The 122,373-nt window shown below is 36.4% G+C and overlaps 1 protein-coding gene and 2 long non-coding RNA genes across 15 annotated transcripts in view; 2 read left to right on the top strand and 1 right to left on the bottom strand.

Annotated features, from left to right (window-relative positions):
- The window catches only part of LOC100329490 (uncharacterized), a 7,925-nt gene extending 417 nt beyond the window's left edge, over window positions 1-7,508 (top strand). The window contains exons 2-5 of the long non-coding RNA NR_170158.1: window positions 1,061-1,342; window positions 4,741-4,863; window positions 5,868-5,968; window positions 6,358-7,508. This is a non-coding gene — a long non-coding RNA (uncharacterized LOC100329490). The remainder of the gene's footprint in view (window positions 1-1,060; window positions 1,343-4,740; window positions 4,864-5,867; window positions 5,969-6,357) is intronic.
- Window positions 7,509-15,861: 8,353 nt separating this feature from the next.
- Window positions 15,862-20,736, bottom strand: LOC137489087 (uncharacterized). Of its 2 annotated transcripts, XR_015523197.2 has the most exons (4): window positions 20,480-20,736; window positions 20,034-20,190; window positions 19,550-19,704; window positions 15,862-16,738 (listed from the first exon to the last, which is right to left on the bottom strand). It is a non-coding gene; the product is annotated as an uncharacterized LOC137489087 (long non-coding RNA). The 2 variants fall into 2 exon arrangements; XR_015523198.1 differs by lacking the exon at window positions 20,480-20,736 and having other exon boundaries at window positions 20,093-20,426.
- On the top strand, window positions 20,159-118,873 carry rgs19 (regulator of G protein signaling 19). 12 transcript variants are annotated; one of them, XR_015522556.1, is made up of 7 exons: window positions 20,159-20,311; window positions 47,358-47,468; window positions 93,310-93,449; window positions 101,444-101,527; window positions 101,764-101,998; window positions 113,561-114,281; window positions 118,413-118,873. XR_015522556.1 is itself a non-coding variant. In XM_087304948.1 (6 exons), the coding sequence occupies exons 2-6, from the start codon at window positions 47,454-47,456 to the stop codon at window positions 113,747-113,749; spliced, it is 651 nt and encodes a 216-aa protein (XP_087161074.1). In that variant the 5' UTR covers window positions 20,159-20,311; window positions 47,358-47,453; the 3' UTR covers window positions 113,750-118,873. The 12 variants fall into 12 exon arrangements, 7 of the variants coding, with proteins under 7 accessions (XP_087161074.1, XP_087161071.1, XP_087161070.1 ...); XR_015522558.1 differs by having other exon boundaries at window positions 101,456-101,527; XR_015522555.1 differs by lacking the exon at window positions 20,159-20,311 and adding an exon at window positions 38,687-38,824.
- The last annotated feature ends 3,500 nt before the right edge of the window (window positions 118,874-122,373 follow it).

The following is a 122,373-nucleotide window of genomic DNA, read 5'->3' on the forward strand; positions in this document are numbered from 1 at the left end:
GTTGTTTGCCGGCATCCATTGACTTTATAAGATTGTGTATATTATGGAATTCAATGGGTGACCATGGTTTTTAAAAATATCTTCTTTTGTGTTCAAATAATGGCAGAATATATATTTTTTGGTGAACTACCCTTTTAAATGACACGGAATTAAACAATGTTGTAATTTTTTTTCAAGATTTTTTTTTTAAAGGTAGAATAGAAAATTGATTACATTGTCGTTGTTGTTTGTTTGTTCTTTAGGATACTGTATGATGATAGTAAGTACTATAAAATCAACTTGTCAGTGAAATATGTAGTATATATATTTGCCCATAAAAAAAAAAAAAAAAAACATGTTTACTTTAACAATTACTCTACAACCAATAATGCTAAATGGAACTAAAATTGTTTTTTTTTTTTTGGCTCGTAATCATAAGGGAAACATGGTGCAATGTAGCAACCTAACAACCCTAAAAAAGCAACCATTACTGGTGCTATATACACTAATTTATCCATAATATCCATAATTTAGCAATTTTCCATACATCATGATTCATGTTTTTATCTTTTAAAAATTTGGCATTATGGGACCTTGATCTTTCTTCCAACAAATTTTAACCCTAAAAAGTTTTTAAAAAGTGACTTTTATTAACATTTTAATAGTTTAAAGTGATGTATTGTTGGGGTTTTGTGTTGTATATTACGATACAAAAATCTTAATAACCTTGTAATAAACTGCCAGTACATTTTCTGTTTACTTATTTTTCTATTTTTTATTTCTTACACATAATATTACCTCAAATTACTCAAATTTCAAAAAAGTCACTTTGTTTAACTATAAAGTTGAATGTTCAACACCAAATGTCGACAGATCAGAGATCAGGCTCCCATAATGCTATTCACAACCGTAAATAAACAGAAAACACTCGTGAATCACAAAATACAGGATTTTTTTTTTTTTTTTTACAGTTGTTTCCTCAATGATTACAAGCCAAAAAACCCCTTAGCAGTACAAAATAGCACCTCAAATACCTGACGTAGTATGAAACAATATTATGCTCTTGTCTTGATTTGGATAGTGAACGATGGCAGGACGCAGATCTAGGAACAGTATTTCTGTGAAGATGTGCCCTCAGCAGAGAGCTCGACATGAGGCCTACAGCGAGCCGTCTAAAGAAGCGCAGAGATGGATGGCAGTGGCAAGACAGCGTGTGTGTGCACAACTAAATAATCAACAATCCCAGCAGGTCTGCAACTCCACCGCTGCTGCTGAGCGCCAAAATCAGCTCACAGCACAATTAAAGGCCTCTGAGGCCAGGAGTCGTATCCGACAACAGAGACTTCGCTATCAAGAGCTAAAGGCAGGGAACTTTTTTAAATGATACTTTATTTTAATATAGGGTGTAGACAAACTCTTTATTATGGAATCTTACACTGCATAATACAAACTTGAAATTAAAAGTAGTTGCAGCTTTTTATCTTAGTCTCATTTCTTAACACAATACAGTAGGTTGTTATCACATGACATCATTGATGACGTGCGAAACTCAGATGGGGGCAGGAAGTGATTTTTCTACATAGGAATATATATAAATATATGTGCAATATCACACTAGTAGCAGTGCGATATGGCTGTATATCGACACTGGTGGGAGGCGTGCCTTAGTGCCCCCACCAGTGCCGATATACAGCCATATCGCACTGCTACGAGTGTGATATTGCGTTTATACAACAGTTTGACGGCATAATTGTGTATATAAAAACTAAATCAAACATGGAGAGTTTCAAAAACCTTTTTTTATGTAGAACTACTTTCTTCCACATTGGATTCAAATCATAAGCTGACAGTTAAACAGTTGAGCATGCATCTTTTAAACTTTAGATCTGTAGTGTTTGCTTTTTGCTGGCTGTATGTGTGCGGAGTAATACACAAAGGGTAAAGAGGCTGTAGGAGTTCTGATATTGCAGAATATTGCACGGCTATCAGCCAATCAGATTTGAGAACCAGACAGAACTGTTGTATAAATGAGCAATATCACACGAGTAGCAGTGCGATAAGGCTGTATATCGGTACTGGTGGGAGGCGTGTGTTGGCACAAGGCCACAGGCAGAGTGCCTTAGTGCCCCCACCAGTGCCAATATACAGCCATATCGCACTGCTAAGAGTGAGATATTGCATTTATACAACAGTTTGACGGCATAAATGTGTATATAAAAACAAAATCAAACATGGAGAGTCTCAAAAACCCTTTTGTAAAAGGAACTACTTTCTTCCGCTTTTGATTCAAATCATAAGCTGACAGTTAAACAGTTGAGCTAGCATCTTTTAAACTTTAGATCTGTAGTGTCTGCTTTTTGCTGGCTGTATGTGTGCGGAGTAATACACAAAGGGTAAAGAGGCTGTAGGAGTTCTGATATTGCAGAATATCGCACGGCTATCAGCCAATCAGATTTGAGAACCAGACAGAACTGTTGTACAAATATATATATATATATATATATATATATATATATATATATATATATATATATATATATATATATATATATATATATATATGACTCTTCGACACAATTAATAGTAGTCAGTGTAAAGTGTTTATAGCAGTGTAAAATTATTGTCCTCCCAAAATAACTACAAATACAGCCAATAATAGCTGAACCCCTGGCAACAAAAGTGAGTACATCCCTAAGTGAAATGTCAAAATTGAGCACAATTATTAATTTTTCTTTCCCTCTGTCATGTAACTCATAAGTCTCGGGTATCCACAGATAGCAGGTGAGTTAAATTTGGTATAAAAGCTCTTCCACTCTCTCAACCAGGCCACTGAAAGTTCAACATTGCACCTCATGGCAAACAACTCTTAGAAAACCTAAAAAACAAATTGTTGTCATACATAAAGATGGCCTAGGCTCTAAACGATAGCCAACACTCTGAAACTGTGCTGCAGCACAGTGGCCCAGACCATTCAGTGCTTTAAGAGGACAGGTTCTTCCCAGAACAGGCCTTGCCATGGTCGGCCAAAGAAGCTGAGTGCACGTTCTCAGCATCACATCCAAAGATTGTCTTTGAAAAACAGACGGATGAGTGCTTCCAGCATTGCTGCAGAGATTGAAAATATGGGAGGTCAGCCTGTCAGTGCTCAGATCGTACGCCGCACACTGCATCAAATTAGTCTGCATGATTGTGGTCCTAGAAGGAAACCTCTTCTAAAGACGATGCAAGAAAGCTCGCAAACTATTTGCTGCAGACATGCAAACTAAGGACCAGGATTACTGGAACCATGTCCTGTGGTCTCAGACCAAGATAAACCCATTTGGTTTAGATGGTGTCAAGTATGTGTGGCAGCAACCAGGTGCGGAGAACAAAGACAAGTGTGTCTTGTCTACTATTAAACATGATGGTCGTAGTGCATTGGGGAGCTTTGGCATTGGGGAGCTACATTTCATTAAGGGAAACATGAATTCTAACATGTACTGTGACATACTGAAGCAGTTCTCTCAGGAAACTGGACTGCAGAGCAGTGTTCCAGTGTGATAATGACCCCAAACACACCTCCAGGATGACCTCTGGCTTGCTAAAGAGGCTGAGGGTAAAGGTGATGGACTGGCCAAGCATGTCTCCAGACATAAACCCCACAGAACACCTCTGGGGCATTCTGAAAAAGAAGGTGGAGGAGCATAAGGTGTCAAATTTTCACCACCACCATGATGTTGTGATGGAGGAGTGGAAGAGAATTTCAAGTAACTTTCAAGAAACGTTCAAGAAATTGGCTGAAAAACAGAAGAAAATTCAGCATGCAATGCACATTTTTTTTTAATACATCCATGTGTAAAAACCATTTTAAACCCGATCATTTGTTTAACAGCACCAATGAAGATTATATACAGGCCTGTGTATAAATATGTTCATGTGGTATATAAAAATTAGATGCTAGCACTACCACACTTAGGCCCAATCCCAGTACTACCCCTTAGCCCTTCCCCTTACCCCTACCCCTTGTTTTGCGCGTGCTCATGAAGGGGTAGTGGTGTCACAATTCTCTTTAGCTTGAAGGCGAAGGGCTAAAGGCAAGGGGTATACACCCCTTCAAACAAAGATTTGCCCCTTCAGGACCACACTCGAAACCAAGGGGTCCGTGCTGAAAAATCCAGCTTAAACCAGACCAGGCTGGTTTTAGAGGGGTTTTGGCCATTTCCAGGCTGGTTTCCAGCCATTTCCAGCCTGGTTTAAACTAAACATAGATGGTTTTGGCTGGTCAAGCTGGTTTTAGCTGTTCATCTCCCAGCCTGACCAAAGAATTTTTACTTTATTCAAGAAGGTCACAGCTAAAACTGTGAACTGTGTTTATTAATCTTTTTCTTTAAAAACTTAAAATGACCTTATCATTTGCAAGAGTGCTTGTTTGCTTGCACCCATTGACTCTGCAAATCTTATTTTGTTTTCCACAGAAAAAAGATACTCAAATAGGTTTTGACCAAAGTAATGATGACATAATTATTATTTTTTTAGGGGGTGAACTATCCCTTTAATATTTTTTATAGTACAGATTTTTATTTTAGAACATTTTCACTCAGTCAAAAAATAAAATATAAAACATTTCCTCAGAAAAAAAACTCCCTCGGCCAGCGTGAAGATGTTGATATAAATCTCACCCAATTCATTAGAAGAAGAATACACACAGTAGAGCATTTGCCTCCTTGAAGCTTTTCCTAAAAGTCTAATCTCTCCTTTTTCCCAATTTGTTTTTTTTTTCAGGAGAAGGAAATTAAGTTAATGATTTCGTGCCAGTCTAACGTGCAAAGAGCTGTTCGCCTCGAGCGTTTACTCTCTGTGAGAGAGCGAAAGATTAACCACACCGACTGCATGGACCAATTACAGGTTGATATTTATGCTTAAAACTTGTCAAAATTCAAAGATTTTTTTTTATGTCATGCTGCAACCCAGGATAAAATCCAAAAGTCAGAAAGAACCTGAAACGTTGTATAACTATTTCAGTTTTCCCACTGCTGTAATGTGATACATTGTACAGCGATACAATATTAGCATGATACTTGTGCTGCAATACAATATAACTACAACATAAAATATTCTGTGATATACTGCAATTTATTACCTTTGTCCAGCTTCACATGATGACTGAATTGTTTTTATGAATTTAAGTAGATAGAACATACAATATTTAAGTTACAAAAAACTAAAAAAACTTGAGATGTTTAGATTTAGCTCATTTTAAATATGTAGTTTGAACAATCAGCAACAATATTTTTGAGTGTAGTTTAATTTTAAAAATTACCTTTTTAATTTACAATTTCCTTTACAATTTTTACTTCAAATATTTGATAATACTGCTGAATAAAAGTCATTGTTTTGGACTCCAAGACATCCAAGACTTGCAGCAATTCCACCTAAATCATTTATCAAAATTCATCAAAAAGAAAGCTATGCAACCCAGGCTCATTCTGATAATGTACACATTGTATACATTTCTGGAAAGTGCCAAATTTGTCCTAGAAGCTACTTTTTTTTTTTTTTTTTCCAGTTTTTGTTTTCCACCAGAGGTGGCTGAGTATGCTTTTTCAGATCAAAAATTTCTCTCACAAGTGCCATTTGCACCTGCTCTTCTCATGTGTGACTGATCGACTGACCTACCCTCCTCCTTCCCTAAACCCAACCAATAGTGTTTACAAAAGCACAGATTGACCCGCCCACCCACTTCCCCAAACCCTACTGACAGTTTTAAAAAGCAATCCGGAAAAAGAAAAGTCATTACTTAATTTTTTACCACATTTTCAGATTTTACCACATTCTCACCTTGCCGTTTACTGTTCATTTTATTTTTTGGCTTCTGTTTTTGTCTTACCCAATTTCTGAATCTGTACCAGACTCGAACCCTGTCGTCTACAGATCCTACAGTCCACAGATGTACATCGTTAGCGAGCTAACTAGACAAACTGGTAACAGCGGGAAAGCCGTCCAAACGAAGGTAAGCAGTCAGCTGAAACTAAACATAGAGTTTGTTTTAACGACAAATTGCAGCTATACGTACTTCTAGCTAAATAAAAATGAATGTCCAAAAATGTATATAGGGCAACGTTTTCAGAATAAGTCTGTGTTGGAGTTATACATATATGGACCGACATGAGGGTAAATGAAGACAGACGTTTTGTCTTGGGAGAAATTATGTATTTAGTTCAGCTGCTCAAGAAATGTTTATGCTGTAGTGTTTCTCTTTGGATAAAGTGTCTGTTACGTGAATAGATTTGATTGAAATTAATTTAGTTTTTAAGAACTTAGTTTTTAAGTTATACAAAAAAAAAAAAAACCTTCAGCATTTCCCATTGCTTACATATTTTTTTCTGAACTCTATTTTAGACCAGAAGAGTTGAAAAGATCCTGGATGATAAGGATCTGACCCTCAACTGCAGATGACTGAAGACAAAAAAAAAAAAATAAACTATACATTTTCTGATTGCTCTGAGAGTTAAAATGAAGATAACACTGTGCACATTGAGGCCTCATGTGTCAAATCTCTATTACTGGATTTGTAAGTTTATGTTTAAGTTAAAGTTAAGGTTTGTATTCAAAAATATTTTAAAATGGATGTTATATTATATATGGATATTATATCATTTGTCAATCTAGTGCTTCAACTAAATTGGTATTCAACCTAGGCTCATTCTGAAATGAGCATCTGAAAATGCACTGCTATATACATTTCTGGAGAGCGCCAAATACATCCCAGGTGCTACATTTTTTATTTTTTTTGCAATTCCACCAAAGGGCACTGTATAAGCTTTTTGAGATCTCAAATTTCTCTTGCAAGTGCCATTCAAGCCTGCTTTTCTCGTGTAGAGCTGTCCATATGGAGGTAAGCGGTCAGCTGGTATGTGTGAAAAGGAACAGATCATGCCACCCCATTGTGTTTGTTTTAAAGATGAAATGCAGCCATACTGTATGTACTTCTGGTGATCTACATAAATGTATATAGGGTTACGTTTTCAGAATGAGTCTAGCCTCTTTCATACAGTGATACTGGTAAATACAACCCAGGCTCATTTCGGAAACGTAGCCAAGCGGACGTTTCTGGAGACCGCGAAATACGTCCCAGGAGGCACGTATTTGTGCAGTTTTTGTTTAAGCGAATCCACGAGCGACGTTCGCACCTGCGCTGTTCTCGCGTAAAGCCGCCGGGGGCCACTGTCGAGTGAACGTCTGTCTGACTGACTAAATGACCGAATGATTGACTGGGTGACCGGCCAATCGGCCGACCCACCCACCTCCTTTTCCTTCCCAAAATCCAAGCAACGATTAACAAAAGCCATCTCGTAAAATAAAAGCCCTCGTCTGGTTTTGACCACGTTTTTGGATTTCACCACGTTCTCACCCTCTCATGAACTCATTCACTTTATTTTTTAGATTCTTTTTATGTCTTACCAGATTTCTGGAACCGCTTTTTCCCAGACACTAACCCGGTCATCGCGGCCAGCTACCCTCTGGCTCTTCACTCCGCCGACGTACACGACGAGCTAACCGGACAAACTGGTTGCGGCCGGAAAGCCCTCCACAAAGAGGTAAGCTGTCAGCCGGCGAGAGCGAAGAGGAGCAGCGTCACACCGCCCCGTAGCGTTCGCTAAAAAAAAACGAAATGCAGCCATACTTACCTCCGGCCACGTAAATCGCAGTCTCCAGAATTGTTCGCAGGGCTACGTTTTCAGAATAAGCTTGGGTTGGGTAAATAGACAGAAAATCCCCGGAATGACTTTACCAGTAAATTCAAAAAAGCACTGTTCACACAGACAAGGATGTTGTGGGAATTTACTGGAAAAAACCATTCAGACATCCATTCCAAAATACCGTTAAATTCTGACATCATTAACCAGAAATGACCTCTACATGGCTGCGCTTGTATCTGTAAACATATAAAGGCTCAGGCTTTTGTTAATGGTTTCACTTTTATTTAAAGCTTTAGCATTCATGCATCTGCTTTGTCCAAAACATCCAAAGGCAGAAGAGCTACCTGTTAAATGTTTACACAATTGACGATATTACAAATTCTGTGGATGGATAAGTACTGTGAACAACCTAGATAAAAACATCTGGGGGAACACTTTCGCAAGTCGAGATGTACATAAAATGTGTGTGCTAGCGCTCACCAGCAGCTTCACGTGCACACGCATCAAGCATCTGAAGCCGAACTTGAAAGTAATAAAAACAGCGGTTTATCATAAACATTTTACCGATAATTCACAGGCATTAAGAAGGATCTTAACATAGAATATTTATCTGTATAACGACGGGGTGACACTCACAACAGAAGGTAAGATCCAACATGCAGGTTTATTCAATGTCAGGCAAGCAGTGGTCATCAGGTGCAAACGGGTATGTATAGACCAGGCCCGGATTGGCTAATCGGGAGGATCGGAAGAATTCCCGGTGGGCCGGTCTGTTTTTTGGCCGCGAGGGCCGGTGTCCCTAGCTGCCTGCACTCTCAGCAGTCACACTTTTTTTCTTCTATTTATTTTTTTGTCCATAGCTTTACTCTTTTAATCATTATTTTACCGTAGTGCCGCTCTTTTTATTTATTTTCTCGCAGCCCCGTGAGAAAAATGCAGCCTGCAGGTTAACTAACGTTAATGATGATGATGTAATGCAACTATCGACCCCAAACAGCGGCACCTTAGTGAATATAAGAATTCGAATAAAATGAATAAAACACCTGCTCAATGAAAATCAAATGATTCACTATATTAATAAATCTGACATAACTTGATCAGAAATCTAAAAATAGGAGAAAAAGATTGAGCCATCAAAAATAGAAAGTAGTGCTGTGTCTTAAGGGTTGCAAGTCATTAGTTATTTTTTACTCTCACTGTAATAGCGCCAATGTGGTCCAGTGGTAAGCACATTGCATTTCAATGTCGCAGACCTGTGATCGAATCTCCTATGACAAATCTGTTTTTTTTTTTTTTTTTCGATTTTATTGTTAAGACATAAATTACTGTTAGGGCTGTTGACCATTTGAATTTCTAAAGCAGCAGTTTTCTTGAAAAAGACAAGATAGTGCCATTAGTAACTGAATTGGAATCAGTCGTGAACTGAGGTGGGCCGGTCTGGCTTGAAACTCCAGGGCTGAAAATGAGTCCCACTCCAGCCCTGGTATAGACAGTCCAAAATCGTAGTCGATATAAACAGGCAACAGGTCAAAAGGCAGGCGCCTAAACTAGAGAACAAGGTTGACAAGGCTTAGGTCTAACACGGAGAAAACAAGACAGGGAAACGCGTTGTAATGTCACAAAGATGCAAACAAGACTCGGCAAACTGGAAGGGTGAAAGAGTGGCTTATGAATGGAGTGATATCAGTCTGTGACAAGGTTCAGCAGGTGATTGCAATCAGGATAGATGAATGAACAGGCGTGCGTGTTTGGGAGCAGTGCATGTATGAAAATGTAGTCCTGGGAAATGCGGAAATGTAGTTTTGAGAGTTCGTGTGAGAACCAGCGATCTCTGGAAAGCGATCGCTGGTTGTGTGACAATCTGACTAACATCTAGCAGCTAAATGTGTCTGGAAAAATATTCAAAGGCTTTTATTTTCATAAACGTAGATGTGAATGCATCTGAATGTTCTGATTGGCTGGACGTCTTTCATCAGTGTTTTCTAAACGCTGATGTAACACAATCTTTCTGGCAATTTTCCTTCTGCGTTCACACAGAGCAGCATTCCGGCACATTACCGATAATGTTACAACTTCTCTTCCTGAAAAAAATTGCGGGAACAAAATAACAAAAACTGCACCAATATATCTCAAATACACTCTGTATCCTGAATTCAATCTATTTTTAGACATTCTCGTTCACTTTTAAGCATTATCAGTTTAGAGGTCTAGAACTGATATACAAAATCCATTGTCCCGCAATTGCAATAACCCAAGAGCTAAACCTCTGATCTTATTATATCATATTATATCTCATAGTTTCTGCTATGTCTCCAAACTGGGTTTTCAAAGGAAAGGATGTCAAAGTGGAGACTGGATGTTCAGTAATCCCATCTCGGCAGATTATGATCGAGAGCAGAAACCATCTAGACAAAATGAAAGTTCGCGCACACACACACACACACACACACACACGCACGCACGCACGCACGCACGCACGCACGCACGCACGCACGCACGCACGCACGCACATGTACACGGAAAAAAGGCCAGAGTGATGGCAGAGAATAGATGTTATAGTAGCGAGCAGGGCAGCTTGCCATTTCAGTCAGTCACAGATTGTGGCAGCAAGAAGACTTTTGGTGTGTGAAGTATCTGTGAAGCATCAGGGGTGAGACTGATGATGGGGGATCAGACTGTGACCGGATAAGGAGTCTGGAAGGTTTGTGTTTAGTGGCAAATTAATAGGCCTCTGATCACTTTGAAGTTGAAATTATGATGTTATCATCAAAATGCTTTAACCTATTAAGTATCAACTTTTCTGAGCACATCCTTCCCCTTGAAAGATGCCATTTTTTGTCTGTATATGTAGTTAACAGTATTGATGTGAAAAAGTAGATGTAAAAATGGACTGGAATAATAATAATAATAATAATAATAATAATTATTATTATTATTATTATTATTATTATTATTATAAATATTATATAATAAATATAAAAAATAATAATGATAATAATAATAATATAAATTGTTGGAAGATTAAAGTAATATAAACTGTAACCAAGTTGTGTTCCAATTATTAAGCAAATTTCATTAAATTGTTTTTTAGGATTAGCAGCTGTACCTATTTCTGTAATATGGAAAAAAAAGAGTGTAACTTACATTTAACTACCCAGCTATAATAATCATTAACATAACTTACATTGGCGACACCTTCAATTAATTATTTAATTAATTTAATTACAGTGGCAGATTTAGTGTGTCAAAGGAACACTTCCCTTTTTTTTTTAATTAGGCTCATTTTACAACTCGGCACACCATTTTTGAGTCTATCTCCATGTCTGGCGGTAGCACTTTTATCTTAATTTAGCATAGCTTATTGAATCAAAATAGTAGCATCTAGCTTAAAATGAGTTTCAATAACCTTTCTATTTAAAGATTGGGTCCCACTTAATACTAGGTGGCCTTAACTACTATGTATACTTGCATCAAAAATAAATACTTACAGTGTTCATGGTGTATTGCAGAACACTTCTAGTGTTCTTGAGGTGGAATACGGGTAAACTAAGGGACAGGTTTGGTGGTATGGGTAGGTTTAAGGGTGAGTTAAGGTGTAAGAAATGGATCAACAGTGTAATTACAAATGTATTAACAGAAATTAATTACCGATGTAGTTACATGTAAAAACGTGTGTTTACTCAATAAGTACATAGTAACAAATAATTAATTGTAAGTGAAATTAAGTGTAAGTGCATATTAGTTATACTATATAAGTCCAACCAATATAAAATGGAAAAAAAGCTTAATGATTCTGTAGTTCCATCTTGTACTAAAATCATTGGAATAAATAGATTCTAGACCGATATGGGAACTATACTGTCATTCCAATCAAGGAATGTTGCTGCCGTACCATCGCTGCACCAGACACAAGAATATATACAGCACCTAAAAATATTGGGTAACTTTCATGTATTCAAGTTCAAATAGATACGGTTTAGGACAAGGGTGGGCAAACTTGGTCCTGGAGGGCCGGTGTTCTGCACAGTTTAGCTCCAACCCTAATCAAACACACCTGCTTATAGATTTATTGTGATCTTAAAGACACTGATTAGCATGTTCAGGTGTGTTTGACTAGTGTTGGAACAAAACTCTGCAGGGACACCGGCCCTCGAGGATCAAGTTTGCCCATCCCTGGTTTAGGATCTGACCCAAAGTAAGTATGTTCTGAATCCTCTCTCATAGTCTCCATGGTTGCAAGGCATGCTCCCTGTGAAAGCAGGTGGTTATTTTGACACACATGTTGTACATCCTTGGTATGGCAGCAAATTTCCCTGATTATTTCATCAGAAAGAGTATCGTTCCTAGTCATGTTAACCTAAAAAACAGCAACTTTGTCAATTTCCACTGGTTTTAATGACATTATTAAAAATGAACATTATTAAAAACTCTTTGGTAAATTTTGAGCAAGATGTTATTGGTCTTATCTGATTTAATGTTTTAACCTAAGCTAAATGTGCTTCTACTGAGATCAGCTGAATAGATTCAAAAATAGTAAAACTTAATTGTTTTACTCTAAAAAAGTTATAAAATTTGCCTATTTTCAAAATACAGTAAGTGGAGTGTTCCTTTACGCAATAGCAATGGACTTTGGTCTTTTTTCAGATCTAAAACAAGATGATTTAGTCATTTGGGACAAATCTTGAAAATCGTAAAAGATCCCTTGACTATAATCTGTGGTCTTTGAATGTTGGTTTTACATTGTCACTTTTGGTCAATTGATGGCTGTTGCGTTAAAAAATCCTCTAATGAAATTCTTTCAGTTTCAGACAACAATATGAAGCTGCAGGCCCCGAGACAGAACGGCATGCTCAGACCAGCACTTTCAGAGCTATCGTTAGGGTTAGGGTCACTTGTAGAGATATATAAAGTACTAGAGACCCAGACTAGACTAGACCCAGAGTAAAAGTACAAGTGCTCTATCAAAAAGTGACTTGAGAAGAAGTTGAAGTGCTCTTTAAGCACCATACTTAAGTGGAAGTACTAAAGTATTCAACATTTTTTGTACTTAAGTATTGCAAGTAGTTTATTACAAAATTTATTACTCAAGTGTAACTTGTAAAATACAAGTATTGTGTAATGTAGTTATTAAAGAAAGCAGTCAAAAGATCAAATCGTTTTGTTTATTTTAAATATCTATTTTGGGGCATGTGATTAAGCAGAAAAAAAGAAACATGGCTTATGATACTGTTTTTCTCTCAAGCTTGAACCACAGATCTGACAGATTATAACAGCTTTAATACACAACTTTCAAAGGTGTGTATCACAAAAAACACTCTGTAATCCACTCAAAACGCTATTGAAGCCCATTTTCAAATCGCAAATTACCGGTTGTAAACGCTGTAAATAGAAGTTCTAAATATTCTACCTGAAGACCCTGGTCACTATGGGCCCTCCATGCAGCAGCCAAGAAAAATGTCTATAATTATAACGAGTAGGGGTGTGAACCTACACTGGTCTAACGATTTGGTTCGGTTACGATTATCATGCCATCAATTCGGTTCAATTCGATATCTCAGTGCATTAACCAGGCCCGGATTATTTATTTGACCATAGCCTCACTCTTTTTATTCATTATTTTGTCTCAGAGCCATAGAGCAAAATGCAGCCTGCAGGGTAATGATGATATAACTATCATTCCGGCCACACAGCACAAGCACGTTATGTTACGACGTCGCCGATCCGTGTTCGATCCTCACCTGAGTAATTCTTTTTTATTTTTTTTATTTTATTGTTAAGACATATAAAACTGTAAGGTTGTTGAACATTTGAAGTTCTAAAGCAGCTGTTTTCTTGAAAAAGACGTGAAAGTGTAATTAAAAACTGAAATGGAAATAACCTTATTTTAATATACTCAGTTGTGAACTGAGGTGGGCCGGTCTAATGCTTGAAACTCCAGGGCTGAATAGGAATCCCACTTCGGCCCTGGCATTAACGATGCTTTCCATACATAATTAGATTTTTTCAACACAAGAATTTTTTATTAAAATCTTTAAATGTATTTATATTTATATATTATTTGTAATACAAGCTTGTTCTTTAATACAGCAGTAAAATATATGAACTATACCCTTAATTTGACCTGCTCAGAGAAAACACTCTTTCTCAATGCATCAAACAAAACTCTAACAAATGCACAGAAGACAGCATGAGCATTTATAGCAAATAAACTCATGTAAATAATATTGAGTGCTGACAGGTGAGGTCTTACATTCCTATGATTGGTTATTGTCTTCACCTGCGGTTGATGAACAGCCACGGTTACAGTCTGTATGCGCATAATACGTGGTTATCACAGGTTATCCAAAATAGATACAGTGGAGAAAACTTGCACCTCAGGTACGCTCTTGTCTGGATCCACAATTATTGCTTTAACAGGCAAGAGGAGAGGAAAAGACAAACAGACCAGCGAGTCAAATGTCCAAAGTGAGAGAGAGAGAGAGGCGGAGATGGAGTTTTACAGCATTTCTCCGTATTAGTCAAATAGCGGCTGGTGTGCTGTGCCGCCTTCATTGTAGTAAGAGTGTTATTTACTCGCCCCCGCCTCCTTCGCCATAGTATTCTACTGCGACATTGTGCATAGGAGATGAATGACGTTAGTTTGTAATAACCGGTTAAGATCTATTACTGAAGCGATATCAATCATTTTGACACCCCTAGTAACGAGCAACTATGACATAAAAAATCTATTAGAGTAAAAGTATTAAACTCATCGAAAATATGTACTGAAGTAAAAGTGGAAGTAGGAGAAAAGTCAATACTCCAGTAGAGTACAGATACAGACTTTTAGTACTTAAGTACAGTAGTGAAGTAGTTCTATGTTACTATACAACTCTGATCAATTGTGCTTTGTTGCTACTTGCTAGAAAATGCCAAGATGTCCTCGCTTCAGTCTGTAATCATGATGACGTACTGGACTAGGTCCAATATGTGGCGGACATTGTACCGCCCACTAAGGTACACCCATACTACTGTTATGGTTGGGTTTAGGGTAGGGGGAGGTGTAGACGATCATCCATTACGTAGTGTACCTGGTCCAGTATGTCATCAAGCTGCGGGCTGTAGCGAGGACTTTCTCGAAAGTGCTGGTTGGGCGTGCAGTTGGGTCTCTGAACCTGCTGCTTCACCCTACCCAACAGTAGGTGGCACTGTCTGAGAAAATGATAGGTCTGAATGTGCTGGTGTGAGAGTGTGGGTCTCCAGGCCTGCAGCTTTACCCTACTCGTTTGAGAAGATTTGAGATACTTTTCTGCAGTGTGACTTTTCTTATGACCACCGTCAAACCACAAACAGATATGAGCAACAAACCTGATGTTGTAATCAGCGCGACAACTTAAAACAAGCAAATCAGGTGAAGAGTACAACAGGAAGAGCAACTTATTGAGTAATGTAGACTAACCATATTCCGTTCACAACGATGTTCTGTACAGATTACCATTTAACGCTTATCTCTGAAAAAATACTTATGGGTCGTAGGCAAGCTCACTCTTTCAACCCCAAGCACAACAGATACCTTCCTACTATATGTTTCCAAGTAAATTCAGTAAGTTGGCTACGTCCACCTAATGCGCTGAAAATAGACAGTGCTAGGCAAGCGTAAAGTGCTAGTGTCGCCTCGTAGGGGAGACATTAAAAGCCACGACAATATGCTTTTGCATTTAATTTATGCATCACAAAGTATTACAGTCTTTATGAAGTGAATATTACATTATCACAAATTGTTAAATAAATTATCTTTTGTTAAATAAATGCTTTATAATGGGGATATTTAAATGTCAGTTGTGGGTGATGACCGCATGGCACAACTCTCCGCCAGAGAGAGCCTGAGAGACAGGCTGCAAATGCTGTTTGGATACTCTTTGTGCAGTGATGATGTTTATATTTATAAAAGGTCAGTCAAGTTAGCCTTAATTTGCATGAATTTAATGTTTTATTATTTTAAATTGTCATGCTGTAATAAAATAACCATGATATAAAAATTTACATTTAGTCATTTAGCAGATGCTTTTATCCAAAGCGACTTACAAATGAGGACAAGGAAGCAATTTACACAACTATAAGAGCAACAATGAATAAGTGCTGTAGGCAAGTTTAAGGTATGTAAAGTCTAAGAAGGAGAGCATTAGTAATGGAATTTTTTTATTTTTATTTTTTTTATTTTTTTGAGTACAGTTAGTGGTATATACAGAGAGGCGATTGCAAAGTAGGAAGTGAAGTGGAGACTAAATAGTTGAGTTTTTAGTCGTTTCTTGAAAACAGCGAGTGACTCTGCCGTTCTGATGCAGTTAGGGAGTTCATTCCACCAACTGGGCAGATTGAATGCGAGAGTTCGGGAAAGTGATTTCTTCCCTCTTTGGGATGGAACCACGAGGCGACGTTCATTCACAGAACGCAAGTTTCTGGAGGGCACATAAATCTGCAGAAGTGAAGGCAGGTAAGAAGGAGCAAAGCCAGAGGTCGCTTTGTAGGCAAACATAAGAGCTTTGAATTTGATGCGAGCAGCAACCGGCAGTCAGTGCAAATGGATGAGCAGCGGAGTGACATGTGCTCTTTCAGGTTCATTAAAGACCACTCGTGCTGCTGCGTTCTGTATTAAATTAAATGATTGTGAAGCTATTTCATTTCAAACTTTCATAAAAGAGTTATTAAATATATCATTAACTTTAAGTTAAACACAATAATGGTATATTCTGACATAAGATTTTAATAAGACTTTAATTAACACCGTTAATACCTATCATCTTCCGTACACATGCGAAGGCGGTACTTTTCCCATCTTTTCTCAAAAACTACTGTTTCAAAAGACATCAATCAAGATTTGGATTGTGCAATAAGTATTCTCCCAGAGAATGAACACACAAGCATGCTTATCTGGCTTTCAGTGACGGAGGAGTGGTCGTTTGAGTGCGTTGAATAGCAAAAAGTGCACGGAGCATGGTTAGTCTACGTTAGTTAAAATCCAGTGCTCTTGTCCATCCTTACTGCATTGGCTGAGGTGAATCCCTCAGGTCCTTCCGGGTTTGAAAAAAAGCATTTTTTATCTGCAAAATATAAAATGTAAATATGACATGGGGATCATGTTTGAAGAGTTTGACACGTTTGAAAAGCTATAATCATAAAGGATTAAATTACACGATGTAAGCTCAGTTTAAGATGCATTTCTTGTTGCATGATGTTGCCTTCAAGTGGCCAAGACTTCAAGTGGGTATTTTGGACATGCCCTTTGTATTGACCTTTCTGGATGCAGATGTGTGCATGGTCAGGTTGTTTCATTACAAAATGACATCGCCACCTATTGGCCTGGCATGCTCAATACAGCAGCTTAAATATTGTTGTTTGGGTCATTTTGATGTTTTTGTTTGTGTGTGATTTTTTTTTAAAAGCACAAATGAAAGAAACGTCCTTTTTAGTACATGGTTGCTATGTAATAGTTCCATTAGATCTTTTCAATTATAGGTTTTAACAGGATCAGCAAAAAAAAGTTGATTATAATAGAGCAGCAAATTTAGTCAAATTTCATAAAATCTCCACTAGAGAGCAGAGTTCACTAATGGTTTTGAGTATCATTTGGTAAAGCAACGTCGAAAAACCCACCCCGTATTGATAAAAGGTCCAGAATTTGTCAAATACATGAGCTCATTTGTCTTGTTTTGACTGCTATGGTGTCATTAATTGGGAAGGCATCAAAGAAGTCTTCCAATAAATGCAAATAATTATAGTCTACATCCAGTTGTGCAAAAAATAAAAAATAAATAAATAAAATAAAAATAAAAACAAACATAGAATCTGACGTAAGTAAAGCCATGTTTGACTACAAGTAACTTTTATTTTGAATTTTAAAGATTATTATTTTAAGAAAACAAAATAACTATAAAAAAGGTTTAAAGCACCTAAAGCAGCCAATATTATAATATACGAATTAGGCTATTTTTTTGTTATCCATGAATGTTCAAAATGTACTTTTTTAAATGCATTATTAACATTATTAATATTAATGTGTCATGTGCTGACCAGTTTGTTATTTGCAAAGGTTTGTGGTGATTTTCCTTTAAGCTATAGACATGTTATTTTGGGGTTTTATATTAAAACAAGGAAAACAATTCCTTAATTCTACTTTTTGCATAAACCTCATTTTATTTATTGGAAAGTTTTTTTTTTTATACACAAATGCAAATATATTCATTGTAAGCCTAATTTTTTTATTTTTTAAACGAGAACTAGATCTTATTTAAAAACCATCGTAGACTCTCACAACAAGAAAGCTATTAAAACTTATGAAACATGCTCTTTATTTAATATTCTGCAATAATTTGTTTTAGCTTTGTCATGTCCCGTCATTTATTTTTTTTGTTTCTTTCTTTCTCTCTCTCATTGTCTTTATTTTATTTTACCTATATTATGTTTGTTCTAAATTTGTTACATTTAACTTATTTCAAAAAAGTTATATTCCTATTGATTGTACTATACTTCTTTCAGTTTTGTATCTCTATTTGTTGTAATGTACTGTTGTTATTGCAATAAAAAAATAATAAATGAATAAAAGTTTGTTATTTGCCCAGTAAATGACAACAGACTACAGTGTTTTTTTATTTAAAACTTCAACAGACTCCTTTTTTTCCTAATGCTATATGATGTAATAAATGTATATTCTTGACCATCCGGCAAGCTAATCCAGCTAAAAAAATAGTGCTTAAAATGTCTCAAAAAGCTGTATTTAAACCTCATAAATAGAAAATGAGGTGAATATCTGCAAAAATGTCCACTTTTTGAGAAAAAAATAATAATAATAACCGCCCCTTTTACCAGGCAACGGGACTGAAGGTTGTAACTTTTTGGATTCTGGTTGACCTGTGAAGTGTCGAAACTTGGTCCTGGAGGACCGATGTCCTACATATTTTAGTTCCAACCCCAATTAAACACACCTGAACCAGCTAATCAAGCTGTTTCTAGGTATACTAGAAACTACCAGGCAGGTGTGTTGAGGCAAGCTGGAGCAAAACTATGCAGGACACCGGCCCTCCAAGACCGAGTTTGGACATCCTTGCTCTAGTGCATGGCAACCACAAATCAACTATGGCTTTGCTAAACCAACTATCATTATTTTTTTTGTAAAAGCAGTTATACAATTTGTTATCAGACATATGCCATAATAAGGACACGACCAATTCTTATAAGGGCTGCTATAAGGTCCCTGACAGATTCTTTGCTCTGCTGTTTCTCAACATCAGAGACAAGTAAACAAAGCCAGAATTCAGCCTAATTATTGCTTAAAGTATTATGTCAGCATTATAATTAGAAAGGAGGGAGGCAAGGTGAAAGATTGGTCAATTTCACATCTCCTAAGATTAAAATGGCGGTGAAGCCAAAGATGACAGGAAGCAGATAACACAATTAGCCGAGCTGCTACTTAAAGGTGGAGAAAGAAAATTGCCTGTAGCCTAACAACATAGATGATCATTAATTATGCCTAAAAGGAATTTAACAACCAAATGCTTTTTCAAAGACATTCTTATAGCTCCCACTAACTAAATGCTCAGCAAAATAAGTGCTTTTAGGAGGGATATGCATTTAATCATATGATAAATCAAACTGCGGGCTTCTTAATTGAGTGTGAGGGAGGGGGGTTGAGCCCTGCGATGAGGCAGAGAACTTTACTGACACCAAGTGGTGGAAACACAAGTGTCCCATCAAAATAACCCTCAGCCTTCCCCAAATGGTCGTTCTGCAGCTGCTTGAGGTTTATCATGCAGCAGAGATACTGTGCTTCTTATGGCTCACAGAACTCTGTCAACTAAATCATAGAGAACGTTGCATGAAAATTAATGCGGATGATTAAAAGTAATGCAACTTACATTTTAAGCAGAAATGGTTTGCATTACTATGATACTGAACATTTGTGTCTGCAAGAATCTTGCTGTTGAAGGATTTTTGTAGCTCGTTGTTCTTCTTAGTGCTTGGCTCCCCCTGCTGGATATTTACAAGATTTGTATGGAGACTTGATTGTGATCTATAAAAAACAATGATGTTTAGATTAACACAAATTGTTTATTATATAAACCATTATTTGTTATATTTGTGGTATGTATATACAGTTATTTAAAGGAAAAAATAGTAAAAGGCTGGATAAAACATATCTTAATATTAGGGATATTCAGATAAGATCAATTTAATGAAATAAAGAGAATTTATTTTCAATGGCTAGACAGCATGGAAGTCTTATAAGGCCTAGTTAGTCTTATTCCATGAGTGGCACCCCAAATGTTAATTAAGCCACAAAGGGGGCTCGTTATGCAGTGTTATCATATTATGTCAATCAACATATTGTGTGGCACTTACTTCAGCCGCCTGATTATAATATGATCAACTTTTAAAGTTCTCCTGGAAATGACAATTACCGAGGAAGTCCTTCGTCAATCGACTGAGTAGAACTGTCTAAATCAGCGCATGCGCAATTCATCCCCAGCCTGCCTCCGTGAGGGTGTCGATTCTCAAGCTGGAACATTGGAGGAAAAAAAAGATACTGTATTTTACACACTAAACAGGCAAAAAACAAACGGATGTGCTTCAGAAAACGAAACGGCTACCGCCCTCCTGATCATTTTAATGCCAAAATTGTAAGTATTGTCATCGTCGGCGTTTTTAACAGCTTAAACGTTGAGTTTGCCAGTGGATGGTTGGTTCTTTCCCGTTTTTTTTTCTCCCGGAGAATGGGTCGTCCTCCCTAATCCCAATCTTCTGTCTTTACATTTGTTTTTTGTGCAGTATAAAGGGCAAGAACTTACTTCTGCGGTTTAGCTGGAGCGAAGCTTTCTAGAAACTGAGAGGTTGAATGTCTTCGACTGCTTATTCGCAGTCGAAGAGGGAATACCGCTTATTTTCGCGTCTCTGTTACTGGCCGTTCCGCTTCACCAGGATGAGATAGATATGAGGTCGGAGAGCTAGACGGAGTTGTCTTCTGCTGTAAAAGGCATTTGTGAGCCCCATTCAGTAGTCGTGCTCCGGGAGAGATGTGTTTTTGGTGTACAGTTATTACAGGAAGACCGAGAGCGCCCGGTGTGAGTGAGTGTGTGTGTGTGTGTGTGTGTGTGTGTCACGGGCATTACGGGTTTAATTTACCTTTAAAAAAACATTTGCATAACACAGTCGATGATTTAAATCTCTCTCCGTAAAACGGTCTGAGCTGATACAATGTCGGTTTGGGGAATTTCGGTACATCTGAAAGCTAATGCACGGATTATAGCGTTGTATGAGGGGTATATTTTCAAATCAAACATCAAGGAAGTGGGGGAGGATAAGGCTCTGGTTAACTTGTGTTATTTTATATATATAAACCGCATATTTTTGTCGAGCAGTGAGAATAAAAACCCGCAAGCTTTTTCGTGCCGAAAGATGTTCTTTTCCCTTTCACTGGCTGTGTAGTAAAGCGCGTTCGCGATGCACGCGCGGGACCTTCGGGTGAATGAATTCTGTGTGCGCGTACTCGTCGCGTTGGGGGCGGGGCTCGTGGTGTCGCGTGGCGGCGCAGAGCTTTGAACGCGTTCGCGCGTGTCGCTGCGGAAACGGAGGGGAGACACTAGCGCGCGTGTAGCGCTGACGTCAGAGAGAGAATTCCCGAGGTTAAGAGATATTTATGTCCAGTCAATGATTATACGTGACCTTTTGCTTTCCCGACGAAGCCAAGGCTTGATTTCTGTGTACTGACCGCATCAAAGGCCCTGTGTGTTGCTTGACGGAATTAAATAATCATCACGGTGTCAGTATGTAGCCTTCTTAGTTTGTGATGACAACAACGAGGGCTATATTTAGCCAAAAGAATGACATGTTTTGAAATACCAAGTAAGCTTCCACGTGGGCATGCCAGTCAACTCTCAGCTGCTTTGATATCTGCAGCATCTCTCTGCTGTACCAGGAATCGGCTTTAGTGAGATAATACCTCATTTGGACCACAGAGTCACACACTTTTGAGTTCTTAAAGGTCATTGTGTTTGTATCGTCTTGTAATTATGCATTGGGCATGAATCAGATCAGATGTCTCCTGAAAATATGAAGTGACAGAGGGCCTGTACCAGCTTTTTTCTATTTTAAGAAACGCCTAACAAGTCAGGAAATAAAGAACTAGCAATTAACTAGAACTAGACCTAACATTTAAATCAGCAACTGAGACCTAGATGTTATTGTGATTATTGGACCCTCTTTCGTTTTGAAGAAAAAAAAGAGGTTTCATTAAGCTAATTAAGTGGGCTTAAATAATCAGTTGACTTTAAAGGGGTTGTTCACCCAGAATTGAAAATTCATTGATCATTTATCGCAAACCTTTTTGAGTTTTTGTCCTATGTTGAACACAGAAGAAAGTATTCTGAAAAACGCTGAAAAGATGTAACCATTCATTTCCATATTTACTATAGTAGTGAACGCGGTTTTCAAAATATCTTCCTTTGTGTTCAACAGAAAAAGAAACTCACAAAGGTTTCCACTAGAGTTAATGAATTAAATAGCGAGTGAATTTAAAATGTTCAGTTTCTGTTTTATTGAAAATGTTTTTTTTTTTTTGCATTCAGAGTCTGTTTGTCTGTTTGTTAGAATCATTGTTTAATAAACAGATACAACTTATTATTTATTTAGATTTAAACATAGTATTTCCTGTAAACATTTTGCCATTATTAAGTAAATGTGAAAAAAAAAGTTTTGAGTGCACACTGTTATTATCACACTGACCCATTTTTTGATTAAATACATAGATTCAAACTTGCAAATGAAATAAACTACAGGACAAACACAAGTACAGTGCTCAGAATAATTGAGTACACCACATTTTAAAAATTATTATTTTTTTAGCAATTTCTAAGTGAATATAGGCAAGGTATTTTGGTGCTTTTAAACAAAAAAGATTTATTAAACAGATATATTTATTAGAACAATATTTTAGTCACCAAACATATTTAGAAATTGAAAGATAATACAATTAAATTTAAGCAAAATATTGCAAAAATAAATTACAACCTACAAAATTTTAACTAAATCTTTTCATTTGTTTTGCTTCTGTTGATTTTTCTTTTTAAAATTTGGGTGTATTAGTTTTTGGACCGTTATCGTAAGGTTTTTTGATAGATAAGCTTCAGATTTGGCTTCAGTACTGTCTAATCTAATGTATGCACAAATACAGTTGAAGTCAGACTTATTAGCCCCCCTGATTTATTAGACCGCTTGTTTATTTTTTCCCCAATTTCTGTTTAATGGAGAGAAGATTTTTCTGACACATTTCTAAACATAATAGTTTTAATAACTCATCTCTAATAACTGATTTATTTTATCTTTGCCATTATGACAGTAAATAATATTTTTACTAAATATTTTTCAAGACACTTCTATAGAGCTTAAAGTGACTTTTAAAGGCTTAACTAGGTTAATAAGGTTAAATAGGCAGGTTAGAGTAATTAGGCAAGTTATTGTATAACGATGGTTTGTTCTGTAGATTTTCGAGAAAAATGGAGCTTAAAGGGGCAAATAATGTTGTCCCTAAAATGGTGTTTAAAAAATTAAAAAAACTGCTTTTATTCTAGCCGAAATAAAACAAATAAGACTTTCTCCAGAAGAAAAAATATTATCAGACACACTGTGAAAATGGTCTTGCTCTGTTAAACATCATTTGGAAAATATTTTAAAAAGAAGAAAAAGATTTGAAGGGGGCTTATAAATATGACTTCAACTGTATAATAGCTTTCTATTAAAATATGAATTTAAAACACATATTTGTGAGGGGTGTACTTATATATGCCAAGCACTGTACATAAAAAGAAAACTATATATTTTGTTATATAGTTTGATTTGCATTTGTCTTAATGTATAAATTCTGGCAATTTATGTCTATCATAAGAGAAATCAACATAAATATTTTTCCAATTAAAAAACAAAAAAAAAAAACATTAAATATGGTGTGGTGGGGAAATGGCAAAAAACGTTTTACAGATGTTTTTAACGTTCATATAACTTAATAAACAAATAGAGTTTTTAGACACCAACTTGTATTTAAAATTACCAAAACAAAATCATAAAGCAGTTATAATCTGTTGTTTTTAGCCTTGCTAAACTTTTATGTATTCTCTCTGGGTCAAAATGGATGTAATAGCTTTATAAGGGTTAAAAAAAATCATTATGAGAGGCGTTGGTTCATGAGTGAGACTACTCTAGTCATGGTTGTTTGGGTGTGTGTAGTTGTGTAAGAGAACATATATAAATATATAGTTTTACCTTAATTTCACATTGCACAGTATTTTCATCTTATACGTGTTTTTATCACATTCAAATCAGACTTCAAGCATAAAAATTAATGCAGGAAACTTTGTACTAAAGTAGAACTTTGTAAAATAAGCTATAAAATAAATAAATAAAAATAAATAAATAAATAAATAATAAATAAATAAATAAATAGATTATTTATAAAATAAGATAGTTTATTAAATAAATAAATTAATTAATTAATTCATTAATTAATAAATAGTTTATTCATAAAATAAGATAGCTTTGCAGTTTATAAACATGTAGTAAAGGCAACTAATCTAAAATATAGATTACACAAAATTGCACTTCTTTTTTTGATGTGGTAAAGCTTCCGTAATTTTTTATTTGCAAAAACAGGACGTCATGCTTTTTTTAATTTTATTTTTTTTGCGTTTGTTATTTACAGTATATATTTAATACTTAGTTTATCTTTTAATTTTGCACTAACTCATCAATTTTAAACAAACATCTGTCATTTTATCATAGTTTTCAGTAACTCAAGACAGAGATTAACAATAAAAAAGCATGCATATTTTTTATCAAAAAAAGAAGTTTCCATCAGTACGGTATGCAGAGATAGTTATCATAAACCACATCCTACTGCAAGAAAAAAAGACTCACTCATTTTGTCTGCAGTATAGGCATTATTAAACAGCAGCTCCTGAATGAACAAAACCAGAGAAAATAGAAAATCAATGTGACCAGTCACTGGGGCAGAATCCTGAATAAATGATTCCCTTATTCATGGCCTTCAGGGTTGTGCAGGGTTCATAAGGGGCTAGTCGTCCTCTCTGAAGCCCTAATTCAATCAGAACACCGCTTAGCTGCTTTAAAAAGAAAAGTCTTTCACCAGTGCATGTTGCAAATGCACCTTTTTACATTGTATAGTCAGTACGTTAAAGTTAAAGACTTTAAAAGTTTCATGATACACGATCTTCTGTGAGTTGCCTTTATTGTTACAGTTTGAACAGCTCAAGTCTAGAATGCTTTATTTGATTTATTTATCTATGTAAATATTTGTTGATGGTATTAGAGGATAGAGCATTTTAATTTTGGATGAAAACTGTGTCATGCACAATGTGCAGCAAGAATGATCATCAGCAATTTTTTGCTCAGAACAAAAAGATTGTACATTTCAATGTCTAAAAGCAAGTTACAGAATTCAGCCTATGCTGAATGGCTCCACTGAGACCTGAATGTGTTACAGTTTGCTCATTTTTCATTCAAATATGCTGTTGGCGGGGGGCATTGCAGTGGCGCAGTATATAGTGCTGTTGCCTCACAGCATGAAGGTCGCTGGTTCGAGCCTTGGCTGGGTCAGTTGGCATTTCTGTGTGGAGTTTGCATGTTCTCCCTGCGTTCGTGTGGGTTTCCTTCAGGTGCTCCAGTTTCCTCCACAGTACAATGACATGCGGTACTGGTGAATTGGGTAGGCTAAATTGCCCGTAGTGTATGAGTGTTAATGAGTGTGTATGAGTGTTTCCCAGAGATGGGTTGCAGCTGGAAGGGCATCCGCTGCATGAAACATTTGGTAAATATGTTGGCGGTTCATTTCGCTGTGGCGACCCCAGATTAATAAATGGACTAAACCGAAAAGAAAATGAATGAATGCTGTTGACGGGACTGCTCATTAAATAAAGTGACTGTGTGAATTAGGGCTGCACAATATATCGTTTCAGCATCAATATAGCAACATTTGTATGTATCCACAATAGTCAAATCACAAAGATATGCAATGTTGAGTTGACTTTGCAATGTAGTTTTTACATTTATATAATCAAAACCATAATGCATGTTCTGTTTGTTTCACTTTTGTCTTTGCGTTGTTGCATGTATATACACTGTAAAAAAATCTGTTATTTTACTTTTTTGTCCGGGAGCTTGGGTGCTGGAAAAAAATGTAAAAAAATGGCCGTTAAGTTACAAACATTTACCTTAAAATAATGGTTGTTTAACTACAGAAATTTCCTTAAATTTTACATTTACGGTACATTTCTGTAATTTACATCTGTTATTTTATCCCAGATGTCTGTAATTCAATAACAATTATTTTAAAAACAAATTTGCAGCACCCCAGCTGCCAGAAAAAAAACTTGAAATAACATATATATATATATATATATATATAAATATATATATTTTTACAGTGTTGTAGTTTATTACAGGTTATGCATGATTAATTTCCCTACAGAATCATCCAATCAATCAAGATTAATACATTTGGCACACTTTAGGGGCCAGTTCTCAATATTATCTATTGAGATTAATATGTATGTTATTGAAAATGCTTATTAATACTTACTGTATGAATTAATTAATTCGTTTATTTTCTTTTCGGCTTAATCCCTTTATTAAAATGGGATCGCCACAGCGGAATGAACCACCAACTTATCCAGCACGTTTTTACGCAGCGGATGCCCTTCCAGCCGCAACCCATCTCACACACACATTCATCCACACATGCACACTACAGACAATTTAGCTTACCCAATTCAGTTGTCCTGCATGCCTTTGGACTGTGGAGGAAACCCACACAAACGCAGGGAGAACATGCAAACTCCACACAGAAATGCTAACTGACCCAGCCGAGGTTTAAAGGTTCAGGACACCCCGGAGAACTTTTTTTTTATATTAACAGATGTGTGTGTTGAGCATCAGTTAAGACAATGTTAGCACCTTTAATTGTGGGTGAAACTGGATAATTTTGAGCTTTTGTCAGCTAATTTCAGCTTCCGGGTTTAAAATGATTTTTGGGGCGGGATCAAAATCAGCGACGTAGCACAGAACTGCAAGTGCAATGATGACGCGTCGGTTTCTCATTATTATTCATAGCGGAGTTTTCTTATCCTATGAGAAGAGCCAGCTGCTTAATTATTCATGAGACCTGCCAGACCTGCCAGTGTCAAGGCCGAGCTGAGAGACACGGAAACCACGGCACAGTATTTAGCCGTTCATGTAGGCTCATATGCGTTTGTTTCCATGATCCACGGGGTTTGTTGCATTTTCCCCCGCGATCTTGTCAGGGCCGATCATACAGCAAAGCTGTGTGTGTGCTGCTAGCTTTTTTGTAGGGAGAGCAGCACGAGAATTAGAGAATGGCGGACGCTGTCTTTTATCAGGAGTTCGTTCAGATTCTGACACATCGCCATGCTGCTGTGTTTGCCTAAATCCTCCAGATTACCAGCAGGGTTAATGGTTAAAATGAACAGGTCAGGAGACCTGCTGCACTGAGTCTGCTGGATACGGGGATTGAGGGAGAAGTCTTCATTTATAGTGTTTACATGAACACACATCTTTATAATGATATAAATTGTGGTTTTCTGTTTATGAAATTATGAATAACAAATGTAGCAGGGCATTAAATCACTGTTCATTTCTTTGCATTTTAACTTTGTAAACTATAAACTCATGCGTCTCCTCACGGTTTGTCTCATTTTGTGAGCTAACTGACAACAGCAGTTATTCGCTCACCTTCTCCCCTGCTGGCTACGCCCATTCCTGCCTGATGCTCGAGGAGCTCCGCCCATTAATCATGCATCTTTTGAAAAAATTCTGAAGTAGACTTAAACCGAAAGTGGGGGGTGTCATGGCCCTTTAAACCAGTCACCTTCTTGCTGTGAGGCGACAGCACTACCTACTGCGCCATTGCCTCGCCCCTATCTGAAGCATATATCCTGTATAATCTTATATTCATAATCCTACCCAATACCTAAACTACCTTAATAACTATTTATAAGGAGCAAATTAGAAGCTGATTGAAGCTAATTTCAAAATAGTTTGCTAAGAGCAAGAATTGAACCTTAAAATAAAGTGTGACCAACAAATCAAAGCATATAACCAAGTATATCACAATATATATTGCAGAAAAGCAAAACATCGCAATATCAGATTTTTCCAATATCTTGCAGCCCTAGTGTGAAGTGAACATATCTTTTCATTGCATCTGCTATATCAGCATCTTTGCAGCCGGTTATGGTTTCTAAATTCTCCTCATCATAACTGGTGAATATTGACCTCATTTTTATTTTTGTGATAAAGTATATAGTCACAGCAATGCTGCATGTTATTGTTTTATTTGAGAATCACATAAATAACCACAACAAACATTGATTTTACAATGACCATTTAAAAGGCTTTAAATAGGGTTTTTGCTATCCATATTAGAGTAACGCTATCTATATTAACTTACACTGTTTGTTCAGTCTACTTGTTCAAAATGAGTTAAAACAACACAATTCTTGAGTTGAACTTACTTGTTTTATGTTTAATCCACTTAAATTTGTAAAAACTTTTTTAATTTCTTCATGTTGTCCAAACACATATCAATAGACTGATTTTATGCGGCCGCCATTTTAAAAGCGAAATTGCGGCTGCATTGGGAAGAAACCCGGATGTATCATTGGGAGTTACATAGGAATGTTGCGTATTTGGCTGTATATCTTATCAGCAAATAGAAAGTGACACAAATTTATCATTTCACCGCCTTGCGAGTGACCCGAAGGTCCGTTCTGAACGAATGGTGAACATAAAAAGGGATATCAGAGCTCATTTTCAGCAAAGTTAAGGGAAATGGAACTAGTTGGCTAATGTTTACCAAACACACGTTTTAGATGCTATTTGTCAAACTCGAGTTAAAGAAATTATTCTTTCTCTGTATTTGACTTGTCACGATACTGAATCAAAAGAAAAAAAACATCAATTTCCCGCTAACACTTAAAGGGCACCTAGGTTACCCCTTTTTTCAGATTTAATATAAGTCTTTTGCGTCTCTAGAATGTTTATATAAAATTTCAGATCAAAATACCCATCAGATTTTTCATTATGGGGGCAACGCGGTGAAATTATCACAAATTGAGGAGCGGGGAAGGAAGGCGGGGTGGAGCTACAATGCGGGGAAGCCTTCACAAACTGAGGAGCGATCACAAACTTAGAAGCGATCACAAACTAAGGAGCGGGAAAGGGGGCGGGGTGGAGTGACAACGCAGGGAAGCCTTCACAAACTGAGGAGCGATCACAAACTGAAAGCGGCGAGAGCATCAAAGTAGCCAGAAGTCATTCATTTTCAATGAGAACCGGCGGCGAGGAACATCGCGGTGCGTCTTCTTCTGTGTGAGCGTCGAGGAGAGTTAAAATCAAGTCAACTTTATGATATGAGCTATAACCGGGCTTGACGTGGTTTGGCGGCAAGCAATCACAATGAAGTAGTCCACCGCTTGAGAGGAGTTCAGAGAACACAGACCGGTGAACTTTGGTTCTGACCACAGTTGTTCTCAAGAGTTTGATTATTGCGGTTGCCGGATTTTTCGCGACAACGTTGGGCCCCCTAATCACGCAGGGCTTCTGGTTAAAGTTAATGTTAGTGCTGGTCCTATACTTCCGGGTTTCTTCCCACTGCAGCCTCGCTTTGGTTCTTTAAAATGGCGGCTGATTGAATTAAGCGTATTGTGTGGAACCCAAGATTATTACAGCGTACTAAAGGGAGGGATGTACCGGTGAAGAAACTGCTTCTGTGATGGAATGTTCTGGTACGCAGTGCTCTGTAGCGTCGACCAAAAGGTAAAAGTTCAAAGAGGCAGTGTGCTGGGTGTGAGCTGTCCAGGGTGATTCTGGCAGCCCTTCTGCTCACTCTGACTAAGTACAATTTTTGTAGAGTCGGGAGAGATGTACCTGTGATTCGCTCAGCAGTCCAAAACTATTCGGCGTAGTCTTTGAAGGTCAGATTTGGTAGCTAAGCTAAACCAGAGAGTTATTGAAGTGCAGAGGACTGATTAGTTGGTTATAACACTCAGTAGAGTTGTCAAAAGTTGCGACTCTGGTACCAATCAGTACTGCAATTTTAAAACGTCAATTTACCGCTAACATCTGAGCACCGTTGGGCATGTTCTTAAACATCGCTGATGTGTTTTTGAGGAGATATATGGGTCAGCTGATAGACGTAGCTTTCAAACAGTCCAGTGTCCGTGTATCTGTGTTTGTGTTCACAGCAGTTTGTAACTTTTTCATTTAGTCACTATTAATTCTTATGCATTTATATGATGTCATTCATTTGGTGTCTCCCCAAGTAGTTCTTTTTGATATTTGGTGACAGTTCACTAGAAAGTGATGATATTGTTGTCCTCGACTCAATTTAAAGAAACAGGGCTCTATTTACAAATTCAATTCCATTAATGTTTATTTCTATAGCGCTTTTGCAATATAGATTGCGTCAAAACAGCTTAACGTAGAAGTTCTAGTAAAATGAAACTGTGTCAGTCCAGTTTTCAGAGTTGAAGTTCAGTTTAGATCAGTTCAGTGTGGTTTAATTTTCACTGTTAAAAGTCCAAACGCTGAAGAGCAAATCCATCAATGTGCAGTCCCAAACCAAGCAAGCCAGTAGCAAGGAACAAACTTCAAATGTTTTGCATGATATTCCAGCTTTGCAAGTTTAATTAGCTTCTTTGGATGGAAACATAGCTTTTGTAATTGCTTATATCCTTCCCCAGCTTCTCTGTAGGTTTTGAAACTGTGTGGCAAACAGGGGTTGCACATTATCAGTCACACCACCAGCCTCACTCCACTCCTACAGCTCTTGGCCACACCCCTTAGTTGTCAGTACATGCAATAGAGATGTTTTCCTGTGAGATTGGCTGGATTATTGACTGAAACTAATCTCTGGTTGATTGATGGAAGCCTCTCTAATTTCCTTTGCTGGCTGCATGCAAAAATAACACACAATGTGTCAAAATCTGTGATGCAAATTATAAAGATCCAACAGTTTAGTGGATTTGTCAGTGAATGTTCTGATGGGCTCTGTGTTGACCTTTGAGGGGGTGTGCTAAAGCGTTATAGGGTCAAATTTCACACAAATAATCACTATTGTGCTTTTGGTTTGTATTGGAAGACTGTCTTTGTAATATGTTTTTAATAAAAGTGCCAGTTAAATGATGAATTTATTAGCTTACAGTAAAAGTATTTTATTGGGATTATTGACAAGCATTACATGCAAAACTGTGATTAGCGATCAGTAAAGATATGGGTAAAAAACGGAAGGACTGGGTTGTTAACTTGTCAGAATGTTGATAAAGGGACTAATGCTGTCCAGGAACGAGCAAGAGGTTTTTTTTTTTTCATGATGCTGCTTGTTTTTCTTGATGAAACACAATACCGGGGACATTGCTCGGAAAACCAAGCCCTGACTTGAATGACTTTCATGTCAAAATAATTCAGAGAGGCATTGTGTTCGCAGCATATTCTGGAGTGGAATGCTGGGAAAGTGATGTCAGATAAGCCACTTGAACTATCTGGTGAACAAATAGTTTGAGCTTGACTTTTTAGGCGGCCTAAAAGTTCAAGCTGTTTTGCAGATTTTCAGTCAGTTTGATAGCGCTGAATAGTTTTATCGTTGTTTCAAAGATGTGCTCACATCGAGCAACTTTTGACTCAGAAGTTTGACATTAGTAAAAGAAAACATACGATTTATACAAAAAACATAATTGATTTTGTTTGTTGGGTGCTAAGATTATGAGCTTAAAAAGTATGTCTAATATCATATGGGGAGTCCAAGCTTGCATTCTGCCACCACGTGCAATACACATCTCAAAATCTAATAAAAAAATAAAAATCAAAAATCAAAGTATAGAACCAAATCCCCATCCTACCAAGGGCTCTATTTTGACGGTCCATGCGCATAACGCAAAACGCAGGGCGCAAACGCTTTCAGGGTGTGTCAGAACACATTTTTGCTAATTTAAGGACGAGAACATCTGCTGTGCGTCATGGCGCATGGTCTAAAAGGGTTGAGTTTATTTTCTTATTGAGTTATAGGTGTGTTTTGAGAATAAACCAATTAGAGTCATATCTCCCATTCCCTTTAAGAGCCAGCTGCGTCGCGCCATAAGCGCATTCGCTATTTACAGGACGTAAAGTAAGTCTAAGTGAAAAAAATGAGCATTTCACAAGCAAACAGTTAACAGTTTTTTTAACAGAAAACTGTTAAACAGAGCATCTACTGCGTGAGAATGAGAGATAATGGATCACTTTTATTTTCGCTCTTGGATAGGGAAACCTTTACGCACAGACATCAATTAGTCTATAAATAAATACTTTTGTTTGTTAAGCGCAAATATTAGTTTCAAAACTATTTCTAAATTCAGTTCTAATTTTCAGCTAACGAATAAATGAACAATAATAACAAAATGTGCTCAAAAACCTGAGTTATATCCTAAAACACATGCTGTGCCCCATATGGTCTAAATCTTGACAGGTGCACAAATCTAAGCTTGTTTTTAATAAAACAAATATAAATATGGATATAATAAATAATACTGCTAATAATAATAACATTATACAAAAGCAAATTGTTATGAATGAACTGAAAAAGCCTCCTGAGATGAACAAGACATAAAAGCAGTGATTTTTCATATTTATGTAGGCTAGAAAATAGTATGTTTTGTAATATTTTAATCCTTTATATTTATATCCTATATCTATTCTTATTATATCCTATATATATCCTTAATATTTAATTTTTTTCATATGTAAAGATATTTGCCTATTGCTCTCTTGTGCGTATTAAGCAGTGTGTAAGCGAGGCACAACTCTGCGCCGGAGTGTAGACCGGGTTTGTTTTGGTCTAATGAAAAATCAATTTTAGTTTCTCAAAATAGCAACGCGCCAGCAGTGCGCCTAAGAACGCCTTCCTTTTTAGACCAGAACACCTATGGGCGCACATCTGAGCGCAAATGCATTTGCTATTTAAACAGCGTAGCGCAGTGCCTCAAAGCGACTCTTGCGCCAAGCTGAAACTACCAAACAAGTATTGCGCCGCGCCTTGCGCCACACTGCGCCAGGTGTATAATAGGGCAATAAATGTCTTGTCGTTCAAGTTTTAGGAACAATAAATAATAACTTGTCTTCTAGTTGATTATTTGGCATAAACAAAGACCACTAGATTATGCTTATTTGATCAAAGTAAAATATAATCCATGGTTTCCGCTACATTCATTCCTCCGTGGCGAGGCACCACACCAAAATTTATCCCGCCACGGCTACATTACAGCTTCTTATTCAAAATATTCGATCGTTTTTTAAATAGCGGGTTAAAATCGCACCGAAAATGTATTAAAAGGTAAGTGAATTATAACAGCGCAAACTTTTCTGTGACCATAGTAGTGCTGTGCGTTCTGTTTAACCCTTCAAGGTGACGTGCTGACTGACAGACTGACAGGTGCGTGATGCGTGAGACCAGCAAACACGGCATAGCTTTGAGTTATGATGAACACAGTTTCCATAATTATACTTTATTTATAGATAAAGGTCTGTGGCTCTGCATATAATGACTTTACCTTGCAGGAGTATTTAGCCGTTTCACTTTACTTCAGGATGCATTAATGCCGCGGTCCGCTCCGCAAGTCTATCTGAGACATTCAGAAATATTTCCAGCAAATCTAATAAATGTTGGAGACATACTCGGTACATAAACGCACTAAATCACACTTCAGCCGCGTTTATGTGAGGGCGTGCTAAAAAATTTGCAATTGAGCAGTGTATACTTGATGGCGCGCAAGAAGTTTGCGCACGAACAGAGGAAATCGGCGCTCGAGTAGAGATTGACATGCTCGTAGGCTATTACATTAATGCGATCTCGACTAAATACTGCACCCACGACATTCGTCAATGAAATAACGCCACATGTAGTGGTAGATCTGTATAAAATGCCCAACAGTCTGCCACCATAAATGGAAATATCCTAAAGGAAACACTGTAATCATGCCTTAATTTAATTATTTAATTTTGACAGTAAGGTCTAACTTTGCTTAGGCAAAAGTCTTGTCACTTAGCAGAAATAAAGTACAGTATAGAATATAAAGTCATGGTGCAGTGGACAAAGAATTAATATTGTGTATGACTCACAATAAAGTCATCTGGAATGGCAAAGACTTTCAGGACTCCCAGAGTTCATCAAGATTCTTTGGATTCAGCTTCAATGCCTCCTCCTTCATCTCATCCCAGACATGCTCAATAATGTTCATGTCTGGTGACTGGGCTGGCCAATCCTGGAGCACCTTGACCTTCTTTGCTTTCAGGAACTTTGATATGGAGGCTGAAGTATGAGAAGGAGCGCTATCCTGCTGAAGAATTTGCCCTCTCCTGTGGTTTGTAATGTAATGGGCAGCACAAATGTCTTGATACCTCAGGCTGTTGATGTCATCCACTCTGCAGATCTCTCGCAGACCCCAATGCTGAATGTAACCCCAAACCAGGATTTTTTTCTTTACTAAACTTGACAGATTTTGTGAGAATCTTGGGTCCATACGGGTTCCAATAGATCTTCAGCAGTATTTGTGAGGATTGGGATGCAGTACAACAGATGATTCATCAGAAAAAGCTACATTCTGCCACTTTTCCAAATATTCAACTAGAAGTCAAGTTATTGTTTCTCTTAAATTGGCGATCGACGACAAGACTTTTGTCAGGAAGTCTAATTATGTATGCTTGTACTCATATCAAAATTTGGAAGAAACTATTTTTTGCTGCTTTTTTATTTTTTAAACACTATTAACATAAAATTGTCCTAAAATGTCAATATTTTCATCAGCATTTAGAAGAGCAAATAACAAAAGGCATCACAAAGCATATTATTTTCGTTCAAGTGCTGTAATGTTTCACTATTCACATTCGTAACGTTTATGTCCCTGCTGTTTGTAAGCTGTTAAAAACAGATCTTGTTTTTGGGGTCACGACCCAACGTGTTGAACAGAAGAATTCAAGTAAGTGTAAACAACTTGTTTGAGCAAAAGTTTATTGCGCCACTGTTGTTTTGTGGGACTTCATGTTTTGGTTTGATGGAAAAGGCTGGAGCGCAAGTCCCTAACAGATTAGCCTGGTGTCGCTGTAAGAAAAAACACATTTTAAAGAGGAAGCGTGAGTCACTCGTGTCATTCTAGAGCCATTTTGCTCCTTTGCTCTTTTCTTACACAAAATATACAAACAATTTTCAGACTTCATTACTTCATAACGGTACAATAAAGTGGTGCATACAAGTCTTGTGTAATCTTTCAAGCTTTTTGAAGTTATGATTTCTATGTAAGAAACAGACACTATTCACAACACTATTTAATTCTGTTTGCAAAAATGTAATGATATAATGATTGTTATGAATTAAAACGAATGTGCAGCTCACAGATTTAGTTGCAGTTGCTATCAGTTAACAGTTCACTCTAGAGCAGGGGTGCCCAAATTTTTCCTTATGAAGGGCCAAAAAACTTTGAGGCTAGTGGGCCGAAGGTAAATATAGTTGGGTAATTTTCTCTGTTATTTAATGTTTAGAAATGAGTAGAAAACATTGCTTTATATTAACTAATACAGGATTTTTTTTTACATTTAATAATTCACTCATTCATTCATTTTCTTGTCAGCTTAGTCCCTTTAATAATCTGGGGTCGCCACAGCGGAATGAACCGCCAACTTATCCAGCACGTTTTTATGCAGCAGATGCCCTTCCAGCCGCAACCCATCTCTGGGAAACATCCACCCACACACACACACACTCATACACTAGAGACAATTTAGCCTACCCAATTCACCTGCACTGCATGTCTTTGGACTGTAGGGGAAACCGGAGCACCCGGAGGAAACCCACGCGAACGCAGGGAGAACATGCAAACTCCACACAGAAACGCCAACTGAGCCTAGGTTCGAATCAGTGACCAAACGACCTTCTTGCTGTGAGGCGACAGCGCTACCTACTGTGCCACTTCGATGCCTTTATAATGCACTTGTTCGAGTAAAACAAAAACAATCAAATTTATAATTGCACTAGATTTTGCTTTGATTTGCTTCTGCATAGTCCTCTATCTGTCGAGTGACAGTATTTACATTTTTAAAAATCTGACTCATTTACTTTTTATTTGAAAATGTTCATTTCAGTTTGCTTTTATTGTAGCTCGGCAATAAAACAAACATAAAAGGTTACGTCAAATTAGAAATTACGATCTCTGTTTTAAAGGGGTTCGTCCCAACCTTCTCCATTATACTTACTTCTCCGCTCAGATGGGATGGTGGGCCAAATCAAAAGTTAAAATGGCCAACTTTGGCATGCGGGCTCTACTTTGGGCATCTCTGCTCTAGAGGAACATTCTTTTTCATTCATTCATTTGTTCATTTTCCTTCAGTTTAGTCTCCATGTTAGAGATTGCTACAGCCGAATGAACCACCAATTATTCCAGCTTATATTTTACGCAGCAGATGCAGTTCCAGCCACAACCCAGTACTGGGAAACATCCATACACACTTATTCACACACACTCTCATACACTACGAGTAATTTATTTGAGTTAATTCAACCCACGCCAACACAGGAAGAACATGCAAACTCCACACAGAAATGGCAACTGGCCGGGACTCGAACCAGCAAGCTTCTTGCTGTAAATCGACAGTGCTAACCACTGAGCCATCTATTTGATCTCTTCAGAAACCTTGAATTAGCTTCGTTTATAGCCGTTTTATGTTGTTTTTCAGAATTGCTTACTTATTACTACTTATTACTTATTTTTCATCATACATAATTGCAAGGAAAAGACCGACCAGCAAAATATCTTTTTTTTAATCTTTCACACTGTAAATCCCACAGTTGTCATTAATAAAGAAATTAAGTTGATATAACTTTACATTACGTAAAATATCAAGTTTTGGCATCAAAACCATCATTAGCTAACTAAGGTCACAAGTTTCATTGTTACAAACATAGTTTGTTGATTTGGTTTCCCATATCCATCGTTCAAATGAACATTTGCAAACTGCATCGCAAACTTGTACACTTGCAACTACACATCTAGAGCTGTAGTTAGAAGCATAGTTCCTGGTTGTGTTCAATTCCCCATTATCCACCCTATGGTCTATTCATTTAGAACGTTCTAACATTTAAAGTTGGGATGATAAAAAAAAAAAAAAAAAATTTAAACTCATCTCTCTTAGGTGTAATTTGCTTTCAGAGTATTTTTACAGTTCAGTTTTAGCAATCTTCATATTGACAATTGCGCTCCTTTCGTAGTGCACTTTAAAAACATTCATGCCATTTTGAACACAGCCATGGCTCATGACGAAAGCTGTAGGTGACCTAATATTATTTTTGCCATGATGGCAGTAAATAATATTTTACTAGATATTTTTCAGGACACTTCTATACAGCCTAAAGTGACATTTAAAGGCTTAATTAGGTTAATTAGGATAACGAGGCAGGTTAGGGTAATTAGGCAAGTTAGACAAGTTAGGCAAGTTGTATAACGAATGTTTGTTCTGTAGACAGTCGAAAAAATTATAGCTTAAAGGGGCTCATAATTTTGTCCTTATAATGGTGTTTAAAAAAATTAAAAACTGCTTTTATTCTAGCCAAAATAAAACAAGTAAGACTTTCTCCAAAAGAAAAAATATTATCAGAGATACTGTGAACATTTCCTTGCTCTGTCAAACATAATTTGGAAAATATTTAAAAAAGAAAAAAAATTCAAGGAGGGCTAATAATTCTGACTTCAGCTTTTATATATATATATATATATATATATATATATATATATATATATATATATATATATATATATATATATATATATATATATAATTTATAAATTGTATATTTATGTATTATATATATCTACGTTATATGACATGGGCCTGTTGGTTAAAACATTTCTGCAGTGGTTTAGTGGTTTGAATGTGTCAAATTGTAGACCTTAAAAAAAATTGATTAAATAATTTATTAAAAATTACCAACTTCATACTTTATAATAATAATTATCATTATTATTAAGCCCCTTTTTTATTTTTTAATAAATAGCCTACTGTAAATTAGGCCTACAGCCATTAACAATTTTTATATGATCTATATATAAGATCAGAATCATGTTAACTAAGTGATTTTATATAGAATATTCTAAATAATATTTGTAATGAAAAATAAATAGGTCCATATGTGTTGTTTACATATATTTCAATTATTATGGAAAACGAGTGTATGTTTTTACCAAAACTAATATTGGATTTTTCAAAGTGCATGTTTGTGTAATACATTAATTTGCAATATTAGAGTTTTTTTCTTAAGACTCTACCTCATTTAGTGTAGTTTTGGATGTTTTACTATATAAATAATGTGGTTCAAACGATGGATCTGCAACAGAGGAACTACGGTTTTGGTAAATACTCGTCAATACATTGTTCTTTTACCAAACAATGCATTGAACTATGATAGTTTGGCTGTGAGTTATGTCGTTGTTTGGTATACGCACCCCAGATCGGTCGATATATGTTATATGACACAACGTGGTCAATTTGCTTGTGATGCTAAATTTTGCAGAAGCAGCAGCAGGACAAAGGCACTACCTGAACCTATTTGTCAAAACAAAGAGAAAAGTTCTAACTTATTAGGCTTTACAGTGCACACTGGCAGTGAAAGAAGTTCATTAGGGTTAAGTTAGAAAAAAATTCTGGGCCAAACAGTTAAAACCTTATCTACTATATAGCAATTTGGTCAGTTCATTTTTATTTTTCAAAAGCAATTACGTAATATCATATTGTAATCAAAGAGAGACCTCTTCCAATTTAAAGCATTCATGTTTTTGTCTTTTTCTTGCGCGTGTCGTCCTCGCCAGTGTCCTCTTTTCTTCCCCGGTCTTCTGTTGACCGTTTCCTCTTTTCGTACAGCTCCCCTTCCTCCTCTCTCCTTCACAGAGTTAAAAGGGAAGTAGGAGATTTTGGCCGTAGCGGACTCAGCAGTGCCTTTAGTTCCCCACGTTGTTACAAACTGTCTTCGGGAGATCTAGTAGGTTAGCTGACGGTCCAGAGATATTTATCTACCCCACAAAACCTGCAGTCATGTAAGTATCTGATCTACAGCGATATTAAAAGGGAAATATCATTATATTCGTGCTCCTTATTAACAGAAGTGTTTCAAGCGCTGTTTTAAGCAGAGCGTTTTCAAGCTTGATCATGCAGTTGTTCATTGGGTCATGGACCGATTGACCTTTTTAGCTCACATCTGTGTGCATCTGAGGGGTGGCACCGGATCGTGGCAGCTGGCGGAACATCTGGTGCTGATTTTTATCTTAATATGTTGTTGTTTCTTAACAGATCTGTATTTAATGTGAGAGGACAGGATGCAAGTTTAGAGAAGTGATGCGTGTGATGTAGTAGAGCTCGATGTAGAGTTTTTAAACGTATTATTTTACTCAAAAAATAACATTTGCTGCTTGTTTAAAGTACTTATGAAATATGAGTTAAACCAACACAGATCTTAGGTTTATTTAATTAAACTCATTTGTTGTATTTTGTCCACCTAAATTTGTAAAAACTATTAAACCCCCAGTCAGATAACACTAATTTGTCATGATATCTGCACGATTTCCTTTCATTTTGAATCATTTCTTCTAACGTAATGTGGCATAGTTCATGACAACCGATACCATGCCAGCAACGCCTCATGACACCATCGTAAAAAGTCTGGCGTGTTTAATTTTTTTCTCGTTCTTTACTGTGCAATTGTAGCACATCATTTATATCAGTAGGTGCTTCCCTTAAGGCACCGGTCAGGTAATCAAAAAATAGGCTGCATATTTATTTATGGGTGGGTCAGGGGTAGATAAGATCAATCATTGGTTATGCAAACTTTAACTATCATTTCTAAAATATTAAGGTGTTTTAAGCAGTTTTATCTGACAGACTGGCACAAATATGCACACATCTCCATTCTCATAATAAGTTTCTGAGTTCTCTCAGCCTTTCAAAAGAATTTGTTCTTCTGAGGTAATCTGGGAACATGTTCAGTGCTGCGAATACATTGGAAAAGCATTTCCTGCTTATTTAAATTTGTAATTTATAGTGTAAACTATTTGATATAGGCTTCTCTAAAACTGTGAATATTTCACTTTAGTTTTATTTAGGCTGGATTATTATTTTATTTAACAAACCAACACAACCAGTTTGTGTTTTGATGCATATAGCGGACTTGTTTTGAAGCACTTCACCTCAAATGTTAATTGTTTTTCTTGTTTATGGATAACTGACTAACAAAAGATACATAATAAATTAGGATAAAACTTATGCCAAACGAAATTAGTTTCATTTTTTTTTTCCAAGAAAAATACACGAATTATATTTTTGTTTGTGCCCCTCCAATATTCAACTATACGGATGGATGCTTTGTTTAGCTCTGAGGAAAATAAGTATTTAGTGAATGCCTAACTGTGATTATATCACAAATCTCAGTTATGTATTTGCTAATTTTAAAATATGAGCATTTGATTTTTTCTCACTGCTGCTTATTTTCATTTTCTCTGTCTCACTCGTGGCAAGTTTAGGCAAGGGAGTGTTTAATAACAATCCATGGCAGGAAAATATACATTTATATTTTAAAGAAAATATGTTAACATTAAAAAGAAATTATAAGTTTGATCCTCTGTGATCTCCTAGAGACACTTACATGGGTCGTCTACATTGTTATCATTACCAAACACATGTTTGTGCTGTCCGGAAAAAAAACAGAAGCTGTTGCTGAATGAAAGTGAAGCTGTTGAAAAAATATTAGCCAAAAATGACATGATTACATACATTTTTATTATTTTTTTAAGTTCAATTTGTGGAATGGAGTTTGATTCTTGTGGTAAATTGTACAGGGAAGAAGCCAGTCAGTAGAGTTTACAGCTAAATATTTAGCAGTGTTTGCATGCCCTTATAGCGTTATTCATTAAAATAAATGTGAAATAACATTCATTACAAGTTGATTTAAAAAAGCACCTGAATTGTTTTACATTTTGTGATTTTTCTTCTTAGATAGATTCTCTATCTATTTTTCATTCATATATTAGCAAATATTTACTAATATTTAAAATGATATATATAAACACTATTTTCTATTCATGTATTAGCAAAATATTTTGCAGTGTGGGCGACGCAGTGACGCAGTAGGTAGTGCTGCCGCCTCACAGCAAGAAGGTCATTGGTTTGAACCTCGGCTGGGTCAGTTAGCGTTTCTGTATTGTTTGAATGTTCTCCCTTCATTAACAAAGGTTTCCTCCGGGTGCTCCGGTTTCCTCTGGGTGCTCCGGTTTCCCCCACAAGTCCAAAGACATGCGGTACAGGTGAACTGCGTAGGCTAAATTGTCCGTAGTGAATGAGTGTGAACGAGTATAGATTTTTCCCAGAGATGTGTTGCAGCTGGAAGGGCATCCGCTGTGTAAAACATATGCTGAATAAGTTAGTGGTTTATTCCACTGTGATGAGCCCAGATTAACAAAGGGACTAAGCCCAAAAGAGAATGAATGAATGAAGTTAGATCCTATTCATGTTGTATGGAATGCCCCTAAATAATGTAGTTATACGTTATCTGCAGGCATTCGTATTATTGAGATTGAAAACAAAAAACAAAAAAACATTTCATTAAGATAAGATATTTCGTTATAGCAACACTTGGGACTGCTTTGGGAAATAACGTTTGTCGTAGACATAAAGCGACGACTGCTCGTGAAGGAACGTGTAGTGTAGCACATTTGTTACCCACGACAAGTCAAGATTTTATCAAGAAAGAAAGAAATCGAATAATCTGACATCGTGACTTTCGTAACTGACTATAAAAATCGTGTGATCTGACCGGTGCTTAAGAGAGCTTAATTGATTTGTGTTGCGACAACATGAAGGATTTTTTAGTGTATGACTTAAGGGTTAAGCGGATTTGATCTCATGTCACTTGTTTGATATTTTGGGTTTATTGTGGGTCAGAGCGGGCACCGTGTTTGATTTGATGTGAACGGAGATTGAAATATGCTTTACCAGTGCTCTCCAGAAGTTCCAGTTGATGGAAAACTCTTGAAAACATTGGTTGTGAAAACAGACCCGACCTTTGACATTAAGATACAACCTTCTGAACAGAATGTACTTTATCCCTTGGGTTCCCACGGAGTTGGGAAAACCTGGAAATGCCAGGGAATTTCAAACATGTCATTTTCACGTCTGGAAATGTTAACTTACATTAGTTGGATTGTTTTAAAGATCAGGTTCGGTTTTGAGGAATGGATCTATTTCAGTGTCTTTTAAGTTCCTCATATAGTTGTCATTCCCTTAAAGAAATGAACAGATTCACTGTTGAGACAAGTTGTGTTAAGCTAAGTATGATGAGCTAAATGCTATTGTAAGCTAAGTACTTGTTTCACAATGAATATGAGGAAGCTGGATGACGTGACAATCACAACAAATGAGAACATATTTGATGCTTACTATGCAGTTATTATACACTACAGCTGAAAGTTTTGCAGACAGTAAGATTTTATTTTATTTTTTTTGAGAATTGAATAGATGTATTGAGCAAGTGTGCATTAATCAATGAATTGTGATGTTATTACACAATATTTATTTATTTATTTTAAGTATGTGTTGTTATTTTGAACATATTTTACTAATATAATTCCAATATGTTTCTGTCATGTATCTAGGTATATCTAGTGTCTAGATAACACTTTGATGATGAAATCATCTGTTAAGATGACAGTACCAGAAAATGTGTATGGTCACACAGGGCTCGAAATTAAACTTTTTTTCTTGGTAGGACTGGTGCTTCTAACTTAAAAAATGTAGGTGCACCAGACAAAATTTAGTCTCACCCACCAAAAATGATCAGCACCATTACTACACGTTTTATATTAACAGATTCTATTATATATTAACACTCTAAAACCAACTAACAAACACAAATCTGCATGCGCTCACCGGTCTTACAAACGCTGCTTGACATGAATGAGATGAACTGAATTAGCAATATTAACCATGCTGTTCTCATGGGTGGTGTCTGATATTGCACAGATGATATTGACATTCATTCATTAATTTTCTTGTCGGCTTAGTTCCTTTTATTAATCCGGAGTCGCCACAGCGGAATGAACCGCCAACTTATCCAGCACGTTTTTACGCAGCGGATGCCCTTCTCTGGGAAACTTACATATACACTCATTCACACACTCATACACTACTGACAGTCTTTGGACTGTGGGGGAAACCCACGCGAATGCAGGGCGTATATGCAAACTCCGCACAGAAACTCCAGCTGAGCCGAGGTTTGAACCAGCAAACTTCTTGCTGTGATGCAACAGCACTACCTACTGCGCCACTGCATCGCCCTGATATCAACATATAAATTATTAAAGTTTAATATATTTGTATGCGTCATCTTAATAGCAATAACGCACTTTTCATGAGCTGCAATATAGTTTTATCTCAGTGAATGCATTCTCTTTAGCGATAGTGAACGTGGTGTCAGTTGCATGACTGACAGCATTGTGACGATTAAATGAAGGATTAAATAACGTTAGAACATCTCATACTTAAAATGTGTAGATTCAGTGGAAAACACTGTTACCAGAAAACTCCGTCCCACCGGTTTTACGGTGAATGCTTTAGTCATTTGTATAGCGGACTTAAACCACTGGACGTCTTTTATCCACTCTTCAAAAAGTGTAAATGCTGTATTGACATTTAGCACATGATCACTGATCAGATGTGCCATTATTTGTAACTTTAGGTGGCTTCTAAAACTAAATCTGTCAGTGTTGTTTTCATTCTCTCGGATCCAGGCCTTTACATTTTCGCGGCTGCAGCTCCATGTCATCGGAACTGAGTGATTGACAGCTGATATTAACCAATCCATTCGCATTCTGTTCTAGCGCAGTGGGTTAATAAGAAGAGCTTGAAGACGGGGCAGGCATTGCAGGCTTTGTTTACTGCAGCAAGTTTACACGCAACTGTTTTAAACCATACCTGAGCGCTGCGTTTGGTGTTTTTAGGTGCAAATATGCTTAATGCGTGAATGCCTCCTAATTCTGCGCATGTGGTGAACATGTTGCTGTGAAAACTGGTCACACCACATCAATTTTATGCACTCGCACAAACGCTCCCAAATATATTTTGAGGTCGCAAAAATAAAATTTTGGGCGCATATGCGACCAAAACGGTTGCAATTTCGCACCCTAATGACTAAACTAACCAATTATATTAGATCTGTCCTGAACTAATGTAGACATCCTAATTTTTCATCTTATGTAAATATGTGCTTCATAATAAGAGTTTTTTTAACACAACATAAAAATATGCAAAAAATTATCATGATTACTGTAAAACTATACAGCAGCAGCCCTTTAGCCCAAATAAAAACAGCCTTGCATAGCATAAGAAACTTGTTTATAATATTTTCAACCCAAAACATTCCAAATTTTTGTCGAGTAGTGCAAATGTAAAGTTCAGACCAATGATATTAAATGCTAGGGGAATCTAAACTTGTTGCTTATTGTATCATATTTAGGCCTGTTATACAAATAGTTTTATTTTCTCTCTGATCTTTTTTCCATCTTATCAATTCATTATTTTTTTTTTGTTTGTGTTGTGACTGTGTGAAAGCAGAAATTAAACCATACTATTTTCAATGTTTAATGTTTCTTTAATGCAGCAAGAAGAAAGTAAATGACAAGACCTAGGGCACTGTTTTAACAATCTACTGTAGGCGCAGAGTCTAAAGCGCATGGCGCAAAAGCTTTAGGGGGGTCTGAATCCACTTTTCAAAACTGAATGCTTTACTAGCAAGAAAAGTGTTAAACAGCATCTGCAGTGTGAGGACAAAGAAGAGCATCCTCCATTTAGCCTCTTTACTTTACTTTTACTCTTTACTCCTTTACTTTTGTTGAGTAAGAAAACAATGGAAACTCACTTCACTGAAGACATCCATTAGCATACAGATTTAATCATGTTTTTGAAGCGCAAAGATTTGTTTCAAAACTATTTCTAAATTCAGTTCTTATTTCCAGCAAATAATAAATGAACAATATTAATGAAGTGTGGTCAAAAAACTGAGCTATATCCAAACACATGTCCTATTCCTATACCCCATAATGATGCATACGTGCCTAAAACCCGACAGGTGGACAAATGTTTTTATTAAAACAAATACAAATATACATATAATAAATAAAAAATAAATAAATAAATAAAAAATAAATAAATAAATAAATAAATAAATAAATTACACTGCTAATAATAATATTATACCAAAGCATACTGTCATGAATAAACTGAAAAAAGCCCTGTGAGAAGAAGGCATGGTAGTTGTCGTTTTTTATACTTATGTAGGAAATAATAATTTTAAAACATTTTATTCCTTTAATTTTTATCTTATGTAAAGATATTTGTGTATTGCTGTGCATCATGTGTGTATTAAGCAATGTGTATTTCAGTTCTTTAAAATAGCAACGTGCCAACAATGCACCTTAACACCCCATTCACACGGGGCTTCAGTGTCAACGCTTGACTGAAGTCGTGTCTGAAGTTGGGGTCAACGCGATCGTCATAGCAGCGTCAGCCAATGAAATTCAGTCTACAATAGGCCACTGTCTAGCTGGTGTATTTCCATACAGTGATCTGATTGGCTGACGCTTCTGTCGGCGCTTGAAAAGTTGAGCTAGTCCAAACTTCTGCAGTGAGAAACGCCTCTGAAGCGGCGCAGACAGATCCACATTGCAGTTCGGCAATGCCTGACGTCACCCATTCAAAGTTAATGCTTCCCGTTGAAGCCCTGTGTGAATGGGGCGTAACTAACCTCTATTTTAGACCAGCACTTGAGTTCACAAAGTGGCGCAAATGGATTTGCTATTTAAACAATGTGTTGCAAAAAGTGAAAATTAAGGTTGCACTGGTCTGAAAATAGCAACAAACACATCTTGCGCCTTATTGCGTTGGGTGTATCATAGGGTCCCTAAAGTACTAAAGATATCAAACTACACTCCAAAGTTAGAAAACTGTTGCCGATTTCAGGTATTCTTTGATCAAAAAACCTGCATGTCCATCTTATTATAGAGTATATTTGAACCTTTCACAACAAAAACTGCACATATGAACAAGATAGCTAATTTTTCAATGTGTTTCCTCTTTTATAGCTACACAGTTGTAATTTTAGTGTTATTTTCACATGTATAGTCTGAGTAGAGCTGCACAATTAATCGTTAAAAAATCGCAATCTCGATTCGACCCCCTATCTGATCTTAATCCAGCATTTCTACGATTCTGCCAATCATATTTTCAAGTGCAGGAGAGAAGAAAAGCCGGCTGCACGAGTCTTTTCATTGTTTTACACACATTGCTCAGTGACATTGACACCTTCAAATGATGTTGAATGAGTCACATACTGTATTTATAAGGTATAATTCACCTAAAAATGCAATTTTTGTCTTAATATAATGATGTTTTTGCGATCGGGAAATCACACGTGACGTATGAAGTATGAACAAGCACTTAGCAGTCAAAATGAAACCGAAAGTGTGCACTACATTCAAATGATCGTATCGCATTTTAGAGTTATGAATGTGACAAGCATTTGATATGTTTTTTTTTTCTTTTATAGCGAACCCACAGTTGTGCATGAAAATAAATGTTTACAATGTTAGTATAACTACTCTAGCCTATATATTGTTGAATATAATCTGATAATGGCAAATGTCTGATTTTACCAGTGAATAAATTTGTCTAATATGACAGATTGCAAGCATATATCTCAAACATATTAATTCAACATCAGAATTATTATAAGTAGAATAGAATTATTTATAGAAACCAGTAGACCTACACATAATATTATTATCGATGTTGTGCCATATGTTTGTTTTTACCATACCGTTATTTTACATCTACAGAATCGTGAGAAAATCGTGATCTTTATTTTAAGCAAAAAAAAAACGCGATTCTCATTTTAGCCAGAATCGTGCAGCTCTAAGTCTGAGTGACTCAGGTTATAGCTTGTGAATTGGATTTTGTAATGTGATCGCAAAAAGGGTGATATTTGGATTTATATGGCATTTTATTAACAAGAATAGTTAGCGTTGGTATTTAAGAGAAATATTTAAAATGCCGCATGAATACATTTACGTGGGACAAACGTACATTGTTTTAGTTAGCATGACTGTTAACAGTTAAACCATGATTTGTACTTACATATAACAGTCAGTGATGGACTGGCCATCCGTTCGGGGAGTTTTTAGCATTTTCACTTTTAAAAAAGGATGGATGACCGTGTAGAATAATCTGTATAAGGATTATGTTATTTGCTGATGGTTTTTATTTTAATCTCTCTAACTTAACAAAATTAAAAACAACTTAATGCACCATATTCTGCTCATGTAAGTAGATGATTAAACTTAACATGCTTGACTAAATTAGCCAAAGTCATACATTTAATTGTGAGCATTTGCTTGATGTGACTAATATAGTCTTTCTCTCTTTTTCTCCCTCACCGTTCCCTCTCCTTTTTTGTATGTCCATGTGTGTTGCCCTGTTTGTGTGTTTTTTGTGCTTTCCGGCCTGTGCTATATGTGTTTGTGTGTGAAGGAGAGGTCCGCGGCCTGCGGGGGGATGACATGCATGTGTCCAGGCAATTAACATCATTGAGGATTTTAAGACTAGTAGGCTGCCCTCCGCCAAGCCATGATGGACATTCTGGTAACTGGCCCTTTTTTCCTCATTGCTGTTTGTGTTTGGGGTGTCTTTGTGATGGTTTATATTTGTGTTAGAGGATTCAAGGGTCTTATGATGCGATTGGGTTTCGTCAAGTGATGTCCTGAGAGATACTGTTTAGCACTGTTTGGAGAATCCTGGACCAGATGGAATAACTTAAAAATAAAGGTTCCAAAAGAGTTTCTTTTTCATTGAAGCCATTGAAAGACTTTTAGTGATCTTCAGTTCTTAGCAAAGCTTTTTCTGCTTAGTGTGAATAGCCCTTTTACAGTCTACAGAAACTTTTTTCTCCCCTAAACATTCTGTTGTCCAATGTAAAAGTTCCAAATGTTTACATTTTTGCAGCAATGCCATAGAACCCAGTGTGTAATTCTTATGTTGTGTTCACACCAGATGCGGAACGCGCGGATAAATTGCACTTTTCATGCGTAAATAGCAGCGTGAATATTTGAGTTTACTCGCTTCATTTGCGCATAAAACCCTGCTTCATTTGTGCGTCAAATCCGCTTAATTTCGGCATCAAATTCACTTCAGAACAGATGCGGATTCGCGTGATGGGCATGGTTTCTGTCTGCCCGGTGACTAGCTTCATTACTAAATGGCTAACATTAATTTTTTTAAATAACATTGATTATGTGCTTTATGAAGGCTGAAAAAACAGCGTCAATACGTTTAGGGCCGTGTCTGAGTCCACTAGTTCCTTTTAGAGGTGCATCCAGCTCTGTGAGCTCATAAACTCCACCAGAAACTTAACCTGGATCATGGAGGCTTCTTCTAAACTACTTCTTTTGACATTTTTCAGTTTTCACAGAGATAACGTTAGTCCTGGTTTGAATCTGCCGCTATGCTGACACATAGGCATTTGTTGCTCTGCCTTCTTTTGAAAATAGCATTCGCATTTGAGTTTAAAGAGTCACCAAAATGTCACACTTAGATCAAAGCCTTAAAGGGGCAAATTTAAGGAGTTATACAAAATATTTGTGGGGTATTTTGAGCTGACATTTTACAAACACACACTATAGACATAAAAAACTGGGCATGATATGTCCCAGTTAAACACATTCAGGATTTCTTTCTTCAAAGATCAGATCAAAAAATGTGGAGCATCTGCAAATTCTGTTTGGCAACAGTGTGTGTGTATATATATATATATATATATATATATATATATATATATATATATATATATATATACAGTTGAAGTCAAAATTATTAGCCCCCCCTTGAATTATTAACCCCTGTTTATTTTTCCCCATTTTCTGTTTAACAGAGAGCAGATTTCTTCAACACATTTCCAAACATAATAGTTTTAATAACTCATTTCTTATAACTGGTTTATTTTATCTTTGCCATGATGACAGTAAATAATATTTTACTCGATATTTTTCAAGACACTTCTATACAGCTTAAAGTGACATTTAAAGGCTTAACTAGGTTAATTAGGTTAACTAGGCAGGTAAGGGTATTTAGGCAAGTTATTGTATAATGATGGTTTGTTCTGTAGACTATCGAGAAAAAAATAGCTTAAAAGGGCTAATAATTTTGACCTTAAAATGGTGTTTAAAAAATTAAAAACTGCGTTTATTTTAGCCAAAATAAAACAAATGAGACTTTCTCCAGAAGAAAAAATATTATCAGACATACTGTGAAAATGTTTTTGCTCTGTTAAACATCATTTGGGAAGTATTTAAAAAAGAAAAAAATTCAAATGAGGGCTAATAATTCTGACTTCAACTGTATATACACTTTAAGTCAGAATTTTTAGCCCCCTTTTGATTTTTTTTTATATTTATTTATTTATTTATTTATTCATTTATTCATTCATTCATTCATTTTCTTTTCGGTTTTGTCACTTTAATGATCAGGGGTCTCCACAGCATAATGAACAGCCGTGTAAATATATAAATAAAATTTATAAATTATATTTTTTAGAATCCCACTTAAATAAAAAAAAGTGTGCAGAAACACTTTGATTGACATTCTCTTATTTGTACTTGTCATGAAAAGCCTCTATTAGTGAGAATCTCTCCCTCATTAGCATAGACAGCCCTAAGTGAGAAGCAGAAGGTAATTTAAGAGAATAGGAGGATTATAAATTTCCACCCTCGTTTGAAAATAGCAAAGTCTCATTTGAATTTGAAGCGACAGTCACCAAAACGGCACATTTTAGATCGAAACCTTAAAGGGGCAGTTTTAAAGAGTTCTAAAAGAGTATTTATGTAGTATTTTGAGCTGGAACTTCACAAACACACTAGAGACTTGCTTTATATCTTGTAAAAGAGGTATACTAGGTCTACTTTAACAACATTTAAGATGTTTTACCTCAAAGATCAGATAAGAGAATGTGGAGCATATGCAGATTCGGTCTGGTCTTGGTTATACCAGTATATCAGCAGTTCTCCTGATGTTTATCGTTATTTGTGTGTTGTCTTCTTTTCTGTAATAGAGCTTGTTATGTTTGATTCTTGAGAAATGATGTATACTGGTCTTTCCTGGAGTTGGTTACAGCATGTGAACTGTCTACTGTCTTCAAGTCTCTTCTTTTTTTTTTCCTCAGCCTTGTTCTCTCGACTCTCCCTATTCCTCACATACAAACACACACTAATCCAAGACAGTCACCAATTTTAAATTAGCCCAAACTAAGCTAATTATAACTAAGATCCTAAAGACATCTTTTGACATTTTGATTTATTCTCTGTAGACAGCATCTGTCTTCGTTGTATTGTCAAGACGCTTATACTACACTTCTGAGATTTTCACACGCACACAAATTTCACCAAAGCTCACAAATGAGCGCGCATGGACAAAGAGCATAAGATGTTCATCAAGATGCGTTGACTGCTGGAAAGCCAGAAATAAAGAGAGCCGAGAGACAGAAAGAAGTCAGCAGAAGGAGGGAGTGATAAGTCACATGATTCATGGCCTGTTCACCATGGCATCTGGATAAAGTTAGCGGAAAGCTAGATTTAGATCTAAAAACAGACAAGCAGACAGACATCCATTCTGTATGTGTGTAAGAGAGTTTCCCTCTCATCTTTAATAGCGCAGAGCAGCTTACTCATATCTCCAGCTGTTGATTTAGGTGCACGTCTTTCCGCAATGCTCCTCCCAGTGCTATAGCCTAAAGTTTGACTCGTATATTTATATATGAAGCTGAACATTGGTGCACATTCTCTCTCGTTCTCCCTCCCCCTCTGCTGGGTTAAGTTTCTTGCCCTCGGGAGATCCCTGACTTTCTCACGCTTGATGCCAGGTTGGGGGAGCTCTGTGCGAGTGCTCTCAAGCCTGTTGGTTTTGTTACTCATTTTAGAAGTGGCTACATCTTTTGAAAAGGGATGGAGGTGGCATAGCCTAGCGGATCTGGGCTGCTTTCCAGAAAGCTGCAGGATCCAGTCTTACAAGGGTTGATTCATGGTCACCACGGCTGGAGTGTTGTAGTGATCACGCATGAACACTGCGGAAACATAGGCTTTGTTTGGACAAAAATGCTAATGTATTGTGATATTTGCATTGTTTAGTGATATATATATATATATATATATATTTAGATCAATCCATATTTAGACCAGCAATTTTTACATATTTTTTATTTAGTTTTAATCTTAAGGCTCGCATTTTCCGTCGACGTTTAACGCCTCGTGACTAAATAAACGGCGCTAATGTGATTGTGCAAACCAACGCGCAAAACGGCAGTAAAAAAAACGTAATTTTTTTCTTGTGTGGTGTTCGTATTTTTGTTACTAAGCCAGTGTTCATGGGTCTGGTGGACCTGTTAGAGTTTTGGCTTTCCAAATGAACACTATCAAATATGTTTATGTTAAATTACTTAATCCCAATTACAAGCCATATGAACAGCAAACTTGGTTAATTTTTCCCCTTTATCTTTGTTAGATCATATTGATGAATTAATGTGCTTCTCGTTTTTATATATATATACAGTTGAAGTCAGAATTATTAGCCCCGTTTTTATTTTTTTCTTCTTTTTTAAATATTTCCCAAATGAAGTTTGACAGAGCAAGGAAATTTTCACAGTGTGTCTGATAATATTTTTTCTTCTAGAAAAAGTCTTATTTGTTTTATTTTGGCTAGAATAAAAGCAGTTTTGAATTTTTTAAAAAGTATTTTTGGGACAAAATTATTAGCCCCTTTAAGCTAGTTTTTTTCCGAGAGTCTACAGAACAAACCATCGTTATACAATAACTTGGCTAATTACCCTAACCTGCCTAGTTCACCTTATTAACCTAGTTAAGCCTTTAAATGTCACTTTAAGCTGTATAGAAGTGTCTTAAAAATATCAAGTAAAATATTATTTACTGTCATCATGACAAAGATAAAATAAATCAGTTATTAGAAATAGGTTTTTAAAACTATTATGCTTAGAAATGTGCTGAAACAATCTGCCCTCCATTAAACAGAAATTGGGGAAAAAAATAAACAGCAGCGCTACTAATTCAGGGGGGCTAATAATTCTGACTTCAACTGTATATATATATATATATATATATATATATATATATATATATATATATATATATATATATATATATATATATATATGTTATGAAAGAAATAAAACCCACAGATTAGTTTTTTCGTATTTTTCCCACCATTGTCATTGACATCATCATCAGAAGCTCCTCTCTCTTTCACAATCAATTGCAAGGCCTTCGCAGCAGATAATCTTTTGGCCGTCTTGATCAGTTGTGATAAGAAGGCAGTCTTATATATAGTACTATGCCCCTAGTTCGCAGTTGGGACAGGGTCTGAGAAAATAAAGCTTGAAAATAAAACTCTTCCACCAGAAAAGAGGAAGACGGAGTGTAGGAACACTGGACCTACACTTTCAAGACTTTTATTAGACCTGGGTCTAGTGGACCCGAACACCTTGTATGTAATGTAAATGTGTGGGGGGAGGTTCATTATGCGGTCATTGTAAATTTGTTCGGATTTATGTTCTTCACAGAAAATAAGCCAAAGCCAATGAATTTCAGGTTAAAAAACATTATTCATTGTTTAATTTTTCTTTTGAAAAAAACTGAAAACGGGTCTCACAGACCTGAACACCATACAAGGGTTAAAGAAAGGCCTCATGCTCGTTTTTTTGTTTTGACGCACGGTGTCAAAAGCTTCTCCTCCAATCAGATTGCCACCTTTGTTTACGTGCACAGAGCTGCGAAAGTTACAGTAAATGACACTTGGAGGCGCTCACACGCAAAACTGTGAATGTGAGCGCACATTGAAGAAGATGCCCAGAGGCGTTATGAACATGGAGCTGCTTATTGCTATTGTGAACAATAATCATTTCTTCATCGCTAGAGCTGGAGCTGCTACTTGAACCATCTTATTCGAATCACCAGTAACTTTAACAACAAGCGTGTGAACTTCCTCTCTTCCTCTTCTTCTGTGTTATAAGTAAAGTGTCAGAAGCTTAAAGTTGTGTATCGCCACCTAACATTAAGGAGTGATTTTGCATACTCTTCTGCTTGACGCCAGTGAAAATCGCTTGGGTTTGAATCCGGAAAAACTTCTCGTAAAACGCTGACGTTAAACGCAAATGAAAAGCGTCCCGGTGTGTACGAGCCTTAAGTCTTCAAAAATTCCATTTAAGTTTTAGTCTAGTTTAAGTCAGCCAAATTTCATCCTCTAGATTTAGTTGACTAAAATATATTTGGTTTAACTTAAGTAAACTACTGGATACATAAATTCATACAAAACATTCCAATTTAAAATGAAATAAAACAGTCTCTTATAAAAAATCGACTGTAGCCTTTCCGTAGAAAACCAAAAAGAAGATCTGCATTGTTTATAGCTTGCATATGATGTTCTTTATTCTTAAAAGCAATTGTGCAACTCCAATATACTGAGGAGAAACAATTTGGCATGAATGCCATTGCAAATACTGTTTAACCTGAATAAATTACAAGAATCAACAGTTTATTTATAATAAGGAATATGTGACATAATCCACTTTTAATAACAGCATTTGAAAGAGCATAACTTCATTAAGCAAACCCTTTATTTTCATGTGATAAACTATCAGTCCGTCGACCAGCGCATCAATCAGTATATAGTGAAAAGTGGACAAGCTCAAAGCTCAATTTTAGACTGTTTACAACTGTGTTAAATGTTAATGTTAAATGTCCACTTGTGTTCTGACTGACTTATGGTGCTTTCAAACCTACACTTTTGTTTCGGTACCTGTCTCGTTTGCCCAGTTAGCGCGGTTCATTTGGCATATGTGAACAGGATAAACGGCTGAGTGAGGTGGTCTCGGCTCAGTTAAAACGCACCCTTGAGCGGTTCGATTGCAGTGAGAAAGCGATCCGATCTGAGCGCAGTTATATCACAGTGTTTTATGGATATGTAAAAGGAATACGGCTATATCAGAGGTCAGCAACCCAAAATGTGGAAAGAGCCATATTGGACGAAAAAAAACTAAAAACAAATATGTCTGGAGCCGCAAAAAATGTAAAGCCTTATATAAGCCTTATAATGAAGGAAACACATGCTGTATGTATCTATAGTAGCTATATTAGCCTACTATAAAAATGACTAAGTTGGCTACAAATACATAATGAGCCTTCATGATTAAATAGCCACTGAAATCAGGTGGTTGGTGTTTATTTTGTTGTCATTTAAACACTGCAGAACAGCCTCTGGTCTTTCAGTGGTATTAAATTGATCATTTCTTCTTGCGGCCCATCAGAGTTCACATACCTGCATAAAAGCGCATTGAATATCGGTCACATCACAGGCAATTGAGTATGCTGGCACTGAAATAATGTCCTTGGTTTGCTGATCGGTGATGTTACCTGCCATTTTAATAGCCCTTTCCTTCACTGTCTTAGCGGAGAGAGGTATATCTTTAATTTTTTGTATTATCTTGGTTTTGTTTTTGAAGTCTGCAAATAGGTGTTCTAATATGTTGATGAATGACTCCTTCATGTAGTCACCATCTGTGAACGGTTTTCCATGCTTTATTATCTCCCGGTTTGTTTACAACAGCCACCTGCCTGGCATCCCGCCCTGCTGATAGAAACCTGTGTCGCAGGCTATGACGCAAATCTTCGTTGACAGAAATGTTGAAATTAAATATTAATTCTACATACTTTTACAGCATTTGAAAACGTAAAAAATTGTTGTCTTCCTATAGAAATCATATTAAAACAAAAATATATCCTAACCTTCCCCATCTTTTTGAACATTTTTGAAAAAGCTCCAGGGAGCCACAAGGGTAGCGCTAAAGAGCTGCATGCGGCTCTAGAGCCGCGGGTTGCTGACCCCTGGGCTATATGAAGAGAGAATTATGAGTAGAGCGGGAAGTTTCGCGCGTCTCCGGATGCCCGCAAACGAGTGATGATCTCCCGGTAATCTCGGAGAAGATGATCTCCCGGTCCTCAAATAGGCATCGTCGCGCACCCTTCTCACCCCTCCCCACCGCGTCTCTCCTCAGACACGTCGCACGCGCGCACCCTGTCAATCACCACCAAACCACCACCTCTCCTGACAGCTGAGCGGACGCTGCAAAATAAACCCTGACACTCTGACCAATGTGAGGAGAGTTTACTCACACGTGACTTGTTTAAGCTCTTTTGGTCCGATTAGAAACTTTGCAGTGTGAAAGCGAAGAGCAAAGAGCAACAATGTAACATTTGTAATCTCTGTTTCGGAACAACTGAATCGATTCACAGGTGTGAAAGCACCCTAAAACCAAACCATGCAGCATTTAGTTGGTCGATGAACAGATTGAACAGAATATATATGAGAATAAATCATTTGTTCTTATGTAAAAAACCAAATCGCATGGATTCCAATAGAACTGACTAGATTTAGCCTGTTGAAACCTACAAACAGTGGTAAATGTGATCCAGCATAGCTTTCAATATGTTAAAAAGCACTTATTTACTGTTTACTTGAAGAAACATGAAATCGTGTGGAGCCCAGCATTTGTTTACATTGTATTATGTGTTATATATTATGTTTGTCTTTTGTAGTAAGATGTTGTTATAAATAATATAAACTCTAAAAAATGTTTTGTTGTTTGTCATTTAAAATGAGTTGAAACAACACAATTCTTCAGAATCAATCCACTTAAATTAGTCAAAACTAATCATTTAACTTAATTCCTTATGCTAATAAATAATAAATTGGCATTATCATAGTTACCAAATACTGAAACACTCCACATGTTGCCAAATTCAGCAGTAAAATGTAGTTAAGTAGTTATGTCATGATATATATGTTTAATAATTCCAGCCGCTATTTAACTTTTGTTAATGTTTTATTAATACAAGGCTAATCTGAACACTCGCCTAGATACATTGCAGTTTAATCTAGATAGTGATTATGGTAACTACAATGTGACACCTTTGGCTCTTATGTTATTTATTCATATGAAATCTGTGTATACTAGCAGCTAATCACTAAAAATACAGTTAAACATTTAAAAAATGATCTTAAATCAAGTTGAAGAATGGACTGATGTCACAGCATTTGTATTCGGATGGCGCATTTGCAGTGTGAGAACTTCTGCTGAGCCTCATGCCGTAACATCCAAACAAATGTGATACTTCAGTCATGTGACAGAGTGGAAGAGAAGCTACAAATACTGCTCTGTGTTACTTTCAAGGGCTGTTATGTGTGTTTGCAGTGATTTAAGAGCAAAGCGTTTCCAGTTCCTGGTGGGCCACTGCTTTGCTGTGGTTGCTCTTCAGCAAAACCACTTCCTTTTCTCATTGTTTCTTTGAGCTCCCTCTATTTTCTACTCTTACTTTCATAGACCACTAATCCTTTTTTTCTGTTTCCTTTGCTGTATTTTAAGCATCTTAAATCCTTGTCTTTGATTCGCCTGCTAAACATGAAGTGGTTTACTGCTGCTGAAATGAAATTTGGTCCTGGTCACATGTTGATCCTACTGTAAATATTGAGAGTTTGCTGTAGGCATGGGCGATAACTGGTTTCAAGGTTTACCGCGGTTTGGAAAAGTCAAGGTTTTAATACCGATAAAATGTTCTGTTATACCGTTCCCAAAGTATATGGAAGGATTTTTAATGTCTTTTTTATTTGTTGTAAAAAAAAAATATTTTCGAAGAGAGCAGAAATTATTTAACTTAATTATTTAGCCTGATATGTTTACTGTTCCAAAATATTATACATGTTTCTTAAAATAAAATAGTGTTCAATGGGAAAAAAAGTTAATTTTTTTTAGCCAGGCATTTAAAATAAACTTTTTAATCTGTAAGAAAAGACGCGGATAAACTATGATGAAAACACTTTTAACAAACAAATTCCAGTATTCGCATTTAAAAAAGTCTTAAGAGCATTTAAAAAGAGATCTTGTGATGATAAAAATGTGTGTGAATGGACAAACCAGCAGGCTGAGCACATTGTAAAAGATCTGAAATGTTGTTTTCTTCATTCTAAAACACCTTAACCTTCTCGGTATTAGTGTTATTATATTATTAATGACCTCCAGAACTGTTTAGGGTGTTTGTGCTCCGCCTCTCATACCTTCAAACACCACCTAGCATTCATTGCATGTCGGCATTATCTTCTGAGGGGCAAGTAATTCATTAAACATGTAAAGATTTGCGTAGCTTCTCATACGAACTGATTTGTGTAGCTTCTCCTATACAAACTTTTGTTCTCCTCTACTCATTGGATTGAAACAGTGCTTTATTCGCACGTTTATGCGATATTCCGATCTCTGGCCGATACAGTAATGTAATTGTCAAATTACATTAGGCATCGTATGATATGGTATTGGTACATTAGACATTGGTATGATAGGTACCTATGGCCGATACCGATCTTTGGCTGATACCGATCTCTGGCTGATACTGATCTCTGGCCGATACCGATCTGTGACCGATACCAATCTCTGGCCGATATCGATCTCTGGCCGATACCGATCTCTGGCCGATACCGATCTCTGGCTGATACCGATCTCTGGCCGATACCGATCTCTGGCTGATACCGATCTCTGGCCGATACCGATCTCTGGCTGATACCGATCTCTGGCCAATCGATTGGAGCTTTCCTTAGTGTTTTGTTTAATGTTTTGGCTAAATGTTACACCAACTGTAATAGTTAAGAAAATTAAGACATATGCATATTTAATATACAGTATTATGATTTACTAGACTGGTTAGATTTTAAACTAGACTAAAGCTACAATGTATGCTGAAGACCAAAATATGACTGAAGTTAAATGGTGTTTTAGTCAAAAGAGCAAGACTAATGTTGACTGCAAGTAAATGCTAAAGTAATTTTTTATGACATTTTTGCATAAAAAACATGTATATGTATATAAAAAATAAATATGACCTCAAGTTATGTAAAATGCATTTACATACTCCCTCCGAAACTTTTGTCTGTCATAAAAATTTCTATTTTATTTTTTCTTTCTTCATTTTTTACAATTGTAGAAAGCATGTTGACATACAAACCTATATATTTTTATGCAGTAATATTTATAGTTGTCAATAGAAAACTCAGTGAGACATCAAAACTTCAGTTAATGATGGTTAAAATCACACGATGATCATAGGATGGCATGTGAGCCGTCAGATTTCCCAACTCCAATCGGAGTTTCCCAGCAGGAAGTTTGAAACAGTGTCAGTCTTGTTCAACATTTGTGGATGTGGCCTATTTAGTTTTAGAGAACCTTTCCTAACCTAATAAAAATGATTTGTAAAATAAGTTGCCTGCTCAGACTTGTTGTAACTACAGTTGCAGTTGACTCCTGCTCTGTTGTCTCTTTGGGTCATGACCTTCTGATCCCCATAAGCTGCATTGAGAGGGTCTGTTTTAACTCACAGAGGAAGCTGGCACGTGATGCAGGCTGCTTCTGCTTTTTAATGCCAGCTCCTGAGGTGCCACATGTTAGCTCAGAAGTCACTCAAGTGTCATGTGTCAATGTTATTAGCAAACACTGGCACGACAGAAACCTCAGCTTCTCGTCATGTATTAGCTTGAGTAAACCGTGGCAAGTTCCTCAAACCTTTCATTTATACCATCAAATAAAATGGTTCTATTTGCAGTTCTGTTGAAAAAAATATTTATAAAAAAGTTTAAAAGTCTGAGGTGAGATTTTAAAATGAATTAAATGTAGTTTTTTATTATTATAGTAAAGAATTAAGAATTAAAATAATAATTTGATCAAAGTGAAGAAAAAGACAAATTGTCTTTCAAATAATGACTGTTCTTTTGAACATTTTATTCATCAAAGAAATCATAAAAATGTAGCACAGTTCCCACAAAACTATAAATCGACACAACTATTAACATCAAAAATACATATTTTTCACAATTTTTGCATATGATTTATGAAGAGACATGTAATGCTTAAGACACTAAAGAAATTGATGACTGCTAAATTAATTCTTAACAAAATCATATTGTAAAACAATTTAATATAATAGTAAAATAATAAATATTATATACATGGTGGTAAAATATGTAAATATTTGAAAACATTAAGTTATAATAATATCATTCATTCATTTTACTTTGGCTTAGTTACTTTATTTATTAGGGTAGCCACAGCGGAATGAACCACCAACTTATCCAGCATATGTTTTACACAGCGGATGCCCTTCCAGTTGCAATACAGTACTGGGAAACACCCATACACTCTCACATTTACACACACACTCATACACTATGGCCAATTTTGTTTAAAGAAATGCCAACTGATCCAGCCGGGCCTCGGACCAGGGGCCTTCTTGCTAACCACTGAGCCACCGTGTTGCCCCAATTATAATAATATTTCACTGTGAAATAAGTGACTGTGTTTTATATATATATATATATATATATATATATATATATATATATATATATATATATATATATATATATATATATATATATATATATAATGTATTAAAAACTTTTTATTTAAAATTTTTCAACATATTTTTTTCAGAACAACACCTTCCCCAACAATTTAACTCTTTAGAGATGAGGGAATACATAAAACATTTATGATATTATAAAAAATAATAATAATAATAAATAAAAATTAATAAAAATAAATAAATAAGCACATAAATAAAAAAATATCCCCTTTTTCAGGGGATCTATTTGTACATCGTTGCATTGTTACATTGTAGTTACAAAAAATACACATTTATAAAACTACTCATAAATTACAATTTCTGTGTATTAAAACATACTGTGTATTGTGTAAAATGAGACTTAAATGATTCTAATGTTTTAAAAGTGGCATGTTTATGTATAATCTTACTGAATTTCAATTATATTTCAATGTATTTCTGAATGAAAATGCCAGTTTTTTTTTCTTATTTCTCTCACAGTACTTGCTGAAACAACCAAATCTGCATCTTCAGGCTGCTCTACATTAAATAGGACGAACAAATAGCTGAAATAAGTCATTGGTCTATGTGTGTGTGCGTGCATGTTATCTGATGAAGAGGGCATGTGGGCCTGTATGCGGATGTTAGCATAAGTTAGTTGTGGTTTTGTGGACTCATTGTTTGTCTGGATATCTGGTTTGATCTGGTGAGGTGAGCATGTAGAAAGAGGAAGAAGCGGTGGCTGACTCAATAGATTTCAAGCTCCGTGTGCCACTTACAACATCTGAAGAGTTACAACACTTCCTCTCCTCTCTTGTCTCTTTATCTGACGGCTTCTTAAACTGTTAGCACGCTGTCACACTGTACATTGTTTCACACTGTAAATGTTTCAATCCTGGTTTGGTCGTTTGATTTATTTATTTTTTGTTTGTTTGTTTGTTTATTTGTTTGTTTATTCATACATTCATTTTCTTTTCGGCTTAGTCCCGTTACCAATCTGGGGTTGCCACAGAGGAATGAACCGCCAGCCTATCCAACACGTTTTTACGCAGCGAATGCCCTTCCAGCCACAACCCATCACTGGGAAACATCCACACACACTTATTCACACTCATACACTACGGACAATTTAGCCTACCCAATTCACCCACGCAAACGCAGGGAGAACATGCAAACTTTACACAGAAACGCCAACTGACAGCACTACCTACTGCGCCACTGCGTCGCCTTTATTTATTGTTTGTTTGTTTATATTATTTATTTATTTATAGTGTTGGCCTGGCACAAAATATTAGAATATCACGTCCTTATTGTTTCCACAAAGCTTAAAACATGATGTGGATTAGAGTAAGTTTAAGGGTGCTTTCACACCTGTTGATCGATAGTTTTTGTTCTGAACCAGGGATTAAAATTGATACATTGTTTATTTTCGCCCCTGGTGCGGTTCGCTTTCACACTGCAAAGTTTCTAATCGGACCAAAATAGTTCAAACAAATGACGTGCGAGTAAACTCTCCTCACATTGGTAGGAGTTCCACAGACTGTGCTCATCTGTCACATCATTATTTTAATTCATGTTGATAAACAATAAGACATTATAAGTAAAAACTGCACTTTGTTTTTGAAACCCACAGACATCGTCACCAAATAAAAATCAGAGGTAAGACTTTCTATACATAGCCTTATTTTACTTATCAAGTTTTGTAAAAATAATTTATTGAATCCATAAATCGATTAAAAATTTGTTGGCTAGAATTATGCAGTAAAGGGTTAAATTATAGAGAGGAAAAACTAGGGATGGGTATCGTTAAGGTTTTAATGGTATTACTGCTTTTATTAATACCACTTTAACGGTTCTCTTTTTTTTTTTTTTCGTTTTTATGAAAAAGAAAAAGAAATTGAACAGAATTAACAACATTTTATTTTATTATTATGTTTTTTAATGTAAATTAAAACGAAACCAATAGTTGTTAAACAAATAAATCATTTTTTTTTCCTGTTAAAGAATGTAGAGAAAAATCAACATGTTTGCCTTTACTGGCAGAAGGATCTTTCTTGGTTTATTGTGCTCCCTGCAGTTGAAAATACCCTAAATTGAATTGCAAAATGCAGTTAAACAAGATAATTTTTTATAATTTTTCATTAACACATTCACATAAATGAGATAACGATGTTTCGGCAGTTAACTGTGTTTTTAATACAGTTTTGGAGCATATTGCAATGTAAAAATACGTTTTTTTTTTATTTCTTAATAAGCATAGTTTACTATTAGACTATTCATACACTGAAAAAAGTGTTGCATGCAGAATTGTTGCAAACAATTTATTTGTGTTGAATTTAAACAAACAAATTAAGTTTAATAATGTTCAACTTAATTTGTTTGTTTAAATTCAACACAAATAAATTGTTTAGAACCACTTAACGTAAAAAATTGAGTAAATCCAAGGAATCATCTTTGAATAATTTTTTTCAGTGTATGCTATATTTGTAAATACAGCTGATGTAAAAGCAATCATAATGTTTAAGATTTATTTAGGCTACTGCAGATAAAAAATACTGTTTTCATTGTAACCGAATGTTTATTTAACTGTTAACTATACTAATTTAGGTGATTGGCTGCTGGCATAACAATGTGGATAATGTTATGTTACCGTTGCTAGGGAGTCAAAAACTTTTCACTTGTCTTTTTGCAGTTAATTCACTTTTGAAAGATACTTTCACTTAGCCAGATTGCTTGCGTTTCCGCTTATACAAGAAAACAACTTGTTGCGTTGTTGCAACAGGCATTGTCGCTGTCCTCTTGGGAAATACAACCTGTTTGGTTCACTCCGCAAGCTTACAAGCTGTGCGTGTGTCTGTATCACCAACTATGTGTGTCCACTTAACACGAGCCTCCACTGAGTGCACGGACACAGTCAAGAACTGTGAAGGCTTTTATACTTGATGCACTCGCTGGAAACATGAGCATTACTTATGTGAGATTGCAAACTGTGCAGACGATTACCAAATATTGAAAATTAGGAAAGGTTGGTCAGTAAATTATGCTATTGCAAGTAATGTTTATTCATCAATAATTCTCCATTACCGATACCAGAACTGTTAACGTCAGAGCTTATCGATACTTCTGTACCTTTTATAATGTACAGTAGCACCAATACCCTTAAAGTACTGAGTTTCAGTACCCATTCCTAGGAATAACAGATGAACCGAGACTACAGTCAGATCATGAAGCAGATTAATGTTAATCTTTCTATCGAGGTGTCAGACAAACAAAAACAATAGGCCTAATACAAAATATTATAAGATGGAGAATTTATCAGATGGTAATTTCAGTTAAACGCATAAACAGCACTCTGTAATATTTCAGCATGCTTTCACTTTCATATTCGACCTGAAACACACATTTACTGGTAGGAATGATGGCATCCAGCCCTACTCATAATTCTCTCTATATATAGCCATATATATATCAGTTACATAGACATAATACACTGTAATATAACCTGATATGTTTGTTCATTAGATCGATTTGCTTTCTCACTTCAATCGATCCACTCCAGAGATCATTTCAGTTGAGCCGAGACTACCTCATTCAGGCGATCCCAATCTGTTTGATTTGGCGTGGAGCCGAGATGGATTCACACATGCCAAACAAACCGCGCTAACTGGGCAAACAAGACACATGTCTAGGTTTGAAAGCACCCTAATATTATATTGCAAAAATAGTATTTAGTGTTGGATGTAAGTAGTTATAGACAACTATAATTAAACTGCTTTTCCACTGAAAGATTAAAGTAGATTACTTTTCATTTTTAGTTAATGAATGTGTAGCCATGCATTTATACGGCTGCGCTCTTTCTCTGCAATAACACTTTTGAAACGCTAGCTGGCAGTGGGTTATGTTATGTTCCTCTATATCGAGTTAGTTTTTTCTGAACGCTATCCTAATCTACAGTAAAGTCTAGATAGGATACATGGCCGGCTGGAAGTGCGATAAGCACATCAATATAGCAGTATTATTTATGACACTGTATAACAACAATGAATAATTTTACAGTACTGTTGCGGTTGGGTTTAGGGTTAGGGCGGGGGTAGATGTTAAAAAATACAATTTATTGGGTTAATTAAATACACAATATTTTGGACTCCCGAGCTGGGTTTTTAACATTGGTTCATTTTCATATTTGTCATATGGTTTATATATGAAACATGTACAAGTTATAGCTTAAACGAAAGCTCTTGCCATTGCTCATACGGTACTAGCATTCTTGTTACTGAATTATATTCACATATCAAATAGTTGCCGAATGAATTGCGGTGTTCCCATGGTGCAGAAGTGAAAACATTACATTTATGATCAATAAGCAGCCCCAGATAGCACAGACAGCTGTCATCTCTTACCTTATGCTGTGCACTTCAGGGCCATTCTCCTCTGTTTTTGAGGTGATGTGCATAAGTAATCCTTTTATATGTCTGATGTGGTCAAAAAAAAAAGTGAATTATGTTTGATCAAACAAAAGAATAGTGAAATATGAAAACAATAATTGATCGCTGTGGCTTGTATAGCACCTCTCATCAGTTAGAATTCAATAACTTTTGCATAGATTACGGTAGAGACATTTTCCTTTTTTCCTATGATTACAGACATGTGCAGGAACCACCAAAATTAATTGCAGCACGCTATACCACACAGAACCTAAAAGGTACACTTTTAAATTTAAGTTTATAAACTCCTTTTTTAGGTGTTTATTATAACACAGACAACATATACAGGTATTTCAAACACTTTTAATAGTGTTTTATGAAAATTTAAAGGGTTTTCCTTAAAATTATTCCAACTTTTCGTATTTACACCTCTGCATGTAGACTTGGGAACCTTTTAAATTTGGGTTGGCAAAATCCAGGCGGAAATCCCAAAATAGCAGCAGAGTTTAACTGGTTAATAGATAACATAAATAATACTCGGTACAACTACTGTTTTTTCATTACTGTGACGGTTGGGTTTAGGCTTGACGTGGGGGTAGCTGTTAAACAATATAATTTATTGGGTAATTTAATAGATAACATAAATAATATACAATACAGCTACTGTTTTTACACTACTGTAATGGTTGGGTTTAGGGTTGGAGTGGGGGTAGATGTTAAAAAATTCAATAAATGGGAAATTAAATAAATAATATAAATCATTTTCGTTAACTTGCGGCCACAACCCTTGCTCATTCAGAGGCGGTAACTTGCGGACGTGCAACAACTTCATTCATAAGCTAAACGCAAAACATCTGGAGCTTCTTCACGGCACTCGACCTATCATCTATTGAAAGAATATTCTATACTGATCAGTGGACTCGACACGTGTAAACACTTTCTCCATCTGGCTCGCGGCTCTTAGTACCGCTCACACTCATCACAGCTACCAAGCCATCCAATCACAGAGCTTGCACTATGCGTAGGTACATTTTTAGAGAAATGCGTCTCTTAAAGCATCTGCATTAGCTACGGCGAGGGCTATGCAATCGTGCAAAAGCTACGTCGGACCATACGCGTGCACTTGACGCAGAGATATAAATCAGCCTTGAGAATTAATAATAATTATTAACAACAAATTTACTTACTTTAGTTGCTTAAAATACTGTGCAGAAATTCAACAGAGAAGCGAAGTAACTGTATAGAATATTCATTTATTTATTTATTTTTACAATTTTTGCAGAATAACTTGATTTTTCAACTAAAGATGATTTGATTTGTCAGACTAAATCTAAAAGGCCATCATGAAGAGTTTAATTTGTATTCTGTATGCTTTGAGAATTTGATGTAGTATTTAATTAAGTCATTCAACTACTTATTGGATGATTAAGTTTCTTAAATGTTTGCTTTTCTTTAAACCTGTTTGTTTTCAAACAGAAATAAAATAGAATGTGAGAAAAAAAGTAAAACTTGGGTCACAGGGTCCATAAGAAAGGTCATTTTTGTTACTCTTAACCCAAAACTGAACTTCAATGAAATTCAATTACTTGGACACAAAGTTTATATTACCCATTAAGTGAAGTTTATTCATAAACTAATTTTGAGAGGATCACGTGCTTATGATTTATATTTATTTTATCTTCGTTTGGAAGAAACCCCCCTTACTCCCCTATTCTCCTCCTTTACCACTGATCGGGTGGCACGGCGGCCCAGTGGTTAGCACTGTGAGCCCCACAGCAAGAAAACTGCCGGTCATGGTCCTGGATATTCCTGTATATTCTCCCCGTGTCCACGTGGGTTTTCCCCGGGTTCTCCAGTTTCCTCCCACCATCCAAAGATATACAACATGCATAACAATCAAGCACTTGTCTAACCCCTTTTCTCATGTGTTCCCTTAGCTACTGCAGCCGGGGAGTTCTGAGATCCAACAAGCTCAGGCTCCCCTCTCGCTCTGCCAACGGGAGGAAGTCCCTGGCTCGAGGATCCCTTGAGCTCAGGGCTCTCTCCCGGGACAGCATGCCAAACAAGCTTTTGATAGATCATCAGCTAAGTGTGAACTCTTAAATCTGGAGTAAAAGATAAAATCTGAACAGGACGAAAAAAAAAAAAAATGAATGTAGGAATTTCGGACGAAATCAAAATAATCTCAATGCCTCTGGATTATTTAATTAGTTAACTATTAGTTATTCCTATTTAATCACTTGTTTTTGGTCAAGTACAGTGTGCAAAGCCTTTTGGTGTGGATGCTGGTTTTCATAGCCGAGGGTCTTGATTTCCCGTGTGACTGCATGAAATGAGGCGAAATTTTACAGTGGGATCTCCTTACAAGGACATCAAACTACAGCAGAACTCCAGCAAATACGTACTGCAGCTCCTGGTATTAAAAATATCTGTTGGCCAAATAAACTATTTATGTGATAATACTACGTGGCTGCTTTTTTCACACAAGGTTGTTGGCTTGATAATCTAAAGAGAGACTCTTAACGCAACCCTTAGCTCACAAATCTTAATGCTGACAGATTGTGTGTGTGTGTTTGTGAACGTATGAAAACTTGTTCTCGTTGTTTCACTGTGAGAATGTGTCTCAGAGCCTGTTAGAACAAGATCAGAGTCCACGGTTGAACTTTTCTTCGGTGAATTTTGTTTTGTTGTTTTTTCTGTGTAACATTTAACTCTGTCTCTGATGAAGATTTCCTGGCTACTTTTTTTAAAAATCTGTGACCAATTGGATGTTTGCCACAGCTTCAAGTTTGGCCTCCGTGTCTCCACAGGGTGGTGTCGGGCACTGAGCCGCTCTGCTTCGCTCTTGCTCTGATTTATTTGCAGCTTTGGGTATTCATTCTGCCTGACGTGATTTTATGAACATTAGTCATTGCACAATTGCTGCACAGAAATACTACTAGTAAATGATAGCTGTTTGACCGGTTGCTTGAAAAGTAGTAGGTTTGAATTTTAAATTTAGAGGGTTTTGACTTGCTATTTTCTTTAGTTTTGGAAACCTGCATTTGTATTATTGGACCTTCTTGTTTAACCATTGTATGCTGTTGGGATGTTTTAGTCCACTCTGTGGTCATTTTGAGTCTTAATCTGACCACAACTTTCTCTGTGTTTCAGCAGATGGAATTATTATTGGTGAAAAATTGGATTTTGAAACGTTTGGGGAAGATGTTTTGTAATTAAAAAAAAAAATTCAACAATACACTAACATTTTCTACCCTTTCGTTATGTTGGGGACTGTTTTTGCGCATTGACTTCCATTATAATGACATTTTTTAATTGCAAAGCCATGCGACCATATAATCATGCTAGGGCTGGGCGATTAATCGAAAAGTCATCAAAATCGGCATTCAGAACCAATAATCGATCAAATTTTACCAGGTCAGTTTCTTCAGTTACATTCCTTATTGCATGTGGAGTCACGTGACCCTGCTCTGTTAAGGCTGAACGCCATTTACAGAGGAGCAAAAGTGCAGGACACTTTTGGATTCGGGTGTATGTTTAAACAGACAAATACACTGAATAATAAGTTAACATCTCCATCCTGCGAGTTTTATTTTAAACAGCTAATTTTCTCTTAAATGAGCACAAACAGTTTCTAAAGTAAATGAATGCTTTTATTAGATCTGTGCATTCTTACAGAGACACACAGAGACACTCAAAACGAGAGATTCATTTGCTGCTCACTTGTTTGATAACAGAGGTGTCACTTTAAATGGCCTGTACAGAAGCTGATCTGGGATCAGTTTATTGTATGGAGCGCATCTGTCAGTCAGCGCTTATACATGCATTCACTGGTTCAGAGGTTGTATATGAAAGGCGACGATCGATGCGCAGATTTATTGTAAAGAAAGTGGGATAGAATGGTAAAATATGGGAGAATTTCGGCAAAAACGGGAGGGTTTACATGAGTGAAGTTAACAGGAAGTGTTTGTGGAGAAACAGTTTTGCGCGAAAACGCAAAACTTTGTGAGGGAACGCAAAACTTTGTGAGAGAACTCAAAATCTTAAAAATGTCTATTTTCCTTCCACCTATTTTTTTCTTTCACCAATTTCTTTTCTCCTACCCATTATTTTTTTTTCACCCAGCCAATTTTTTTCTCCTCCACTATGTCCCTTCCGGGTCTCCGTAGAATACGCCCCCTTGTGGCCATCGCACAGAATTTTCAGTTCTGACGTGCACCATGGGAGAGAAGCTGTTCTCGCAGTGTCCGAAATAAAGGAGTGCAAAAGCAATTCTCTATGGTTAAATGAATGAATGAATACTAGAAACTCAGACCACTAAAAATATTGGAGGGAATGTGGAGACAACATAAAAAAATATATTTTTATTACTTTATTACTTACATTTATGTATATAATTTTTTTTTATATAGACTTTTTCTAATTAAAAAAAAAAAAAAACTACCAAATAAACTCCTATTTCTCATCTCGCACACACTGACCTTGAACAACACTGGAATACATCACATCCGGTCGGCTGATCGCATACAGTCTAGTCACAGGAGTTTAAATATTTCAACGGGTCCGCAGCTCAATTCGGATCAGAATTTTCCACATACGGAGATTGGAAATGAATGACTTTCGGTCTGTTGCTTGTCGATTGTCGTGTGCAGTGGAAAGAAGGCTTAAGTCTTTAATTTCCTAGATCGATTTTGGTATTTTGTTCCACATGATTGCACTTGTATATAAAAACATATTTTTCCCCTCTAGACTTCTAAATTTATATAAACAAATATTAAAATCCCAACCCCTAGTACTGTATAAATGCTGTTGCCTCAACATTTGAAAATAGTTCACCAAATAACTAGGAACCACATTATTAAACATTTTACATACCATTTTACATACCCAGTTTTAAAAACCATACTCTATTACTAACAGGTAACATACCTAATTCTTTAAAAAAAAAACTCTTTATGCAAATGTGCTCTAGAATGAATTTTTTAATTATTTGTACTAATTTATTTTGTGCCTTTTGCAATTTTTTCCTTCATGTTCTGTGAGCAGCTACTATACCAAAATGAGGTAGCATAATCAAAATGGGGTTGATTTAAAGTTCCTGCCAATAATTTTAACGAATGAACATCCAACAGATCAGCTCGCCTCGCTAAGAACATAATTTTTCCACATATCTTCGTAAAAACCTTTCTTGCCATTACATCTCCCGATAATTTATTATCTATTAAACATCCCAAATAATTTACAACATCTTTTGACTCAATTTTCCAATTAATAATCCAACTATAAAACTATCATCTTTCTTTAATTTCCCTCTTGAAGCAAATAAAATAGCCTCTGTTTTACCTATGTGTAAAGAAAGTTTATTGTGTAAAAACCAGTTGTACAAATTTCCTAACTGGGAGCTCATGATTTCTTCCAGGGCCCTTTTGTCTTGATAAATTGCTAAAATTGCCATTAAACGTCCTATTAGGTAAAAGTCAAATTATAAACGCTGACATCGGTGAGGCAGAACATAAATGTCATTGTAACAATATTTATGAATTTATAAATAAATGTATTGCAACGGCAAAAGTTATTGTGGTCATCTCCAAGTATAGCACGATAAGTCGATATATTGATTATTGTGATGCCTAGTCAATGGGTCAAAAACAGCCTCGAACATAACGAAAGGGTTGTAAATTTAAGCAGTACATAGGGGTTAAGAACATTGGCTGACAGTCAATTCCTGCAAAGTAGTGATAGGGCATTTTGCACCGTCTGTTTTTTTTTTTTTTTTAACCTTTGACCTCTTTTGTACCGTCCACCAAATTCCCCCTCAAGGTGTGGCTGGATTGACTCACACCAACAGAGCACTAATAGTACCACTTCTATAAGTGAGATTCCAGTCGAAATATCAGAGGATGTGTTGTTCACTTGTTTCTTATGTAAACACATGTCTCTGCCTGTCGGTGGAATTGTGTCAGAATTTGCATATTTTAGAGCAGACTGCCGAACGTCATTCATTCATGCAGAATGCAGCACAGCGAGTGGCCGCGTTTTAAGCAGCCTTGGTTGCAAATGTCATACAATCCTTTTTTTTTTTATGTGACAATTTTGAAATCAGTTTTTTTGGAATTCTACAGTGTTTGTTTTAAGTGATTTCGGCCCATTTGCATGATTATTTTTCCTGCAACCTGTCACTACAGTTAGCAAGCAACAACCATCAATTCAATCAAATACTGACAAATACTTTTTAAAATATTTCCCAAATGAAGTTTAACAGAGAAAGGATTTCATAGTATGTCTGATTTATTTATTTTTTTTCTGGAGAAAGTCTCATTTGTTTTATTTCGGCTAGAATAAAAGCACTTTTAATTTTTTTAAACACCATTTTTAAGGGCAAAATTATTAGCCCCTTCAAGCTATTTTGTTTCCCGATAGTCTACAGAACAAACCATCATTATACAATAACTTGCCTAATTATCCTAACCTGCCTAGTTAACCTAATTAACCTAATTAAGCCTTTAAATGTCCTTTAAACACAAAGTTTGATTGCAGGAGCAGATTATTAATTATTTGTTTCATGTCAGTATGGTTCTTTCAGAACATTTTTAAAATAATTAGCAAAATGATATTTAACATCTTGTTTAGCTCCAAATGTAAAACTTTTCAGCTTTTACCTAAACTAACCTGGTACAGCCATGTAAAAACAAGGTAAATCTTTCCACATCTTTCACATGATTTAATCTCATGCTTGTATTTGTTAACACTATTGATTACATTTATTAAGAGAGAGTTATAACGTATGAATTAGGAGAAATACATTTAATTACATATTACATATTTAAGTAAATTATATAATTCCCCTGTGAACAGCATATAATGCTACTGTTTCAATCATAGTGGTTTTCAGCCCTGTTTTTGTTTAAACATGTGGGTTTACCTTACACTGCAAAAAATGCTTTTCTTATTTAGATTTTTTTTTGTCGTGTTTCTTGTTCAAATATCTACAAATTCTTAAATCAAGGAGCATTTTCTAGACAAGCAAAACATATTGTCTTGTTTTAAGAAATAATACGCCACAATGAAGGGGTTTTTGTCTATAAATTAAGCAAAATAATCTGCCAATGGGGTAAGCAAAATAATCTTGGTTTTCGATTTGTGATAAGATTATTTTGCTCACCCCATTGACAGATTATTTTGCTTAATTTATAGAAAAACTCACTTCATTTTGGCATATCATTTCTTAAAACAAGGTAATATGTTTTGCTTGTCTAGAAAATGCTTCTTGATTTAAGAACTTTTAGATATTTGGACTAGAAACAAGACAAAAAATCGAAGTAAGAAAAGCCCTTTTTGCAGTGTATAGTGCCATCTTTGTTGACATTATTCTGCACTCTCAGAAATAAAGGTACACAAGCTGTCCCTGGCATGGTATCTTTTTAAAAGGTACACATTTGTACCTTGAAGGTCCATATTAATACCTTAAGGGTACATATTAGTACCTAAAAAAGTATAAAAGTGTTCCTTTTAAAATTTTTAGGTACTAATAAATACTTTTAAGGTACGAATATGGCCCCTTTAAGTCTAAATGTATACCTTTTGAAAAGGTACCACCCCAGTGACAGTTTGTCTACCTTTATTTCTGAGAGTGTATAAAAATGATTTATTTACTGGATTTGACATAAATTAAAAAATTACAAAATTGTTCCATGAATTTTACCTATTTCTCTGTAAAATTCAGTTTTTCATTCACTCGCAGCAAACCATGTGAGAAGTAACCTCTGACTAACAAACAGATGACTCTTATGAACTGGTTCTTCTTAATTAACCAGTCTAAATGATTAATCAAAACTCAACTTAGTACTTCTTCCAGAACCATTACTAAGGTAATAACCGACTCTCAAACAGACGACTCTTATGACCTAGTTCTTCTTAAATAACCAGTCTAAATGATTCATCAAAACTCAACTTTGTACTTCTTCCAGAACCATTACTAAGGTAATAACCGACTCTCAAACAGACGACTCTTATGAACTAGTTCTTCTTAATTAACCAGTCTAAATGATTCATCAAAACTCAACTTAGTACTTCTTCCAGAACCATTACTAAGGTAACAACCAACTCTCAAACAGACGACTCTTATGAACTGGTTCTTCTTAATTAACCAGTCTAAATGATTCATCAAAACTCAACTTAGTACTTCTTCCAGAACCATTACTAAGGTAACAACCAACTCTCAAACAGATAACTCTTATGAACTGGTTCTTCTTAAATAACCAGTCTAAATGATTCATCAAAACTCAACTTAGTACTTCTTCCAGAACCATTACTGAGATAACAACCGACTCTCTGTGTGCTATTTTGCAGTTAGCAGTAGGTAACTGAACTGTGAATTCATGACCGTTTCTTCATTCGACTACGGGTATTTAAAGCAAAGACTTTTCAATATTGTATTTAAAAATATTAAAAATCTATTGTATTTAGGGCTGTATTATTCATTGGACAAAACCTTGAAGGTCCATATTAATACCTTAAGGGTACATATTAGTACCTAAAAAGTATAAAAGTGTTCCTTTTTAAATTTTTAGGTAATAATTAATACTTTTGAGGTACGAATATAGACCCTTTGAGTCCAAATGTATACCTTTTGAAAAGGTACCCCTCTTGTGACAGCTTGTGTACCTTTAATTCTGAGAGTGTATAAAAAATGATTTATTTACTGAATTTGACATAAATAATAACAAAATTACTCCATGAATTTTATCCATTTCTGTATGTTCAGACAGCTGCATGAGACATAACTTTCATGTCTACTCTGAATTAGTCTACAGATTATAGCAGCTTAATTCAGCAAGATGTACCTGCACCAACGAGTTTAGGGTATTGCAGAAACATTGACAGTCATGTATTTCCAAAGAGCCTGGGTTGCAAAAAAACTGGTGTGTAGCAGTGTTTCATTCACCCAGCAGCAAACCATGTGAGAAGTAACCTCTGACTTACAAACAGACGACTCTTATGAACTGGTTCTTCTTAATTAACCAGTCTAAATGATTCATCAAAATTCAACTTAGTACTTCTTCCAGAACCATTACTGAGATAACAACCGACTCTCAAACAGATGACTCTTATGAACTGGTTCTTCTTAAATAACCAGTCTAAATGATTCATCAAAACTCAACTTAGTACTTCTTCCAGAACCATTACTGAGATAACAACCGACTCTCTGTGTGCTATTTTGAAGTTAGCAGTAGGTAACTGAACTGTGAATTCATGACCGTTTCTTCATTCGACTACTGGTATTTAAAGCAAAGACTTTTCAATATTGTATTCAAAAATATTAAAAATCTATTGTATTTAGGGCTGTATTATTCATTGGGCAAAACCTTGAAGGTCCATATTAATACCTTAAGGGTACATATTAGTGCCTAAAAAGTATAAAAGTGTTCCTTTTTAAATTTTTAGGTACTAATAAATACTTTTGAGGTAGGAATATGGACCCTTTAAGTCCAAATGTGTACCTTTTGAAAAGGTACCACCCCAGTGACAGCTTACCTTTATTTCTGAGAGTGTATAAAGAATGATTTATTTACTGAATTTGACATTAATAATAACAAAATTACTCCATGAATTTTACCCATTTCTGTATGTTCAGACAGCTGCATGAGACATAAATTTCATGTCTACTCTGAATTAGTCTACAGATTATAGCAGCTCTATTTCATCTGAAATATTCAGCAAGATGTACCTGCACCAACGAGTTTAGGGTATTGCAGAAACATTGACAGTCATGTATTTCCAAAGAGCCTGGGTTGCAAAAAATCTGGGGCCTCATGTACGAAGACTTGCGTGGAAATCTTACTAAAACATTGCGTACGCACAAAGCTGTAAATGTGCGTACGCAGAAAAAAATTCAGATGTATGAAACACTGCGTACGCCGAATCTCACGCATATTCTTTTGTACATCTGAATGAACGTGAAACTGAGCGCAACATGCACGAGCACAAAACCCCTCCCTGCCTCCTCCCCCGTATGAATATGCTAATGACTATGCTAATGTAAAAACCCAACGAAAAAGCAATGGCAAAAGCAAGCAAAAAGAGACACTTTGAACAGAATGTGAAATGGAGGTGCTGCTTTCGGAGGTAGACCGGAGAAAAGCGGTGTTATTTGCAAGTTTGTTCGGCGGAATTAACAACAAAAGAAAAAAAATAGAGTGGGAGAGTTTAGCTGATACGGTTAACACAGTTGGGTCTGAACATCGCACTGAGTGCATTTAAAAAAGAATTAGTGTGGTTTATATCTGTAAAATCTTGCAGTTCCCTTCGCAGTCTCAGTGGCGCACCTCATAAGAAGCATATGATCAAGTACTGACACGTTCGAGCATAACTCGGCTCGAATCCAGCGTCTGATGAATTCATTCTTCTTTTTTTTCCCCGCTACATATCAGATTTTGCCCACTATTTATCACGAGAAAGACAAGTAGGAATCATCAATAAGTTTGTGCATCATATTTTATTTGCACATTTATTGAATGGAAATGTTTCTGATTCACGCATGCAAATTTATCTTCACATAGTGTCTTTATAGCAATGTGCGTGCAGTAGATAGCTCAGATTACATTGGGAAAACAGGCGACCGCTGCAAATTGTGCTTTAATGTTTAGCTGGTCAACTGTATGGTATGGAAATCTTACATACCTACTATATGAACCCGTCTCATACAGACGCCATTGCAAGGATCAGACACTTTGTAGAGAAGAATTTAACACAACTGCCTCTAGGAGTCGCCAATGGAAATAAAACAGACACGCACAAAAAATGTGCGTACGCCTGCCAGAAACCTGCCGTGAACCTGCGCAAATTCCCACGTTCAGTTCATTGTTAGTAAATCCAAACGTGAGCGATTCTGAGCGTGAAACCTGGCGTACGCAAAGTTTTTGTGCGTACGCAGCGTTGATACATGAGGCCCCTGGTGTGTAGCAGTGTTTCATTCACCCAGCAGCAAACCATGTGAGAAGTAACCTCTGATTCTCAAACAGATAACTCTTATGAACTGGTTCTTCTTAAATAACCAGTCTAAATGATTCATCAAAACTCAACTTAGTACTTCTTCCAGAACCATTACTAAGATAACAACCGACTCTCTGTGTGCTATTTTGCAGTTAACAGTAGGTAACAGAACTGTGAATTCATGACCGTGTCTTTATTTGACTACAGGTATTTAAAGCAAAGACTTTTCAATATTGTATTCAAAAATATAAAACATCTATTGCATTTAGGGCTGTATTATTCATTGGACAAAACCCATGTTATGTAGTCTATGATCAAGCAGATAAACACGGCATGAAAAAGATGTGGACGACAGCTAAGATTTTAGTCATAATCTATGTTTTGGTACAACGAGGCAACGTTAGAACAGTTTGTTTTGGTATATTTTCTCACAACACATCCTGCAATGGTTATCAGTCAGAAGATGAAGAGTAGATTGTCCTTTGTGGCTGTTTGAAAGCATTTAGCCACATGAAAGTCTATGCTACATTCAAAAAAATATTTTTTTTGCTGCTTATTCAAACTACTAATTTAAAATGAGCTGAATCCACACGATTCTTGAGGGATTTTTTGAAACAACGTAACTGTTTTATGTTTAATAAAATTTGCAAAAACAGTTATGTTAATTTAATTGGTTTGTGTTGGGACAACATGAAGGAATTTTGTGGAACCCAGCATTTTGTTTACACTGTACACTCAAATAGGGATGCAACGATTATAGATTTCAGCTGTAGGCTATGATTATAGTCTGAGGAATAATCACAGTTTCATGGTTATCACAATTTTTATGCATCCATTCTTTTCGAAACAAATTAATATTAAAAACAAATAAGAGTCCATTTCTCTTTGGACTTAAAAGCATGTGAAAAAAGTTTGTGGCATTTAAACAGAAGTAATAATTTTACATGACAGAACAAAGAATAAATGAATGAATGAATGAATGAATGAATGAATGAATGAATGAATAAATAAATAAATAATTATTATTATTATAATCTGTTTGTTGAATTTAAGTTACATTGCACCTAGATGCCAACTAATTGTCATTAGATTATTAGTAGACTGTTAGGTTGGGGTTAGGGTAAGGGTTGGGGTTAGGGTTAGTCAGGGTTTCCGCAGAGTCTTAAAAAGTTTAAAAATGTCTTAAATCTCAAAATCCAAACTTTATGCCTTAAAAAGTCAATATCACTGAAATATTGTGTTGTTAGTCTTAAATCTTTTTTAAACAAGTCTTAATTTTCCTTTGTTCATGTATGGCAACCAAGTCTGTCCAAAACTCATACAATCATCAACAATCATCTCAATTTAACTCTATTTATGAGAATGGTTTAATTATTTTCCTTACAGTAACATTTGTTTAAACGTTCTACACTGCTGAGGACACGAACCTGGACAGATTGTTGTGCATATATTTAGTTTATTATAGTTTTTAAAACATTTGCTGATTTTTTTTTATTATTTAAAAGAAAGTTTATGTTGGAAAAAAAAGTGATACAAGTAGAGCTTGCTTTTTTTACACTTGTTTTTTAAGATTTAAAATATTTAAATAAGAAATAAAATCTAAAATATATATATATATATTTTGTTATTAATGTAATGTTGTATTATTAAATGTAATCAATTAGAATATTTTTTGTGTATGGACAAATAAAAATCCTTTCAACCTGGGCCATTTGAAAAATTCCTTAACCTTTAGCCCTTTATGGGTCTAAAATTTAATTCATAATAGTCTTAAAAATGACTTAAAAAGTCTTAAATTTAAGTCTGTAAAACCTGCAGAAACCCTGATTAGTGTAAGTTGACATGTACTTGCCAAGTCTCTTATTGTCAGTTAAATGTCTGTTAAAAAAGCATTATTAACAGACATTAAAGCAGTCTACTAATACTTAAATGCACCATCAAAATAAAGTGTGTAAAAAAAAAAAATAAATAAAAAAAAAAAAAATAAATAAATAAATAAATAAAAATAAGAATAAATAAAAAAATAGTGTTTGTCTAATGTAAACCTAAGCTACATATTAGCTAAGTATTTCCCTTTTAAAGAGAACTAATTTAGTCTAAGTCTGCTGAACCTCTGTCTCAAAGGCACTTTTAATCAACTACATTACACAAATGTTGATATTTTCCTTTTGTATTGTTTTTCTCTTTACAATGTATGAAGATGATCGGTTATGTCATGTAACTTGTGGTGCGCTTGCGCTATTCTTTCAACTAGGAGCGTCTGGAAAGTGTCATGTGCCTTCTAGGCATGGGATGGTATAAGATTCTGACAGTATGATAACCTTGGATAAAAAAAAAAAAATCACGTTTTCTCTGTATTGTGTTTACTGCTCTAAAATATGCTCTTTTTAAATATCTGGGTAAAAAAAATAAAATTCTCCTTTGAACACACTATATCTTACTTTAAAGGGCACCTATGGTGAATCTACTTTTCAAGCTGTTTGGACAGACGTGTGTAGGTATAGTGTATAGACCGTCATTTTGGGGTGATATAAACACACACAGTCCCTTTTTTATTTTCAATTCAACAACATAAAAACGATGGACCAATTGGAGCTTTTTTTAGATCGACCACAACTTGACAAAGGACTGCGGTCTCCTCACCCACCAATATTGATAGACAGGCGCACATCACCATATCCTCAGTTTGTTGTTTCACGTCGGCCATTTTCAGCGCGAGAGTCAAAGCGATGTCACTAATGGAACACCCTCTATTTTTAGATGTAAGGCTCATTGGGCTCAACACAAGATCAGCATTCACCACATGATCGCTCTAAACGGAATTATGGTTTGTAACTTTGTTTGTTGGTAGGTTTGCAAACGTGTACTTTTCATTGCATCAACCTTAAACTTCAGCTGTTTGCATTTCTCACAGTAACATAAGCTCCCTGTGATCTTAACTAGGTGCAGCTGGAAAGTGCAAGCTTTCTGTCAGGGTGCATACAACGGCGCTTCCAGCCGGCGGCTGTCCGCGGTGCCCAGCCACGATTCGGGACACTTCATATTTCTGCCGCGCCACAGAGCGCCATCTGAATAGTTTTATTTTAAATACCATGCGAATGTGCTTGTCTGGTGTGCCGTGTCGCGACTCTGAGCGGCGCATCTGGTGCCTCAGTCAAGTTAATTCAGTGTGCGTGATTATTAGTCTCGGTGAACAAGCTCAGAACTTTAAACTAGCAGTTGGCTGTAACAGTTGGCTGTAAAACTATACAAAGACAAAGATGATTTTGTATTCTGTGCTTGTCTGTGTCTGAGTCGTACATGTACGGCTGAATGCTGGTCATCCCACTCATGTTGCTTTTCTCTGTCTGCCTGTCTGTTGCCAAACACAGAGCGGGGGAGCTCTTGGCTCCTCCCCCTTTTTATGTTGGGCAGGAAGTCAAGACTAAAGCTGCGTTCACACTTGACTTTTCTTCCCATAGACTTCTATTCATACGCACGCGAATACGTCAGACCTCAAATGCAGGGTCATGCGTTAAGTTTCGCAGGTCGATGCGGTGCAAAGTTCAAGCTTGGTGAACTCTGACCTGCGAATTCACATCACTTGACTGTGTGAGACCAATCGAGGATCAATACATGACATCTCTGCACAGGAATTTAAAACATGCAATCGCTCGCTTTTATAAATGTCTAATAATCTTGTTTAATCCCGCCCATTTTCGCAACGCCGTATGACAAAATATCGTATGTTCAAAATCTAATGTGACCGCAACTTAGTTTTCATGTGAAGCAACACAACTCTAAAACAGCGAGTTGTGTAGACGCCCCCAAATTAACACTTTTGAACACATTATAATAAATAGTTGTATTAAATCTTAAAATTTTAAATATTAAATTTAATATAAAAATTAAATCTTAAAAAATGGGTAAACTACGTGCCCTTTAAGAAACATTTGAATTATTTTGGAACGGTAAACATGTCAGGATAAAAAATTCAAATAAATCATTGGCTTCTGCTGTCTTCGTAGTTTCAAATCACGGCTGTCTTTATTAGTTTCAAAAACACAGATTTTTTCACAATTAAAATGGTATCTTTGGATATTTTTTTTCTGCTGGAGATACTGTTTCCCTAAAAAAAAATGGCTGTTTTAAAACCTTGACCTTTTCAAACCGCAGTATACCTTGAAAATGGTTATCATCCCATGCTTAGCGCCTCCATTGGATAGGACGAACTTGCTAGTTAAAATCAGCCTTTGATCCAGTGTGTGTGGGTATTGTGTACAAGCTCAAAACTTTAAACCAGCTCACAGTTGGCATAACTTTTGTTTCATTTAGAAACACAGTTCTGAGAAGCCTTTGGGATCAATGAACCGCAACAAATTAAAGCACGGTTAACAGTGAAACTGGTTGCAGCCCTACACTCAAAATGAGCTGAACCAACACAATTCTTCCGCTTTTTGGGGGGCAACTTAATTATTTTATGTTCAATCCACTTAAATTTGTAATTAAGTTAAAGTAATCAGTTTGTGTAGGAATAACATGAAGGTATTTTGTGGATTTGCACAAGCGCAATCCAAACAAATGTTTTTTGACCAAACATGGAAGTACTGTAGACCCCAATTAAACCTACTGTAATTTACTTGCGATCGGATTCATCTTCCCACAAAGTGTAAACATGTTCCTTATTTTCTGAAGCCTAGTTATGTGAGCTTTCTTATTTATCATTGTTAAGTCATGTGCACTTACTATACACACTTACTGAGTGTGTTTAGGAGCCTGTTTTCATTTGTCTACATTAAGCTGGAATTCCCTGCAGAGCCTGGTGTTATTTAAACAAGCGTCTCTCTCAGTCTCTGACTCGGTCCTCTAGCGCTGAGCTGTGTGTGATATTATAAGGGAATAATCACAGATTAATTCTCAAATGAGCTCTTAATTGCTTTAAGCCCCTGGGCATGAACAGCTGAGCTTTATTCAGGCCTACAGCAGCAGAACAACGCCACCCAAAGAGACATGTCCCAGCATGCCTCCATTCCGGCTCTCGCTCGCAGAGTTTCTCCTTCTGCCATGTGCTTCACGAGGGCCACCAATGACACTGGAGCTCCCAGGGCCCTGTATCACTTTTACACCATTTCCGGTCTCTAGCTTACTCTCATCTTTCTTTCTTTCTTTCTTTTTTTCTTTCTTTCTTTCTTTCTTTCTTTCTTTCTTTCTTTCTTTCTTTCTTTCTTTCTTTCTTTCTTTCTTTCTTTCTTTCTTTCTTTCTTTCTCTTTTTAGCTTAGTACTTTTATTAATCTGGGATCGCCACAGCAGATTAAACCACTAACTTATCCAGCAGGTTTTTACGCAGCGGATGCCCTTCCAGCTGCAACTTATCTCTGAAAAACATCCACACACTCAATCACACACTCTTATTCTACGGACTATTTAACCTACCCAATTCACTTGTACCGCATGTCTTGTGGGGAAAACCGGAGCACCCGGAGGAAACCCAAGCGAACGCAGGGAGAACATGCAAACTCCACACAAAAATGCCAACTGACCCAGCAGAGGCCAGCGACCTTCTTGCTGTGAGGCGACAGCACTACCTACTGCGCCACTGCGTCAACTTGTTTTCAGTTGTAGAAATTGATCTGCTCCAGGTTTAAGCACAAAATGCTGGATTATTTACAGTTTTTCTCAGTCGCTTTGGTGCATTTCTCACAAAAGGCCTAACAATAAGGGCTGCCCGGTGGCCCGGGACCAGCGTGAAAGACACTCGGGACAGTAGACAGGATTGTTACTGGCCCCTATCGGCCAGTAACGTAGAGCACATTTTTTATTATTTTTTTTTGTAACCTGGTAACAACCAGTACAGCGAAAAGATGGCAACATGGTGGCAAAATTAAACAATGAAGCTAAAAGAAAACCTCTGTTTCTAAAGTCTTAGAAGCAGACAATTACATGGGAACAAAAAAAAGAAACTGAAAAAAAAAAACAGTTGTCAGTTTGGCAACCATTTTTATAAAAATTATTTAGAATTGCATTAAAATACCAGCACATTTTTCATACCGCTATTTCATTTGCATAAAATCTTGAATTTTGTTCATTATACATTTATTAACATATTTAAAATGTTTAAATTCTAGATTCACAGGCATAATTTTGCCATTATTTAGAATATGTGGCTAAGAAATAGCTATTAACTTTTTAGTTTTTTTCTTTTTTTGGTGGGGCCAGTGAAAATTTTGGCAAGCCAAGTAAAAATCTCAACCAATGGCCCGATCGGACCCGTATAAAAAATCCTTAGCGTTGAACCCTGCACTACACTATTTACATTTGCACAACAGTTAATGCATTTCTCAAAGCAATTAGTCATTTGTGCACATCCTAGTAGCAGTTTCTCATTCTTTTCAACAAATTGTGAATGCTTTTGGACAAGCATCAATTGCTTTCATACAACTCTCTGCTATTCATAACATTATCATTTGCTTCTGTCATGTCAGTCAAAATGAAGTAAACTTGTAAATGCTGAATAGTCATTCTATATAAAACTAATAGTCCTCATTTCATTACATGAGTCATTACATACAAAAATTTTGAACTAGTTGTCAAAATCTGTCAAACAAATTTTATTAAACAAATTTAAATCTTTATTTTACTGAAAATGTCTTTAAATTTTAACAATTTGATGAATTATTTACAGACCAGAGTATGTTGTAGGCTCAGTTCCAATATGAACTGCAATAGTGTTTACAGTTGTGCACAGCTCTACCTACACTGCAAAAAATGCTTTTCTTGCTTAGATTTTTTGTCTTGTTTATAGTCTAAATATCTAAAATTTCTTATATCAAGAAGCATTTTCTAGACAAGCTAACCATATTGTCTTGTTTTGAGAAATAATATGCCAATATTAAGTGAATTTTTCCTTAAAACAAGCAAAATAATCTGCCAATGGGGTAAGCAAATTAGTCTTGTTTTTTCTTTTGACGTAAGATTATTTTGCTTACCCTATTGGCAGATTATTTTGCTTGTTTTAAGGAAAAGTTCACTTAATATTGTCATATTATTTCTCAAAACAAGGCAATATGGTTTGCTTGTCTAGAAAATTATTCTTGATTTAGGAATTTTTAGATATTTGGACTAGAAACAAGACAATAATCTAAGCAAGAAACGCATTTTTGCAGTGTAAAGGGAGTTTATGTTTGTTGTAAATAAGGGTGTGTTTATTATTTTGCACAATGCTGTGAGTAAATTAGGATTGCAAAGAGCAAATGCAGTAAAATTGTGAAACATACATATTTAGTGTCTTGTACTCAGATAACAGTGATGTCTCACTTTACTGTAGTTTTCAAATGGCTGTGCAAATAGTATTTAGTGCTGTCTTGAGCATTTTCAGGAAGTGTCACCAAAATCTTACTTTTTTTTGCATTGAAAAAATGTAGAGTAAACTGTCATAATGAAAACATGACTAAGCCATTTGACTATCTTGTTCATAAACAATGGTGTCAGGACTTTTCATTTTGACGATACTGACAGTTTGATTGACATGAATACTTGCTTTTGAGGAATGAACTATCCATTTTGAGCATGTGACGCGCTTTTGCAGGTTGTCGGCTAGGTTTTGCAGTTTGCACTAATTGTTTTGAAAAATGCATTAACTGTTGTGCAAATGTAAATAGTGTAGTGAGAAATGCACCAAAGCGACTGAGAAAAACTGTAAACCCAGATTGGGTAAAATATGGACTGGATTTGGTCTTATATGTTTAAAAAAAAAAAAAAAAAAAAAGTAAAAAAACAACAACATTTGTTTTAGTTGGTATTACACCCATTATTGGGTTAAAAATGACCTAGCATTTATTAGAGTGTAATTCTGTATTGTATTACTTATTTTTTTATTAAAAAAACTTTGAAAAATGGTAATTTTTCCGCCTAGATTTCAACATTTTATGAAGAAAATGTAAGATGTAAAATGTTGGTGTGTGAAAAACACATCATATGGATGCCAAGGTGTTACTGTGCAGTTCTTAGGGTTGCTAAGGTATTCTGCAGTTACTACAATGTAATACCTAACAGTCAACGTTATTAAATGAAATGAGTGTAGTTAACTTAAAATTTACTAAAAGTTAATTCTACTGATTTGAAAAGAGTTTGAATTCAGTGTTGAAGGTAATTTGCTAATTTCCTCATTACTTCAACTTAAATGAAGTTCACAATACACAATGCTTTTGCGCCCTGCGTTTTAGACTTTGCACCTAGTTAAAATAGAGCCCATTATATTTGAGACTTGCTTTGTTTACCAAATAAGTGAATCTAATTGGATTTGCATTGTAAACATTAAATAAAAGTTAAACTTAAATTTTTTTATTATATACTGTATATTAAATTTTTAGTTGTGATAGTTCTTAAAATCATCAAGGAATCACTTTGAATTGTGTATCAAGAGAAAGCGACATAAGTTCTTATCATACATCAGCTCTCTTGTTCTTGTGCATTGCTCCCTCTCACTGTGGGTCAAATGGAGCAGTATTTAGGGTTGCCAATACTTGACCAAATCCCTCCTAACTGGATTGGAGGGAGGGTTAATATTAGAAAAGACTGAGCTTCCATTATGCCATAACTCCACACCAACACACATTTTTGTCTGAATATTTAAACAAACCATACAGTAAACCCATAAATACTCTTATGTTTATATTCTGTGGTGTTTAAGACGGTACATCCAAGTTAATCCATCGAGATAATGTGCGAGACTTTGACTCTAGTGAGCAAAAAAAAAAAAGGAAGAACAAAAGAAAGACGCAGACTAAACAAAAACAGAAGTGTTTACGGGACCTCGTTTGAGACTGTCATTGTGCAATGCTAAAAAAGCAAACAGGAGAGGCGTTTAATTCAGACAGAATCTCCGGAGGGAAATACAACACCACGCGCTGCGAGAAAAAAAAAGGGACGGGGGAGGATTTATCCCTCGTTTGCTTCGACAATATTTGTGAAGTGTGGAGTGTGTTGTCAAAATTTCTGGCCACCGCTGACCCCGGCGCAGAAAATAGCTCTCCAGCAAAAGAAAAAGAGAGTTGGAGAGGGGAAGATGAATGGGGAGGGGGGGCTGCCAAAAGCTAAAAATACCTCACGCGGCTGCAGCCATCTTTACGGCAGAGAGAATTTCACGCGCGAGGGGGAACGAGGAGAGAAGTTGTGAAAACTTTGTGGAAAATCAAATGAAAGTCGGGAAAGGAAAACAGCGAGGGAGTAGGTGTTGAGGGGACGTCTCCTCCTGCCTCCTTTACAGCCCGTTAAAGACAGAGAGAGAAGAAACAAAACAAGATAGAGTGTAGCTGCCTGGTTGCTAAAAACAATTCTGACACACCTGATTAACACTCTAAATGTGCAATATTGTGTTTCTCACGGGAGTACTCGATACAATAGGGATTAATTATGTTTTTTTTTTAAATTTTCTTTTACTGCTTTTACATTTTAGTATATATATATATACTAAAGCCTCGGCTCATTTGGCATTGCTGTGTGGAGTTTGCATGTTCTTTCTGCGTTCGCATGGGTTACATGCGGTACAGGTGAATTGGGTAGCCTAAATTTTCCGTAGTATACGAGTGTGTGTGAATTTGTGTGCGGATGTTTCCTAGAGATGGGTTGCGGCTGGAAGGGCATCCGCTACGTAAAAACTTGCTAGATAAGTTGCCGGTTCATTTTGATGTGGCGACCACGGATTAATAAAGGGACTAAGCCGACAAGAAAATGAATGAATTAATATATATATATATATATATATATATATATATATATATATATATATATATATATATATATATATATATATATATATTATTTTTTATATTTAAATAATATCTTACTAGATATTTTCAAGATACTTCTATACAGCTTAAAGTGACATTTAAAGGCTTAACAAGTTTAATTGGGTTATCTAGGCAGGTTTGGGTAATTAGGCAAGTTATTGTATAATGATAGTTTGGTAGACTATCGAAAAAGATATAGCTTAAAGGGCTGCTTAGAAGCTGCTTTTATACTAGCTGAAATAAAACAAATAAGACTTTCTCCTAAAGAGAAAAAAAAAAAATATATATATATATATATATATATATACATTAACAAAAATACAGCTTTCATGATACCGTTGTGGTATGTGGTGCCTAGCTTCAGCGTTTTAGCTTTCATATTTATTTATTTATTTTAAGATAAAATAAAATTCAAGATATCTTTCAAAAAATGTTGTTATTGATATTTTTGTAAATTACTTTAATGTGACATTTAAACAACTTTAAAGCTTGCATGCACATCCACTTCCGCCCAACCACCATTTAATAAATAGAATCAAATAACAAGTCTTGTCCTACATAGTTTTTGTGTGTGTGTTTTCAGACTCTTGCTACTTCCATTAAATGAACACAGCCTGAATTTCAATATTTGGAATAATCACTTCCCTTTCTGTCATTGTTACGACTTTAAAGTTTGGCTCTGGGGTTTAAAAGAGGTAACATCTGATATAATAAAATTTTGTGGTGAGTTGGTGGCAAAATAGCAAAACGACAACCAAAATACTGCAAAAATAATCGGATTTATTCACAAAAGTGAAAAGAAGTCAAACAGCAAAAATATTATTTACAAGATCTTAAAAAAGAAAATAAATCAATTAATGTATATTATAGATGGGAGAAACGAGAATTAAGTGGCACCAAATAAATGAAACAATGTAACAAAACCCCAAATCTAGCTGAAATTACCCTCTAAACTATCTAATGCAAAATAAACAAACAAAACATCTTTAGCGTTTTCACACTATAACTAAAACTACTCTTCTAACCAAAAATACAGAGAAAACTTACAGCAGGTAGCGCTCACTTCTAAACTAGTTTGTTTAGACAGTGGAGTTATCTGCGAGATGTGAGTCACATGACATCTAAACTTCTCGAATCCCAGGGCAGGGCAGGGCTGACAACAGACAACAGGGAATTGTCACATACACACATACAAGACGGTAACAGCGACCAAAATAAAGAACAAGACCAAAATCAAAACTCTTAAGTTCACATCAGCATTATAGCACAAACTTTAAATTGAAGGCTATATTGACACCTACTGGTGTGGATGAAGCATTTGGTTGTATGTTCAACAGTCTTTTATGTAGCTAAAAATGACAGTCTCTTTTAAAAATGTTAATGTCATAGCACATGGGAGCACTTTTGCAGTGCTGCTTTTTGTCTGTTGAAAGTGAGAGGCATCGTGGTTATAACACTGTATATCTGCAGTAACTCAGTGTAGTAACTAATATGACAGCCATAACAATTTGTCTGCTGCTATGCTTGTTGTAGTTACAGTTGATGGCAGTTATCCCACCCCTCCTTCACCCCTCCTGATAAGATGACTTTAATGAGTGCTGCTTTTTAAGTAAAATTTTTTTTTTTTAACTCTTAGCAGCTAAATAAAAACAAAATACTGAGCATAATGAAAAGTATTGTGTCATTACGACTGAAAGAGTTGGTTAAGTGGAACCAAACCAAATGTTTTAACTTACTAGATGGCATTTAGAAAAACCTAATTTGCAGATGTGTAAAGCCTGGGACATACCAAACTGACATCAAAGAACTAGCAGCAACGAAAATATTATCTGGCACAAAATGCTGAGCGTGAACACACCAAACAGACAACAGCTGACTGAAACAAGAATGTACACTACCCGACAAAAGTCTTGTCGCCTATTCAAGTTTTAGAATTAACAAATAATAACTGGATTTCTAGTTGATCATTAGGTATCAACATTGGCTTATATTAAAGGCAGAAGTCTCACGATTATGCTTATTTTACCAAAATAAAATATGATTATGGCTTGATTTATAATAATTTAATTAGGACTGTATAGTGTGTCTTTGCTTAGACTAAGTCTTGTCACAACAGAAATAATATACAGTATAGAACCGTATTTCTCAAACTGTGGTACATGTACCACTAGTGGTACGCAGGGTTCCTTCTAGAGGTACGCGGAGTATTTGCTGAATAATTAAAGTAAAAAACTGAACACACTTTTAACCCTTTGATGCATAAGATAACACCAATGTGATCAGTAAATTGATTTTAATAGGCAAAACCTTTTATTTTATTTTTAATTTTCTAATGTTTGTTATGTATTGTATCAATTGAAGCTTATCTCCTCCCCATATTTGTAACGGTTGTTGCGGGCGTATCCCATATTTTTATATCCCAAAGTTGACAGGTATAGTTTAATGACTTGCTTTTTTAACACACCTAAGCTTACTCTAACGCACAGTAAGCAGATCTAATTTCTAATTTGTAATATCCAAATCATATATCTAAAATACAAGTTAATGTTTAGGTTTTAAAGATATACAAATAAGTCATATACATGCAACATATATTTCAAAATGTATCAAAAAGTTTCATATATGTGAATATGATGACATACAGTATAGCCTATATTTATAAAGTCCGAGGAGCATTTCTTGGTTGTGATGAATAGGCTACTATACGTTAATACTTTACCTTTAAGTACAGCATTTTTTCTTTTCAACAGTGCCATTAGTTAACTTTTAAAAGCAAATTTTAATTTAAACATGACTTATTTTTACCTGTAGGCACAGTGCAGTGTTAATGTTCTACCTATTTAAAATGTTTAAAGTGGCTGACAATAATAAATATTCATAATAATAGGAATTAATCTGCCATGTTTTTGAACTGTGCAGAGCTGTAGCTGTTTAATTAGGCCTGCCACGCAACTGTATTTCAATACTGGTCATTATGGTGGTACTTGGAGAAACATCTTTTTCTGAGGTGGTACTTGGTGAAAAATGTTTGAGAACCACTGGTATATAAAGGCATCATAATAAAGTCATCTGGAATGGCAACGAAAATGTTTTTTCAGGACACCCAGAGTTCATCCAGATTCTTTGGATTCATCTTCGATGCCTCCTCCCTCATCTTACCCCAGACATGCTCAATAATGTTCATGTTTGGTGACTGAGCTGGCCAATGCTGGAGCACCTTGACCTTCTTTGCTTTCAGAAACTTTGATGTGGAGGCTAAAGTATAAGGAGTGCTATACTGCTGAAGAATTTGCCCTCTCCTATTGTTTGTAGAGTAATGGGGAGTACAAATGTCTTGATACCTCAGGCTGTTGACGTTGCCATCCACTCTGCAGATCTCTCACACACCCCATACTGAATGTAACCCCAAACCATTATGTTTCCTTGCCCAAACTTGACCGATTCTTGGGTCTGAGAATCTTGGGTCCATGCGGTTGATTGAGATGCAGTTCAACAGATGATCTGAGAAATCTACCTTCTGCCACTTTTCCAAATGATCAACTAGAAGTCAAGTTATTATTTGTTGCTCTTACAACTGGTATTGACATCGAGACTTTTGTCATGTAGTGTATATTCTGCATCTGAACGAGAGATCTTTCCAGACCCGCGTGTGGCAGTATCTTGTCATTTAAAGGGAAACCGGAACCAGTGCTGCACACATACAAACCGTAAACATTCATGTGCCGTTTTCAAAGATTCATTCATGCAATTATGCATTATAATCTGATAATCCATACAGTTTGCAAGTGTTTAACAAATTTGATGAAATGACAGCCGGCTTCTCTGTTTTCCCGCTTGACTTGTGCTGTTTGCTTTGTCACCAAACTAGCCTGACAAGCGCTCTTTGATGGCCCAACGCTGCTCAACTGCCAACTGTTGACTTGATGTATACTCTCATAATGAGAAAGTTCCATCTGAATATGGCAGCCAACATGAGGAGACGTCTGGCCTCAAAACTTCCAATTTCTTCCAGACTGTGCTGCCATTTTGGGTGTGAAGCACTACTTCCCCATCACCCTTACGCTTGCTTCCTCTTGCTGCTTCAACTTGCGTTTCCTCATTACAGCCATCAGCTTTTCCTCACTCTCACACTGGAGCTCATTCTCTTCTAGAAGTACTCAAGGGTTTGTTCTTGGTTTTTGCCAGAGGCTTTGGAAGTGTCTGAGGCGGCGTATGGAAGTTTGGATCATTGGAATTCTTCTGGTATCCGACCGTGTACTCTGAAGTTGAAATTAAACAACACAAAAGACTTTTGTTTTAATGCAGTATGGTTCCCTTTCCCTTCCTCTACACATGTACTGTATGTTTGTGTGTCTTTTGTGATGGCATTAGAGATGTTCGGTATGCAGTGGGACAGGGCCTCTCTATTTAGGACAGCTGGCCCAAATGTAATTGGAAAAGAATTATGGCTTAGGCCTTTTAGCGAATTAAATATAACCTCCGAATTGAGAAGGTCATATGGGGGAGGAGAGGAGAGTTTAAACACACCACCCCACTCTCTGTTCCACTTTAAAGGAATGTTCCGGGTTCAATACTGGTTCACACTGTTGATTACCACTAAAAATCAGTGACTCGTTGCCCAGTTTGTGAAAATAGAGGAATCGCATGTAATGTGAATTCAAAAGAAAATATTTATTACATTCATGAAGTAGCTACCCTCTAAAAGCTATTGCTTTACACTTTTTTAGGTGTATTACCGTAGGGCAAGCCCTATTGCATGTCCTGAGTGAGGTACATGATAGTGATGGGATGATAACTGTTTTCAAGGTATACCGCGTTTTGGAAATGTCAGGGTTTTAAAACCGCCAACATTTTTTTGTAATACCGTTCCTAAGGTATGTAGGTTTTTTTTTTTTTTTTTTTTTACTTTTTTTTGTTGTTTTTTAGGACAACACTATCTTCAGCAGAAAAAAGTCTCCAAAGATGTTTTAAATTGTAAAGAAATCTGAGTTTCTGAAACTAATGAAGACAGCAGAAGTGAATAATGTATTTGAATTATTTAGCCTGACATGTTTACTGATCCAATATTAAATGTTACTCAAAATAATAATATATTGTGATATATTGAGCAGTGATCACAATAACGTGAAACCATGATATTTTTACCCAAGGTCATCATACCATCAGAATCTTATACCGGCCCATGCCTGGTACATGATGCTCCAGGGAGTAAAATCTGAGAAAGAGAAAATAAGATTGAGGAATAAGAGTCATACAACCTTCCTTTGGCTTAATTATATCTTGTCTTGACAAGAGACCAAAATAAAGAAGCTTTATTTTTATGATTTGTGTTAATGTCATTGTGTCTGATCGCATGCCTAAAATAGTAGGCTACCTAATAAGATATATAGATATAAATAAAATTTTAAAAAGTTGAATATTGGTTCTGAATATTGGAAAGGTTGCAATATTTTGTTTTTCGAAATGAATAGTATTTCACCAGATGGCTTGAATAGCTCTATTTGGAAAGAAATCATTCATTTAGATTGATTGGGGTCATTTTTTTAGGGGAGTGAATCACGCATTAAAAAAATGAACACATTGCAAGCAAATATAAATACAATAGAGCAAAGATAAAAGTGAAATAAACAATAATTCTCAGAAAGTCATACAGTATTCAGGTACAGAGATTGAATGTTAAATATAATGTTGAATGCAAAATAACACTGCATAGTCTTCATTATATTAATAATTCACTTAAAATATTTTTTATTAAAGGTACATTTTTTTGCTTAAATGCATGACCCCTGATAAAGCAAGGTCTAAGCCAAATAAAAGGGATTGAGTGAGTATATAGTTGATTGAACAGCTTGCAGCTAGCTCTCTGCAACTCTTGGTCACCCACTGAAGCTAAGCAGGGCAGTGTCTGTTCAGTACCTGAATGGTAGACCACATGGGAAAGCCAGGTTGCTGCCGGAAGCAATAGTATGAAGCTGCAGGCTCGGAGACCCAACCGCACGCTCAGACCTGCTTGCTCAGACGGCTAGACCTGCACTTCCAGACCTTCACAGTGCCACCTGCTGTTTAAAAGATCGACTAACCTGATTTCAGCTGCTTCTAAATTGTAATTTAAACTATTTTTCTACTTTAAAATATTAGGCTATGATTGAATAGATTATTATATGAAATATTAAACGTACTAGATTTTTGATTTAATGCAATAATACTGTTGTATTTTTATTAATTGTAATTGTAAATATATATTGTTCAGTTGCTTCAATATTTTCAGACATTTGTTGTTGTTTTTTTATCATTAAGGATTTATCACTGTTTCGTATTGAGTTGAGGGAATGAATATTATCTTCATATACAATAAATTTCTTCACATACAATTATAGTACTCTAAGTAATTTTCTCACAACAAACTTTATTTTTGTGTACTTTTTCATAAGGTCCTACAAGTCAAGTTGTAAACAATGCATGGAAAAATGGTGAAAAATAATAATTGGAGTAATAATTATTTTTTACGTAGAAAATAACATCAAATAAAATAAATGCTTTACATTCTTATTGGGAAGATTTTTCATTTCTAGAGCAAAAAAACTGGAATATCTTCAGTCTTTGGTACACTGTATTAGTGTTGGCAGAGACCCACTTTTAATTAAAAAAATTAGTTTTGATTTCACCTAATAGAGCTCATATTGTAAATTCTATGCAAATTTAATTAATATTTTGATTTCCAAAAAACGTGTTTGTAATCATTACAGAACTTATAAATAATTGGTAAACTGTTATTGTATTACTGTTATTGTCTTTGGTAGTACTTTCAGATAGATAATACAGTAATATGTACAGTAGACCTATACAGCACTAAAATATGTTACAAATAATAATTGTGCTATATATTATAGGCTGCATTTTATTTGAACTTTTTTACTTTAAAGTTTTTTTTTATTTTGCCAGAAAACATTACTAGAAAATTGTCCCAGAATGGTACAATAACAGATAAAATAAGAGCAAGCTGTAAATATCATAAAATAATGCTCTTTTGACACAAATTTTGATCAAATCAATCACTGAAATAATTCTTTGTTAGTGTAATATTTTACACCACATTGATTTATGCCATAAAACTTGATAATTTTCAGGAATCGCTTCAATAATCAATAACCTTACTGGCGTTTCTGATGTTGCTACTTGCTAGAAAGTGCTGGTCTGAGTGTGCAGTTGGGTCTTCGTACCTGCCGCTTCACCCAACCCAACAGCAGGGGGCACTGTCTGGTCTGGAAGTGCAGGTCTGTGCGCGCAGGTCTTTGCGTGCAGTTGGGTCTCCGGGCCTGCAGCTTCCCCTTACTCGCCGGAAGTGGTGTTAGTGAGTCCTGCAAGGGGTGCTCAACCTGCATTCTGTGTTGTCCTAACGACCCAGTATAGTGAAGTGGACATTAAACTGACTCTCTGACGTCATTAAAAATCCCAGGATGTCCTTAGAAAAAGAGTAGGGGTGTAACCCTGGTATTTGCCTATTTTTTTATTTGCAGATTTGCCTCTGTCCATCATGCTCATATCATAATTGGCTTCATCAGTCTCTCTCCTGTCCACCAATCCAGTTTAACTCCGGTATCCTGGCCAGGTTTGCCTCTGTACACCATGGCCATATAATAAATGGTTTCATCACTCTGTCTCCTCTTCACCAATCAGGTTTAACCCCAGTATCCTGGCCGGATTTGCCTTTGTCCATTATGGCCATATCATTATTGGCTTCATCACTCTCTCTTCTCTGTGCGGTGTGCGGTCTGGCGCAATATGGCTGTCGCCATGCCATCCAGATGGATGTTGCACACTGCTGGCGGATGAGCAGATTCCTGCCCAAAATGTGTAAATCGCTATATAAATGTAAGAATGTATTATTAATTTTAATATTAATTATTAAATAGATTTTGCAACACCTAAATATCTACAATATTAACTTCAAGCTTCCAATACAAGTGACTGATTCCTGAGGACATTTACAAGAAACAAAGGCATCATCCATATTAACTTTAAAGTACTGAACCACAGGTGATTTGATTTGGTGAAATTGATATATAATCTTATATGAAGTCTCTTTCAATCAATCTTTTGATTCGCTTTAAAAGGAAATACTTGCGATGAATCATCCAAATTTGACTCCACTTAAACCGTAAAATGACATTTATGCCAGTGAATGCTGTGGAGCTCAATCTGGTGTAATTTGTTGGATATTTTCATGACTTCCAGTAAAACTAAATCTCTTATGTGTTGCGTTTTAATCCATAGTTTGACCTTGTTAGTGGACAGATTCAACAAATGAGAGGAAAAGGTGTGCTTTAGGAGTTCATAGGGCTAAAAACATCCCTATATATACATTTCGGGGTTATTCTTAGGTTGATGTTTTCGGTTACCAAGTGCACTTGTGGTGACAGAATTGAACTACACCCATATCATGTGATGTATCACAATGGCCTTTCGCTCATCTTCTGTTCTCTGTGTCTCTTTACCCTGCTTCAACTCATTACCAGCCTTTGCTAAGGCATTTGCTAATCTGATTGGTGGCTCATTTATGTCCTCCTGACTTTATTCTATGCTGCTTTATGTGACAGCTTGAGTCTTGGCCCCTTCTAAAGGTGGATCGCGAGTTGAAAAGCTAATATTTGTGTATTTGTCAGAGGATTATGAGCATGCGGGGTTGTTTAGATGGACCGATTATGACCTTACAACCATGTGCATGTTCATTTCCAAACTCAAGTCACCAGATGTAGAGGATTTCCTGTGTGTATATGTGTGTGTGAGTACAAGGGGTTGGGTATTTACTCTAATGTGTGTCAGTACACAGGACCTGTCCCGGCAGACCGCGAGTCTCCGATGACGCGGAGCGAGACGTCCCCCAGCCGCGCCCAGCACCCCTCCCCCACACAGAAACCCAACACCTGCTGCTTCTGCTGGTGCTGCTGCTGTAGCTGCTCATGGTACGACTCGCTCACCTGTGTCTGTCTCCACATGGTACATGCATTCCACTCACCACTGCTGCGAATGTTACATTCCACATTCATTCCTTCACTGAGATTATATTCACCTCCATATCGAGTGCAATAGTCAGTGATGATGTATTTCTGTAGGTGTAGCGACACCATGATTCCCACAAAAAAAAAAAAACTTCTATTGGTTTTTGGATTATTTAAAGGCAGAGTTCATCCAAAAACGAACATTCTGTCATAATTTACTGCCCCTTCACATGGTTCAAACCAATCGCAAAAGAAGATATTTTGAAGAAAGTTGGAATACTCTAACCATTGCCCTCCTTTGGTTAAATGTTTTTAGCTTTCATCAAAATGTCTTCTTTGGTGTCCAACAGAAAAACGGAACTCATAAAGGTTTATAAACACTTGAGGGTGAGTAAATAGTAGGGCTGCACGATATTGGAAAAATCTGACCTTGCGATATTTTGTTTTGTTCCTCATATTTATATTTTGATATGAATATATTTTGACCAGATGATTCCAATGTCTCTATTTGGAAATATTTAATTAATTTTGATTTGACTTTGACCTGATTAAGTATTTTTCTATGCAGTGCATCTGCAAAAAAGACAATTAAAAATGTAAAAAGAAATACATGTGCTTTATTCATAAACTAATTTTGAGAGGATCACATGCTTATGATCAACACGGCTGGCTCTTTATTAGCTCCGTAATCTCCCCTATTAGATGATTACGGAAGCATTATAAATAATCTGAGTTTTTCACTCCAGTTATCTTCGTCTTGAAGCTCCACCCCTACATCCTCCCCCTTTTCTGACAAGGCGACACGGTGACCCAGTGGCGAGCACTGTTGCCTCACAGCAAGAATACCCCTGGTCCAACCTATCGGGCCGGTTAGTGTTTCTGTGAGGAAATTGCATGTTCTCCCCTTGTTCGCGTGGGTTTCCCCTGGGTTCCCCGGTTTCCTCCCACCATCCTCAAACCATAGCCAATCGACTAAAACAAATTATCACCTAATACAACCTCAGTTTACATTTCTCACGGCAACAAGCAGGGGAGTTCTCGAGACCTACCTGAGCATGAACTCCCCTCTCGCCCTTCTAATGGGAGGGAGCCCCGGGCTCGAGAATATTATGAGCTCAGGGCTCTCTCCCGGGACAGCATGCCAAATATGATTTGATTATCAGCTAAGTGTGAACTCTTGAAACAGATCAGGGGCCGATCACAACAACCGCTCCTTTTTTGAATGGTTTACTAACGGCCGTGAGCATGTGCGCGCTGCTATTCGTGCCCTGCATGCCTTGCATTTTAACCGTCTGCTGCGCCTTGCATTTTTACCCTTGCGCTCGCAGTTGAAAAAAGTGTCAACTCTGAGTGGAAAAAGCATGTTATATCTGTCGCGTCTTTTTCATTCTCCAAGTAAATGAAAGCAGAGGCGGGGTTTTCGTTGAAATGTCTGTATTGTTTGTTGTCAAGACAACTATGAAGACTTCTGGTAGCTGCTTTTAGTTATGCAGCAGTCACACTAGAGTTTGTGCGTGCAAAATTCTGTTGTACGGCGCTGCAAAAAGGAGCGGGATTAAACTACATGATTAGACATTAAAAAAGGGAGCGATTGCTCCATGTTTAAAATGTTTGTCCAGAGAGGTCATATTTTGATCCTAGATTGGTCTCACGCAGTCAAGTGATGCGATTTCGCAGGTCAGAGTTCACCAAGCTTTAACTTTCCAATAAAGCGAACTGCGAAACTTGTTGCATGAGCTTGCGTTGACGCATTCGTGTGTGTATGAATGGAACTCTATGGGGAGTAAAGTGCAGAGTGGCCTCAGTTTTATCTGGTGCTGCATGAATCAAAAATCTTGAATATCACAATATTATTAAATTCGAAAATTTTATTAATATCAAAAGCAACACTCGCGCACATTGCACAGCTGATTCAGTCTTTGCCTAGCGCCATTAAAAATCACACCATGCTTTTTTTTTTTTTTGTCAGCAATAAAGGCAGTGATGTGCGTCTCATTTTGATAGCATGTGATTGGCCTAAATAGGAGCTTAGGAGCTGAACACAACGATCACGCCAAAAACGAGAGGCGCACCACCTTTTTGGTTGAGAGGAACAAAAACAAGTGCTGTGCGCTTTTTATGTCGCTAGGCAATGGCTGAATCAGCTGCGTAATGTGTGCGATTGCTGTTGATATTGGTATAATTTTTATATTTAATAATATTGTGATATTCAAGATTTGTGAAGTCATATAGCTCTGGGTAACTTAAAACAGAGACCAACAGTCTTACCTCTATCTTTAAAAGTGTCTGTACTTGTCTTGACAACACAAACACTGCAGTCGCCTTAATGGAAACCCCGCCTCTGCTTTCATTTGATTGGTAAATGAAAGAGACATGACTGACGTTACAAGCTTTTTCCACTCAGAGTTTTTTTCGACTGTGAGAGCACAGCGTGCAATTGCAAAAACACGAGGTGCAGCAGGCGGTTAAAACGCAAGGTGCGCAGGGCACATAAGCAGCGCGCAAAATGCTTGCAGCCGTTAGTAAATCATTCGAAGAAGGCGCCTCTCAGCGCAAAAAGCATGTTCGGTGTGATCAGTCCCTAACAGCATTCAAATACAGAAGTTGAACCATCGAACGAAAAATAACTTGCTCATTATTGCATAAATAAATACTTAACGATATGTTTTAATTCTTAATCTTTTAATCATCATAAATAATCTAATTCAACGTGACTATTGTGGATACACACATTGTGCTATCAATGCTCAAACCATCCATTGTTGAGCCCTAGTAAATATTGTGTGCATTTTCATTTTTGGGGTGAACTGTCGCTTAAAATGAAATAAGACATGTGAACAATAAACGTTTATAATGTTTAATATCTCAGGCAACCTCTGTAGTCCTGTTTATGCTCTTACTAGTGTAACTGAAGCCAGCTAGCCAGAGATTTGTGAGTAAACCTAACTTCGATTGCCTAAAGAGTTACACTAGCAACTAAAGCTAAAACTGGGGTGTTTAGTCCTGCTCCGAGATAGATATAGCAATTTAATGTCAGACGAGTCCACATTTTTTCTTGCAAAACAGTATCTGTGTTGACAACGGTTAATGTTACATAGTCTTCAATCAACACTTTAGTGAAACATTCACTCAACATCAATCGGAAAGCAAAACATTATATTCAAACATATAAAGCAAGACAAAAATCTTCTACATATTTACAGTGCATCAGCTTTTTTTCTCCATGATTACCTGAGCAACAAAAGAGTGTTTAAGCTTGAATTTGTTAAATCTTGGAACCCTATACCTCCAGTTTGAGGTTCACAATTAAAACTCAATATGCAAAACATGGTTGAGATAAGAATTATATTAGCTAATCTCATCAAGTTGTTATGAAAGACTGTCATTTAACTTTTCTAGTGGACCAGCGTCCTGTAGACTTTAGCTTTAATCTGGCCCAACACATTTACTTGGAAAGTTGTAGGCAGTCTCAAGCTGGTTAAGATGTATTTCATTGGGGTAAATGAGCTAAATGCAGTATAGTGTCCTTATTAGAACATGTTTGGACATCCCTGCTTTAATGTCCTTGGTAGCATCCTGTAGGAATACGCCATCACTGGAGCGCTCTGTTATAGATATTGTTTCATTCCCATCCTGCTGTATTGCTGTATTCCTGCTCTTGTTTTGTTGATTAGAAAACAACATCATAGGCTCATTCTGAAAACGTCCCCCTGTATACATTTCTGGAGATCTTTAAAATGAACACTACTGGGCAGTATGACTCTGTTCCTCTTCGCACATACCAGCTGACCGGTTACCTCCATATAGACGGCTTTATGGTTACCAGTTACCAGTGGTTCTCTACGTACATTGACAGACTTGAGACGCAGAGAGGAGTTGACCACGAGGGGAGGGTTCGAGTCCGGCAATTTCAGAAAGAGGGTAAAACAAAAACAGAAGCCAAAAAATAAAATAAACAAGTAAATAACAGGGTGAGAATGTGGTCAAATCTGAAAACGAGAGCGTTTCAATCTGGCGAGGGCTTTTTCTGCCGTTTTTTTTTTTTTAACACTGTTGATTGGGTTGGAAAAGTGGGTGGGCGGGTCAATCTGTGTTTTTGAAAACACTATTGGTTGGATTTAGGGGAGGAAGAGGGTGGGTCAGTTGATCAGTCAGCCAGTCAGTCAACATCGGTCTCCGGTGGATTTATGTGAGAAGGGCAAGCACGAATGGCACTCGTGAGAGAAATTTGAGATCTCAAATAGCGTACACAGCGACATCTGGTGGATTAGCGAAAACAAAACTACAAAAAATGTACCTCCTAGGACGTATTTGGCGCTCTTCAGAAATGTATATAGTCAAAATGTACGTAAAAATATATATGTACATAATCAGAATGAGCCTGGGTTGCTAGCAAATGTACTTATTTTTGTGAAAGAGTCATATTACAAGAAATCAAATGCGCAGTTGATTGAATCGTATTACTCAAGCAAAGAGGTTTATTTAGAAGGCTGGCAAAAGTTAAATAATTATAAAATCAAACATTCTTGATTATGTTGCGTTTACCCTTAAAGCTTTCTCATCGCACCTATTTGTGGTAATAGCAAGCTAATAATTAAAGCTTGTTTATTTCAAACACAATTGTGGTCTAAAATAACTTGTTCTTGAGTAAAAAAATAGGTAAATAAAGTATATTTATGGATCAAAGACATTTTGATTTTGAAATCAATTGGTGTAAAAAAAGTAAAGTTTCAATTTCATTTGATACATTAGAGCAGGGGTGTCCAAACTCGGTCCTGGAGGGTCGGTGTCCTGCAGATTTTAGCTCCAACTTGCCTCAACACACCTGCAAGGACGTTTCTAGAAAGTCTAGTAAGAGCTTGATTAGCTAGCCCAGGTGTGTCTGATTGGAGTTGGAACTAAACTTTGCAGGACTCCGGCCCTACAGGACCGAGTTTGGACACCCCTACATTTGAGTGTGTCCTTCCTAAACAAAAATAAATAACATATAACATATATTAAAATCAAACAAAGTCATTCAGTGTAACAATTATTCATGCAGCAAAAAAGTTGTCCAGAATATTTAGAGCAGTAGTCACCAAACTTGTTCCTTGGGTGCCGGTTGCCTGCAGATTTTAGCTCTAACCCTAATCAAACACAGCTGAACAAGCTAATTAAGGACTTACTAGGTATACTTGAAACATCCAGGCAGGTGTCTTGAGGCAAGTTGGAGCTAAACCCTGCAGGGACACCGGCCCTCCAGGACCGAGATTGGTGACCCCTGATGTAGAGCTACAATCATTTGAAGATATTAGAATACTGTACTTACATTATATTTATTATGCTAATTAACTGTCATTTTAAACATATCCTTTAGATTTTAGACAACTAGATTTTACTCAGTTGTCTATTAAAAGTTTTTAAATCATTTAGCATGCTCACTTATTCGTTCATTTTCCTTAAGCTTAGTCTTGCATATGATTTTTACACAGTGGATGCCCCTCCAGTTGCAACCCAATACTAGGAAACACCTATGCACACCCATTCACACACACTCATACACTACCAATTTAGTTTATTTAATTTATTAATACTGCATGTTTTTGGACTGTGGGGAAAACCGGAGCATCCGGTGAAAACCCATGTGAACACGGGGAGAACATACTCCGAACAGCGACCTTCATGCTGTGAGGCGACAGTGCTAACCACAGAGCCACCGTGCCACCTTGATCACTTACTCTTTTACATATTTTATATCCAAGTGAGTATAAGTTTGCTTTTAGGATAATAAAACATTATTTCACCATTATTTTAACTTTTTGTTTTCTACGCAAACGTTAAAGCAGACTTTTACTGTGCATTCAACATGTTTTATGTGTATATATAATAATTACATCTCATCTTTGACCCAGAATTATGATGCCTTTAATTCTCTTTAAAATCATCATGAACTCATTAAAATACCCATTTGCCGGTTTACTTTCCTAATACAGATTCTTGTTTTTCTTTTGTTTGTTTATATTTGCGCAAGATTCATCAGTGCACATTATCCTAAAGAAATAAAACGTCTGTTTTTGTAATCTTTCATCAAACTCTAATAACTTTTCCTTACTGTTGGTAGGGGGAAAATCACATTAACCAATAAAATCATAGCCTACTTCTTACAATACAATCAAATCCCTGTGGATAAAGTAAATCCCGCTTTATTTCCGGCTGAATATTCAGTTTCACTCAGAAATATGCCACATTAAGTTACTGTGTATGTGTTATGAAGCTCTCCCACCTACCGTGATATCAAGATCCCTATTTTTAGCACGGTGTATATGATATGTATTTGAATGCAGGTGAAAACATGCTTTTATAATCACACACACACATTTTAATTGCTGTGTTTGTGCTCCTCTGGATGAGTGAAATTCAAGCGTATAGTGAGTCAGGAGAGTACAGTGGTTAAGATTGCTCTCGTTTCAGCAGAATCCCCAAAGGGAAATGGGAGCCGTATTCACACCCACACGTCTTTCATGCACACGCTCATTTACACTCGTTCTTCGAGCACACCTGCTGCACAAAGGCATTTACTCTGACCGCTAAGGTCCAAACCCTGATGACCTTCTAATGACAGAGCTTCATTAGAGCTGATTCTGTAAAATCAGTGGGATCCAAACAACTCTGTATAAACAATTAATCATTTCTCGAAAAATTAAGTGTCTTAAAGTTCAGGCAGTCAAAAAAAAAAACAAAAAAAAAAACTCTTAAATAAGCATTTGAATGTTTTGGAAATAATAACTGGGACATTTGATATGAGTGCTATGATTGGTCAGATCGCCTGTCAATCAAATTCCCGGCGAAAGATCAAAATTAAAAATTGTTATGAACTGGTTTCTTGTAGCGATTCTGACCACACAGCGTGACCAGAGTAGCTGATTCCTTAATGAATGACTCCTATGAACCAGTTGTTTCTAGTGATTCAAAACAATACCTCATGACTGGTGCAGTTCAGCCAATTACTAAATAAATAAATTCAATGAATCAGTTGGATTACACTAGTCACGCTGAATGGCTTGATTGACTCAGAACTAAATAGTATAATCTGTAAAGCTAAGACAATTGATAGATGAATGACTATTATGAACAGAAGCATATTTTAGTTCAATTTCAGGGTGTCTCAAAATAGCACAGAGTACACTTAGATGGTATTAAGTTTATCTTAACATATACTAAATACTATCTTTTAGTACATTAAGTAAAAAATTTGTGTGCGAAAATAGAGCACTTTTAGTACATTACTGAAAAGTTTACTAAGTATTCTTACAATAAGTGCATTTTAGTGCACCTTTTTTACCTGGGTATACATCACTAACAGGGTAGTCGAACTCATTCTAAAATAAATGACTGCAGTAAATTGATTTCTTATAGTGATTCCGAGCCATATATTGCCACCAGTATGGGCCACTGATTGCAGAATAAATGACTGCTACAAATCAATTATTTTTAGTTATCTAAAGCTACAGTGGGACCAGTATTGCTGAATACTGATGTGACTCTTATTAAGATTATACTACTTCCCTAATAACTCCTATAAACTGGCTCTTTCTAGTAATTTGAAACTATACATAAAGTCCCAGGAGCATTTCCCAAAAGCATTGTTAATGGAAACAAATGCTGAACAAATTACTTTTTTTAGAGATTCTGTGTAACTAGTGTACTTCAATCAATTCCCAAACTAGTACCTCTTTTAAGCTAGCTCAAAGCCATAAGGTATGACTTGAAAATACTTATAAGTTCACAATCACATTAGAAACTCCCATTAAGTTTGCTGAGGCATGAAAAAGTAGTCCCTGAGCAATAACAAATGCTAAGGCCTCACATGAATTGACCTTAAATGTATGTACTTGTGTGTGAGTGCGTTGTGTGTCTTGGGTGTGTTGTTTTGTTCAGGCACTGCTGTTATTTCTCAATGCCGTTTTACCACCTTCTAGTCTCACTGTTAGGAGTGAAGATGACAAGCGCGGGCGGAGGAAAGCCCAGGAGACAAAGCTGGAGCCCTTTCCATGGGAAACATGGTGAGAGCACCCACAACAACCACACATCAATCAAATCAGCATTAATTATTACACTGAAAAAATTGGATCAAAGAAATTGCTTCAACTTGGTACACCTAAACGAACTTAATTCATTTAAAAACAGTAACAAATTAAGTTTATTTATTTACTTTTTTATTTAAGTATCCACTTTGTAAGCCAATATGTTTATAGGGACTTGAATATACCTAATTGTTATATCTCTCTGTCTCTCGCAGTCCCAAACCGACGATGGAGGAGATTAAACAGTGGGCGCAGTCTTTCGATAAGCTGATGAAAAACCCAGGGGGGCGGAACAAGTTTCGTGAGTTCCTGCGGACGGAGTACAGCGAGGAGAACATGCTTTTCTGGCTGGCCTGTGAGGACCTGAAGAATGAGATCAACAAAAGTGCCATCGAGGAGAAGGCGCGTTTGATCTATGAAGACTACATCTCTATCCTCTCGCCCAAAGAGGTACATTTACACACATCTAATTCAACACACACAAAAAGGCATTGTTGGTTTAGTGAATGAGTGCTTTATAATACTTTAAATTTCCTTTTACTCCTTTTCAGTACTCCTTTTAAGGCTCTTTGAATACATTCCACCACATAAGCTCTTGCGCTTTGATAGCAATCCAATCATATGTGATGGAGGTGGTTGAGAGTGGAACAGCTCAAGAGATTTTAGATCTGACATTTTATTCTACCGGTTGGATTATGCTACCGACACTGTATTTGAATGGCTTTGAAGTTTGGTTAGGTTGGGGCGGTATTACAGCCTCATATCACACCAGTCCAGATCCAAATTTACGCTGGTAGCACAATTTGATAGGTAGCATATTTTGTCATCAAAATGTGCTGTGCACTTTTTTTAATGGGTGGAAGGAAAATCTGAAAGAGAAACACAAATGACAGAACACAGGTTACAACTCTACTGTGATCCATGTGTGCTTGGATTGGGAAAATGCATCTTAATAATAATAATAATAATAATAATAATAATAATAATAATAATAGGGGTGACAGTGTGGCTCAGTGGTTAGCACTGTTGCCGCACAGTAAGAAGGTCGCTGGTTCAAATCCTAGATTTGATTTTTTGTGTGGAGTTTGCATGTTCTCCCATTGTTCATGTGGGTTTTCTTCGGGTGCTCCGGTTTCCTCCACAGTCCAAAGACATGCTCTATAGGTGAGTTGGGTAAGCTAAATTGGTTAAAATAGTGGATGTGTGTGAATGAGTGTTTTATTTATAGAAAAAAAATTACAAAGCACAGTGTTTGGGGTTCTATGTTCGTCTGAGATAATTATTCTTACCAAATTGTGTATATTCCATACGTGGTGCACTCGCGGGATTCATTCAACTGGGTGCGCACCTCCATTGGAAACAACGGACTTGCACAAACTCTAGAAAAGGCCTGATATGCAAACGGCCCCTAAAAGGGTGTATTATTTGTAATCTCCAGCTGTTGATCTTCCTGCACAGCCATGGTGGATTCACCTAATTTGTTGACAGATTGGTTCCTTGGCAGTTTGTGGTTTGTTCACTAGGCCAGTGGTTCCCAACCTTTTTCTCTGGGCCCCCCCCCCATGAACAAATACAAACATTGGAGCCCCCCCACCATATAAATACACACGCACGCACACACATATGTGCCGTATATATATATATATATATATATATATATATATATATATATATATATATATATATATATATATATATATATATTCTTGGCTTTTCTTCGCCTCTGAAGAATCATTGCATTGACGTTTCTCTGCCATTTTTGTTTTGATTTTGCCTTTACGAGAAGTTGGACAAGCACATTGCGCAAGTGAGCAAAATGTAAAAAATAATTTAAAGTTATTTATTTTAATTATTTTTACTATTATGTTGGAATTTTAAGCATGTGTGTTGATTTTTTATTTTTTTTTGGTACTTAAAAATACATATATAATAGTAGGGCTGATTTTGGGAAAAATCATAATCACAATTACTTTGGTCATAATTGTAATCACAATTATTCAAAACGATTATCAGTTAAAGTCAAAATTATTAGCGCTGCTGAGAATTTTTTTTTTTATAAATATTTCCCAAATTATGTTTAACAGAACAAGGAATTTAACAGTATTTTCTCTAATATTTTTTTTTCTTCTAGGCTTATTTGTTTTATTTTAGCTAGAATAAAAGCAGGTTTAAATATTTTAAAACCTATTTTAAGGTCAATATTATTAGCTCCCTTAAGCAATATATATTTTTGATTGTCTGCAGAAGAAACTACTGTTATACAATGACTTGCCTTATTACCCTAATTAAGCCTTTGAATTGCACTTTAATTTGAATGGTTGTATTTTGAAAAAATATCTAGTAAAATATTATGTGCGGTCATCATAGCAAAGATAAAAGTAATTAGTAATCAGTAATTAGACATGAGATATCAAAACTATTATGTTCAGAAATAAGTTTAAAAAAAAACTTCTTTCCATTAAACAGAAATTGGGCAGGAAAAGGGTTGCTAATATTCAGGAGGGCTAATAATTCTGACTTCAAGTGTATACACAGTTATTTTCCACCCTGCAAAGGTAAGAGAAATAAATACAATAGAATAAAAATATAAAACAAACTGTGCTTTAAGCATCTCCACTGTAAGAAAAACACTTTAGCTACAAAAATCCTTCAGTCAAGAGCAGAGAAAAATTTTCTCCTTGTTTGATTAATCATAAAAACAGGCGGCAGCAGGAATATTTTGCGCTTTCTCTTTAATGGTTTCTCTTTCACGTCTTTTAAACCTCAACTCGTTTGTTTATTACACAAATGAGGGTTAATATAAATAATCACTAAACACCGCGTTTTGACACCTATTTGACCATTAAAGCGCTCACGTTAAGATGACTTTAGATGTCTGCGCTCCTCTGCTCGTCTCAGTGTGCGAATGCTGACCGGCCGCATGCTTCTGACTGCGTGTGCGTGTAGCACACACACACATAGGCACACGGTCTTTCGCAACACGTGTACAACTGGAAAGGGGGCGGTATATGATGCATATAATCGTTTATCTTGATTAATGCTTTTTTATAATTGTTTGAAATCGAAATCGCATTTTGGATTAATTGTACAGCCCTATATAACAGTGGAGCATTTTTATGCCTTTTTCTACCTCAACACTTATCCTCTCCCGCGCCCCCCTTGTGAACTCTGGCGCCCCCCTTAGGGGGGCGCGGACCCCAGGTTGGGAACCACTGCACTAGGCCACTTTCCAACTTCTATAGAAACTAGAAAAATCTCCAACTTCTTTGGTCACTAGAAACTTTCCAAAGATGTCTGTTTCTTACTCATTTTGCTGCTTGTGGGTTAAATTTGGGCGCTCAAGTGACCGAGATGAACCGAGAGAATATGGTCATTTTTCAAAATAAAAGATTTTTCAAAATAAAGGATCGTTTAGACTCAATAAATAAAAAAAAAAAAGGAAAAACTCTCTCGTAGAACAGATGCCATGGTGATATAAATGTGCCATCAGGCCAGGTTGTAAAGGGTAAATGTAAATGTGAAAAGTAAACGTGTGAAATTGGCAACACCTCCAATGTGCAGATTCAGAGAAAGGATTCATAAAAGCATTTGAATTCCAGTATTTTTTATTCTTTTTTTTCCGTAAAAGGGTTTATCTTGGTTTGGTTTATAGTTAAAATGTTCATCTTAATGAGAAGAGATTTGAAGGATTGAAGATTTGTCTAATGTGAAATGCATTATTTTAAAAACTGTAATTAAATAGTTCTTTTGTACAATTTACAGTGAAAATAAGTATTGAACACGTCACAATTTTTCTCAGAAAACAGTTTAAAAGTAATGTTACCAGATGTTGGTAACAACCAAAGATATCCATATACAGTGATCCCTCACTATAACGCAGTTCAATTTTCGTGGCTTCGCAGATTTTTTTCGTGCATGCTTTTTTTCTACAGCGCATTGTTCTCTGCTTCCGGACTGGCTGTAGATCACTCTGTGCCATGTCACCTGTATGGCACAGAATGCATTCAGCTTACCAAATTTGCAGAAATCTAGCAGTGTGACTCTTAAGTGCTGTACTGTATGTTTGTAAGTTTCCTCCCCACAATGTCGAAGAAACATTCAGCATGGTTAAAGGCACCTGCGGTAGAACCCAAAAGGCAGAGGAAGATGCTAACCATCGCACAAAAAAAGTTGAACTTCTGGACATGCCAAAGAAACGTAGACGTTAAGCGGCTGTAGGGTGCCATTATGGAATAAATAAATGAAGATCAAATGTTTTTGATCTTTGGGTTTGTTCTATAAAACTTTGAGAGTTTAAACAAGAGAGAAACGTGTGGAAATCTTAATGCCTGTCTGAGAAAATTATATAAAGTGTGTAGTGAGGGTTTTTTACAGCCTTAAAACATCTATAATGATTGTAAAAAATAAAGCTGACTACAGTACTTTGCAGATTTCACTTATTGCAGGTTATTTTTAGAACGTAACCCCCACAAATAATGAGGGACCACTTTATGCAAAGAAAACAAATCGAATTAGTTTCAAAATTAAGCTACGCATAATAAAATAAACAAACTCAGGAAAACAAGTATTAAACACATGAAGAAAAGGAGGTGTAGAAAGACAATGAAAGCCCAGACAGCAGCTGAAATCTCTCATTGGTTCTTCAGCAACCCTCTGGCCTTCCCCAGTGTAAATGAATATTAACCGCTTCAGTCCAACATCAACATTAGCAGGATGAGGAAGATGAAATCAAAGTGGACATTTCAGCAGGACACCCATTCAAAACACAGCTAATGAAACTCTCAAATGCTTTCAGGGAAAGAAAATAAAGCTGTAGAATGGCCCAGCCAATCACCTGGCTTGAATCCAATAGAAAATATTAATTAAAGCTCAGATTTGATAGAAGAGATCCACAGAATCATCAAGATTTTTACACTTTGTTGAAGCCTGTGAAAAACTCATGTAACTTCATTCTCCATATGAGAGACGTTTTTACAGATATGGCTATTGAGAACGCTCGTGTGATTTAAAGAGAAATCACAGACTTCCGCAGTAAAGTGTGTCAGAGCACAACATGATCTAAAACAAGAAACACATGGCCAGCAGGGAGCAGTTATGTAACATGATGAGCATACTGAACTGATACAGTATGCTGAGCACGTGAGCTACCTGTAAACGGTGTGAAAACGGCATTATTAAGGCAGCTGTGTGTGTTATCAAGTTTAACTGTTTAAAATGCCAATTTTGGAGTGTCTATCTAGGCTAAGTGCAAAAAGCGCACCTCGTTGGAATAAGCTAGTCGAGTGCTTCTTGCCATCGCCGTTTGATCAACAGAGACAAGAAAACAAAAGAGCACTGCCAACAGCAGAGTAAGTGGCGTAGCTTGTAAAGCGCATGACAACATGTTTTGAGGCGATCAATCATGAACTCGGTTCGAATCCACCGCCTGATAAACATGTTTTTCTTTTCGCCCACAACATATCAGATTGGAAATAAATTCATTTTTAATAGAAATGAAATATTTTTTGTTTAAAATTAAAATAAAGTATATAAAACATTTAAAATAAGATGTAAAGTGACTCATGGGTATTTAATAAGGATAATAAAAATAATAAATATTCTATAAACAGTTATTTTTCACCTGGTGTTAAATGTTAGCGACATCTTAATATAATTAATGTTAGTCCCCTGCTTCACCCATATTCTTTGACCTCATGGCTCTGCTTAAAGAACATAAAAAAAAAAATAAAAAAAATCAAACTCAAAGCGGTTTGGCAGGGAACATTCCTAATGATATATGATGTACTAAATTTGTACTTTTAAAATTAGTCTTGTTTTTTTTTTAATTGTAATTTTTTGTAAATATTTAATATTTAATAACACGTACTGTATAACAACCACCTGTAAGTCAATGGAAAAGCAGTTGTTCCTTGCACTACCTGGTGACTATTCCGTAAAGCACAGAAATGTTTTTTTTTTTTATATAATGAAAAGATGGCTTTTACAACTGCAGTATCACGCGTGACTGCAGTTGACAAATTGCAGTATTGCGAGTGGAGAAACGCGCATTCTCAGTAGCCATATCTTTAAGCTGCCATCACCAAAAAAGCCTTTTGTAAAAAGTAATAAATACATTTCAGCTGATTTTTCCACTTTCTCCTTGTGTCATTTCATTGCTATTTCTCATTTTACAGACTTTTTGTTTGGTTTTATTTTTGTTTGTATTGTTTGACTTGACGAGTTCAGCATTATTTCCCTCGTTGCATGTATTAATTAATGAAAATAAATCTATTCCCTCTATTCTGTTATTATTGTTTATTGTAGTTATTTTGACTGAAAACCAAGGAAAACCAGACCTAACACCAGATTGTTTTTTTCTGGCATTGTATAAAATATAAAAGGTTACCGTGCAGCTGATGAGTTACACTGCTTTACACAGTACATTCGCCAGCGCCAATTTTAACACTCATTTAGTGCTCGACGAAGGTTAATTTTATCCTCTCTAATCAAGCACCGAATATAGGCTAATATCCATAAAAGTCCACTGGTAAGTGCAGTGGAAAATAATCGGTGGCTGTTCTTTATCACCTCTGTCTTGTCTCTTCTTTCTGGAATGCAGATTTCAGGCTTTCTGATTGGCTATGATCAGACCAATGAAAAGCAACTACAGCCTAATCTTTTTTTTTTTTTTTTTTAAACCCACGCTTATATAGATGCCTGGCTTGAGCTTCACACCACCAAATGTAATAAAAAGTAAGAGCTCAAGTGCGATAACGAAATGAGGCATGAAGGAATTCTGCCAAATGATTGAAGCTTAATGATTTATAGAGCTCATTTCATGAGATACATGAACTCTAGCACCATATGTGGCTGTCGATCCTGCTTTCTGTTACGAGCTGTTTATGTTTGGTCTCTTCTTGGTGTGAGACAGCAGGGTGGACGTGTACACACTATCATTGCATTCTCGCTGTGCATGTGCTGTTGGTATGCGGTTTAATTCATTGTGTTGACGTGTTGGATTCGCCTTTCGGCTTTTTCATCGCCGGAGCCAGAACTCACACCTTCTAACTCTGCTACTTTTTATTATTTTTTTTTAAGAGGCGGCTGAGGAAAATAGACTTTGTAGAAATAAATGAAGGAGCAAAGGTTGAGCAAAGGAAGCTATAAATTGATCCCTGCTGGACTCACTACTGTAAAAGAGGTTTATATAAATAGGCTGTGAGCGAGTGAGTTGGATGGATGAGGTTTGTGTTGCCCTGAGCTGCTAGTTGCAGAATGTGTCTGTACTGTTGAGTGTCTGTTATGACAGTCAAAGGAATCATTCAATAGAGTCATGGAGGAAAATACAGTAGAGTGATCAGAGTCATAGTTGTAGCCAGATTTAATGGCTCGTTTCCACTGACTGGTACAGTATGGTATGTTTTTTTACGGATCACCTTTATCAGGCTTGCGTTTCCACCATCAAGGGTACCCTTTTGCTGGGCGTTGAGTATGACAAAGTTTCAGTTGACGTAATTTTCCCTCGAGAAAATGTCTACAGTTAAGCTGCACAGGTCGTTCACAAATCATATGAGAAGCACTTCTCACAACACAGATGCTTTATACACTTAAATACTTGTGTATAAATGTTTATTACTAACTTTTCAATGAACAGGATTTGAGTACAACTGCAGATCAATGAGTGCAAAATAGCCTACTGTAACGTCTGCAATTATATAAAATAAATAAATAAATGCATCATATATGAGCACATACAGCCCCTTACAGTCTCCGATATGTTATCAACTACAGAAGAACTACACACAGCAGACATTTAGTCCTTGTTTAGGTTCAAAAACAACACAAAATATAGCCCACAGTCTTTGCAAACCTCTCATCTGTGTCTGTAATATTCAGCAGCACATGTAGCCTCTGTTAGAGAGTCATTCCATCATTCTGAGTTCATATTAGTCCAAAAGGTGATGATAATAGTTAAACATGGCAGTTTGTTCACGTTTGCTGAAAAATAATGTGCTCCTTTTTTCCAGCTTCTCCTTTTTTTTTTTTTTGCGTGTCACTCTCGCGTTTGTCAGTGTCTGACAGGATCGGGTTTCAAAAGCACATCAATAATCAAGCACACGTTATTATCATGAGCTCAAGAAGTTCGTTATTTCAGATATAGATGCTCGGTGAGCGCAAGCAAGAAAGCGAAACTGCTCGCGCTTCAGACTGGCTCGTAAAAAAACGAGCACAGGGTAAATCTGCTCTTCTTTTTGGCTTTGTGGCTGTTCATCAAGACGACGATAAGGTTTGTCTGAGCCCGGGTCAAGCATGGCTCGTTATTATATTTATATATAACTACGCTGTAAAAGATCTCTCGGCTGTGTATTTTAAACATGTCGGCTCTTTTGTTTTTATTCTGGCTTGTTGCGCAAGCGAATGACGCATCTCTGTAAACCAATAGCGTTCAGCTGCACGTCTAGCTCCGCCTTTTGGTACCCTTTCTGGTGTTTGGTACCTTTTCAAAAGGGTGCCGAAAAAGTGGTACAGTACGGTTCAGTTCGGTACGTCTTTTTACTGTGGAAATGGCCATAAAAGCGTAACTAGCGGAACTGTACCGTACCACTCAATGGAAATGGGCCATAAGGTAAACTGGTTTATCTGTAGTTTAGATGTTTGTTGGACTTCTGAGGTACATTGCTATTAATGCTGCTTTTGAAAGGTGATTATACGCAAACAGTTTGGATATATTTAATCTGCAGTTTAGTAAATGGAGTAATACTGTGATATATTTACAACTTAAAATAACTTGTTTTCAAAATTATCTTATTTATTCCTGTGATAGCAAAACTTTTCAGGATTATTTTCAGCATCAATACTCCAATGTCACAAGATCATTTAGAAATCATTCGAATGTTGTGACGTTAATGCCTTTGAGACATATGTCAATATACATTTGAAAAGGAGATGTCTTGTGTAATATATTTGCGGAATACAGGCGAAACATTTGTTAGTTATTTTGCTTTTGAAGTTCAAGTGGAAAGAATTTTTGCACATGAATTTTTGTTTTGTTTGTCATTTCCTTTATTTTGCATGGACAAGAGGTGCCCAAACTCGGTCCTGGAAAGCCACTGTCCCGCAGAGTTTAGTTCCAGCACTGATTAGACACACCTGAACCAGCCAATCAAGCTCTTTCTAGGTATACTAGAAACTACCTGGCAGGTGTGTTAAAGCAAGTTGAAGCTAACTTCTGCAGGACTTTGACCATCCAGGAACGAGTTTTGGACTGTAATTAGTTGAATGTGTCTGTAAAGTCTGCATCGCTGTCAAATTATTGACATATTCCTGTCAATGTACGAGGTGCATTCTTTAATGTGGGGAAAAAGTGGTTTAGTTTCTGATTAACCATATTTTAGCTTATTTTAGCTTATTTTACCAAATTCAAACCAGTCCTTCTCAACTCAGGGTTAAAAGCCCCTTTCAAAATTCCAACATGTTGTTTAATTCAGACTTTAAAAAGTAATTAACCCAAATTCTAAGTACTACAAGTCAAAAGTTTGCAATCTTTTTTTTATTTTTTTTAAAGAAATTTATTCTCTTCATGAAGCCAGCATTTATTAAATGTAAAAAAATATATAAAAATGTTAAATATTTATTAGAACTTTAAATAACTGCTTACTTATTTTATGTTGTTTCAATAGGACTGTGTTAGACTTTAGTAATGAAGCTGAAATTTATCTTTAAATTCACTGGAATAAATTCTTAGATTAAATTATTAATTTCTTTTGAATTGTTATTTTAGAGTGCAATAACATTTCACAAGTTTTTCACAAGCAGCCTTGGTGAGCAGAATAAGCTCATTGTAAACATTACAATATATACAGTTGAAAACAGAATTATTACCCCCCTGAATTATTAGCGCCGTTTATTTTTTCCCCCTATTTCAGTTTAACGGAGAGAAGATTTTTTCAACACATTTCTAAACATCATTGTTTTAATAACTCATCTCTAAAAACTGATTTGTTTGATCTTTACCATAATGACAGTAAATAATATTTTTCTAGACATTTTCAAGATATTCTATACAGCTTAAAATGACATTTAAAGACTTAACTAGGTTAATTATGTAAACTAGGCATGCTAGGGTAATTAGGCGAGTAATTGTATAACAATGGTTTGTACTGTAGACTATTGAAAAAAATATATAGCTTAAAGGGGCTAATAATTTTGACCTTAAAATGGCTCTTTAAAAATTAAAAACTGGTTTTATTCTAGCCAAAATAAGACAAAAAAAAAAACTTTCTCCAGACGAAAAAATATTATCAGACCGTGTGTGTGTGTGTGTGTGTGTTTGTGTGTATGTATATATATATATATATATATATATATATATATATATATATATATATATATATATATATATATATATACTGCAGAGTTGCAAAGAACAAAGTCCACTCTAGAGTTAGTTATTTTCTATATCAGCACATACAGGCACATTTCAAGTATTTTACATTAATTTTCGTTATACTGGAATGATTTACATTACCTATATTAGTCATTCATATTGAATCTGTTATTAACTTACTGTAAAATACTTAAATGTGATAGGGAACATTTGATTCTTAACTGTTGTTTCAACTTTTTGATAAACATTTAAAACAACTAACACAGTTGACATTTTCCACTATTATATGCTTTAGCTCAAGATGCTAACCTCAAACCAGATACCACATGGCATGTCGAAAACAAAATTGTATTTTTTTTAATCATTTATTTTTTTAAAGTTCACTGAAATATCACAATAACAGAGTTAACAAATAATGAATCTACTATGGATGCATCTTAAACATGTACAAATTGATGAAAGAAAAAGTTGACATGCCTCGGTGCCTACCAGACAAAATGACATCAGTTTAGGCAAGTCCCATGCTTCTTTCTGTGCTTTAAAGATGATGGTTATGCCTTTTAATATCAGAGGTAACAGACTTGACCAGAATGTAGGGACAGACAATAAATGCCTTTTTTAGATATAGATGTTTTTAGACATAGATGTTTCATGCAAATTATTTACATAATTAAACAAAAAGTTATATTGTATTATTAAAAGTGATGTAATAATTAGGTATTTAATAACATGATCTTAATAATTGTGCACACAGAAAACTTTACAGAATATCAGAAGTTTAATCCAGGCCCGGATTGGCTAATCGGGAGGACCGGGAGCATTCCCGGTGGGCCGGTCCGTTTTTTGGCCGCGAGGGCCGGTGTCCCTAGTTCCAGAATCAGTTGCTCTCAGCAGTCACACTTTTTAAAAATAATTTATTTATTTACTTGACCACAGCCTTTTTATTCATTATTTTACCACAGCTCTGCTCTTTTTATCTATTTTCTCGTAGCCTAGTGAGCAGGATGCAGGTTAATGATGATATAACTAGATAAGTCACCATTTTACGTATAGCTGTTGCGGTACAGTGGTTAGTACGTTAGATTATGACGCGGCCAACTTGGGTTCGGTCCTTGTCTGAGTAACAATTTTTTATTTTTTTTTTCATTTTTATTGTTAAGACATAATACTGTAAGGGTTGTTGAACATTTGAAGTTCTAAAAGTGCTGTTTTCTCAAAAAAAGACGTGATAGTGTAATTAGAAACTGAATTGGAAATAACCTTATTTTAATATAGTCAGTGGTGAATTGAGGTGGGCCGGTCTGAGGCTTGAAACTCCAGGGCTGAAAAAGAGTCCCACTCCGGCCCTGGTTTAATCCAACAAGTGTTTGAAGGCCTGAATAATAGAGACAATCTGTAAAGACTCCTCCTCTTTCTAAAAGAGAGGAGGGAATGCGGCAGCTCATTTGCATTTAAAGAGACATATATATATATTTTTTGCTTCCATCCAAAAAGGCCCATATATGGCATGGTATAAAAAGTTATACTTATAAGCATATTTTGGGAACACCTGACATTATAATAAATCTAGGGCATGAAAAGAGAATGCATTTTAATAATCTCCTATTCAACGTTCACCATATTCTCTCTCTGTCTCCATGTTGTAGGTGAGTCTGGACTCTCGCGTGAGGGAAGTGATCAACAGGAGGATGCAGGATCCCACCCCTCACATATTTGAGGACGCACAGCTGCAGATCTACACCCTCATGCACAGAGACTCCTACCCACGATTCCTCAACTCCTCCGTCTACAGATCACTGGTGCAGGGGGGCTCGCGCTCCTCGTCTGAGTCATAGACCCTCCCGACCTCTTTCTCTCGCTCTCTTTCCACACATTTCTCTCCATTGCACAACCACTCAAGGAGAAAGTGCTCCTTTTTTGTGTCGTCACGGATTATAATCAGTCTTTTCTTTGCTTAGTTCATTTTTGAGGGAATCCCTCAATTCTTCTGAACCTACACAGACTGAAACTGGAAGACACAGGGTTGTAATGCAGTTTTCATTTCATTTCCCCCCCCCCCCCCCCCCGCATCATTCCACGCATATGTGCCAGCAGCATCAACTACTGATTTTCACAGCCATCCTTTTTTTATTTTTCACGCAAACATGCTTTCTTTTCTTCTGGTATCTCAAGTTGAAGAGAACTGAGAGGGCCTCTGCAATAACATACACTGGTGTGGCCGGACCAATCAACTCTTCTCTCCTCAGCCCTCTGTGCTCTGATTGGCTCGTTTAGAGAGGACTGGCTGCATTGTAAATGAGAGGGATAGCACTTTTTCCGACTAGTTACACACAATAATGCATTTACCTGCATTCCTTTAGCACTCAGGTGTCAAACTCAGCTCCTGGAGAGCCACAGCTCTGCACAGTTTAGTTCCCAGTCTGTTTAAACAGACCTGATCAAACTAATTGAGTCCCTCAGGCTTGTTTGAATCCTACAGGTAAAGGCTGATTTAAGCTGCGGTCACAGCTTTTCTCCCCATAGAGTTCCATTCATACGCATGCAAATGCGTCAGACCGAAAACGCAAGCCCGTGCAACAAGTTTCACAGTTCGCTGTGGTAAAAAGTTCAAGCTTGGTGAACTCTGACCTGTGAAATCATATTAAGTGACTGCTTAGACCAATCGAAGATCAAAACATGACCTCTCTGGACAGAAATTTATTATACGGACCAATCACCTGCTTTCTAATCATCTTGTTTAATTCCGCCCCTTTTCACAGCGGCGTACTACAGAATTTCACATGCTCAAACTCTAGCATGACCACAGCATTATACTTTTGTGTCGAGTGAACAGCGTGACCCATGGCGCCTTGCACGTAGTCGTGCATTAATACTTCTGCTCGCTGTTTGTGTTGCTCTGCAGTAACACTTCCGAAACGTTAGCTGGCAGTAGGTTATGTTATGTTTCTTTGTGTCGAGTTTCTTCACCGGTGGTTTTTTTTTTTCTTAGAGCAACAAGTAGCTTAAATTATAATCAGAAGATAAACAAAAGCTATGCCATCGTCCATCGCCGATAGGAAGGGCCAGACGGAATCTGCAGATGTATTTTGCTATTTCTGCAGAGAATTTTGGTAAAAGTCTGCGGATTTCTGCAGAATTATTTTGGGAGTATCAGGAATAAAACCTTAATGTATGAAATAAAAATTTATATTTCTTAAACTTTTATTTAATGTTTAAAATGCAAATCCAATTAGATTCACTTTATTTGGTAAAGTAAGTTTGTCGTATGATATATAGTAAAAGACAGAAAACATGACTTTACAAACTGCATTGTACATAAATCAGATGAACGTTTTCACATTAGTCAATAATATTACTGAAATTAAGGGGGAAAAAAAGTGAATAAATATAGATTTACACACATTTACTTTTGTAAATGAACAGAATTAATGATGGGCTAAAAATCTGCGGAATTCTGCGCACGCAGATTCTGGGTGGGCCTACTGATGGCTGATAGAAAACCCGATGCTGAGCCAGCATTGCAAATCCTCCGCCCCGCCCCAGTAGCTAACGCGCTTGCGAAAAACACACTCACGCTCAGTTTACACTAATACGTCTTAGTTTCAAAATGGCATTTTAGAACGAAAATGATCCACATCCACACTGCTTTTTACCTAGCATTTCTGAACCGCCCTCCGTCTGCTGACCACACCCACACAAACACAGAGACACAGCCACACACACTGTCATGCGCTCATCTGAGCTCCAGAGAGCAGTGCCCGTCAAACAGTTTATCAAGGATGTAAAGCTGGATGTAAAGAGTCCTGCAGAAAAAGTGATTGACAGTGGGTAATTTGTGTGTAACATATCTTTATTTATTTATGATTTGGTTATGGGTAACACAAAGACCATGCAGGTCATGTAGTTGAATCGGTAGACTACAAATAATTAATTTATTATGAATTCATTGATTATTCAGAAATAATTAATATACCTCCGATAATTAATATACGACGATGCCATCGTCCATCGCAATGTTTCACATTAGACATTGTACGATGCCAAATTGGTTGACATCACCCAACCCTAATCTGGAGCTCTTTCATGCAACTCGACACTTGTAAACAATCACTTCATCGGGCTTGCAGCTCTCAGTGTAGCGGAGGCCAGCTATTCAAGTGTTGTGCAGGGTAAAAGTCACTGTATCGATCCCAGCTCGGAGCAGGTTGGGTGGTGTAGGAAGGGCGGGGTTACAATAAAACAGCCACAGAAAGGCCTCTGAAAACTCATTTGGATTTTGGCCTTGGATTGAAAAGTGAAAGTTAACTTTGAAAGTTGAATTGAAAGTTACTTCAGTTTGTTTTGCAAATCGCTGTCAGCGTGAACACTTTGCAACCAATGCAATGCAACAGGCTTAAACACTCCTTTTATATGTATTACATTTGTGACATTGCAATGCAACACGATTCGGTTCACACCGATATCACGATACAATGCGATAATTCAGCACTAACTTATTAGATCAAGTTTATGAGATGATGTAAGAAGGGATGCTGTGCCATTGAATGAGTTTGATTATTTATTAACCAAGTAAAGTTTTTTTACAAACTGGCTTTTCTCTCAGAGAAAGAGTGTCAGTTTACAGTAGAGGGCCATTTTAGAACATATAGCACATATTATTTAAGTATTTTCAAGATAAACAGAATGTATAAGTGCAATATATATTATAAATGTATATATTTGCACTCTTTCAACATAAAGGTTTACCATTGCACAACAAGAATTGTGATTTAACTTTTCAACTATAAAAACAAGTTTTACAAAGATATATTGTGCCACTGAATATTCAAAACTTAAGGTCGTGATCTAGCAGTGTTATGTTGTTTTGAAACATCACCGTCACTGTAAACAACAGGGTAATAAAAATATAATTAAATACAAATTAACAGGAGGTGATTAAAACCTTCGTTCTCCGTGACACTAGGCTGAACATCTTTGCAGATGAACAATGCAATAGCATTCATTATTGGCGTAGAGCGAGCAGAACTGTTGCGCATGGAGAAAACTTTCAATGCTTTTCTCACCACTTTTGGAGCTGGTAGCTACAGTTGAAGCAGAGCAGGAAGCCGGGGATGCAGGAACACTGGAAGATGCTTTTACAACAACACCGAGGCGCCGCTTCAAGTGAGATATCAGATTAGTCGTACTGCCCGTGTATTTTACAGATGCGCGGCACATTTTGCAAATTGCATCTGTCCTGTCAAGTCGTCCATCCTTTTTGCAGAATCCATAATGTTGCCATACTTTAGATTTAAAACTCAGTGAGGAATAAAATGTTTGTTTTGCTTCTCGCGCTTTCTGAGGGCGCACCACTAGCTTCATCCGCACATTTGATACACTGAGTTGTAGTGTAAGTGTACACATCCGCAAGTCCGTTGCTAAGGCATACTTTATGTAGGTCGATTAAATTATGCGCCAAAAACAGATTGACAACACTTGTTAATAAATAAAAAATACATTCTATATTAAAAATATAAGTTGTACTTTGGAAAAATCGATGCATCTCGCAAAAATCGATGCATCTCGATTTGCTTCCAAAATTTAACTCATCCTCTGCTGCTCTACCGATGCACTCGCATCGTGCACGCGCATGACCACGTATCGATACATATCGGTTAATCTACCCATCCCTAATTGACACTGTATACATGTCACATAATAATATAGGAATGCAGTTATATTGAAATTCTGTCCAAATCTAATAAGTTGCCTAATATATATATATATATATATCATGGATGATATTAAAACATGATAAACATTTATAAAGTCAGTATTTTAATGTGCAATTAAATTTAGGCATCACAAATGTAAATAATCATTTACAGAACCAGCAGGGGTTACATTGGCGCCATGACCCGAATGGGAGTGAGGTTTAGGCCTCCGGGTTAACCTCACTCCTCTGACCTCTAAAAGGCGCTCTAGCAACAGACGCTAGAGGCCATGGTCTTTAGCTTCCTTGTTAGAGCGACTGACTTTCATGCAGATGGTCGCCGGTCCGATCCCAGTTTGGAGCAGGTTGGGTGCTGTAGGACTGGCAGGGTTACAATGGTGCCGTGACCCAGCCGGTAGTGAGGTTTAACGGGGGTGAGTGTAGCAGAGGCCAGCTCGTGAAATACTGTGCAGGTTAAACTCGCTACTCCTTGTTAGAGTAACCGACTCCCATGCGTAAAGTTGCCTGTTCGATTCCAGGGTGGTGTAGGACCGGCGTGGTTACGTCAGCACCACTCACACTCGTCATCAAAACCAAGCCGACCAATCAGAGAGCTTGTGCTATGCGTCTTGCAATGTGTAGTTACATTTTTGGAGAGGTGCACGTCAGCATTAGCGTCAGCCACGGCGAGGGCTATGTGACCTGCGCTAGAGCATATGTGTGCGATTGACGTAGATGTATAAATCAGCCTTGTGTGTGTTGAAGCAGGATAGGAACTAAACCGTGCAGAGCTGCGGCCCTCCAAGAACTGAGTTTGACAACCCTGGTTTAGCAGATGCTTTGACCCAAAGCAACTGATGTGAATGAATGAATGCAGATCAGTTTCCACAATATTTCCTAGTACTCCTAATCTCATATTGGTTGTAGTTTAAAAAACAAAACAAAGCATTACGATAGAGTGGGTTTCCGGTTTCTGCATGTGGGCCTGCGGAGTTTAATTACCCGGGATCAACAACATAGGAGAAAGAGAGAGAGAGAGAGAGAGAGAGAGAGAGAGAGAGAGAGGATAACCACTAGTTTTAGAGATTTTAAATAAACATTAAACAGAGAGAGAGAGAGATGAGAGAATGCCATGGTCTTACTTAGACTGGTCACTCACATTTTAAAGCGAGTATTTTTTAATGTTATTTATTTTTGAAACTGTGATCTGTTTTCCTTGTACATACATTAAAGAAATTCTGGATCATACGCGACATACACCGAGCAAGCTGTTAGTCCCGAGTGCTCAATTGCGCTGTATTTCTCTCTGGCCTCACTGTGTTCGTGTGTGTGAATGTTTATGAGGTTGTTTGGTCTAGAAAAATTGCAAGTTTCTCTGGCGCCTCCTGTAGGCAGTTTCAGGTACTGCAGTTTTGCAAGCTGTTTCCCCCCCTTCAGTTCTGCAAGCTGCTTCACAGTGTTTCTGCCTTTTTATACTTGTCATTAAGGCAAAAGCACGTGGTTTTAGTCTATATTAAATCAAATGTGTAGATCAGTGCATGCTATTCCACAGACAATAGTTTGTAAACATAAAACCTTAAGTCGTCTCTTAAACAACTTTCTAAAGTTGCCTAAATTATGATGACCAACATAACAAATGCTCCATTTAACTTTTTAACTTTCAGTGTTTGAGTCCATTTTTTCACGATTTAAAGAGGATATCTCTTATTTTAAGCTTTATTTAACAGTATAAATGAAAAGTTGCACAGGTTTTATAGTATTGTACAGGAAACTTTAAAAAAAGAAGCCATGAGCTGCTGTAAAATCTTCTTAAACTTCTCTTGTTGACACGTGGTGGTCCAGCACACCTCATTTAGTCACATTTAATGCATTTTTATGCACTTGTGTTATTGTTTGTTTGTTTTAACAGATGCCTTCAACAGCCTTTAAGAAAGTATGATTACGGGAGAGCAACCGGATGGACGGACATTAACACTGTGAACTCCGTTACCGACTTGTGCGTCACTAAATGTTTCAAAATGTGAATCTGAAACCAACCGTTAGTGTGCGAGTGGGTCCACAATAATACAGGAATTTTGTTACAGTTGGTGTTTTTATACCTGCACTGATACGAAACCCCCATAAGCAGTGCGTCTCAACCATGTTCTTTGAGGACCGCCAGCTTTGCACATTTTCCTATGGCTCCTTAACCAAACAAAGCTGATTCAGATCATCAGCTCATTAAAAAAGACCTGTAATGGGTGTGATAGACAAAGGAGACATCCAAAACATGCAGTGTTGGTGGTCCTCCAGGGATGTGGTTAAGAAACACTGCCCTAAAGACTTAGTTTGAGCGGAAAAATAGTCTCATTTCACATTGAAATGAGGTAAATCCTCCACATCCGCCGGGTACTTCTTGGTACTTATAGGATTTGGTTGATTGTAAATAAATATATACTTACAGCAAATAAATGTATGATAAATTAACGACTCTAATAGTCATATTTTAGAGTCACATGTCGATTTACAGGAACTTCATCTACTTTAGTACCAAAAAAAAAAAAGACTGATGCCTTTATTTTTTATTTTACCATCAGTTGTGCATGAAGATGTACATTTTGGAACATGTGAGTTAAATATGTGTGTATATGGTTATAAATGTACATGAACATATGTATTTAGTATTGCTCTTACTGTCCGACATGATGTGACCAGTCTAACTTAAGCCAGATGGAGTGTGTGCGTGTGTGATAAAAGCAAACTTTCCTAAGACGATGGGAGAGATGTCAACGTCGTTGCGGCCTTTGACATCGAAAACTCAATTACACAGGGATACGCAGTTACATACAGTCCCGCTCTTTAAAGCATGAGGAAAACTTGCTGGTGGACCTCTCAACATTTCACATGCACTTTGCGTTCACACTGAAAGCGGTTTAGAGATCAGTATATTGGTTTCTCAATTGAGTATTTGCTGTTCAATGCTGTTTAGATGCAGTTTCAGCAATCTGATCATAAGTGGACAACATTAAATATAGGTGTGGACTAGTCTATCGGGATTGAGCTTGTCCACTTTTGACCAATTTCAGTATTCAGTTGGATTGAAAACAGCCACAGAAAGGTCTCTGAAAACACATTTAGATTTTGGCCTTGGATTGAAAAGTGAAAGTTAACTTTGAAAGTTGGATTGAAAGGTTACTTCAGTTTGTTTTGCAAATCGCTGTCAGTGTGAACACTCTGCAACCAATGCAATGCAACAGGTTTAAACACTCCTGTTATATTTATTGAAACGTAATACTGTAAGGCTGAAGCGATATTGAAATTCTACTCAAATCTAATAGGTTGTCTGTTATTATTATTTTTTTTTATGGATTAGTGATGGGAAGTTTGGATCATTTTACTGACTCGGACCTGTGAGTCTTGTTCAGCAAGGTAAACGAATCTTTTTGAGCCATTTCGTTCAATTTGCCAAAATATTATTAAAATGGTACGAGTTGCTCTTCAACTCGTATACAACTAGCCCAAACATTGATCACACTACAAACAAGTCAAAACTAGAATGCTATTGTTTACCTGGTTTTTGGTCTATGATTATGTCAGCTTACCTCTTCTGACAAGTCTTCAAATTTGAGGGGTTCGTTCACGTCACAAAGACAGTCCCAAATAAGTCTGAGCCGGAAACACTCATGATTTGTTCACATTTCGAGTCTTCTGGGTTTTGAGTTGTTTGTTCATCACGTGACAGCGTGTAAAGAGAGATGATTCAAACCCAAGGACTCGAAAACTGAATGGATCAAATCTTTTCGGGCTCCAAATGCGTGTGATTGGCTTATGTATTTCACATGACGAAAGAACTACTCAAACTGAGGACTTGAGAGATAAACGGATCGAATCTTTTTTTCGGCTCTGACTGCATGTGATTGGCTTCTGTCTTTCACGTGATGAACGAATGACTCAAACCCGATAGAGGACTCGAAAAATGAACTAATCTTCTCCTCCCCCTGCACAAATGTGCACATGCGTGAATGAAAGAATCACTCCCTGAGAAGACTCATCGTTCTCGATTCGTTCATAATGAATGAATCGTTCAAGACTGACCCATCACTAGATGATATTAAAACATGATGAACATTTATAAAGTCAGTATTTAATGCTACAATTAAACTTGGGTATCACAAATGTGGATATTCATTTACAGAATTGTTTTCATTTCGTGCTAAAGATTACATTGTACAAAAGCCAACGAGGAAATGTAACTATTTTTATGCTTTATCAGTTGGGTGATTCATTCGTATGAATTAATGCAAGTTCAGTCATACCAAAATGGACAATTTTTAAATGGAGATGAGGCGCTAAACCCCACCCCTAAACCCACCGCCATTGGGAGATGAACAGATCATAATAAAATGTAAAAAAGAGATCGCACAAATTCAGCCGAATTAGACAGGAAATCAAATAGTTTTAATTGGTGTGAGGTAATGTTGAATTAGCCGGGTTTACATCTTAATGTAAAGTGAATCTTTTCAAGGTTCGCAGAAATTAAGTCATTAAAAAATTCCAGTTGGCGACGTGGTGGCAAAGTGTTTAGCGCTGTCACCCCATAGCAAGAAGGTCACTGGTTCAAGCGGAAGGGTATCCGCTGCTTAAAACATATGCTGGATAAGCTGGATAATAACATATGCTGCGTGTTAACGAACAGTGTGCAAACTCTTTTACAGTGGCTGACTGTAGTATTGGTAACCTAGTAACCAACAATACACAAGGCAAGCTTAATGGAGACAGCTGAATGGT

This window comes from Danio rerio, chromosome 23, assembly GCF_052040795.2.
Source record: "Danio rerio strain M-AB ecotype USA chromosome 23, GRCz13ab, whole genome shotgun sequence".
Classification (NCBI taxonomy): Eukaryota; Metazoa; Chordata; class Actinopteri; order Cypriniformes; family Danionidae; genus Danio; species Danio rerio.

What these genes read in the sequence shown, in the direction of transcription:
- rgs19 (XM_087304943.1), top strand. Translation starts at nt 20,255, where the DNA reads ATGTGCTTCAGAAAACGAAACGGCTACCGCCCTCCTGATCATTTTAAT. An exon ending in ATCATTTTAATGCCAAAATT is followed by an intron (nt 20,312 to 93,309) that starts GTAAGTATTGTC and finishes AATGTGTGTCAG; the next exon opens with TACACAGGACCTGTCCCGGC. An exon ending in CCCTTTCCATGGGAAACATG is followed by an intron (nt 101,528 to 101,763) that starts GTGAGAGCACCC and finishes TGTCTCTCGCAG; the next exon opens with TCCCAAACCGACGATGGAGG.